Below are 143,676 nucleotides of genomic sequence, written 5' to 3' on the forward strand. Positions count from 1 at the left end.
CGACTCCTTTAAGTCCAGGCTCAAAACCTATTTCTACTCCCTAGTGTTTGAGGGCCTCTGAGGGGGCGCTGTGAACTGTTTATGTATGTGCTGTTATGTTTGTGTACCATTGTATCATATCATATCATATATATACAGCCGGAAACAGGCCTTTTCGGCCCACCAAGTCCGTGCCGCCCAGCGATCCCCGTACATTAACACTATCCTACACGCACTATGGACAATTTTTACATTTACCCAGCCAATTAACCTACATACCTGTACATCTTTGGAGTGTGGGAGGAAACCGAAGATCTCGGAGAAAACCCACGCAGGTCACGGGGAGAACGTACAAACTCCTTACAGTGCAGCACCCGTAGTCAGGATCGAACCTGAGTCTCCGGCGCTGCATTCGCTGTAAAGCAGCAACTCTACCGCTGCGCTACCGTGCCGCCCTTGTTCGTTTATGTTTGTTTATTAGTACCTGAACTGATGTACAGCACTTTGGTCAACGTGGGTTGTGTTTAAATGTGCGATACAAATAAAATTGACTTGACTGTGAGCGGGTCGATCAAACCTCGCGCTCTGGGGCGGTCGAAGCTGCTATGGCTGGAGCTCTCGAAAGCCGGTCACCAGCCAGGGACCTGTGAACTCCAGATGTTGCGGTCTGCAGGGCCCACGGCCGAAGCCTTCCAGATGGTAAGTCCAGGCCCTGCGACCGGAGTCTTCAAGGTCGATCCCAGCTGGAGGCCGCCGACTCCACGGTGTTAGGCCGTAGCGCGAACGGAGACACGACACAGTAAAGGTCGCATCTCCGTTAAGGAGATTGGAAAAAAAGGTTTCCCCCACCCCCCCCACCCCCCACATATACAGAGTTAAAAATAAACCAAAAGATACATTTAAACGATAACAATAGACAAAAAAAAGACAGAGACTGCCGGTGAGCCGCAGAACACAGCCACGGCCCCTACAGATGCTCCCTACAATATAACAATATTTTGTGTCTATCTTCGGTATAAACTCGCATCTGCAGTTCCTTCCTGCAAATTGCACAACCGAATATAAATACGCTCGGGTCACCCCTGTAAGGTTACGGGTGTGGTTTTTATTTCCAAATATTAGAACTCTTCCAAAGGCCAAAAGGAAATAGAAAATTGAGCTGGTGTTTCAGAAGTGAAGTTGATCTCTGTATTAAAAGGATATTTCCATTAAGTATTCACTTCAGCCCAGCTTCAATCAATAATGACTGTGGAGACATCTTGTGTGGAGAGTTGACATTTGAAAGTACGCTACAACTAATGACAGAACAGAGATGGGGCAGAAGAGAGAGGTGAAGGGGACAATGGAAGGTTTAAAGACAGACACCCTAATCTGAGCACCTGTACCTGACCTGCTGTAATGCTTATTACAGCGATATCGCTCTGTCAGTCTGAAGAAGGGTCTTGACCTGAAACGTCACCCATTCCTTCTCTCCCGAGATGCTGCCTGACCTGCTGAGTTACTCCAGCATTTTGTGAATAAATCGCTCTGTCAGATTAGCGCACTTGCAAACGTTGGTGGCCCAAACAAGTTTAAAGACACAATAAGTGCATCGTTGCCACATCTCAGGCTACAATACCAGCAGAACTGGTCTCTCCACAATTAGATTAGTTTGTCGTGTCGTAGTTTAGACGTACAGTACGGAGACCACTGAGTCCACGCCGACCGGCGATCCCCGCACACTAACACTATCCTACACATACCAGGGACAATTTAGAAATCTTTACAAAAGCCAATTAACTTACGAACCCTCTATGTCTTTGGAGTGTGGGAGGAAACAGGAATACAGAGCTTTATTTGTCATTCGGTACCGAGGTACCGAACGGAATTACATAGCAGTCACACACAAAAAAAAAAAAGAACACAAGACACATGACCCCAACACAAACATCCATCACAATGACTCCAAACACCCCCTCACTGTGATGGAGGCAACAAAACTTCCACTCTCTTCCCCACGCCCACAGACGGACAGCTCGTCCCCGACCGACCCGCACAGTCCCCGCAAGGGGATGGAAGTCCCCGCGGCCGAGCCGCACCGGGCGCTGAAAAGTCCCGCGGCCGAGCCAGGCGATGGAAGGCCCCGCGGTGGCAGAGCACCCGCGGAAAACATTGGAGAACGTGCAAACTCTGCACAGACAGCACCCGTAATCTTGGATCAAACCTGTTCACTAGCGCTGTAAGGCAGCAACTCCACCGCTGTGCCGCTGTGCTGCCCCGTCAGTCATTTCCACAGCTAATACCTCCATTTTATCTCCGAGTATGAAAGTTATATCACCAGAATGTTATTCAGTTTTAATATTGTGCTTCCGTCGATCTGTGGCGCATAAATTCCAGTACCACCCAAAGCACATCTCGTTTCAAAAACAAAATGGCGGCCCTCGTTATTTCCAAACACTTTTAATGACTTTTGATGACTAAAGATAGACAAATTGTTCATCACAGTACAAAAAGGGTACAAAACGTTAAATTACAGGGCTTAAAAATGAAAGGTTTTGAAAAAGATACGCGTCCATTATCAACCTCTTTTATACTGTACATTTACATCATGTTGTTTTAGAAACAAGGAGCGGCAAAACCCTGCTGTGCAGATTACCAGGGATGAACGTCAGAAGCACTTGTAGCTACATTTATGAGTCAGTAGAATGGATAGGAAAACAAACATTTCAGCCACTAAATTGCAAACACCAGTCCTAAGCGAAGAACATGTTCTGGAATAAACATTGCTATAGTTGTCTGTGTTTGTAATTTCCTATTTTATGTAACAGACAGGCTACCCTTATCGCTGTTCCATTTTGACTTTGGGGGGCTTGAGAAAACTCCGTTTCTTTTCTTTCTTGGTCTTTTTATTGGCCTGGAAGCTCCTCCAGCTATCCACACGACCATCTCTGCTCTCCTGTGGCAAAAGATGCAGAAGTATTAGCACAAAGACATAAAGGACCCCGACCGATCTTTATCACACAGACGCAAACGGCCAGAGTAACAGGCAGCATCTCTGGAGAGAAGGAATGGGTGACGTTTCGGGTCGAGACCCTTCTTCAGACTTAAAGTCACCGGAAAGGGAAACGAGAGATATAGACGACGATGTATAGAGAGATACAGAACAATGAATGAAAGATAAGCAAAAAAAGCAAAGATGATAAAGGAATCAGGCTGTTCGTTGAAAACGAGAAGCTAGTACGACCTGGATGGGGGAGGGATGCAGAGAGGAAATGCCCGGGTTACTTGAAGTTTGAGAAATAAATAATTAATATCTTTATCACGTTATTCTTCCTTATCAGTTACATTCCTCCTGATAGATTGTAGTTTGTGTGCCTCGTTGTCATCTTCCCCTCAGCCAACAATGAACCATTCTGCATTTCCTCACAAAATGCTGGAGTAACTCAGCAGGTCAGGCAGCTGCCTGACCTGCTGAGTTACTCCAGCATTTTGTGAATAAACACCTTCGATTTGTACCAGCATCTGCAGTTATTTTCTTATACATTCTGCGTTTCCTCGATCATCATCTGCCATGATCTGTCCTTTCACGCCTTTATCCACTTTGCACCCTTCCATGTCTCCAGTTTCCCCTCTCCCCTGACTCTCAGTCTGAAGAAGGGTCTCGACCCGAAACGGCACCCATTCCTTCTCTCCTGAGATACTCTGGCATTTTGTGTCTATCTTCAGTGTAAACCAGCATCTGCGGTTCCTTCCTACAAACATCAACTATTTTGCATTCAAACTAAAAGCTACTGCTGTGTCTGCACAATGCTCAGATGTTGTGAAAGGCAGCGGTCACATTGATGGGAGGAGGCAAGGATAGAAGTGACACACACTCGTCAGTGTTCTATCTTTGTAAAGATCCAGTGGGAACTTCCCTGCCCTTGCAATCGATGCCATAAATGGCACTGGAAGTATCGGGCAAGGACATGAAGCAGCATTTTATTCTGAGAAAAGCAAGCAAACGTCTGGGAGAGGAGTTTGAATACAGCTCCGTCAGATTGAAAGCATTAATCTTGAAGGCCGATCTCAGAGCAGCACGATCTACATTTTATCTGTAACCACCACGGTTGGGATGCTTTTGTGAAACATATTTTTTGTTGTTTCTCACAGTAGGTCACCCGCCTACAAGAATTTACCAGCTTTGAAACTGAAACGTCCTCAAATACCAAACAGAGATGGGGTTGGAGTCGGAGGGGGTGGAGTAAAGGGGACAATGCAAGATTTAAAGACAGACACACAGTGAAGGACACCCAAATCTGAGCTGCTCTGGTGCTTACTAGAGTGATTTTGCTGTGTCAGGTTAGCACGCATAGAACGATGGAGCCCAAACAATTTTAAAGACACAAAAAGTGCAGCTGGACGCACAGTTGAAACTAACTGTAATCACACACATTCCTGGGAAATTGGAAAAACAAGTGAAGTGGAGACCACGGGTCAAGAATGAAGAGTGTTTTATTGTCAGATGTCCTGAATAAAACAATGAAATTCTGACTTCCAGCATCACAACAGATATGTAACCATAGTACTCTGTAAACATAGCACCAGAGCTGCGTACTCCACAGCGTGAGTGGTTATTTCCACATCCCAATGAGCAGGAGATGGGTCAAACGTAGGGGACTGGTTTAGAGGAGTTTAGTTGCGTTGATTGTCACGTGTACCGAGGTACAGTGAAAAGCTTTTGTTGCATTGTGCTATCCAGTCAGCAGAAAGACTATGCATGATTAATGAGCATGGACCAGTTGAGCTGAAAGGCCTGTTTCAATGCTGTTTCAGTTTATGACCAGGTTCTCCCACAGAACTGGTCCATTGGTCTAGGCTGAGACCCCCATAGCTGCGTAAATAAGTAAGCTCAATTACCTCTAGGAAAAAACACTGCAGATGCTGGTTTAAATCGAAGGTAGACACAAAATGCTGGAGTAACTCAGCGGGTCAGGCAGCATCTTGGGAGAGAAGGAATGGGTGACGTTTCGGGTCTTGACTCCAGCATGTTGTGTTTACCTAAGCTCAATTATCTCTTCAGGTTCATTCAATGCACTGAATCCAAAATCCATTAAATGTAGACCATGGAGTCAGACAGTGTGGAAACAGGCCCTTCGGCCCAACGTGCTCACTCCGATCAACATGTCCCATTTACACTAGCCCCAACTGCCTGTTTGGCCCATATCCCTCTAAACCTGTCCTATCCATGTACCTGTCTAAATGTTTCTTAAACGTTGCAATAGTACCTGCCTCAACTACCTCCTCTGCCAGCTCGTTCCATACATCTATCATGCTTCGTGTGAAAGCTTTACCCCCTCAAATACTGTATACTTGAGATAAGTATATCTTTAGAGATATACAGTGTGGAAACAGGCCCTTCGGCCCACTGAGTCTGTGCTGACTGGCGATCACCCCGTACACTGGCACTATTCTATACACTTGAAACTATTTACGATTGTAACGAAGCAAATGAACCTACAGAGCTGTATGTCATTGGAGTGTGGGAGGAAACTTGAGCACCTGGAGAAAGGAGACAAAGAGAACGAACAAACTCTGAAGAAACAGCATCTGTAGTCAGGATCAAACCAGGGTCTCTGGGTAAGGCAGCAACTCCACCACTGCGTTACTGGGCCATCCCTAGATAATTCTTGTTGGAGATTCATTCACAAAATGCTGGAGTAACTCAGCAGGTCAGGCAGCATCTCAGGAGAGAAGGAATGGGTGACGTTTCGGGTCGAGACCCTTCTTCAGACTGATGTCAGGGGGGGCGGGACAAAGGAAGGATATAGGTGGAGACAGGAAGATAGAGGGAGATCTGGGAAGGGGGAGGGGAAGAGAGGGACAGAGGAACTATCTAAAGTTGGGGAAGTCGATGTTCATACCGCTGGGCTGCAAGCTGCCCAGGCGAAATATGAGGTGCTGTTCCTCCAATTTCCGGTGGGCCTCACTATGGCACTGGAGGAGGCCCATGACAGAAAGGTCAGACTGGGAGTGGGAGGGGGAGTTGAAGTGCTCAGCCACCGGGAGATCAGGTTGGTTAAGGCGGACTGAGCGAAGGCGTTGCGCGAAACGATCGCCGAGCCTGCGTTTGGTTTCGCCGATGTAAAGAAGTTGACACCTAGAGCAGCGGATGCAATAAATGAGGTTGGAGGAGGTACAGGTGAACCTCTGTCTCACCTGGAAAGACTGTTTGGGTCCTTGGATGGAGTTGAGGGGGGAGGTAAAGGGACAGGTGTTGCATCTCCTGCGGTTGCTGGGGAAAGTGCCCGGGGATGGGGTGGTTTGGGTAGGAAGGGACGAGTGGACCAGGGAGTTATGGAGGGAATGGTGTCTGCGGAACGCAGAAAGGGGAGGGGAAGATGTGGCCAGTGGTGGGGTCCTGTTGTAGGTGACAGAAATGTTGGCGGATGATTTGTTGGATACGCTGGCTGGTGGGGTGGAAGGTGAGAACGAGGGGGATTCTGTCCGTGTTACGAATGGGGGGAGCGGGAGCAAGAGCGGAGCTGCGGGATGTAGAAGAGACCCTAGTGAGAGCCTCATCTATAATGTAAGAGGGGAAGCCCCGTTTCCTGAGATTCAATCACTTCAAACCTCTCAAAGCGTTTCCATCCCCAGTGACGTGACAAATGTAATGCTAGTCAAAGATAGACACAAAATGCTGGAGGAACTCAGTAGGTCGGGCAGCATCTTAGGAGTAAATGGATAAGTGACATTTTGGGTCAGGACCCTTCCAATGCTCCTGGTGTGTAAGGAGTGGATGCGAAAGTAGGATAACTTAGAGATAAAGCAGGTGATCGATGTTCGCCGTGGACCTGGTGGACCGAAGGGCCTAGTTCCATGCTGTGCCTCGCAACTAAATCAAAGCAAGGGCAGGGATGACAAATATAGAACAATTTCCCATTTGACCTCTCGATGAGCTCAACACCAAGAGGAAGTTTGTTGGGGCAGGGTAGAGCAGTACTTCTTAAACTGGCGAATGGTTCTGCCAAGAGTGAATAAAACTAGAGGGGTGAATGAATGACTTAATATATATAACATTATACACAAGGGAGAATAAGACGAAAACTACCAAAAAAACATAAGAACATTTAGTCGAGGGTGGGTGAAATTTTGTGATAAAGACTCAATGGGTGAATGACACTGAAATAGTTTAACAACCACCGGGGTAGAGTATTGTGGCAAGGAAGGTTGAGAAACAGTGAGTCATTTAGCAAGATGACTTTTTTTTAGAAAAGTTTTGGAGAAGCAGAGCATCTCCACAGTAACTTCTGTATTCTCATGTTTCGTTTGGTGTTGCAATCCCCAGACGTTATTGTCTATGACTTCCACATACATAACAGAGGGGCTCAAACAGTTGGCAGAAAAATACAGCCCAATAATGTTAGCATTCATAGCAAGAGGATTTGAGTATACGAGCAGGGAGGTTCTGCTGCAGTTGTACAGGGTCTTGGTGAGACCGCACCTGGAGTATTGTGTACAGTTTTGGTCTCCTAATCCGAGGAAAGACATTCTAGCCTTAGAGGGAGTACAGAGAAGGTTCACCAGATTGATCCCTGGGATGGCAGGACTTTCATATGAAGAAAGACTGGATAGACTAGGCTTATACTCGCTGGAATTTAGACGACTGAGGGGGGATCTTATAGAAACATATAAAATTCTTAAGGGGTTGGAGAGGCTAGATGCGGGAAGATTGTTCCCGATGTTGGGGAAGTCCAGAACTAGGGGTCACAGCTTAAGAATAAGGGGGAAGTCTTTTAGGACCGAGATGAGAAAACATTTCTTCACAGAGAGTGGTGAATCTGTGCAATTCTCTGCCACAGAAGGTAGTTGAGGCCAGTTCATTGGCTATATTTAAGAGGGAGTTAGATGTGGCCCTTGTGGCTAAAGGGATCAGGGGGTATGGAGAGAAGGCAGGTACAGGCTACTGAGCTGGATGATCAGCCATGATCATATTGAATGGCGGTGCAGGCTCGATGGGCCGCATGGCCTACTCCTGCACCTATTTTCTATGTTTCTATAAAATGTGCTCAAATGTTCTTGCCATCGGTTTATTATTGGTTTACTCGCCGTGATGGACAATGGAGGGCCTGGCGTGGGTGACCACCGTGAGGGACAGTGGGAGAACAAAGGGGGAGCCGGTGAGGGGGAGGGTATTCTAGTTTAGAATCCTCCACCCAGGGGATAAGTCTGTGTTTGTTTGTTCGTTTGTTCCGGTGAAGGCCCCGTGCACACGGCGGCCAGCCAACAGCCGCTTGTCTTTTTCTTTCTGTTTTCACTTTTAAATTCAGGTTTCCGGGTACCTTGTTGTGTGTCGTGACTGTCGGCAGACCGATTTCCCTCCGGGGATGAATAAAGTTTTATCGTATCGTATGTCTGCAGGTGTACAACGAGCATGTCGACAGGTTGCATCACGGCCTCGGTCTGGCAACTCGAAAGCCCGGGAAGGAAGAAGATGGCAAGAGGTGGTGGACACTGCCCGGGTCCATCATGTTTCCTGCCCTCCCCACCATCGAAGGGATCTAAAGAAGTCGCTGCCTCATAAAGGCAGCCAGCATCATCTGAGACCCACACCAGAGAACTTTTCTCTTCAAAGTTTGAAAAAGGGTCCTGACCTAAAACGTCACCCAGCCATGTTCTCCAGTGATGCTGCCTAACACACTGAGTCACTCCAGTACTGGTGTGTCTTTTTTTTTATTTAAAAAAAAAAGGAGCAAGTGGCTTAACAACGCAGATTGGAAGATCGGGAATTCATCCCCAGCTTATTATGAGAGTCCAGTTCCAGTGTCTGATAACTGCGGGGAAGATAGCTGCTGCTCTTGAATCTAGTGGTACGAGCTCGCAAGCTTTTGTAAATTTTGACTGGATAGTGGAGAATGACCGACTGCAATGTGAATCTTCCTCGATAAAGCATGAAGCATTGATGGAGCTGATTTGGGGCGAGGCGGGGAGGTCTGATCGGTCACAGGCTGGTTTGTAAGATAGACTGGGCTGCATTCACAGCACTCTGCAAATTCCTTGTGGTCTTGGAAAGAGCAACTGCCCTACCAGGCTGTGATAAAATCCAGATAGGATGCAGTCAACACTCATTGGAAACAGCAGTTTTCCGTGATCTTCCGAGGAAGTAGAGGGGTTGGTGTGCTTCCTTAGTCATAGCGTTAATGTGGTCAAACCAGGACAAATGGCGAGTGAGATTTACACCTCGGAACTTGAAGCATCTCCAGGACCATCTCCACTGCAGCAGCCTGGGGCACATCCTCCACCCGGCTCGCTGGCATCGTTAGATTTGCTCAGTGTTAATGAAATTCTCTTTAAAATTCATACAGAAGGAAATTTACATACATACAAATTTGGAACTTGCAACCCACTGGGCACTTTAATTATAGTCTGCTTCTTTATAATTTAGCATCTAATTTTCTATCTGAAATAGATACATTTTAAGACCATTTCAAGACATTAAATTGATCTTTTTTTTTTTAAACATAATTTACTGGGCAGCTCAATGTCGAGTTAGTTTATTGTTGCATTAACCTTTCCAGAGATAAAGACGGGGAATTGGTAGAGCCTTACAAACCTCAAAATTTTTCTGCCACTCTTTATCGCGTTTGACTTTCTCTTCCTGTTCAATTTCCTCTTCTCGTTGTCGTTTCCTGGATTATAAAACAGATGTAATAAATGAAAATTAATTCAAGATATTGTTCAACTATTGCGGGCAGGGTTGCCAACTGTCCCGTATTAGCAGGGACATTCGTATTTTGGGCTAAATTAGTTTCTCCCGTATGGGACCGCCCTTGTCTCGTATTAGGCCCGTGGGCCGCTGTCGGCCGGGACAGTGTAGGCTAACGGAGTGTGTTCGCCTAACAGAGGTTGCGTAGCAACCCGCCTCCCAGTCCGGGCGGCCGCCATTGGTGGAGCGGGAACACGTGGCCGCTGGCTGGGTGAGGTCACGTGGGGCACGGGGCAGTGACATCACCCTGTCCCATATTTGGGAGTGAGATAGTTGGCACCCCTAGTTGCAGGATAACGTGAAATGGATTTCAGTCCTCATTCTATTACAACACAGACACATAGCTATGTGTAGGAAGGAACTGCAGATGCAGGTTTAAACCGAAGATAGGGTCAAAATGCTGGAATAACTCAGCGGGTCAGGCATCATCTCAGGAGAAATAGAATAGGTGACCCAAAATGTCACCTATTCTTTTTCTCCAGAGATGCTGACTGACCCGCTGAGTTACTCCAGCCTTTTGTGTCTATCACACACAGAGTTATGATAATTTCCACATCCTCTCCCCCCTCCCCCCCCCCCACCCACCTCTACACAATGGTCAGAAAGCACAAAGACAGACACAAAATACTGCAGTAACTCAGCGGGGCAGGCAGTATCAGAGATGTAGATAGAGATTGTTGTAGATCAGAGATGATTCCTGACCCGCTGAGTTATTCCATCCAGCATTTTGTGTCCATCTTCAGTATAAACTAGTATCTGCAGTTCCTTCCAATCCATGCACAAAATTGTTATTTCCTTAATGAAATGAGATATTGGCCAAACACCCAAGCAATTTCATTCCAGAGCTACTCATTAACCACAGGAAAGTAAAAGGTCACAATTTGACTTGGTAGTAGGACCACAGAAAGACTTATTTTATTGTTAACATTCTTCTACAGCTACAGGATTGGCAATTTGAAGAAATAAAAACAAAACAAATCTGAATCAAGAAATGGCTCGGAAAAATAAGATGGAGGTTTTCAAATGCATGCGTCCACTCTAAAGTCTTTAACGTAGCGTAGTATTCCAGAACACGGGAGGCAGCACGGTGGCGCAGCGGTAGAGTTGCTGCCTCACAGCGCCAGTGATCCTGGTTCGATCCTGACTACAGGTGCTGTCTGTACAATGTTTATACCCTCTCCCTGTAACCACATAGGTTTCCCCGGGTGCTCCGGTTTCATCCCACATTCCAAAAGCATACAGGCTTGCAGGTTAATTGGCTTCGGTAAAAATTGTAAATTGTCCCAAGTGTGTGTGGGATAATGCTAGTGTACGGGGATCGCTGGTCGGAGCAGACTCGGTGGTCCGAAGGGCCTGTTTCCACGGTGTATCTTTAAACTAAACATGAAAAGAACGAAAAGTTGATAACCAACAACACAAACCCTGACTTACAACCCGGCTCTTTGATCTTGGCTTGATTCCTCTCAAGTAAATGGGAGGGGATACATTTCAAGAATTGAGGGGCTTGGCAGATCTGGGAATGGTGAACTGATGGGCAAAGGGCCAAACTAGAGATGAAGCAGAGAGGGTTGGAAGGCTGGTATTGGGGTCAAGCAGAATGACATTTTTACATTGGATGCTGCAGAACCCGATGCATCAAGGAGTTCAGTGTTTAGTTTAGTTTAGATACAGCGCGGGAACAGGCCCTTCGGCCCAACGAGATTGCTTCGACCAGCGATCCCCGCACATTAACACTATCCCACACACAATACGGACAATTCGACATTTATACCAAGCAAATTAACCTACACACCTGTACGTCTTGGGAGTGAGGGAGGAAACCGAAGATCTAAGAAAACCCATGCAGGTCATGAGGAGAACGTACAAGCTCCGTACAGACAAGCACCTGTAGTCAGGATGGAACTCGGGTCTCTGGCGCTGTAAGGCAGCAGCTCTACCGCTGTGCCATCCCATGGGCGCATGAGTTGGCAGATATGTTGCAAAAGCAATGAAATGCAAATAGTTTGGAGCTCATTTTGAACTGAGAGTCAATTGCACATTGCTCAGCATGTGCAGTCTATTACAGAGTCACGATGAACATTTTCAGTTTATTTGAGTCAGACTGCTTAGGACAATACGTTTCAAAGCAATTCCATACCTCTCATGCATGTCTTTGGCTTCACGTTCCTTCCTCTTAATTTCCAGCTCAGCAAACAACTTCATTGTTTGTTTGTGCACTGACTGCTTGAACTGGTAAGATTTAAAGAGATAAAAAAGATTGAATAGCCACAGCTCCAGATAGAATAGGTAACACTGAATTGTCTGAGCGATTGTCAAACATGGTTTGCAAAGGGTGACACTCGGCTGTGAATCCCATCTGCTTATCAGGATCAATTCAAATCTGCAAATACCAGAGTAACTCGGCAGGACAGGCAGTATCTCTGGGGAGAAGGAATGGGTGGCATTTTGGGTCAGCCATGATCACATTGAATGGCGGTGCTGGCTCAAAGGGCCGAATGGCCTCCTCCTGCACCTATTTTTCAATGTTTCTATCTCTGGAAAAAATGTAAGCTATCCATTTTCTCCAGAGATGCTGCCTGACCTGCTGAGTTACTCCAGCATTTTGTGTCACCTACCATATTCGCCAGAGATGTGGCCTGACCCACTGAATTACTCCAGCATTTTGGGTCTATCTTTGGTATAAAACAGCTTCTGCTGTTCCTTTTTATTATATTTCATTTTCTTCTACCATACCAACCACTAACAATTATAAACACATTTCCCAATGTCTGTGTTCTAATGAAAATTGGCTAATTTCCTCTCTCTAACTCCCTGCCTCCTCTCCATCAAGTATTTCTTAACAACCTGCCCTTGTAGACCCGACAATTGATAATTAAAGCATTATGCTGAGAGGTTTTACAGTGTATTTTGAGGGGATAAGAGACCAATTTACACTTCTGTTCCTGAATTAAACACCCTCATTTTTAAGTAATCTGAAGAAAAACAATTTCTGTACAAGATGCATGAACATTGTCTTACAGAAAGAATTTTCAATATTTTATCCATGGGTCTTCATAACATTTTACTGCAATGTTTTTGATGGAATTCGTGTTGCATTTAATGTAACGAAGCTAAAATTCGTTTCACAGAAAAAGCACCCGATAAACGTTTCCACTAAAAATACATTTCTCACATACGAGGCAAGAAAATGGTTCTGTTCGAAGGTAAATGGTTAGAAATAAGCAGCTGTAACCCTAGTATTGCTCACTTTGGCTGGCAGTCAAGCAGGCTATTACAGAGCAGCCTCTGAATACAGCTGCTAAACGTTCAATCTTTTTAAGTACCTAATTTCACTCTTTAAACGCCACCAGGGCGAAAAATATTCACTCCGTCATCACCCAAACCCCCAATTTAAATGCAAGGCGCATAATCTATAAAACAATCCTAATACTACTATTGATCGCCATAATTGATATCTTTTTACCATTTCAGCATCATCTTCTTCTACAATTGGTTGCTTGCCTTCTTTCTTTAATGTCTTCCTTTTCTCTTTCATCTAAAATGAAGGAAAGGAAAATACTACAGGTCAATGACTTTACACAACTTTCAATTTTCTTTTCCTAAAAGTTTTAGCACATGTGCTAATTCACAATCCATAAAGTAAAACTGGATTTGGATCAAGAAGGAGACAAACTATTCCTGTGGTGCTTGGGATAACCCAAAGAAAAGGAATGAAACTGAAGGATTAGTTAATGGTGTCGGAAGGAACCGCACATGCTGGTTCAAACTGAAGACACAAAAAGCTTGAGTAACTCATTCTGTAAGTGCAAGGGAGCTCTCTAGTGGCAAAACAAGGAACTGCTGACTCTAAATTTAAAGTGGAAATGGCACAGAAATAACTGAAGTACTGGTCAGAGGGACAGTGCCCTCCATAATGTTTGGGACAAAGACCCATCATTTATTTATTTGCCTCTGTACTCCACAATTTGAGATTTGCTATAGAAAAAAATCACTAAAAGTTAAAGTGCACATTATCAGATTTTAATAAAGGCCATTTTTATACGTTTTGGTTTCGCCATGTAGAAATTACAGCGGTGTTTATACATAGTCCCCCCATCTTAGAGCACCATAATGTTTGGGACACAGCAATGTTATGTAAATGAAAGTAGATTTAGTATCTTGTTGCATATCCTTTGCATGCAATGACTGCTTGAAGTCTGCGATTCATGGACATCACCAGTTGCTGGTGCTGATCCAGAGCAAGCAAGATCATGAGGGACCCCTGCCACCCCAGTAACGGACTGTTCCAGATGCTACGATCAGGCAAATGCCTCCGCTGTCACGCTGCGAAAACGGAGAGGATGAGACGGAGCTTCTTCCTACAGGCCATCAGGACTGTCAACTTTTATAACCCCAGAGACTAAATTTTTGTCGACACTAATAGTAACTTATTAACTTTATTTATATGCTGTAACTGTAATTCTTTTTTGTGCACAACCCGCAGGCATTGCCACTTTCATTTCACTGCACATCGTGTATGTGTATGTGACAAATAAATTTGACTTGACTTGACTTGGGTGTCTTCTCTGGTGATGCTCTGCCAGGCCTGTCTTGCAGCCATCTTTAGCTTATGCTTGTTTTGGGGGCTAGTACCCTTCAGTTTTCTCTTCATCATATAAAAGGCATGCTCAATTAGGTTCAGATCAGGTGATTGACTTGGCCACTCAAGAATTTACCATTTTTTAGCTTTGAAAAACTCCTTTGTTGCTTTAGCAGTATGTTTGGGATCATTGTCTTGCTGTAGAATTAACCGCCGGCCAATGAGTTTTGAGGCATTTGTTTGAACTTGAGCAGATAGGATGTGTCTATACACTTCAGAATTCATGATGCAACTACCATCAGCAGTTGTATCATCAATGAAGATAAGTGAGCCAGTACCTTCAGCAGCCATACATGCCCAGGCCATAACACCCCCACCACTGTATTTCACAGATGAGGTGGTATGCTTTGGATTCCATCTCTCCTCCATACTTTGCTCTTGCCATCACTCTGATACAAGTTAATCTTCATCTCATCTGTCCACAAGACCTTGTGCAGAACTGTGATTGTTCTTTTAAGTACTTCTTGGCAAACTGTAACCTGGCCATCCTATTTTTGCGGCTAACCAGTGGTTTGCATCTTGCAGTGTAGCCTCTGTTTTTCTGTTCATGGAGTCTTCTGCGGACAGTGTCATTGACAAATCCACACCTGGCTCCTGAAGAGTGCTTCCGATCTGTCGGAAAGGTGTTTGGGGATTTTTCTTTAATATAGAGAGAATTCTTCTGTCATCAGCTGTGGAGGTTTTCCTTGGCCTGTCAGTCCCTTTGCGATTAGTTAGCTCACCAGTGCTCTCTTTCTTCTTAATGATGTCCCAAACTGTTGGAACAATTTACATTTATACCAAGCCAATTAACTGACAAACCTGCACGTCGTTGGAGTGTGGGAGGAAACCGAAGATCTCGGAGAAAACCCACGCAGGTCACGGGGTGAACGTACAGCACCCGTAGTCGGGATTGAACCCGGGTCTCCGGCGCTGCAAGCGCTGTAAGGCAGCAACTCTACCGCTGTATCGCCGTGCCGCCCTACACAATGCCTGTACAAGTACTTTACAGTTGCCAGCTTGACCTATATTATGCCAACATAGTCTACTAGGGGCAAAGAACCATTTTTGCTGCGCTAAATATTCACGATAATGTTCCGAGTGAATGATTGTGCCTTCACCTTAAAGACTTAAATTGAGCTTAATGTAAATTCCAAGCAGTAGTAATGTCCAGCTTTTTCTTTCCATACCACGGGGCTCGAGTTTAGTTCAGAGATACAGCGCGGAAACAGGCCCTTCGGCCCACCGGGTCCGCGCTGACCAGCGGATAATCCGATCCCCGTTTATTACACTATCCTACATCCACTAGGGACAATTTTTACAATTACCAAGCCAATTCACCGACATACCTGTACGTCTTTGGAGTGTCTTTTCAAATGTTCCTGACGACACGTTTCAAAGCTTAGCATGTGCATGATAAACCTCGGGTTTATATCAGCACAGTATGCCGCAAAAAAAGCAAATGGGGGACACGAGACATTGATGTTTGGGGGACACAATGGTGAAGAGTGCACAAAGAACAAATCCTTTTATCGTTAAATAAACGTTCAAAATCAAGAGGAACCTGCAACATCAACAAAAGTACCAATGGCATTGTCCATTCAGGGCGAAGCCGGCAGTCGATGCTAGCTTACGTTGTGTTCTATTGTTTCCCTCGCTGCCTGTATCACATCAATGGCACGTTTCTTCTGTTCTGGTTCCAGTAGCATCTTATGAGCCTTGTCCACAGCTACGGAATAACAAAAGAGACAGGATTTAAGTTAAGAGTGTATAAATTATGCTTGCCACCTGCACCTTGTGCTCCAAACACAAGATAGTTCTGGCTCTCCTTGAGAAATTGCAAAATCAACGTAGATAGGGTGAAAAACAAAGGCACAAAGTGCTGGAGTAACTCAGCGGGTCAGGCAGCATCTCTGGAGAAAAGGAAGGGGTGACGTTTCGGGTCGAGAGATGCTGCCTGTCCCGCTGAGTTGCTCTAGCATTTTGTATCTCCTTCGATGTAAACCAGCATCTGCAGTTCTTTCCTACACATGGATAGATGATGTTTTGGGTCGGGACTGCTCTTCACACCAGAGACGCCTGAAGAAGGAATGGAACCTGAAACGTCACCCATCTACATTCTCCAGAGATGCTGCCTGACCTGCTGAGCAAAACCCGCACTTCGTGTCTTTTTTTGTTAACCAGCATCTTCAGGAACGTGAATGCACACAGTCTTTCTCCCAGGGTTGGGGAATCATGAACTACAGGGCATGATTTAGGTGAGAGGGGGAAATTTTAAGAGGAATCTGAAGGGCACCTTTTTTTCCACACAGCTGTTACATTTAAAAGGGACATTTGGACGGGTAAATGGATGGGAAAGGTTTAGATGCATTTGGGTCAAACTGGGGTGAATGGAACTAGTGTAGAAGTCCATCTTGCTCAGCATGGGCGGGTGGAGGGACGTGACTCCACACTAGGTAACTCTGCAACATGGTAAAAAGCTGAAGATAGACACAAAATCCCTGGAGAGAAGGAATGGGTGGCGTTTCAGGTTGAGACCCCACATCCTCGCTGGAGGGAGGAGAAGACGTTCAGTTTAGTCTGTTGTCACCGAGGTACAGTGAAAAGCTTTTGTTGCCTGAACTTCTTGATGATATTTCAAGTTGAGCAGACAAAATGTGTCAGAAGGAACTGTAGATGCTGGTTTACACAGAGGATAGACACAAAATGCTGGAGTAACTCAGCGGGACAGGCAGCATCTGAGCTGAGCAGATGAGGTCCCAGATTTGAAGCATTACCATATCAAATTAGCCAAGCTCAATTAGAACAACATTCTGGGTTCTCATAAGGAATAGGAGTAGAATTATGCCATTCGACCCATCACTACTCGGCCATTCAATCATGGCTGATCTCTCTCTCCCTCCTAACCCAATTCTCCTGCCTTCTCCCCATAACCTCGGACACCTGTACAAATCAAGACATTGTGGTCCAGGTGTGCTGAGTAGATCATGAAACACTTCCAGAGTAATCCTTCTTATTCTGCAAGCATGCACCCACCACATATTTTTGAGTATAAATAATCGTCAGGCAATCTTCAGGCACCCAGGTTACTTTCTCCATCTTCTCGCTGAGGGGCAACAAGGCCAACTGTGCCCCGACTAGAACAGAAACGTTATCTTTGAAGCCTTGCTCAAATCAAGATCACTCGAATATGCATCAACATGGAATCTTCCTGGTCATTTAACTGCAAGCCAGCTTATCCAAGTTAACTGGGACTCTAGCCTAACTCCCATGTGTGTAGGTTGAATGAGGGTTGGTGGACGGTCTGACCCAGAAACATTCAGCACGAGAATCCTGAATTGAACCAAAATATTTTGATTCAACTGATCTACAAACCGAAAAGAATCCTTCGTCAAAACCCAATGTTTCATCGTCTTAATGCGTAGGCTCCTCAAACAAATGCAAAAGAATTCCACAAAGAAAAATGCACTGTTATTGTCAACCTTCCTCCTATCGTGACTAGACACAAAAAGCTAGAGTAACTCAGCGGGCCAGACAGCATCTCTGGAGAAAAGGAACAGGTATCTCTGCCGACCCTGCTGAGTTACTCCAGCAAGTTTGTGTCTATCTTCGGTTTAAAACAGCATCTGCGGTTCCTTCCTACACATTTCTGCCTATCGCGATCGTGTTTCCTTACCTTCAAATGCCTTCTGTGCTCGTTCTGGGTCATCTTGGTTTTTGTCTGGATGGACCAAGATTGAGAGCTGGAATGATGAAGACAGATTTCTTGTGATATGTGCACAATTACAAATATTGCAACTTTAGAACACACAAAGAAAATCACCAGAACTACACACACGGCCATAGAATACACAAATCAATTTGTGAAATACTTTACTCTTTTTTAAAAATAAATGCGTGTACTTTTTTCCCCTTTCTATTCTTCACCTTTCAAGTCTTTCTATTTTCCAATTCCAAATGCAATTTCGATTTGTTTATCAAAAACTTAAATATGTTTAAAAAAACCCTCCTTATTCTTCTTTCGCCCCAAGATTAAAACACAAGTTTTGTTTTCCTTTCCCTGCTTCGACCATTGTAAAACTGAGAGGATTCCAAATCACTTCCCACATAAATTGTATGAAGGATGCCAAATAAACCTTGGCTCAGGTCTGCTTAGAAACGTGGCAGAACTGGTTGTAGGAAACAAGGACATTGTAAGCCAGGGTCTTGCCATGACCCGAAGATAGACACAAAATGCTGGAGTAACTCAGCGGGACAGGCAGCGGCTTTGGAGAGAAGGAATGGGTGATGTTTCGGGTCGAGACCCTTCGTTTGAACCCAAAACGTCGCCCATTCCTTCTCTCCAGAGATGCTGCCTGTTCCGCAGAGTTACTCCAGGATTTTATGTCCAGCTTCGGTTTAAACCCGGCATCTGCTGTTCCTTCCTACACATCTTGCCATGACCCTATATGCCAAGCTTTATTTAAATACATTTATTTGTATGCCAATTATTTCTTGTCATTCAAATATTCATGTATTTGAATACAATGGCATTAAAAAGCAACAACTCCCAATTGATGAAGCCAAAAACAATGCAAGAAAGCTAGTGTTAAATACCATTGAGATACCCATTAGACCACATCAGGAGCACTACAAGCAGGCTGGGTGGCACTACTTGAGATACATTGATATCGAAGGGAACACCAATGATAGCTAGATTTCAAGACATTATAGAATTACATAAAACTCTGATTGTACTCCCCTGAATTTACATAAGCACGTTGGGATTTGACAGCACTGCACAAAAAATTGAAGGAAGCTATTAAAGGTAAATGGGGCGATTTTGATTTTTGTTTGGAACAGATGGATGTGGTATCTAGGACAGGAACATTTTAAAGCCGACAACCTTCGGGAGTGAAGCCAGGAAGCCAAGTGAATAAAGTGGAAGAAATTTGTTCCAAAGCGGCAAAAACCTAATTAATACTTCTAAATCTACCTGATAACATTTAAAATAATAAATTAAAGGGATTTTATGAAAAATGGGGAAATGGAATCCAGTCACTGATCAACCATGATCTCCTTCATTGGCAGAACTAGGCCAAGGGCTAAAATTCCTGCACCTGCTCCTAAATATGCACCAATTCTACCTCCACTGTGACAGGGCATATAAATGCTAACCCCAGGTACAGATCAGGAGGTGAATTATTAACCCACGGGTTGATCCTGACAGATAGACAGCATTGAATGGCAAGACCAGAAAGCCCCACATAAGGTGTGTGGTTTTGTACCAAATTTCCTGAAATTTTTATTACGGTGCTAAAGGGGATCATAAGTGCATTCAGACTCAGAATGGCTTGAGAGAGAGATCATCGTGGGTCATAAGTGATAGGAGAAGAATTAGGCCACTCGGCCCATCAAGTCTACTCCGCCATTCAATCATGGCTGATCTGTCTCTCCCTCCTAACCCCATTCTACTGCCTGTAAGCCCTGACTCCCGCACTAATCAGGTACTGGCTGAGAGGAAAATCAGCCAGAGTGCTTGCTACTGATCGCTGGACACACACATGGATGCTGGGTGAAGGTAGCCTGACGATACTCACTGTCTAGGCTCACAGCTGAAGAATGGCCACTTGGGTGAGATGCCGGAAACAGAGTACAGAGAACCATACCCCAGCATGAGTCAGCACCTTGAGGAGGGGAGAAAATTAGGGAGAAAAAGGTGTAGATTTTCATAGGCTGGTAAAGGAAATGCTCTGTTTCGTGCATGATATGGCCCCAGTGAATTAAAATAAAACGCATTGCCAACTGTTTTAACATGAGTAAAATTAATAAAAATTGTAGAAAATGTCAAAGTAGTATTGTTTCTTACAACTAAGAGCAACAATCAACATTAGTAATGTCAATTCCTGTTAAGTGAATAACTGGTTTTCCCACAGGCGAAATGATAGTAATGCTCTGTCTTGGAACAGAACCTCTGTACATTTTCACTGTTGGATCCTTGTCTGACCAATTTGCTCCTCAAGGTGTTGACTCATACTGCTTCCAGAGGCACCGGCAGTCCTTGTGTACCTTACCCATAGAAGCTAGTCTTCATCTGCAAACCTTGACTCCAGCAGAGGTAGACACAAAGTACTGGAGTAACCCAGCGAGCCGGGCAGCATTCACTGGAGAAAAAGGATAGGTGACGTTTCAGGCCGGGAGGCTTCTTCAGACTGAAAGTAGGGTGTTGAGGGGGTGAAGAGCAGGAGGCGAGAAAAGACCAGGACCGCTCAAGGCTAGCCACAAATGACTGCAGGTAGGGTGGTGCCCTGTGGGCCCATTGTCGGCTAGGGAAGGCCAGCCCCTATTCGTCGTGGTCTTCTCTCACCTGCAGGTCTTCACTTGCCCCCCACCCCCACCCCACCCTACCCTCCAGGTCTCTTTACCCCCTACTTTCAGTCTGAAGAAGGGCCCCAAACTGAAATGTCACCCATCCTTTTTCTCCAGAGATGCTGCCTGACCCGCTGAGTTACTCCAGCACTTTGTGTCTATCTTTGGTATAAACCAGCATCTGCAGTACTTTGTTCCTAGATCTTGGCATCCACAGGCTGTTCTACCTGGTAATTAGAGTTTAATCTTGAATACAGTTCCTATCCCAAACATGCACTCTCTGGACGGCGTACTGAAGCCCCAGTTGCCGCCTATGCCCATGGGTCTGCCTTCACCAAAAGGCCCCAGGGCTCGGAGGTGGTGCAGGGAGAAGCCTTTCATGTGATTTCCTTGAAATGTTGAAATAAATGTCATGCAACATATTATATCTAGGCTCTAACCAAGGTAAAATGCATCGCATTTCATCAGAAAAAGTATTCACTTAACAAGAATTTTCAACCAAAACAGAATTTAGTTAATAAAACATTATGGATGTAAATAAGAAAATGTTTTGGAATTTTCAGTTTTTTGTTCACTCACTTAAATGGAGTCGACTGTACCTAAGATCAGTTGCTATCTTAGCCTGTAGCATGGCAAACAGAGATGTTTCTACCTGTCTGAACCTCTTTTTCAGCTCTTCATCTGTTGCTTCGGGATCTACCTGCAATACCTGTGGGACAAAAAAATGTGTTAATTAAACATACTGCAATAAACGTTTATTCAGATGTTAAACTTTAGAAATACAGCGTGGAAGTGTGCACTTTGGCCCACCGTGTCCACGCCAACCAGCGATCCTATCACTACCCTAAACACCGGGGGCAAGTTACAATTTTACCAAAATCAATTAACCTACAAACCTGCACGTCTTTGGAGTGTGGGAGGAAACTGGAGCACCCGGAGAAAACCCAAGCGGGGAGTACGTACAACTCCGTGACAGACAGCGCCCGTAGTCAGGATCGAACTCGGGTCTCTGGCACTGTAGGGCATCAGGTCTACAGCTGCACCACTGTGCCGCGCCTATACACAATTATAGTTTTAAAGTGAGAGGGGAACAGTTTAAGGAGATGTGTGGAGGCAAGGTATTTTATTTTACATGCACGCAAAGAGTGATGGATGTCTGAATGCGAAGGGACTGCAAAGGGACATCAGACAATTAAATAACTGGGCAAGATAGTGAGAGATTTTCAGAATACAGGGAAGTAATAAACTATTTAATTTAGAGAAGGCAGGATATTTTTCCAATTATTTAGTCTTATATGTGCAGCAAGCAATTAGAAGGTCAAATGGAGGATGAGCTTTTACCACAAGGGGAGAGAGTACTAGCAGCTTTGTTGCAATTATAAAGGGCATTGATGAGCCAAGTGTTTTACTTTTCCAGCATTTTCATTTCCAACTCTTAACGAAGGATTGGGTTGCCGTGGTGTGGCTGTACAACTTTTCATCAGACTAATGAGAAGGGTTTTCTGAGAAAACCAAGTCATCTTGAGGGAAGATTACTGACATGTCTAAAATTCTTAAAGAACTAGACAGGGTAGATGTTTCTCAGCTGAGAAGCTAGACCCTGGGTCAGCGTTTATATGTCCCAGAAGATGTGGAAATTCAAAACAAAGATCAATGGGTTTTTGAACATTACACAATCAAGAGATACGATAAATAGAATTGAAGTAAAGGATCATGGTTAACAATAGTGCAGGTTCAATGGGTCGCATGCCCTACTGCTTAAATAACAAAGATCAGCTGATGCCAAGTATTAAGGGAGAATGCATGTCAGAAATTGCAAAGCAAAACTTGGAACAACTTCTATGGAAAACTTCTGAGTAGGTGAATGGAAGTTGATTGGAGTTTCTGGTTCAGGTGGGTAGGGACAGAAGGGACGGGTCATTGCAAGAAAGTAAACTGGAGAAGGGGAGGGCGATGGCTGTAAAGAGTTATTCAGTCAAAGGTTGAGAAGAGGCTGGCTTAGCATGAGACAGAGCCCAAAAGGCAGGAAAGGGATCCAAGGCAAATGAGCATAGAGCTAAGAGATCACAGGACCATAGGTTTGTTTCCCTTTCCCCTGACTCTAGTCTGAAGAAGGGTCTCAACACAAAATGTCACCCATTCCTTCCCTCCAGAGATGCTGCCTGTCCTGCTAAGTTACTCCAACATTTTGTGTCTATTTTCAGTTTAACCAGCATCTGCAGTTCCTTTCTACACCATAGGCTTGATTGCAGACAACTTGAAGAACGAGGATCGATTTTCCTTTCAGGATGTCAGAACACAGGTATTTGTCAAATGTCTAAACACATCTACAATGACTTACTTCAAATGGGTTTAGGTTGATGTAAGTGGATCCAGGTCTTGTAAGCCTTTCAATTTGTTGTTTTGGTGTTAGAACGGAGTCCCTCTTTTCAATTTGCTTAACCTGCAAAAACAAAAACCCTGTTTAAACCAAGGCTGTTTCAGTGAATTATTTAATATAAATGTTATTGATACAGTTTAAAACGAATTGAGAAAAGCAGCTCGAGCCATTTTGAAAGAAGGAATACATACACAATGAACTGAAGTGATGTTGACAAAATATAAATTTGATTAAAACATTATGATGTTTGAAAGATGCATTAAAGTTTTGCACGGTAAACAAAAACACAAGAAAGTAAGAAGTGAAAACGATTCTTCAAACCGCAAAAGAAAATGAAGTGTAAACAGCAAGAATATCACAGCACTAAAGCAACAATTTTCTTGTAACAGAGTAGCATTCACAAGAGAAAACAATTACATTCATTGTTGGACTTGCCTTCGAGATTTGGGACACCAAGAAACGCAAGGTTTTAAAATAAAATGTTTCCTTTCTCATTATTCGGAAAACTAGTTATTATTCTAAGGCTTCCAATTATAGACAACCTCCACATTACAGGCTAGCCTCTGTAAAGATAGCAAGGAACAACGAACCATAAATCCACTCGCCGGTCAACCACACATTAAACCAAACGCAGGCTCGGCGATCGTTTCGCTCAACACCTTCGCTCAGTCCGCCTTAATCAACCTGATCTCCCGGTGGCTGAGCACTTCAACTCCCCCTCCCAGTCTGACCTTTCTGTCATGGGCCTCATCCAGTGCCATAGTGAGGCCCACCGCAAATTGGAGGAACAGCACCTCATATTTCGCTTGAGCAGTTTGCAGCCCAGCGGTATGAACATTGACTTCTCCAACTTTAGATTGTTCCTCTGTCTCTCTCTTCCCCTCCCCCTTCCCAGTTCTCCCTCTATCTTCCTGACTCCACCTATATCCGTCCTTTGTCCCGCCCCCCTGACATCAGTCTGAAGAAGGGTCTCGACCCGAAACGTCACCCATTCCTTCTCTCCTGAGTTGCTGCCTGACCTGCTGAGTTACTCCAGGATTTTGTGAATAAATACCTTCTATTTCATCATCATCATATCATATCTATACAGCCGGAAACAGGCCTTTTCGGCCCTCCAAGTCCATGCCGCCCAGCGATCCCCGTACATTAACACTATCCTACACCCACTAGGGACAATTTTTACATTTACCCAGCCAATTAACCTACATACCTGTACGTCTTTGGAGTGTGGGAGGAAACCGAAGATCTCGGAGAAAACCCACGCAGGTCACGGGGAGAACGTACAAACTTCTTACAGTGCAGCACCCGTAGTCAGGATCGAACCTGAGTCTCCGGCGCTGCATTCGCTGTAAAGCAGCAACTCTACCGCTGCGCTACTGTGCCGCCCTATTTGTACCAGCATCTGCAGTTATTTTCTTACATTACTCCACATTACAGCTAATCGGGTAACTGAAATTCACCCCTTTTCCCAAATTCGTAAATCTGAACACCATGTGCTGAAGTATCTGACTAAACTTGCAATAAACCCTGGGGTTTTCATTTCCAAAATAAACATTATTCAGAATAATTTAAAAATATATACAAAACAAGAAACGTGCAAAAACTGAGAACACCATTCTCAGTGTTTATACATTCATTAGCATTATATTCGGTCGGGTTCACAATCTATCCTTATACCAACCACTCATGTGGCCCCCTCAGCTGATATCCCTTCGCTTGTTTGAGTGGTCTCTCCAACAGACCCTGACCCCCAAAGCCCTGAATGCATCGAGAGGTTGGAAAAATACAGGCTAGCCTCTGTAAAGATAGCAAGGAACAACGAACAATAAATCCACTCGCCTATCACCACACATTTCCCCATCACTTGATTCAATTCGCCTTTCCCCTAATGGTTCCAATAATAGTCTTCCTTAATTATCAGACTCCAACAATAACAGCCTTTGTGTCACCACTTATCACCCTCCAACATCTGTCTCCACTTTCACCCCGACTGGCTCCATCTACCTTTTCTTTCCCTTTCTTTGTCTGCCTGCTTCCACCTACCATGCAGCTGCTCATCTCCCAGTGCCAGCCCCCCCCCCCCCCCCCCCCAACCGGCATCAGCCTCCTTTCACCCCTCCCATCACCTACTGGCCACAGTGGGTGGCTCAGTGGCGCAGTAGTAGAGTTGTTCTCTTATAGTGCCAGATAAAGCTGGGTTCAATCCTGACTACGGGTGCTGTCTCCACGGAGTTTGTGACTGTGTGCTCCGGTTTCCTCCCACACTCCAAAGACGAACAGGTTCTAAAGTTACTTGGCTCTGGTAAAGTTGTAAAATTGTCCCTAGGGTGGAGGATAGTGCCAGTGATTGCTGGTCGGTGCGGACTCAGTGGGACGAAGGGCCCGTTTCTGCACTGCACTTCTAAAGTTTAAAGTAAAGTCTCACCCCTCGCCCTCTCCTCCATATGCTGACTATCTTTCCATTCCATTCTCAGTCCTGATGCAGAATCTCAACCCAATTCTTTTCCGCCACGAAACAGATGCAGCTCAGTAATAGACAATAGGTGCAGGAGTAGGCCATTCGGCCCTTCGAGCCAGCACCGCCATTCAATGTGATCATGGCTGATCATTCTCAATCAGTACCCCGTTCCTGCCTTCTCCCCATACCCCCTGACTCTGCTATCCTTAAGAGCTCTATCTAGCTCTCTCTTGAATGCATTCAGAGAATTGGCCTCCACTGCCTTCTGAGGCAGAGAATTCCACAGATTCACAACTCTCTGACTGAAAAAGTTTTTCCTCATCTCCGTTCTAAATGACCTACCCCTTATTCTTAAACTGTGGCCCCTGGTTCTGGGCTCCCCCAACATTGGGAACATGTTTCCTGCCTCTAATGTGTCCAACCCCTTAATAATCTTATATGTTTCAATAAGATAAATTCAATAAGATAATTCAGTACAAACACTCAATTGTGAATCTGAAGTTTGCAGGTTCAAATCCCACTCCAGACAATAAAGCACAATAATCTAGGCTGATGTTTGAGTTCCACACTGTCAGTGAACTAACTATTTGATGTTTAACTTAGTTTAGCTTAGAGATACAGCGCGGAAACAGGTCCTCCGCACCAACCAGCGATCCCCGCACACGACCACCCGACACCTACGAGGAACAATTTACAATTTTTACCACAGCCAATTAGCCTACAAACCTGTACGTCTTTGGAGTGTGGGAAGAAATTGGAGCTCCCAGAAAAAGCTGACGCAGGTCACTGAGAGAACGCACAAACTCCGCACAGACAGCACCTGTAGTCAGGATCTCTGGCGCTGCAAGGCAGTAATTCTACCGCTGTGCCACCGTGCTGCCCCAGGGTTAAACCAAAGATACATTTGCACTGTGTTTAGGAAGGAACTGCAGATGCTGATTTAAACCGAAGATAGACACAAAAGGCTGGAATAATTCAGCGGGTCAGGCAGCATCTCTGATGAAAAGGAATAGGCAATAAAGGTTTTTCCGACCTGAAACATCGCTGATTCCTTTTCTCCAGAGATGCTGCCTGACCCACTAAGTTACTCCAGGATTTTGTGTCTATCTTTGGTACATTTGCACTATCAGGAGGACACACAGCAGCATCAGCTCAATCCACTGAATTCCTCCAGTACATGTTTTGGTGCTTTTGATTCCACCATCAGCAGTCTCTTGTGTCTCCAACAATTAACTACTGATGGATCACATATAAATTATAGTCGATTCACATATACCGTGCGCATGCCAGATGATCAAATCTACTGCAAAGATCACCAGCAAAGTCTCGTGGTACTGTTTTTTGAATGCAAAAGTGGGATAGCATAGAACCAGTGTGAACAGGTAACCGTGATTGGCATGGACACGGTGGGCCGAAAGGTCTGTTTGCACACTGTATCTCTAAACTAAACTAGCTGCACAAATAGCAATCCAGTCTGCTGAGACCAGAGCAGATATTTATTGACAGGTGGAGCTCTCAGATAACCTCTGCGGTCGTCCACGAGTTGAGATCATGATACATTACTTGCTTTCATTTGGCAAAAGAAAATGCTTGGCCTCTTTTGCGACCGAGATTATGGATTCAAATCCAAATGGCACAATCTAACAGCAATGCTGTCAAATGCCCTTTTCTAAATCAGCCTTGATAAATAAATTTAATTCAATTCACAGACAGCAAATGCATTAAACAGCAAAATATTTTGTTTTAAGGTAAGCATTGAATGTTATTCATCACCCAACTGCGCAGCCAGCTGAAGTCTTCAATAAATCCTTTGCTGCATTGGTTTCATGTTACGCCATTTACCAAGCCTGTACTTTGCTTTAATAATTACCCCCCTGGATAAATGAACGAGATCTGATGCCTTCCCCATATCTCATCAGCCACGTCTCCCAGACAATGTCAGTAATGGCTGTTAATGGACTTTTACACTGCCACACTTACGTATGGGTTGCAGTTACTGATATATAAGCTATTGTTACATCAATGTACATCTGATATAGGATGAATGCGTTACACTCATACAACACACTCCACAACTTTAAGATATCCAAGTGAAATTCTTGGCCAAAGAGGAATGCACTAATATCAATGCTAATGGGTCCTGATGAAGAGTCTTTGATGTTAAAATGTTAAATGGCTATTTTGCTGATGCTGCCTCACTCACTGAGTGTTTCCAACATTTTGTTTGCTTCTATAATCATTGCTGTAACGTGGGAAGTGAACCTTATCCCACGTAGCAAGCCCTAAAAAAAAAGCTAAATACCCTGCTCTGGTGATATTGACAGTGGAACAAATATTAGTCACAGCTTGAGGGATGACTCCCCAACCCATCTCTATACACTGCTGCAACAAGCCCACAGCAGATGGCCCTACACGCATCCCTGAAAAGCAAGGATACCTGTGGCAGCGTACTGTTCATTGACTACAGCTCAGCTTTCATTGCCATAATTCCAAACTCATGGACCTAGGATTCAGCATTCCCCATTGCAACTGGGTTCTTGACTTCCAGACCCATAGACCACTATCAAGTCAAGTCAAGTCAATTTTATTTGTATAGCACATTTATAAACAACCCACATTGACCAAAGTGCTGTAAATCAGTGCAGGTAGTAAAAAAAGAACATACAATGGCACACAAACATAACAACACATACATAAACAGTTCACAGCACCACCTCATGCTAGGGAGTAGAAATAGGTTTTGAGCCTGGACTTAAAGGAGCCGATGGAGGGGGCAGTTCTGATGGGGAGAGGGATGCTGTTCCACAGTTTAGGTGCTGCAAGTGTAAGTGGTATCAGCAAGTGTAAGTGGCAATACATCCTCCACAATACCTCTCAACATTGGCACTCCACAAGGCTGCGTTCTCAGTCCCTTACTACACGCCCCTGTACACTCACGACTTGCGGCCTAATTCTGCTCCAACTCCGTTTATAAGTTCCACACCAACAGGTTTGAGGCAGCTACTTTCCTACAACTATCGTGATCTTGAACAAAACTAAACAACACTAATCCTAACCTTGACACGAGAACACTTTGGACCAATTCTTGCTCTAATGTGGACTTGGTCTTGTTCTAATTGTCTTTGCCACCAATGTCATATTTGCAGTTATTTGTTACCGCTAGCAGAATTTTATGTGATTTATGTTTAACTTATGTTTTTTCTGTGTTTGGCCGAGTCTGTGAGTCTACAATGCTGCTGCAGATTTTGATTATATCAGTGTACCTGTGCATGCGGCAATAAACCTGACATGAGGTTAGCCTAGGACACCACTGGAGTAGGCCAGATTTTGAAGAAAGGCGAGATGGAGTGCAGGAGAGTGCTTAGTAACAGTGTCAGGATAATGACACCTCTCCCTCAAAGTCAGCAAAGCAAAGAAGCTCGTCATCGACTTCAGGAAGCAGTTTGATGTAGATGCCCCAGAAAGTATCAATGTGGACGATAGACACAAAAAGCTGGAGTAACTCAGTGGGACAGGCAGTATCTCTGGAGAGAAGGATTGAGTGACGTTTCGGGTCGAGACCTTTCTTCAGAAGGGTCTCGACCTTCTTCTTCAGAAGGGTCTCGACCCGAAACGTCACCCAATCCTTCTCTCCAGAGATGCTGCCTGTCCCGCTGAGTAACTCCAGCTTTTTGCGTCTATCTTCGGTTTAAACCAGTATCTGCAGTTCCTTCCTACACACTTTATCAATGTGGAGATGGTTGAGGGCTTCAGAAGCCTAGGTGTAGGGATCACCTACATTTTGTCCTGGTCCATCTCCATTGATGCTATAGCCAAGAAAGCACAACGTCTCTCATTCCTCAGAAGACAAAGGAAATTCGGCACATCTCCAATTACTCCTAGCAATTTCTACAGATGCACCACAGAAATCTAATCAGGATGCATCACAGCTTGTTTAGTAGCTGCTTTGTCCAAGATTGCAAGAAATTGCAGAGTTGTGGATGGGGCTGACCTTCTAATGCAAACCAGTCTACCCCCATCATCAATTCGATCTACATTTCACATTAACCCGGGAAAGTAGCCAGCATGATCAAGGATCACTCACATAATGGTCATTCCCTTTTCTCCCCTCTTATGCTTAGCATAAATTACAAAAACACATCCCACCAGTTGAAGGGCATTTTTCCCGCCATTATTAGACTGTTGAACGGACCTCTAATGATAACATACATAAGGTATGTCATCACAATTTTCCTGCCTCCCTCTCCTCCCCCCCCCCTCCAATTGACCTTGTTGCAAACCTGGAGCTTTTTCTTACTGCACTTTCTCTGTAGCTGTAACACTATATTCTGCACTCCATTGTCCTCATGTATGGTTTTCATTGTGGATGGGGTTTTTTAAAGACAAGGAACTGTAGATGTCAGTTTACACAAAGAGACAGAAAGTGCTGCAGTAACTCAGCAGGTCAGGCAGCATCTCTGGAGAATATGGCTAGGTGAAGTTTCAGGTCAGTCTGAAGAAAGATCCAACTGGAAATGTCACATATTCATGTTCTCCGGAGATGCTGCCTGACCCGCCGTTACTCTAGCACTTTGTGTCCATGAATGCTTTTTGCAAAATAAAGTTTTCCAGAGTATCAATATTATTCCATCGACTCTTTTACATCTACCCTCGAGGTCATTTGAGGCTTTACATATCTCCCAAAGTCACTTTTCCCTTCTATATTTTATCAGAACTGCACAAAGAACAAAATCTAAAATATATATATCCACCATTAATTTTCTTTCCAGGGGAGGTATCTGGACAGAAATCCAGAGGAGTTATTGGGTCATACAGCATTGAATCAGGCCAAAGATAGACACAATGTGCTGGAGTAACTCAGCAGCTCAGTCAGGCAGAAAAAAGGATGTGTGAAGTTTCGGGTCGGGACTCTTCTTCAGACAAGATGCTGGAATTTGGAGCTACAAACCACCAATTTGATCCCATTTACTGGCCAAGTCGTCAGATGGCGAGGTGGGACGGGGTGCGGGGGGGGTGTGTAGTGCTGCTCTTAACTGACCAAACACGGATCGGGGAGGGGGGACTGCATTTCTCAACCAATCACAAGTCAAGGGTCCACTGCCGCTGCCCAATAAAGGGTTGGGAAGATACTTTTACCCACCAATCATAGAGCAGGGAACTGCTCCCACCGACTAAAGGCGGGTTGGGGTCACTTCCGCCTACCAATCAGGTGTCAGGGTGCAACCCTCATCCACCAATGAAATATCAGGGGTGCAGCCTTCGCTAACAAACCGGGGATTGGAGGGGCAGTTCCAATCCAGCAATGAGAGATTGGGGTCACTTCCCACATTCCAAACAGCTATCGGGGTGCAGCCACAGCAGCCAATCAGGGATCGAAGGGCGTATAAGAAAATAACTGCAGATGCTGGTACAAATCAAAGGTATTTATTCATAAAATGCTGGAGTAACTCAGCAGGTCAGGCAGCATCTCTGGAGAGAAGGAATGGGTGACGTTTCGGGTCGAGACCCTTCTTCAGACTGAAACGTCACCCATTCCTTCTCTCCTGAGATGCTGCCTGACCTGCTGAGTTACTCCAGCATTTTGTGAATAAATAAGGGATCGAAGGGCAATCATACTGACTAATCATGGAGCGGCGCCGGGGGGGGAAGCCACCACCCACCAATGAGAGTTCATGGGGGGGCGGGGGGGCAACCATGCCGGCCAATGAAGGATCGTGGTGCAGCTCCCACCCGCAAATCAGGAATCGGGGTGCAGCCCTCGCTGCCCAACAAGGTATCTGAGGGTAGCGGGGTTCAATGTCTGGTGGGGCTGACACACAACCCAATGAAGGATCGGAGGGGCAGCTCCTGTCTACCGGTCATGGAGGGAGGAGATGACCACTTACCAATTAGGGGCAGCCCCTGCTGACCGATGGCGGGTGGGGACAGACTGGGTATGGGCCGAGCTCTCCCAGGCATCCACTACTTTTTCCCACCGTAGGACCTGGCCATCCCAATCCAACTCCGCCGGGCACGGCACAGCTGTGCCCGGCTCGGCTAAACCCAACCGAACCAAACCCAGCAAAACCAACCGCAGCCCCAGCAAAAACACTGCTCACCCCGGCACGACTCCAACCCAATCCGCCGGGCCCAGTTCAGCCCGGCCAAACCCAACCATAGAAACATAGAAAATAGGTGTAGGAGGAGGCCATTCAGCCCTTGAAGCCAGCACCGCCATTCATTGTGATCATGGCTGATCGTCCCCAATCAATACCCCGTGCCTGCCTTCTCCCCATATCCCCACTAGCCCCTATCTAACTCTCTCTTAAATCCATCCAGTGATTTGGCTTCCACTGTTCACAACTCTCTGGGTGAAAAAAAAAATCCTCACCTATGTCTTAAATGACCTCCCCTTTATTCTAAGACTGTGTGGCCCCTGGTTCTGGACTCGCCCAACATTGGGAACATTTTTCCTGCATCCAACACCGAACCAAGCCCCAGCCCCAACCCAGCCTAGCCTAACCCAACCCCAACCCATCCCCAGTAGAGTACCAGCCCCCAGCCCCAGTAGAGTACCAGCCCCAGCCCAACCCAGCCCCAGTAGAGTACCAGCCCCCAGGCCCAGCCCCAGCAGAGTACCAGCCCCAACCCAGCCCGGCCTAGCTTAACCCAATCCCAGCCCGCCGGGCACAGCCCCAGCCCCAACCCCAGTAGAGTACCAGCCCCCTGCAGAGTACCAGCCCCTGGCCCAGCCCCAGCAGAGTACCAGCCCCCAGGCCCAGCCCCAGCAGAGTACCAGCCCCCGGCCCAGCCCCAGTAGAGTACCAGCCCCCGGCCCAGCCCCAGTAGAGTACCAGCCCCCGGCCCAGCCCCACCAGAGTACCAGCCCCCAGGCCCAGCCCCAGCAGAGTACCAGCCCCCAGGCCCAGCCCCACCAGAGTACCAGCCCCCAGGCCCAGCCCCAGCAGAGTACCAGCCCCCAGGCCCAGCCCCAGCAGAGTACCAGCCCCCCCAGGTCCAACCCAACCCCGCCGGGCCCAGCACCAGCTCAGCTCAATCGCCCGCCCGCCCGCCCGCACGCTGGATGGGTGGCTGGCGGGCTCGCGACTCGCTGGCTGGCTGGTTGCCGCCCGGGAGCGGAGCATGTCCGCTGTCCGCCCGCCCGGCCCCGGCGCTGCATTTACCTCGGTGAGGAAGACCTTGAAGGCCTCCTCGCCGATGCGGTCCGAGATGGGCGAGGAGCCGCCCGTGGCCGCGCCGCTTTCCGCCGCCATCTTGCCTGCCTGCCTGCCTGCCCGCACCACGTGACCCGCCCCCTGACCCCGCGGCCGACGTAGTGACGCGAGGAGGGGGGCGGGGCGGGGAGGCCTTTCGGCCCACACTGGCTCTGCCACCCCAGCCTCCACCAGGCAACATGCTGTCATTGTCGCGTGGCCCAGATACAACAATGACATTCTAACGCCGCAGCACAACACAATATGGAAACACAGTGCATTGCAAACGATATGATAAACGAGAGAGTTTGTGTATATATACAATACAATACAATACAATACAATACAATACAATACAATATATCTTTATTGTCATTAATTAGCTAATCAGTATAAATTTATACAACCCAGTGAAAAAAAATTAGAAACAGTTTAAAAACAGTATAAAGTTCAAGTAGGTCACTGTGCGATGTGACCATCCGGCTCAACAGGACACACTCACAAGTACATACAGTATAAATTTATACTGATTAGCTAATTAATTTATTGCATCGTATAGAAGGCGCATTCCCAATCTCATTGTGCCCCTGTACAATGACAATAAAGATATATTGTATTGTATTGTATTGTATTGTATATATACACAAACTGGACTTTTGTATTGTATTGTATATATACACAAACTGAACTATATATGTGTGTGTGTATATATATATGTGTGTGTATATATGTGTATATATGTGTGTGTATGTATATATATATATATATATATATATATATATACATACACACATATATATACACATATATACACACATATACACACACACACACACACACACACACACACACACACACACACACACACACACACACACACACACACACACACACACACACACACACACACACACACACACACATATATATATTCACTTAAAATAGCCCTTGCTTTCCCTCTCCTCTTCCCAGTTATCCCACTAGTTTTACTGTCTCTGACTACATTCTATCTTTGACATCAGTCTGAAGAATTCTCTCCAGAGATGCTACCTGTCCCACTGAGTTACTCTAGCATTTTGTGTCTACCTTCTATATATATAATATATACACGTACACACACACACATGCACACAAAATACAAACAATAGTAGTGTAATAATAATAATAATAATAATAATAATAATAATAGTAATAATAATAATAATAATAATAGTCTATTGTAGTTTAGAGCTTATTTGAGGTTGTAATGTTTAATAGCCTGATGGCTGTAGGGAAGAAGCTGTTCCTGAACCTGGATGTTACAGTTTTCAGGCTCCTGGACCTTCTTCCCGATGGCAGGGGTGAGTGTGTGGCCAGGATGGTGTGGGTTAAGACTAGATCAGTCAGACTAGATCAGTCTGAAGAAGAATCTCGACCCGAGACGTCACCCATTCCTTCTCTCCGGAGATGCTGCCTTTCCTGCTGAGTTTCCCCAGTATTTTGTATCTATCTTTAGTTTTTAAGTTTACAGCCCAGTGGTATGAATATTGATTTCTCTAACTTCAAGTAACCCCAGCATTCCTTCTCTCTCGATGCTACCTTCTCCTGCAGCCGCAGAAGATGCAACACCTGCCTGACTCTACTTGATCTCCCGGTTGCTAAACCCTTTAATTCCCCTTCCCATTCCCACACTGACCTTTCTGTCCTCGGTCTGCTCCATTGTCAGAGTGAGGCTAAACGCAAATTGAAGGAACAGCATCTCATATTTTGCTTGTGCAGCTTACACCCCAGTGGTATGAATATTGATTTCTTTAACTTCAATTGTTATATGGTTGTAATTGTAATTGTTATATGGTTATATAGACTAGGTCAGAGAAAGTGGTCGGCGTGGACTGGTGGGGCCGAACGGGCCTGTTTCCGTGCTGTAATTGTTATATGGTTATAAGTAATCCTGACATTCCCTCTCTCTCCATCTCTCCCCATCCAAGTGACACCAGCTTCTCGTTTTCACCCAACAAACAGCCAAGAATGGCCTATATCATCGTTACTTTTTTTCATATCTTTCCTTCATCGTTCTTCATCTCTCCACATCACCTTCAATATCTCTTGTTTTCCCTTTTCCATGACTAGTCTGAAGGGTCTCGACCCGAAAGGTCACCCATTGCTTCTCTCCAGAGATGCTGTCTGACCCGCTGAGTTACTCCAGCATTTTGTGTCTATCTTTAGTTCAGTTTAGTTTATTATTGTCATGTGTACGAGGTACAGTGAATAACGTCAGCGGAAAGAATGTACATGATAACAATCAAAGTATAGGAAGGAACTGCAGATAGATCTATTTATTGTCTATTGATCCTGGTTTACACCCAATGTGAACACAAAATGGAATAGAATGGGGGCGGGGCCTGAGAGGGGAGGAGGGGCCTCGGAGAGGGGGAGGGGCCGGTAGTGGTGCAGGGCCTGAGGGAGGGGCGGGACATGGGGAAGGGGCGGGGCCGGTGGTGGTGCGGGGCCTGGGAGAGGAGAAGTGGCCGGGTCTGGAGAGGGGCGGGGCCGGGGCCGGGAGAGGGGGCGGGGTCGGTGGTGGTGCAGGGCCTGAGGGAGGGCCGGGGCCTGGGAGAGGGGGAGGGGCTGGTGGTGGTGCAGGGCCTGAGGGAGGGGCGGGGCCTGGGAGAGGGGCGGGGCCTGGGAGAGGGCGGGGTCGGTGGTGGCGCAGAGCCTGGGGAGGGGCGGGGCCATGCTGAGCGCTCCCACCACCACCTCATCCCCCGTCACGTGCCGGTGTTTGTATCCGGTGCTCGGTATCCGGTCGCGGCAAGGACGCGGACGGAGACGGAGCGGCCATGACCACGGCCACAGCGCGGGCGTTGCGCTCAGTGCGGGCAGTCTTCGCACCACTCATCCGCCGCTACGGAGACAGCAGCCAGGTCGGCAGCGGAGAGACTGAGGGGGGAGGGTGGAGACTGGGGAGGAGGGGGCGGTGATTCGGGGAGAGAGACTGGAGGAGGAGGAGGGGGGGGGCTGAGGGGGAGGGGGGGGCTGAGGAGGAGGGGGGGCTGAGGAGGAGGGGGGGGCTGAGGAGGAGGGGGGGGCTGAGGAGGAGGGGGGGGCTGAGGAGGAGGGGGGGCTGAGGAGGAGGAGGGGGGGCTGAGGAGGAGGAGGGGGGGCTGAGGAGGAGGAGGGGGGGCTGAGGAGGAGGGGGGGCTGAGGAGGAGGGGGGAGACTGGGGTGGCGTGGAACCAGACGGGGGGGTCGTAGAGTGATTGTGGGAGAAGGGGGAGAGTCAGAGCGACGGGCCTGGCAATGGAGGGGAATTGGGGTGAGGGGGTGGAGGTGGGGAGGGGAGTAGTGGTGGGGAGGGCGAGGAGGTATAGAGGGGAGAGGTGTGGAGGGAGACTGACGGAGAGGCCATGGTGGGGAGGGGAGTGGAGAGATTGAGGATGGGTGGGGAGGGGAGAGGGAGAGGAGGTAGGTGAGAGAGTGGGGGTAGAGGGGGAGGAGATAGGTGAGAGGGTGGGGGTAGAGGGGGAGGAGGTAGGTGAGAGGGTGGGGGTAGAGGGGAAGGAGGTAGGTGAGAGGGTGGGGGTAGAGGGGAAGGAGGTAGGTGAGGGTGGGGGTAGAGGGGGAGGAGGTAGGTGAGAGGGTGGGGGTAGAGGGGGAGGAGGTAGGTGAGAGGGTGGGGGTAGAGGGGGAGGAGGTAGGTGAGAGGGTGCGGGTAGAGGGGGAGGAGGGGTGGGATGGGATGAATGGGGGATGAGAATCGAGAGTGGAGGGAAGGGGCCTGGAATAAAATAAGGGAAGGTTTCTGATGGGATGGTGGGAGAAAGTTTGACAGATTAAAGCGAACATTTGGCAGGGGTGAGGGGATCATTTGCTCGTGTGTCTCTCTAATACAGCCATTTTGTTTCAGCTGGGAGAACTGGGAAAGGGAGCTGGGAAAGGCGGCGGTGGTGGTGGTTCGATCAGAGAGGCAGGTGGTGCATTTGGCACCAGGCAAGCTGCTTTGGAAGAAAGATACTTCAAGTAAGTCTTCTGTAGTCAGAATTGTGACTGAGTGCTCATCATTGTCCCCTCTGACCTGCCATGAATATCCTGGGTAGTTGAGTAGTACCACCTTCGACCCATACCAGTTTGCCTACAGAGCAAATAGGTCTACAGGGGATGCCATCGACACTGCTCTTCACACTGCACTGACCCACCTTGAACACCAGGGGAGCTATGTGAGGATGCTCTTCCTCGACTTCAGCTCTGCCTTTAACACGGTCATCCCGAGCAGACTGGTCACCAAACTTTCTGACCTTGGATTTTCCCAAACCATCTGCCAATGGATCAAGGACTTCCTGACCAACCGCCCCCAGACCGTCAAAATAGGCCCTCACCTCTCCTCCACCATTACACTGAGCACCGGCTCACCACAGGGCTGTGTGTTGAGCCCCATCCTTTACTCCCTCTACACTCACGACTGCGCCCCCACCCATCCCACCAACATCATCATCAAGTTCGCGGATGACACGACTGTGGTTGGACTCATCTCAGGAGGAGATGAGACAGCCTACAGGGATGAAATCCAAAGGCTGGCAGCATGGTGTTCAGTGAACAATCTTGTCCTGAACTCCTCCAAAACAAAGGAACTTATAATAGACTTCAGGAAAACCAGTGCAGAATACGACCCACTCTACATCAATGGGGTCTGTGTGGAAAGGGTACCCGCTTTCAGGTTCCTGGGTACGCACATCGCAGAGGATCTTACCTGGTCTACCAACACCATCACCACAGTGAAGAAGGCACAGCAGAGACTCCACTTCCTGAGGATCCTCAGGAAGACCAACCTGCAGGAGAAGCTCATGATGTCCTTCTATCGCTGCTCCATCGAGAGTGTGCTGGCATACTGTATAACCACATGGTATGCCAGCTGCTCAGAAAAGGACAGGAAGGCCCTTCAGAGGGTCATCACGACGGCCCAAAAGATCATCGGCTGCTCACTGCCCTCCCTGGAGCACCTGTTCAGCCTACGCTGCCTCAGTAGAGCAGGCAAAATAATAAAAGATCCATCCCACCCCGGCCACCGTCTGTTTGTTCATCTGCCCTCTGGTCGACGTTTCAGGTCGATCAAATCCCGAACAAACAGACTTAAGAACAGTTTTTACCCCAGGGCCATACGAGAACTGAACACTACCTTCTGCACTAGGCAACACTGTTAAAACTTTTGTACTTAATATAATTGTATTTATTTGTTTTTGCATTTATTGCATATATGTTTTTACGCACCGTCAGGATTGGCTATTTTTTAATTTCGTTGTACTCGTTGCAATGACAATAAATGAATATTATTATTATAATTCACCTAACTAAATCAGGAATTCTGGAATAGGGAGAGGAAATTCCCTGAAACGTATAACTTATTTATAGCTACTTAAAATGTGCTTATATTGAGGAATTATTGTTTATCTTTGTCTTATTCACAAAATGCTGGAGTAACTCAGCAGGTCAGGCAGCATCTCAGGAGAAAAGGAATGGGTGATGTTTCGGGTGGAGACCCTTCTTCAGACTGGAAAAACTCAAAAGAAACTCGCACTCAAAAAACGCAGCTCTGAGCCTCACTCAAAAATGCCCTCCTTTATCATTGTCTTGTTTTGTACTAAAATGTAATCTTGATGGTGTGAAGTGATTGGCTATACAATAATAAAGCATTTTTGTTTTTGGTCCATTATACTGATAACTAAGAGTCATATTGGTTTTCAATTATTTTTTGGCTAAAAGTAAGTTGGTTGTTATTTCCATGTGATTAATATTTTCTCCCAAAGGTTTTATGATTGTTTCAGGAACTACCTAATTCCTATAGTTCGTAAGAACGAAGGGAAATAGAAGTAGGCTAAATATCTGCTCGAGTCTGTTATCACTTCATAGGTCATATGTGATAGGAGCAAAATTAGGCCATTCGGCCCATCAAGTCTACTCTGCCATGCAATCGTGGCTGATCTATCTTTCCCTCTCAACCCCATTCTCCTGCCATCTCTCCATAATCCTTGACACCTGTTCTAATCAAAAATCTACCTTTAAAATATCCATTGACGGCCTGCACAGCCTTCTATGGCAATTAATTCCATACGTAATACTTAAGTTCATGGTTGATCGGGTTTCTTTTTTTTGGCTTCAACATCACTATCCTGCTTAATTCTGATGAACTTGCATTCCAAAATCTAATATATACCCTGTTTTGATAATGAGGAGTGGAATTTTGCATTTTAACAATCTTAATATCTGTGTCTTGACGATCAGTGAGTACCGCTGATCGCAATGCTCCAGCTTGCTTGTTAGCATGCCCTTGATTACTCTGTGCCCAATTTGCATGCTGCGATCTCTCTTCCTATTTTTCTACGTTACATTACAACATTTGTATTGCTTTTCATCTTAAAATAGTGGGTACCTAACGCTGCCCAACAAACCCACCGGCAGCAAGATAGCAAATTCAATGCTATCCTGTTTACTTCTCCTGACCTGTGTACATTTGCTCTAATGTAGAATACAGGTTCACCATCGAATTTCCATCGCCCCTTGGTTCCAGAGCCTTGCTAGATTATCCATTTTGCCGGTCTAACAGAATTCCCCTTACTAATTCAACAAAATACCTCTGACCCACTGATTGTACCCTTCCTGCGTCTCTAAAGCACCATGGATTGCTAGAAACTTAAAGAATTAACAATTAACAAAGAAGGAAAAATTAATATTTTCAGGATGGAGGGACTCATCCCGAAAGGCGTGCGCCCCACACAATGTTCTCGTAATTATGTCCAGATTAAAGGTTGCTGGAAAATCAATGGTGTACCTGTATTAGCATTTGTATATTTCTTTTAAAAAATATCCAGTTTTCCAACGTTATAAATTCCATTTGCTTGCTGTCTGCTCATTGAGGATCCAATGTGTTACATGCTATTGTTGTTGTCATCTATATAAGCTGTTCTAGCTTTTATCTATATGTTGTAAAATGACTATAGATTTAGGATTGGTCTCTTTAACTCTTGACTTTAACTAGTTGGGACCGATTTCTCCAGTGACTAGACTATTTGGACTCTTGATTCCATTTTGTAGGCTTGATGTTTGCTACCAATGTTGTGAAAAAAATGTGGTATCTTTGTCAAAGAAAAAATAGTGGTGCTTCCTGATCAGTGAATGAATTGGACAAATACTAATGTCCTTTCCCCATTTGTCTTGTATCTGCAGCATGCCACCCCACCCCCATTTCATACTGAACCAAAAAAATATATTTTGCATTCAGAGACAAAAAGTTGGAGTAACCGAAACGTCACCTATCCATGGTCTCCAGAGATGCTGTCTGATGTGCTGAGTTACTCCAGCATTCTGTGAAACGTCACCTATCCGTGTTCTCCAGAGATGCTGCCTGACCCGCTGAGTTACTCCAGCACTTTGTGCTTTTTTGTAAACCAGCATCCTTAGTACCTCATTCTATTCCTTGATATTTTGCATTCCCGCATTATAAATACACTGCCATAATTTTATTTGCCTTCTAAATGTTAAATAATACTTCAGACTTTAACCTAATTTAAGTCGTATTTTCAGTTAATTGCAAGATATTGCAAGCCACTATCTTGTTACAGCTTTTCCCACAATTACATTTTAATGTTTTAAATAAAGCAGTTTGTGTGATATGGTAGATGTACTGTTAAGCTATGATTGGTTTTAGATTATTTAATAACACCTGAAGACCATGATGGCTTCTCCTTCATGAAATATGTAGTCAACCTTTTTTCCAGAAAGGAAATGTCAAAGACTAGAGGGCATAGCTTTAAGGTGAGAGGGACCTTTAGAGGATGTGTGGGGCAAGTTGTTTTACATAGGGTGGTAGAGGCAGATCGGAGGCTTTGAGAGATGTGTGAATATACAGGGAATGGAGGGATGTGGATCACATGCAGGCAGAGGAGACTGGCATTGTGCTCAGCACAAACATCGTGGGCTGAAGGGCATGTTCCTACGCTGTACAGTTGAATTATGTACTTGACTCTGTACTTTTGTTCTGTGTACTTGATCAGTTAAGCAAATTGATCCCATAGGTGCCATTCGTGTTCTGCACCAGTCCCTGCGTGTCCATATGCCTCTAATAGCCTCTTAAATGTCTCTGTTGTATCTGCCTCTGTAGAGGCTCTTCACAGCACCCATCACCCCTTTTAAACTTTGCCCCTCTTCACTTAAAGCTGGGCCCTCTAGTCTTTGACAATTCCTTGCCAGGAAAAGATGGCAGCGCTGTTTTATCCAATCTTCGGGCTTTATTCAATAAGTGTTGAGGGCATTTGCCAATGAACGAGGCTGACTTTGTGTAATTATAATTTGCAGGGAGAAGGAAAGGGATCAGATTGAAAGCCTGCGGAAGCATCACAAGGAGGAGATTCATCACCACGAGGGGGAGATCCAGCGCTTGCAGGATGAGGTTAAACGCCGCAAGAGCCAGATCAAGAAACTGAGGCACGTCGACGACCCGGACGACTAGGCTTCTCATTGTGCCATGTGACTACAGAATCACGGGCTCAAGTAATGCACTGTTTATAATCATGTGTGGAGTACTGTATGCACATCAATAAAGATTCTATCACACCTTTTGCTTTGTGGGCTTGCCTGTTCTACTAACACCCTGGTTTATTATTTTGGGTTCTATAAACATCAAGAGCCACAGTCACTGCAAATTATATAATCTACTGGGTTGTACACTAAATAATATTTTGTATTTTTGTTTGACCAGGATTTACATGATAACCAATGTTAATTTTTCCCGTTATCTAAGGTGTTTGTATATGAGCCTATACATCAGGTAGTGTAAGAAAATAACTGCAGATGCTGGTACAAATCAAAGGTATTTATTTCACAAAAAGCTGGAGTAACTCAGCAGGTCAGGCAGCCCGCCCTCCCCGACATCAGTCTGAAGAAGGGTCTCGACCCGAAACGTCACCCATTCCTTCTGTCCTGAGATCCTGCCTGACCTGCTGAGTTACTCCGGCATTTTGTGAAATAAATGAGCATATACAACAAGTAGACACAAGGGGACACCTCTTCCTACCTATCCCTGGACCATGACCCCACCGATAAACACCAGACCTTCATCAGCAGCACCATCACCGACCTCACCAACTCCGGCGAACTACCCCTCAGTGCCTCCAATCTCATAGTTCCCCAGCCCCGCACGGCCCGATTCTACCTCCTACCCAAAATCCACAAACACAATTGTCCCGGCAGACCCATTGTCTCTGCCTGCTCATGCCCCACCGAACTTATCTCTACCTACCTCGACTCCATCCTATCCCCCCTGGTCAAATCCCTCCCCACCTACGTCCAAGACACCTCACACGCTCTCCATCTCCTGGATAACTTCCGGTTCCCAGGCCCCCACTCCCTCATTTTCACCATGGATGTCCAGTCACTCTACACTTCCATCCCCCACAAGGATGGTCTCGAAGCCCTCCGTTTCTTCCTCGACCGTAGAACCAGCCAATCCCCATCGACCAACACTCTCCTCCGCCTAGCAGAGCTGGTTCTTACCCTCAACAACTTCTCCTTTGACTCCTCCCACTTCCTCCAAACCAGAGGCGTAGCTATGGGCACTCGCATGGGCCCTAGCTACGCCTGCCTCTTTGTCGGGTACGTCGAACAATCCCTGTTCCACACGTACACTGGCCCCATTCCCGAACTCTACCTCCGCTACATCGACGACTGCATTGGTGCTACCTCTTGCACCCATGCAGAACTCACTGACTTTATACACTTCACCTCCAATTTCCATCCTGCCCTTAAATATACCTGGACTATCTCTGACATCTCCCTCCCGTTTCTGGACCTCACCATCTCCATCACAGGAGAAAAACTAATGACGGACATTTATTACAAGCCCACCGACTCGCACAGCTATCTGGACTACACTTCTTCCCACCCGGTCCCCTGCAAAAAGTCTATCCCCTACTCCCAATTCCTCCGTCTACGCCGCATCTGTGCCCGGGATGAGGTGTTTCAGACTAGGGCTTCCGAGATGTCCTCGTTTTTCAGAAAACGGGGCTTCCCCTCCTCCATTATAGATGAGGCTCTCACTAGGGTCTCTTCTACATCCCGCAGCTCCGCTCTTGCTCCCCATCCCCCCACTCGCAACAAGGACAGGATCCCCCTCGTTCTCACATTCCACCCCACCAGCCAGCGGATCCAACATATCATCCACCAACATTTCCGTCACCTACAACAGGACCCCACCACTGGCCATATCTTCCCCTCCCCTCTCTGCATTCCGCAGAGACCGTTCCCTCCGCAACTCCCTGGTCCACTCGTCCCTTCCTACCCAAACCACCCTAACCCCGGGCACTTTCCCTTGCAACCGCACGAGATGCAACACCTGTCCCTTTACCTCCCCCCTCAACTCCATCAAAGGACCCAAACATTCTTTCCAGGTGAGACAGAGGTTCACCTGCACCTCCTCCAACCTCATCTATTGCATCCGCTGCTCTAGATGTCAACTTATCTATATCGGCGAAATCAAGCGCAGGCTCGGCGATCGCTTCGCTGAACACCTGCGCTCGGTCCGCATTAACGCAACTGATCTCCCGGTGGCCGAGCACTTTAACTCCCCCTCCCATTCCCAGTCTGACCTCTCTGTCATGGGCCCCCTCCAGTGCCATAGTGAGGCCCGCCGGAAATTGGAGGAGCAGCACCTCATATTTCGCCTGGGCAGTTTGCGGCCCGGTGGTATGAACGTCGACTTCTCCAACTTCAGATAGCTCCTCTGTCCCTCCCTTCCCCTCCTCCTTCCCAGATCTCCCTCTATCTTCCTGTCTCCACCTATATCCTTCCTTTGTCCCACCCCCGACATCAGTCTGAAGAAGGGTCTCGACCCGAAACGTCACCCATTCCTTCTCTCCCGAGATGCTGCCTGACCTGCTGAGTTACTCCAGCATTTTGTGAATAAGTAGACACAAGGAACTGCAGATGCTGGTTTACAAATAAAGACACAAAGTGTTGATGTATCTCAGTGGGTCAGGTAGCATCTCTGGAGAACATGGTTGGGTGACATTTGGGGTTGGGACCCTTCTTCAGACTGATTGTTGGGGATGGTAGGACCTCCCACACACACCTGTGTCCACCTATCACTTGCCTGGCTTTCCAGATCTATTCCAGATTCTCCCACTACAATCAGTCCGAACAAGGGTTTTGACCTGAAACGTCATCCAACTTCTCCAGAGATGCTGCCTAGCCTTCCGAGTTACTCCAGCACTGTGTCTTTTTTGATGAACCACCAACTACAGTTCCTGTGTCTGAACTGCACCAAAGGTATGGTAGTGTGTGATCTTCCACATCATGAAATACTGTTGAATGGCAGGTTAGCTTGCTCTTTAATGAAATGGGCTTTTGCTTAATTAACATTTAAATAAAGTGGTAGTTCTGGAGGATTGTGTTTATTAGACTCTGGCTTTCCTGCCCTCTGACTGGAAGCACCTGGTTTCATGGACTATGCACAGCTGGTATGGGGAACATGGTTAGTTTATTGTCACATGTACCAGGCAACATTGAAAAGCTATTGTGTGCCATACAGTCAGTGGAATGACTATACATGATTACAATTGAGCCTTCCACCGTGTACAGATACATGATAAGGGTGTGAGATGCAAATGTGAGTGCTCACAATCACGATGCTCGAGACAATCTAGAGAAACAAGTATTTTATTCGCAAGTCTGCAGAGTTGGGTGCCTTCCCTCGAGACACACCGAGGTCGGGAAAATCCCTTCTTTTTATTCACTTCACTTTACAATTGTCACACCTTAAATTCCTCCCCTCTGGACTCCTTCCAATCGGAGCACTGAGGTGCACAATCTAACGACACCGCCCCTGTTGCCTCCCACATCATACATCGCATGTGCATTTAAATGAGGCATCTTGTCATGCGGGGCGTTTTTGCAATATTCATTTATCTCATTAGGCAGGCGCAGTACAGAGTAGTTCTTGCCCTCTCTCCAAGTTCTCTGGTTATCTTGTGCTCTCTCTGCTAGTTCTTTGGATATCTTGCCCTTATCCTTGGAATGTCACCATTTGTTCTTATGGTTCTTATCTAGCCGAGCACAGTCGGGTCAGCTATTTCTCATGGTCCTTAGTTTAAATCAATTATCCCTTTTTACCTCTCTCTCACAATCCACCCTTTTTCTTATGCCACGCTACTTTGATTTATACTATTTCCTCCTTTTCTAGTGCTAGCAGCAGAGTCTTTGCCTCTTTATATTCCTCCTGCTGGTCATACTGTATTCTACAGGCCATCATGGCGATGTCGTTCTTTGTCAGGGCTGTCTCTATCAATCGCTGAGACAACCCCCGTATGCAGGGAATGATACAACATCCGAATAGACACATCAACCTCATCATAACTACCACTGATGTTAGGGCTGATGTAAAGATGTGCTTCCATTTCCCAAACCAGGAGTCTAGAAACCCGGTCCAGGAGGTGTCTACTCCAGAGTTTTCAGCCAATTCGATAGACAGGGAGGTGAGACTTGCTAGGGCCCTTGACACGGACCCATCAGGAGCAGTGTTGTTGGGGATGTAGGTGCAACATTGTTCCCCAAACATCACACACACCCCCCCTTGCTCAGCCAGGAGCATGTCCAAGGCCATGCGATTTTGCCAGGCCATTAGGCTGGTAGCTGTCAGTTGTTCCGCTTATCCTTCAACCGCATCTCGAGTGTAATTTATAAAGCATTGTTGATTGTAGTATAGGTAGTTGATCCAGTCCACATTTTTATTAATTGTGGACCACCAGAAGAGTATGGACTCAAAGCCCGCAGCTATCTGGTTTTTGGCTTTGAATTCATCGGGTGCCACTCTTGGCACCCCTATTGCATCGATATAGATGTGTGTGTCAAATGATCCTCTCACCTCTCTCCTTTGTCGTTGGCCTCCTTCATTGAGTTCGACCGCATGTTCTACTGCTACGGTGAAGGGCATCATCAGTTGTGTGAGGGTACAGGTTCCTGTCCATGACCCTGGTAGCCGGGGCCACAGGGTATTTTCTCCGCACCACCACCAGACATCGGCTCTACTGACTATCTGCTTTCTCAGCCAGGAGCTACTGAACCGTGACCCCTGTTCCTCAGCTGTTATGTTATACGTCTCATTGCAGTTTAGCACCTCCCCCATTTCCTGTCCATCTGGGTTATATCTTGTATAGCACTGAATCCCTCCTCCCCGAGGGGAATGGTGAATGGGGGAGGTCGAGGGTCTTTCCTTTGGCCCTTCGTGTTGTTGTTGCTAGCCGGGAATAGGTAATGGTAGCTCTGGCAGGTCTCATTCCTTGGTAGTATGGGATTCGTGAATAGTTGTAGTATACATGACATAGTCCCAGGTGTCCTACTCCAATTCAGGGGAAATGGTACTGGGACCAGCTGAGGCTTAGCTCCGGCGCAGGCGTAGCAATTGGTTTGTTGGATACTTCTGGCCGTGTCCAGGTAAGCCAGGTGTTGGTTCCCTTTCCCCCTGTTGATATTCCCTCCCCATACAATTGCATTAATTCTATCTCTCCTGTTACTATCATTATATTTAAATCCTTAGGCTCATATTCCGTGGTGACATTGCTGACTACAGGTGGTGCTGTGGTAACCCAGGGATCCCTACTCTGACTGTCTTCTATCTGGAACATTCGCCCCTTATCCTCATATTTTACCATATATCCGTCCCGTTCTACCTCTATTTCAAACCTCAGGCATGCGTCCTTCCCTGTTTTATCTGCACATATCCAATACCTACCACTTTCCTTCATTTGAACCCTCTGTATGCTTACATATACACGTCCTGGCAATCCCTTGTTTGGGTTTTGATATACTCTCCACCTAGCAGTTTGATAGGTGGGCTAATGCCACCCCTCTCTAGATGAAGTGAATACCTCGCGCCAATTTTTACAGGGATGGGTGCATACATACATCCTATGACCACACCACCATTTTCCTTCACATACATCAAATGAGATGGTGGTGGCCCTTCTATTCTGTGGTATAGTGATTTTTATACATGCTACATTACTCACAACCTGGATAACCACCCAGCACCCGATCCACCAGCACGAAGTCTTCATTTTCCGTGCGGGGTCTTGGTGAATACCAAAGTCAATGGCTCCTTTCCTCCACGTACCGTCCACGGGCTGATATTGTCTGGTGGGGCCTCCACGGGACCCTTAAATCGACTTGCGTGTGTCCACCCTTTTTCTTTTGTTCGTACTGCTGCCTCGGTGGTTAATAACACAAGGTAGGGTCCAGTCCACCTAGGTTGCAACTTTTCTTCCTTCCACGTTTTTATTAGTACCCAGTCTCCAGCCTTGACTGAGTGAATCGGAAAATCCAGTGGCGGGCTCTGGGCCAGTAATCCTTTAGTTTTTAGTTCTGCAAGAGATTGGGATACTGCCAGTAAATAGTTCCTTAAGAACACGTCGTTCCCTGGTATTGTTGGGATCCCTTCTATCTTTCCTAAGTACGGGAGCCCGAATAACATTTCATATGGGGATACCCCTATGTCTTTCAGAGGTGCCGTTCGGATTCTTAACAAGGCTATCGGAAGGCACTTAGTCCAGGGGAGTCTCGTTTCCTCTACTAACTTGGTGATTTGGGTCTTCAAGGTGCCATTCATTCTTTCCACCTTTCCGGAACTCTGGGGATGCCATGGTGTATGCAATTTCCATTCAATTCCTAATGCTTCACATATCATTTTATGTGTTTTGGAGGCAAAATGGGTCCCTCTATCCGAGTCTATTGTTTCCACAATCCCATATCTGGGTATAATTTGCTCCAATAATACCTTGGCTACCGACTGTGAGGTGGCAGTTACTGTAGGGAATGCCTCTACCCATCTAGTGAAATGGTCCACTACCACTAACAGGTATTTCCATCTTTGTAGTCGGGGCAACTCGGTGAAGTCTATCTGTATTCTTTGGAAGGGCCTTATTGCCAATGGTTGTCCTCCTCCTGGGACTGCTCTCATGATTTTCTTGTTGATTCGCTGATATATTACACAACCCCCTATGACTTGTTTGGCCATGGTATACATCCCACGGCAAGCGTAGGTCCTGAGGAGGGTATCACAGAGGGCTTGGGTTCCCCAATGGCTTTGCCCGTGCAGCCTCCCTAATAACTCCCTTATAATTTCTTTGTTCAATAGCTGCTTTCCATCCGGTGTCCACCATTTCCCATTTGGGGTACGCCGGGCTCCCACTTCTCTCATGTGTTCCTGTTCTTTTTCACCAAAGATAGGTATCTTTTCTTCGGGTTCCCTTAAAGGTATCAGTGACATCATTTCTACCGTCTGATCTGTGGCTGCTCTCTTTGCCACCTCATCCGCTGCCCTATTTCCTCGGGCTTCCAGGGTGTTACCCTTCTGATGCCCTGCCACATGTGCTATGGCTACCCGTTCTGGTTTCTGCAAGGCCTCCAATGTGTCCTATCAATTGCTCATGCACTAATTCTTTCCCCCCCCCCGAGTTGTGTGTCGGTGTTGGGATGTTTTTTTTTTTTTTTTTGGTTGTGTATGTGTGGGGGGTGGTGGTGTGGGTGGGGGGGTGGTGGTGTGGGTGGTGGTGGGGTTGGGGGAAACCTTTCTCTTTTAGGTCTCTTCCTCACGGCGCGGGGTGCGGCTCGGCCGCGGGGCCTTCCATCGCCCGGTGCGGCTCGGCCGCTGGACTTAACATCGCCCGGCGCGGCTCGGCCGCTGGACTTAACAGTGCCCGGTGCGGCTTGGCCGCGGGGCCTTCCATCGCCCGGTGCGGCTTGGCCGCGGGGCCTTCCATCGCCCGGTGCGGCTCGGCCGCGGGGCCTAACATCGCTGGTGCGGCTCGGCCGCTGGACTTAACAGTGCCCGATGCGGCTCGGCCGCGGGGCCTAACATCGCTGGTGCGGCTCGGCCGCGGGACTTAACATCGCCTGGTGCGGCTCGGCCGCGGGGCCTAACATTGCTGGTGCGGCTCGGCCGCGGGACTTAACAGTGCCCGGTGCGGCTTGGCCGCGGGGCCTTCCATCGCCCGGTGCGGCTTGGCCGCGGGGCCTTCCATCGCCCGGTGCGGCTCGGCCGCGGGGCCTAACATCGCTGGTGCGGCTCGGCCGCTGGACTTAACAGTGCCCGATGCGGCTCGGCCGCGGGGCCTAACATCGCTGGTGCGGCTCGGCCGCGGGACTTAACATCGCCTGGTGCGGCTCGGCCGCGGGGCCTAACATTGCTGGTGCGGCTCGGCCGCGGGACTTAACAGTGCCCGGTGCGGCTCGGCCGCGGGGCCTAACATCGCTGGTGCGGCTCGGCCGCTGGACTTAACAGTGCCCGGTGCGGCTCGGCCGCGGGGCCTAACATCGCTGGTGCGGCTCGGCCGCTGGACTTAACAGTGCCCGGGCCGCGGGCCCTAACATCGCCCGGCGCGGCTCGGCCATGGGACTTTTCATCGCTGGTGCGGCTCGGCCGCTGGACTTAACATCGCCCGGTGCGGCTTGGCCGCAGGGCCTTCCATCGCCCGGTGCGGCTCGGCCGCGGGGCCTAACATCGCCCGGTGCGGCTCGGCCGCGGGACTTAGCTGCGCACGGCTCGGTCGCGGTGCCTTCCATCGCCCGGTTCGGCCGCGAGACGTCTCAGCGCCCTGTGCGACTCGGCGCGGGGACTTCCATCCCCTTGCGGGGACTGTGCGGGTCGGTCGGGGACGAGCTGTCTGTCTGTGGGCGTGGGGAAGAGAGTGGAAGTTTTGTTGCCTCCATCACAGTGAGGGGGTGTTTGGAGTCACTGTGATGGACGTTTGTGTTGGGGTCGTGTGTCTTGTGTTCTTTTTTGTGTGTGACTGCCGTATCCTTCTCCATATCCTGTTGTGGTTCTATCTGTATACTTTCCCACCTCATTCTTCTCTGGGCGTACCCCTGGCTTTCCTTTCTTTTTCTTTTCTTTCCATATCTTTTTCCATCTCCCTTATCTCTATCTCTAAGCACTTTATGGATGCCTCTATTTCCCTTCTACACTTTCTAATTCTGCTTCATTCTCACAGTTTTGCCCTCTCTCTGATGCCTGCTGATTACATGCCTGTGTTTCTGTGTTGCTGTCTCCCTCATACTCCTCATTTGCTGCCTGACGGGTCCCATAAATCTTTCTGTCCCTGAGGTCCTGCAGCCTTTTGATGTCTGCTTCTAGTTCCCGTGCTTCTTGCTTCATCCTTTCCTTTTCTCGCTGCCCCCTTCTCTGTCTATATTCCTTTATGTCTTACTCATCGTTCCAAGTTGTGACTTCTCCCTCTATCTCCACTATTCCCTTTTACCAAAGGGCACTGCTTTGTTCCGTCCTGGCCGGAATAGGGAGGGGGATACCCAGGGTCCCATAGGCTGGGGTACAGAGTTGATTTTTTTCTCCTGAAGCTCCTGACTTTCATGCTGTTTTGGGGGTCTTTCACCCTTGTTTGGGGGGGTATTCTTTTCCTGGAATGCTTTCCTCAGCCTTTCTCCTTCTATTCTAAACAATTTAAGTACGTCTAGTTCTTTTTCCCCCTTTTTTTTTTTACTCGGGTTTCTGATTTATCCTTAGACTTATAGTTCTTAATTAACACTCCCATTTCATCACACATATTTATATCAAAATATAAATATATCAACATTTATATCAAAATTTATATCATATTTATATCATTCCATGGGCCATTTCGTAACCAATTGTTTCGTCCTTTTTTTTTCCATTTCTCAGTGGGTTTTTTTAATATCCTCTTTGGATACGGGGAACTTCCTACTGCAGTTATTTTATTCATTGTATTGGTCGATGGCGGCGCTGCCCTAGCAGCTGCGGCTTACCTGCAGTCCATTTGTCTTTGTGTTTTTGTTGTTTTTGTTGTCTTAATTGTAGTTGTGATGTGGTGTTTTTGTGTTTGTGTACTATGTGTGTATGTGGGGGGGAGGGGGGGAACTGTAACATTGTAAATATGTGTCCCTTCCGAACGGAGACCCGACCTTTGTGTTCTGGGCCGTGTCTCCGTTCCTGCTGCGGCCTACCATCGGCCCAACTCCTGGAGCTGGCGGCCTCCAGGGCTCTGGTTCGCAGAGCCCGCGGATCGGACTGACCACCACCGGAGCCGGCCGTCCTCGGAGGCTGCGGGAGTGGCTGCGACTCGCCTTAGGCTCGGGCCGCGTGGATGCCGACATCGGGAGCTCCGGCAGCGGCAGCGTGTTCGCCCGCCCCGGATTGCGGGGCTTGGGTCGGCCCGCCGCGGACATTACACCGTCCGGCGCGGCCTGAAATAGGCCTGGGAATTTTCTCTGCTCGGCGGGGGCTTCAATGTCGGGAGCCCCGACCGCCCCGACTTACAGCGGGGCTTGGGTCGGCCCGTTGCGGACATTTCACCGTCCGGCGCAGCCTGGAACATGGCAACGACAACAGCCTGACCACAGGAGAAGACGGCAGGGGAAGAGAAAAAGACATTCTGGCCTTCCATCACAGTGAGGAGGGGACTGGAGGAGACTCACTGTGATGGATGTTTCTTTTTGGGGGGTTTTGTGTTGGTTGGGGTTGTGTAATTTGCTTATTTTATTGCTCTTATTGTTGGACTGTGGGTGACGAAATTTCGTCCAAAAAACTTGTTTTTTGGATGACAAATAAAGATATCTTGAATCTTGAATCTTGAATCTTATGTTAGTGCACTTGGTCAGTCAGTTTAAATGCAGTCCTTGTTCTCACTCCGTTACGTCTCTATAGTCACTGTGCTACCTATTACGCTATTTCTATCTTCTATAGTTCTACTATATTCCTTTAATATTTATTCCGAGGCATCGGCAAGCCTGTGATTCCTGCGATTCTTTCAGGATTTATTCTTTGCTTTCCCCTTACAAGCATAACAACTTTCCTCCAGATTAGGGGAAGCTTTTGAATTAACAAACACATTTAGTGCCTGCCGTACTCAATCCTCATCGGAGCCCAGTCGTGGCCACCAGACTGAACTCCCTTTTATTGGTTCCTTTGGCCAATCAAAATAACAGAACTTAATAATTTTTGTCTTCTCCAATCCCTGGGTTTTCCCTGCCCCCAATGGCCCAGCATTCGCCCCAACGGACTATCAGGCGGAATGCCGGAGTTGGGCTTACCGCCCTTCCCCTCCCTTTTGGGCTTTCCGTTTTCACTGCCCATCCTCCCGATCGGAATTCCCCTCCGATTTTTTATCCTCCCGATCGGAATTCCCCTCCGATCTTTTATCCTCCCGATCGGAATTCCCCTCCGATCTTAGCTGTAATCGCCCGAGTAGTACTTAATAGTCAGTTTTCTTACCCGGGTCCTGTGCACAAGAATCACTCGATTTAGCTCCTCGCGATTTCCTGGTCCTCCCACTTGTTTCTCGAGTCTCTGGTCCAGGTATCACTCGCTCAAACCGCTGACGGCAAGCAAGGAGTCTGAGACCGCTGAACTCAGCGGGGTGCACCGTCCCTTCTTCCGTATACTCCCGTCAGCCGGCCGGAGTGGCAATCCCGGACGAGCCCCCAAGCTTGTGAGATGCAAATGTGAGTGCTCACAATCACGATGCTCGAGACAATCTAGAGAAACAAGTATATTTTATTTGCAAGTCTGCAGAGTTGGGTGCCTCCCCTCTCGAGACACACTGAGGTCGGGAAAATCCCTTCTTTTTATTCACTTCACTTTACAATTGTCACACCTTAAATTCCTCCCCTCTGGACTCCTTCCAATCGGAGCACTGAGGTGGACAATCTAACGACACCGCCCCTGTTGCCTCCCACATCATACATCGCATGTGTATTTAAATGAGGCATCTTGTCATGCGGGGCATTTTGCAATATTCATTTATCTTATTAGGCAAGCACAGTACAGAGTAGTTCATGCCCTCTCTCCTAGTGCTCTGGTTATCTTGTGCTCTCTCTGCTAGTTCTTTGGATATCTTGCCCTTATCCTTGGAATGTCACCATTTGTTCTTGTGGTTCTTATCTAGCCGAGCACAGTCGGGTCAGCTATTTCTCATGGTCCTTAGTTTAAATCAATTATCCCTTTTTACCTCTCTCTCACAAGGGGAATAAAGTATTGTATATGATAAAGTCCAATTAAAGATAGTCTGAGGCTGCCGCTGCCTCCTGTCCAAGGTACATGTGCCATGATTTCAGCAGTTTTAACCAATGATGATACATTTCCAAGCTGGAAAGGGTGAAGATTAGATTTGCAAGGATGTAGCCAGGACTAGAGGGTGTGAGCTACAGGGAGAGGTTGAGCAGGCTGCGACTCTTTCTTGGAGTGCAGGAGGATGATGGTGATCTTACGGAGGTGTATAATATCATGAGAGGAATAGATCGGATAGATGCAGAGTCTCTTGCCCAGAATAGGGGAATCGAGGATCAGATGTCACAGGTTTAAGGTGAAGGGGAAAGGATTTAATAGGAATCTGAGGGGTAACCTTTTCACACAAAGGGTGTTGGTGGGTATATAGAACGAGCTGACAGAGGAGGTAGTTGATGCAGGGACTATCCCAACGTTTAAGAAACAGACAGGTACATGGATTGGACAGGTTTGGAGGGATATGGGCCAAAAGCAGGCAGGTGGGACAAGTGGAGATGGGACAAGTTGGGCCGAAGGGCCTGTTTTCCACATTATGACTCTAAATGATGTCCAATGAAGATGTGGAGCTGGGAAAGTGTGGTGTTCCTGTTTCCCAGTGACTGGTGTTTCAGGGAGATGGAGGCTGCAGATTCGGAGAAGCTGTCACATTGCGGGAAACCGCTGGGATACATTTTATACGCAGTGGCCATTGCAGCAATGGTGGAGGGGCTGCTACTCGGATTGGATTTGTCTGGAACGGCGGTGAGCTTGCAGGATCAGGGATCGTTCTCAATACTCATACTTTATTAGTCAAGTATGTTTTGCAACATACGAGAAATTTTATTTGCCATAGTCATACCAATAAAAAGCAACTGGACACGCAAAATACATTTTAACATGAGCATCCACCACAGTGACTCCTCTACATTCCTCACTGTGATGGAAGGCGAAAACAAAGTTCTATCTCTTCCCTTCTTTGTGGTCAGGGACTTTGAGTCTCCCATTGATGGGACTATCTTGACATCAAAGAGGTCAGGAACCTAAAGGATATTGGTCTGGTATTAGTTAACTCTTCATTGTGTGGAGAGAGTCAACAGCTTCAAGTTCCTGAGCGATGTAAAATCTATATACGAAAACTCTCGTGTGTTTGTTTGTTTGTTCCTGAACTACAGCCAAAAAGGTTCACGATAGCGCATCAATTTCAGGCCCACCTTACTCACCATTGTCCCTTTGGTGCTAATGGAAGACGTTTCATTGAAATCGGCATTATATATTTAAAGTTATTCACATTTTAAAGTTTAAATCTATCTCCTAGGGAGGGAGGGAGGTGTGGGGGGAGGGAGGGGGGTGGAGGGAGGGAGTGGGGTGGAGGGAGTGGGATGGAGGGGGGGGTGGAGGGAGGGAGTGGGGTGGAGGGAGTGGGGTGGAGGGAGGGAGTGAGTGGGGTGGAGGGAGGGAGTGGGGTGGAGGGAGGGAGTGGGGTGGAGGGAGGGAGTGGGGTGGAGGGAGGGAGTGAGTGGGGTGGAGGGAGGGAGGGAGTGGGGTGGAGGGAGGGAGTGGGGTGGAGGGAGGGAGTGAGTGGGGTGGAGGGAGGGAGTGGGGAGGAGGGTGGATAAGGGGGGATGGAGGGGGAAGAGGAGGAGGAGAGGGTGCTGCACCAATGCAGGAGAGGTTTGGGCCCAACGGGTCCACTTGTCTAGTAAAATTTCAAAACACAACACAAAGATCGGGTAGGACAATAAAACTTTATTCAAGAGCGCCAAATACAGTAACCACTGGGAGCAACCTAGGGGATTGTTTCACGAACAAAGATTCATCTGCACCTCAGATACAGAATTTCACTTTGATGTGAAGTTTACTATCTCAAGCACTTTAGGAATTTTCCTTCTTCCCAAATGGTCTCACAACACCCACAGACCATTCACCTCCGGAAAACAGAACAGTGAAACACAGACAAATGTCACCCTATTACAGATAAGCAAGTGTCCTGCTACCCTTTCAACCTTATTTTATTGTTTTACGATTGCCATTTGTCCTTTGGCAACGGAGAACAGAATCTGATGACAGTAGACTGCAGTGAGTGTCAGCTCGGAGACTGTTTCATCCTTCTTTAAAGCACATAATTCATGTAACACATGGAGAGGAGTTCATGCACTTTTAGGCACTCTATCCCTAACCCTTGCTGTCTTCTTGAAGCTTTGCAATTTATCTTCGCAGCATGCATATTGTTGAAGATCTGTCCTGAACACAAAACATTGATCCATTGACAATAAATCTCATCAACGCCTCCACTTCCTTAGAAAATTGAGGAGATTCACTGAGTTGCTGAACACATTGTTGAACTTCGACAGGTGTACAGTAGAAAGAACACTGACTGGTTGCATCATGGCCCGGTTTGGCAACTTGAACATGAAGGAAGCTGCAGAAGGTGGTAGATATTGTCGGTCCATCATGGAGACTGACCTCCCCACCATTGAAGGGATATACATGAGGTGCTGACTCAAAAAGGCCGCCAATATCTTCAAAGACCTGCACCACCCTGGCCATACTCTTATCTCGCAGCTATCGGTGCCCTAGTGAGACCGCACCTGGAGTACTGTGTGCAGTTTTGGTCTCCAAATTTGAGGAAGGATATTCTTGCTATTGAGGGCGTGCAGCGTAGGATCACTAGGTTAATTCCCGGAATGGCGGGACTGTCGTATGTTGAAAGACTGGAGCGACTAGGCTTGTATACACTGGAATTTAGAAGGATGAGAGGGGATCTTATCGAAACATATAATATCATTAAGGGGTTGGACACGTTAGAGGCAGGAAACATGTTCCCAATGTTGGGGGAGTCCAGAACCAGGGGCCACAGTTTAAGAATAAGGGGTAGGCCATTTAGAACGGAGATGAGGAAAAACCTTTTCAGTCAGAGAGTTGTAAATCTGTGGAATTCTCTGCCTCAGAAGGCAGTGGAGGCCAATTCTCTGAATGCATTCAAGAGAGAGCTAGATAGAGCTCTTAAGGATAGCGGAGTCAGGGGGTATGGGGAGAAGGCAGGAATGGTCAGCCATGATCACATTGAATGGTGGTGCTTGCTCGAAGGGCTGAATGGCCTACTCCTGCACCTATTGTTTATCATCAGGAAGAAGGTACAGGAGCCTGAGAAGCGTGACCACCAGGTTCAGTAACAGATTCATTCCAGAAACCAAGGGGCTTTTGAACTTTACACAACACTAACCAACTCAGAAACTATCTTCTGCTATGGTCTTTGTTTCAGTTGCACTGGGTACTTCAGTTTTGCCTTTGAACGATTTACTAAAATGCAAGGAATAAGTTATTGTCCTCTCTGCTAAAGAGGATGGGAACGTTTTGGGGAGGTGGTAGAATTGTGGGGAACAGGGACCTCATAGAAACATAGAAAATAGGTGCAGGAGTAGGCCATTCGGCCCTTCGAGCCTGTACGCACCGCCATTCAATATGATCATGGCTGATCATCCAGCTCAGTAACCTGTACCTGCCTTCTCTCCATACCCCCTGACCCCTTTAGCCACAAGGGCCACATCTAACTCCCTCTTAAATATAGCCAATGAACTGGCCTCAACTACCTTCTGTGGCAGAGAATTCCACAGACTCGCCACTCTCTGTGTGAAGAAATGTTTTCTCATCTCGGTCCTAAAAGACTTCCCCCTTATTCCTAAGCTGTGACCCCTGGTTCTGGGCTTCCCCAACATCGGGAACAATCTTCCCGCATCTAGCCTCTCCAACCCCTTAAGAATTTTATATGTTTCTATAAGATCCCCCCTCAGTCTTCTAAATTCCAGCGAGTACAAGCCCAGTCTATCCAGTCTTTCTTCATATGAAAGTCCTGCCATCCCAGGGATCAATCTGGTGAACCTTCTCTGTACTCCCTCTAAGGCTAGAATGTCTTTCCTCAGATTAGGAGACCAAAACTGTACACAATACTACAGGTGCGGTCTCACCAAGGCCCTGTACAACTGCAGCAGAACCTCCCTGCTCCTATACTAAAATTCTCTTGCTATGAATGCTAACATACCATTCGCTTTCTTCACTGCCTGCTGCACCTGCACGCTTGCTTTTAATGACTGGTGTACCGCGACACCCAGGTCACGTTGCATCTCCCCTTTTCCTAATTGGCCACCATTCAGGTAATACCCTGCTTTATTGTTCTTGCCGCCAAAGTGGATAACCTCACATTTATCCACATTATATTGCATCTGCCATGCATTTGCCCACTCGCCTATCTATTCAAGTCACTCTGCAGCCTCCCAGCATCCTCCTCGCAGCTAACACTGCCACCCAGCTTCGTGTCATCCGCAAACTTAGAGATGTTGCATTCAATTCCCTCGTCCAAATCATTAATATATATTGTAAATAACTGGGGTCCCAGCACTGAGCCTTGCAGTACCCCACTAGTCACTGCCTGCCATTCCGAAAAGGACCCGTTTATTCCTACTCTTTGCTTCCTGTCCGCCAACCAATTCTCTATCCACCTCAACACTTAACCCCCAATACCGTGTGCTTTAAGTTTGTACACCAATCTCCTTGTCGAAGGCCTTGTCGAAGGCCTTCTGAAAGTCCAGATATAACACATCGACTGGTTCTCCCTTATCCACTCTACTAGTTACATCCTCGAAAATTTTTATAAGATTCGTCAGACATGATTTGCCTTTCATAAATCCATGCTGACTTTGTCCAATGATTTCACCACTTTCCAAATGTGATGCTATCACATCTTTAATAACTGACTCTAGCATTTTCCCCACTACCGATGTTAGGCTAACTGGTCTATAATTCCCCGTTTTCTCTCTCCCTCCCTTTTTAAAAAGTGGGGTTACATTAGCCACCCTCCAATCCTCAGGAACTACTCCAGAATCTAAAGAGTTTTGAAAAATTATCACTAATGCATCCACTATTTCTGCGGCTACTTCCTTAAGCACTCTGGGATGCAGCCTATCTGGCCCTGGGGATTTATCTGCCTTTAATCCATTTAATTTACCTAACACCACTTCCCGACTAACCTGGATTACCCTCAGTTCCTCCATCTCGTTAGACCCCCGGTCCCCTGCTATTTCCGGCAGATTGTTTATGTCTTCCTTAGTGAAGACAGAACCAAAGTAGTTGTTCAATTGGTCTGCCATCTCCTTGTTCCCTATGATCAATTCACCTGTTTCCGACTGTAAGGGACCTACATTTGTCTTAACTAGTCTTTTTCTCTTCACATATCTATAAAAGCTTTTGCAGTCAGTTTTTATGTTCCCTGCCAGTTTTCATAATCTATTTTCCCTTTCCCAATTAAGCACTTTTTCCTCCTCTGCTGGACTCTGAATTTCTCCCAGTCCTCTGGTATGCTACTTTTTCTGGCTAATTTATATGCTTCATCTTTTGTTTTAATACTATCCTTGATTTCCCTTGTTAGCCACGGATGCACTACCTTTCCTGGTTTGTTCTTTTGCCAAACTGGGATGAACAATTGTTGTAGTTCATCCATGCGATCTTTAAATGCCTTCCATTGCATGTCCACCGTCAACCTTTTAAGTATCAATTGCACTACCAGTCTATCTTGGATAATTCACGTCTCATACCCTCAAAGTTACCTTTCTTTAAGTTCAGAACACTTGTTTCTGAATTGACTTTGTCACTCTCCATCCTAATGAAGAACTCCACCATATTATGGTCACTCTTGCCCAAGGGGCCTCGCACAACAAGACTGCTAACTAACCCTTCCTCATTACTCAATACCCAGTCTAGAATGGCCTGCTCTCTCGTTGGTTCTTCGACAAACATTCCAAGAAATCCTCTTCCTCAGCACCCTTGCCAATTTGGTTCACCCAATCTATATGTAGATTGAAGTTACCCATTATAACTGCTGCACCTTTAGTGCACGTATTTCTAATTTCCTGTTTGATGCCATCCCCAACCTCACTACTGCTGTTAGGTGGCCTGTACACAACTCCCACTAGCGTTTTCTGCCCCTTAGTGTTTCGCAGCTCTACCCATATCGATTCCACTTCCTCCGAGCTAATGTCCTTCCTTTCCATTGCGTTAATCTCCTCTCTAACCAGCAATGCTACCCCACCTCCTTTTCCTTTCTGTCTATCCCGCCTGAATATAGAATATCCCTGGATGTTCAGCTCCCAGCCTTGGTCACCCTGGAGCCATGTCTCCGTGATCCCAACTATATCATAATCATTAATAACTATCTCCACATTTAATTCATCCACCTTATTACGAATACTCCTTGCATTGAGACACAAAGCCTTCAGGCTTGTTTTTATAACACTCTTGCCCCTTATATAATTATGTTGCAAAGTGGTCCTTTTTGATTTTTGCCCTGGATTTGTCTGCCTGCCGCTTTTACTTTTCACCTTGTTACCTATTGTTTCTACCCTCATTTTATACCCCTCTGTCTCTCTGCTCTTGTTCCCATGATTTGGAAGAGGAGATGAATTCAGTGGCAGGACAGCCAGTCACATTGAGTCCAGCATCTACAGTGACTTTCCTTCAACTAAACTGTCCTTGAAGTCCAGAACAAAAATGAAACCGCTGGAAGAACTCAGCAGGTCAGGCAGTATCTGTGATGGAGCACAGTGAACTGCAGATGCTGGAAACTTGACCAAAACACTTCCTCCATTGACGCCGTATCGGGGCAAGGGGTCCGGGTCAGGAGCCTTGGTCGGGATGGGTTCCCAGAATACTTTATGACTATGTTAGCGCCCTTTATGTGGCAGCTCTTTGCATACCTTGGGTATCTAAAACAAAGAATCTCACTGTTTAGTTTATTGTCACATGTACCGAGGTAGTGAAAAGCTTTTGTTGCATGCTAACCAGTCAGTGGAGAGACAACGCATGACTACAATCGAGCCAGCCATTCACAGTGTGCAGATACATGATAAGGGAATAACGTTTATTGCAAGGTAGAGCCAGTAAAGTCCAATCAAAGATAGTCCAAGGATCACCAATGAGGTAGATAGTAGTTCTCTGGTTGTGGGAGGGTGATTCAGTTGCCTCATCCCCTTTGATGTCTCGTTCGCTCACCTTACACTTCCTTACACCTGTGTCCCCCTTTCCCCTGATTCTCGGTCTGAAGTGGGGTCTCGACCCAAATTGCGTTCTGGCTCGAAGGGCCGAATGGCCTCCTCCTGCACCTATTGTCTATTGAAATGTCACTTATTCTTTCTCTCCAGTGATGCTGCCTGTCCCGCTGAGTTACTCCAGCATTTTGTGTCTCTCTTCGGTGCAAACCAGCATCTGCAGTTCCTTCCTACACATTAGATTTTTGATACAAGTTATAAGCCAATGCCAGAAAGTTGGAAAGGACAAGAGTGTTTTATTGTCAGAAACAGAAAAATGATATTCGTTCTCGTAGCAGCAGCGGAGCAGATTTACAAACACAGTACTCAAAAGATAATACAATTACAAACAAAAAAAGTTCATTTTTTAATTAATCCAAGTTAGTGCAGGTGCAGCAAGTCTGTGTGTAAATCTTCTGGCTGTTTTGGAATGCAATGCAGAGTGATCTCAATCCATGGGTTGTTTTGGAATGCAACAATGCAGAGTGATCTCAATCCATGGGTTGTTTTGGAATGCAACAATGCAGAGTGATCTCAATCCATGGGTTGTTTTGGAATGCAATGCAGAGTGATCTCAATCCACGGGTTGTTTTGGAATGAAATGCAGAGTGATCTCAATCCATGGGTTGTTTTGGAATGCAATGCAAAGTGATCTCAATCCATGGGTTGTTTTGGATTGCAATGCAAAATAATCTCAATCCATGGGTTGTATTGGAATGCAACAATGTAGAGTGATGCCAATCAGAGTGATCTCAATCCACGGGTTGTTTTGGATTGCAATGCAAAATGATATCTGTTGCGAAGAGTGCAATGATGATATTTCTAATTTAGGAGCGTATTTAAGTGATGTTTCAAAAAAAAGTTTGACCCCGACGTGATTTGAACACGCAGCCTTCTGATCTGGAGTCAGACGCGCTACCGTTGCGCCACGAGGTCCTGGCGGTGAGCAGCCCGGCCGCGCTGATCAGCCGAGTCGCGCAGTGTTGCAACGGTGGTTGCGACTGCGGCTGCGCGGGGAGTGGGAACGGCGGCGGGGAGTGGGAACGGCGGCGGGGAGGACGTTGGGACTACGAAAGGACTACAAACGCGATGATGTCAGACGCAGGGTCGCACGTCAGCCGTTAGTGCGGGGCGGGTGGCCAATGGCGGCGGCGGTGACGTCAGCGGAAGGGGCGGGGCACGGCGTCCCTGTCTCTTAGTTGGGGAGACCCCGCGCCTCTTCCTTTCGGCGGCCATGGCGGACGGCTTCAACAAGGTGCTGGCGCTGCTCCGCGTCCCCCCGGCCCCCTTCACCCCCTGCCCCTCACCCGCGGCCCCTCAGACCCCGGCTCCTCGTCCCCTCAGACCCCGGCTCCTCGTCCCCTCAGACCCCGGCCTAGCACCTGAACCCTTTCGGCGGCCATGCCGTGCCATGGCGGACGGCTTCACTCAGCGAGGACGGTGCTGGCGCCGAGAGAGGCCTCATAAACTCACCCAGGGAAGGCCCGGGATAGAGACAGAGAGAGAGAGTGAGTGGGCCCCGAGCCCTCAGAGTGGGAGAGCCGCCCCCCCCCCCCCCCCCCCCCATCCATCGGCCTTTCTAGGGGTATAAGAAAATAACTGCAGATGCTGGTACAAATCGAAGGTATTTATTTATTCACAAAATGCTGGAGTAACTCGGCAGGTCAGGCAGCATCTCGGGAGAGAAGGAATGGGTGACGTTTTGGGTCGAGACCGCCTTCTTCAGACTGAGGCGGGGGGGGGGGGGGGGGCAGGGGAGGCGGCCTGAGGCTTACGGATGGGCCTTCCTCTCAGCCACTCACTCGGGCCCGCCTCCACCATGAGGCGGGAGAGGGAGAGAGATCGGCCTTGCCCCGGGCCCATGCCATGCGGCCACAACAAGCCTTGCGCCTCGGCCTCCACCAGGGGACCCAGGTCGATTTAGGTGAGATAGTAAAGATCGAATAGGCGCCCGAGCCGAGGGGCGACAGGGTGGTGAATGTGGAGAATGAGTTGCCAGAGGAGGTAGTAGAGATACGATAACATTTAGTATAAGAAAATAACTGCAGATGCTGGTACAGATCGAAGGTATTTATTCACAAAATGCTGGAGTAACTCAGCAGGTCAGGCAGCATTTAAGTCGCTTGGACAGGAAACATATGGTGAAAATGCAGGTATGGAAGTGCAAGGAAATAGATGTTGCAATGGTGAGTTAGCACAAAGTGCTGGAGTAACTTGGTGGGTAAGGGAATGGATAGGTGACATGTGGGGTCAATATGCTCCTTTGGACTCTATACCATGGATAGGCAATGTTATGTCTGAAGAAGCACACCGACCTAAAATGTCGCTTGTCCACGTCTTCCAGAGATGCTGTCAAACCTAAGTTTTTCCAGCACCAATTATAATAGGAATCAGGAAGAGTGGTTCACACACAGAGTGATGGGCATATGGAAGAAACTGCCAGAGGAGTAACATTTTAAAAGATATTTGGACAGGTATATGGATGTGAAATGTTTAGAGGAATATGGGCCGAACGCAGGCAAATGGGACAGATTAGGATGGGGGAAAATCTTGTTTGACATGGATGTTGGGACGAAGGGCATGTTTCATTGCTCGGTGTCCATTTGAGGCAAAGTTTCTGGCTTTGCCATGCTCTTGGTGTCATGTTGTTTGGTGTGTTTGTCCAACTGGTCTTTCTGTCACTTGCAGGTCCTGCTCCTGGATGGCCGGGGCCACCTGCTTGGTCGCCTGGCTGCTATCGTGGCCAAACAGGTCTTACTAGGTACTCAAAAGTGACCACTTTGCAAGGCATTTCATATTTATCTGTGAAGAATGATTCTACTTTGAAGGTTTTATTGAGAATACTTTTCATGCACTACCATCTGAGATGCATTTTACATTGTAATCCTCTTTATTTAATCCAGGAAATGCTTACCTGTATTTTTCTCTCAAAAGGCCATAAAGTGGTAGTGGTGAGGTGTGAAGGGATCAACATTTCTGGGAATTTTTACCGGAACAAGTGTAAGTTTACTTACCTTCCCATCCCAAGTTTGTGGAGCTAATTTGAGGAAAGCTTTTTTATTGTTATGGCTTGATTATTCTTAAGACCGTTTCTGTCTGTGATGAATAATTGCTTTGAGTTTTCCAACAATGAGAATACCTCACATGCACTACCATCTGAGACATGCAGTCTAATCAAATTGCCTTTATTTTTAGCCAAAAGTTTGAGATTAAATTTAATGCATTAAAAAAAACCCAGTAATTGTATATCTACTGAAACACTTTTGGAACTGTTAAGCTATATAATTTTGTGAATAGCATTGGATTTCTTCTGTGCAGTTAATCGGCTAATTCTCTTTTTATGTAGTGAAGTATCTTTCTTTTTTGCGCAAGAGAATGAATACTAATCCTTCTCGTGGCCCATATCACTTCAGAGCACCAAGCCGGATCTTCTGGAGGACAGTAAGAGGTAATAGGCTGTAAAGGATCATCATTCATTCACAATTCCTAACTGCCATTGGTGTTATTCCCCCATCTTAAACTGCAGCGGTCTTCTGCTGGCCATTTTAAAACGAATGATAAGCAATTGGAATGGCAGAGTTGTGTTCTGGGGACTTTTTAATAATAATGGGAAATCAGCTTGAGTTTGCATTAATGTAAGATCCAAATTCTCATTGATAAATGCAACATTCACTGCCAATCCCCATGCAAAAAATGATCAGGACCAGTTAACTGGGATCAAGTTAAACCTAAGGCTGTATCTTTTTAAGGAGCATCTTAATGAGTAAAGGGGCCTTAGATTGGTGCAATGTTTTACTTGTTTTGATAACCTAAAACTATTGCATTTTTTCGCACTGTGATTTAAGGTATGTTGCCACACAAGACCAAGAGAGGTCAAGCTGCCTTGGACAGACTGAAGGTCTTTGATGGTATTCCGCCTCCCTATGACAAGGTAACTGGAAAACCAATATTGTTCAATAATTTGTGCTTGTCCTCTGTCACTGATGAATGATTATACCTACATTGTTTGATCTTCGAAATGAGAGAAAACACTAAACTGAGACTCAACGGGTGATCTTCAGATTTGGTTTTGTTTCTTTGCCTGGTGTTAATGTGTGGCTTTTGCATTTCTAGAGGAAACGCATGGTTGTACCAGCAGCCCTGAAGGTTGTACGTTTGAAGCCCACTCGCAAGGTGAGAGGGAACATTTAATTGTTTGATGCAAGGCTGATACTCAGATTTTGCATTTGATCCCAGATCTCTGTTGAAAGTTACTGTTGTACTCAGCAGCCAAAATCTTGCGGTTAGTTTCTGGGTTAAGGAGTTTTGCTAGTTTGCTGCTATCAAGCCATTGTCTTAACTTGCATAAGTAGACAGGAACATGTCCCTCTAGAGATCTATTTTTATCCATTGGGAGTTTTCCAGCTTGAATGGACTTTCTCTTCATCCGTAACATGTCTATGATGCTGCCAAGGCTGATACCCAATGTATTCAGTGGTGATGAGCAGTCTTAATGGATTGACTGCTTGTGCAATGTATCACTTTGATCCTGTGAACACCAAATTTGCAGTGTTTTGAAATCAGTCACAAACTGAAATTGGGTATATGGGAATGTTGGATTCATTGCCCTTGCCCTACTGATGGAGTAAAGTTAATTTTGAAAGATGATCACCATTAAAGGTGCTGGCCCCTCAATATTGTTCTGTGAATGGTTTGGGCCAGTTGACCTGCAGAAGACATTTTAATCATGTCTAATCCTAATCTAAGATGTATTGACTATTGACTATTGTATTGTTAGTCTGTTTTTTATTAACTGATTATCATCTTGCAGTTTGCTCTTCTGGGTCGCCTTGCTCATGAAGTTGGTTGGAAATACCAGACAATCACAGCCACTCTTGAAGAGAAACGAAAAGAAAAGGCCAAACTTTACTATTCAAAAAAGAAGAAAACTTTAGTAAGTGATATAATATTCCATATAATCCCCTATTGAAGTGGTTTGCCAACTTCTATCCAACTAGCTGGCCTTGATTTCCCCCCTCCTGCCTGTGCACAAACAGGAAATCTGAGTTGATAACTAATGTATGGGGATTGGGTGGGCTTATAGGTTTACCACTTTCAAAGGGAAATTCAGGTACAGCTGTTGGAGCTGTCTGCTAAATCTTCATACATTCATAAATGATAGGAGCTGAATAAGGCCATTCGACCCATCAAGTTACTTTGCCATTAATTTTTTTTTTTAAACCTCCCCTCCTGAACATACAGCCCATCACTCACTCTGATCTATCTTTCCCTCTCAACCCCATTCTCCACCTGCTTTTGCCCCATAACCCCTGACCTGTTTACTAATCTGCTGTCTTGTTCTACTAGATGTTAAATTGTGATGTTTGTGTACTAACTTGTTTTACTGATGGCTGCATATACATTTTGCTTGCAGAAACTGAAGAGATTGGCTGAGAAGAATGTTGAAAGCAAAATTGCCAAGTACACTGATGTCCTAAAACAATATGGTGTCCTTGTTTGATATGTTCACTTAGAGACTTTGGCAGTAAAAGCAATATTAAAAAAAACCTGTGTCCTTGATTAATTTAGCATCTTGCAATCAAAGCATGTTAATGGAAATGTGGAATACATAGAGCAGTGCAGCAGAGGGATGGGCCATTCAGTCCAGGTCTGTCATTGCTGCATTCTGCCTACACCATTCACTGCACATTCATCTGCTGTTTAAAAGCCTCAGATGCCAATATCGTATCTGTTTCCACCACACCCCTGGCAGTGCATTCCAGGTTGCTACTGCTTGGTGTTTATAAAACAAAAACAATTGTGCCTCAAATCTTCAAACTTTCCCTCTCTGACCGTTTTTAGCTATGCCTTCTGCTATTTGACACTTCCACTCTTGGGGACAAGGTTCTGACTGCCTAAGCCTCTTGTACCTAGTACTCTAATGAAGGTGACATTCTGATAAACTGATACCCACTTCAAATGTACAACATTGATCCTATATTAGGGTGACAAGAACTGCAGATGCAGCCTAACTAAAGCTCTGAATGTGGGCACATGATACACCTGTATCTGCTTGTGTTGATCCCTCTGCATCAATGCTGTTAACTTTCCCCTTTCCTATGATCTCCTGAGCAACATCTCACATGCGCCTGGATTAAACCCAATCTGCCATTTCTGTCCTTAATCTGTAACTGACCTGCTGCACAAATTTAGACAGCTTTCTTCACTGTCAATCCTTGTGCAGCTTAGTGTGGGATTTGCATATTCTTGTGAACTTAACCAACCCGTCTACAATTTTGTCCTAGTGTGTATGTATATATAGTATGTATAAACAACCAAACTCCCAGCACTGATCTTTGCAGAACTCCACTGATCACAAATCTCCAGTCATAATTACCCTTTCATCGCCATTGCCTTTGTTTGCTGTGGGTAAGCCAGTTGTGAAACCAAGCTACCATGTCACTATAGATCCCATGCATGTTCATCTGCATCAGGCTACCCTGAAGGATCTAGTTAAATGCCTTAAAGTCACTGGAAAATGTCCACTTTCCTGCCCTCATCCATCACTTTTTTTGTCATCTGGTAGAGTACATGAACTCTACCAATCAAAATCAATGAATGGTGAAATAACTTCCGAGTTCCTTGGTGTAAATATTGGGCCCATCTTCTATGACTTACAAATTACTGAAGATGCGCCATTGAAAGCATACTGTCAGGTTGCATAAGAAGATAACTGCAGATGCTGGCACAAATCGAAGGTATTTATTCACAAAATGCTGGAGTAACTCAGCAGGTCAGGCAGCATCTCAGGAGAGAAGGAATGGGTGATGTTTCGGGTCGAGACCCATCTTCAGACTGATGTCAGGGGGGCGGGATAAAGGAAGGATATAGGTGGAGACAGGAAGATAGAGGGAGATCTGGGAAGGAGGAGGGGACGGGAGGGACAGAGGAACTATCTAAAGTTGGAGAAGTCGATGTTCATACCACTGGGCTGCAAACTGCCCAGGCAAAATATGAGGTGCTGTTCCTCCAATTTCCGGTGGGCCTCACTATGGCAGACTGAGAATGGGAGGGGGAGTTGAAGTGCTCGTCCACTGGGAGATCAGTTTGATTAATGCGGACCGAGCACAGGTGTTCAGCGAAGCGATCGCCGAGCCTGCGCTTGGTTTCGCCGATGTAAATCAGGTCGCATGACAGCATGGTTTGGGATCAGCTCTGCACAAGATTGCAAAAAAATTGCAGTGTTGTGGATATCGCCTAGTCCATCACACAGACCAGACTGCCCATCATTAACTCTACACTTCACAATGCCTTGGAAACCCAGCCAACATAATCAGTGACTTGTCCCACCCTGGTCATTCCTTCACTTGAAACTTGGAACAGCATCTTCCTCTCTGTTATCAGGCTTCTGAACGGTTCTTCCATGAGCCAGGGTTTATCTCTAAAACTGATGCACTACATTACTGAGAATGATATTCTGCACTTCCCCTCGCTTTCGTATTTATGAAGGGTAATATTTGAATTGATTGGATAGCATACGAAACAAATGTTTTCACCGTACTTTGGTACACGCAATAATAAACCTACACTGTCTCCGCATCCAAATTATCCACATTTTGTGATCATTTATAGACCCCAGTAGTTATCAGTGTCTATTTTCTGATACTTGAAGGCAGCAAGCCCACACCTTCAGAATGTGCCACCAGTACACCAGTCGACTTAATTTCAACCAGTCTAGGATTACCCCCAGTGCTTTTTAAACAACAGATGGTCCAACTTGCAAAGTTGCAATTATATGAATCTTCTCATTAAGACTATATAGAATCTAAACTGATTAAGACAATGGGTTCATACCTTTTGCATGCAAAACCCAATCCACAAGTGCCAGACACACAGATTGAACTTTATTCAATTATTTAATGGCTCTACAAATATATTGTGTGTTACCTGCAATGAAGCAGGCAAATCATTGTGATTTCTTTGTCCCTCCATCTCATGGGATTAAAAACACCAGGGAATTTCTTTCATAAGATCACAGCTGTTTTTTGTTTGCTTGAGAATATCAGTAAGGTTCAAATCAAAAATATATTTAAAATAATAGGTTTGTGATGCCCAGATTGTCCGCTTTATTAGATAACGTAATATGCTGGTTGGAGGTGAGCTTTAGCTTTTCTCAAACAAACAACAAATCATTCCACTATGTGACAAGAGCACCCAACAACACTTTAGTTATACATTTTATGGCTGCGCTAGAAATATTTTAATAGGCATGCCATTATTTTTTTATATTTGAAGGGTTCAGTATTGGGTCTTCAGATGTCTGTTTTTATCCTTAAAATTTTATTTCACCCAAAAGGATATGATTACACTTCTCAACAGCTGCAAAGCCGCTCAGTATATTACATTTGATATTCCTATTGTGCACAGCTCGAGACACAATTAGCAGCTTAAATCAGAAAGGCCCAAAGTAAAGCTCGGGAGGGAAACAGACTGGAGGATTGAATGGAGTGACTATTGGTCTTGTATCCATCTGGGGACATCTGCAAGTGATTATATTGGAAAAGATTGCACATACAATGAAAGTGGCAATGCCGGCGGATTGTGCACAAAAAAGAATTACAGTTACAGCATATAAATAAAGTTAATACAGAGAAGACAAAATTTAGTCCCTGGAGTTATAAAAGTTGACAGTCCTGATGGCCTGTGGGAAGAAACTCCGTCTCATCCTCTCCGTTTTCACAGCGTGACAGCGGAGGCGCTTGCCTGACCGTAGCATCTGGAACAGTCCGTTGCTGGGGTGGCAGGGGTCCCTCATAATCTTGCTTGCTCTGGATCTGCACCTCCTGATGTATAGGTCCTGCAGGGGGGCGAGTGTAGTTCCCATGGTGCGTTCTGCCGAACACACTACTCTCTGCAGGGCCATCCTGTCCTGGGCTGAGCTGTTCCCAAACCAGACTGTAATGTTGCCGGACAGGATGCTCTCTACAGCCCCAGAGTAGAAGCAATGAAGGATCCTCAGAGACACTCTGAATTTCCTCAGCTGTCTAAGGTGGTAAAGGCGCTGCTTTGCCTTTCCCACCAGTGCGGCAATGTGCATTGACCATATCAGATACTCTGTGATGTGGACTCCCAAGTATTTAAAACTGCTCACCCTATCCACAGTAGACCCATTTATCTCCAGTGGCGTGTACGTCCTTGGATGTTTAGCCCTTCTAAAGTCCACAATCAGCTCCTTAGTTTTAGTGACATTCAAGAGGAGGCTATTGTCCTGACACCAGAGTGCCAGATCAGCCACCTCCTCCCGGTAGGCCTTCTCATCGTTGTCGGAGATCCGGCCCACCACCACAGTGTCATCAGCAAACTTGATGATGGAGTTTGAGCTGAACCTGGTCCAACAGTCATGTGTGTACAGGGAGTACAGTAGGGGGCTAAGGACGCAACCCTGGGGGGATCCTATGTTCAGGGTGAGGGGGCTAGATGTGTGTTCCCCCATCCTGACCACTTGGGGCCTGGCGGTGAGAAAGTCCAGGACCCAGGCACACATGAAGGATATCACAAACACAACCAAAATTCACAATTACAGAATGAGATCTATATACTAAAACGCTCGTTTGTTATCTTGTTTGTGACTGAACTTCAGCCAAAACGGTACACGATAGCGCGACAATTTTAGGCCCACCTTACTCACCATTGTCACTTTAGTGATAATGCAAGTAGTTTTATTGAAATCGGTGTTATATTTTTTAAGTTATTCACATTTTAAAGTTTAAAAGGAGGGGAGGAGAAGGGGGGGGGGGAGAAGAGAGAGGGGAGTGGGTTGAGGAGAGAGGGTTGAGGAGAGAGGGGGAGGACAGGGCGCTGCACCAATGCAGGAGAGGTTTGGGGCCCAACGGGTCCACTAGTTAGAAAATAAATTTCAGCACCATTGATTGAAAATAAGCAGGAGATGTGTAATTGTCACAACAATATTTTCTTTGATTTATTATTTTTTTCCAATCACATAGAGCTGCTGCTTCACAGTGATAGAGACAGGTTCGATCCTGACCTGGGCAGCTGTCTGTGTGGAGTTTGCATGTTCTTCCTGTGACCGCTGGGGTTTCTACTGGGTGCTCCGATTTCGTTCCTCATCCCAAAGACATGTGGGTCTGTGCGTTAATTAGTGTGGGGAGTGGATGCGAAAGTGGGAAAACAGAATTTGTGTGATCTAATGGTCAGCAACGTTGCTGGGGGTTGTTTCCCTGCTGTATCTCTAAAACTAAAACCGTAGGATTGTGTAGAATTTGAGAAATGCTTAAGAATCCTTGTCAATTTTGCAGTGTAGTTTGCACCGTACAATTTGCAATGTAGTTTGCACATTACAGTTTGTGTAGTTTGTACAAATGTAGTTTGCACATTACAGTTTGTGTAGTTTGCACATTGCAGTTTGTGTAGTTTGTGCAAATGTAGTTTGCACATTACAGTTTGTGTAGTTTGTACATTGCAGTTTGTGCAAATGTAGTTTGCACATTACAGTTTGTGTAGTTTGTACATTGCAGTTTGTGTAGTTTGTGCAAATGTAGTTTGCAGTTTGTGTAGTTTGTACAATGTAGTTTGCACATTGCAGTTTGTGTAGTTTGTACAATGTAGTTTGCACATTGCAGTTTGTACAATGTAGTTTGCACATTGCAGTTTGTGAGTTTGTACAATGTAGTTTGCAGTTTGTGTAGTTTGTACAATGTAGTTTGCACATTGCAGTTTGTACAATGACGTTCCTTCCCTCTCACCTCCTCCGTTGTTGACCGTCGGCGCCATTGTTGTCCGTCGACGCCATCTCCCTCCTTCCCGGCCGTGGCGTTGCCGTGGTGACGGCGGCCCGTGCGGGAGGCGGGCGGGAGACCCCGCGCACGCCGGCAGCGCTGACGGGATCCATGAGGCGGCGGCGGCGGCCACGGCGGCCATTTTATCCCCAGCTCTCTCCACTCCATCAACCGCGGGCAGAGCCCGCCCGCCGCCGCGCCCCGCTAACGCCGCTTGCAGACACGGTAAGAACGCCGGGCGGGCACGGCACGGCCAGTTACCGAGGCCGGAACGAGTTGGAGACGGTCTGTGGAGCGTTAAGCCTCTCCCCGCGCCGCCTGGTAGCACTGCGGCAGGGAAGGGCTGGCGCTCCGCTAGGCCGCGGCGCCTCCTCACTTTGTCCTTCCCTCGTTCTCTCCTGGGGGAGCGGGGGGAGGCTGGAAAAACCGCCTCTAATGGGAGAAATTCCGTTTGCAATGTTTTATTTACCTACAATTGCAACCGCATAGGCGTTTGTCCTACGCTTTGCACTACAGGGAGAGGCATAAAATAAGCGTGAAGTGTGCAGAGATTCTCGGGCCACTCGCCTGCTGACTGGCGGGCCTTTGCTTGGCGCTCTCCCTTTATTCAGAGCACCCTTTTCTTAGCTAGATTTCACAATGGGTATCCAAATATGAATTTAACGTGCATTGGCGTCCCTAGCTTTCTTCGTTTTCCCTCCAGGGTTTGCATTTAGCTCCCCCCCCCCCCCCCCGGGGGTGGATTGGGATTATTTAACCCGCCCGAAACCGGCATTAAATGTATAGATCGCACCATGCATGCATGGACGAGAAAACTGGCGCGCTTTTTAGGGTCCGTGGTTTTCTTGGAAAATGCAGCATGCATTCAGCGCTGTTCATTTTGTTGCAAATCCAGGAACGTTGCATTATCATTTCACACGGTATCAGTCGATATCTTTGTGAAATGCAAGAGCTAAAAAAATGCATTTATCCCGCCCCCGCTGAAGAATAGGCAGCTGAATCCTAGCTAGGTATTCAACTCGTATATTTCCAATATATAACCGTGCACTAAAAATTAAACCATTATAGCCCTTTTCGTATGTTTTATTGAAGATGAATAGTATATATTTTTGTAATGATCGACCATTGATACAACATGTGCCTTGTCCTCATTGTTGTGCACAGTTGACGCATGGGCATATCGGACATTTTGGTACACGTGTATTAAATAGCATAATGGTTAACTTGGTTACTTTGAGGGGCTTTATTAGCCAGGCGTACCACAAATTCTACACAAGAACTAGAATGGCATTTGGCGCTGAATTTCCTGCACCTTCTAGATTTAAATTTTGATTTTGAATGTGCTGCAACGTTTTGGTGTTAAATCAACTGCTTTTATTCTGGGCATCAGTGGGCTACAAAATAATTTTGTAATGACTTGGGTAGTATGTTAACCAGAAGTTTTGAAAGAGATGATTGTAAAATAGCTTACAAAGTCGTTTAAAAAAAAAACCCACTGCAATTTAGATTTTAATTTCTGTTGTTGGGGCTTGTGTTTTGTGGATAACAATTGATTTATACACAAGCCTAAAAATAATTGATTACATGACACTGTATTTCTTTTAGTGTGAAACGTCAATACAGAAATATTGTCCATTGTTTTGTTGAAATATATCATTTGAAACTGACCATCATTTTGTTAAATGACTGCATTATGAGCTCTATTGGAATGAATTGCTCTGTACAGAAGGTTAGGCTTCTGTCGTGAGTCCAAAGTGGAGGACCAAGTTCTGCTTGATCAATAGATAATTCAGAAACATACCAAACATGTAAATTCCAAGTTGTGTAATTCATTTTTGAATGTATTTAAGTTTCTGAAATTTTACATGGGTTTATCGCTGGTTGAGTAAATGCCTCGAGCAAGATTGTACCATCTTACCATCTTTGAACACGTGACAATAAACTCAATTTAACACGGGGGGGGGGGGGGGGGGGGGGGAATCTGCCTGTGATGGGAAATCTGAAATTTATTATGTACTTGGATACACTTTGCAAGAGCTTTTCAAACAGTCTCAAATACTACCTAACTTACTGAGGGATTTGAGCATTATTTCAAATTCCCAACCTCTGCAGTGTTTTGGTCCCCAATTTTCTTTCTCTTTATCCCTCTTTCTGTGTAACTACCAAAATAGGCAGATTCGTTCAACATTATTCTTTATTATACTTAATATTTCTATACACACAACTGCAGTCCTATTCCTGTTATCATTCTTGTAAGGTGGAACTATCTAAGGCCGAACATTCTCCATGTATTATTACAGAAATAGCTGGAGATTTAGCATTAAGTTGTACATGTATAAAATACTTTTTTGCCTGTTCATCAAAATAAACGCTACAATTCTCAAGTTTGACGTGCTTGCTTACTTCAGGGATTTGTGTGTGTGAGATTTCAAGTTTCTCTGCTGTTTTCCTTTCATTGTGTAAAATGGGAGGTAGTGGTCCGCAAAACAGCACCTGAATTAAATATAGTCTTCCATATGTTTGTTCATTTCACCGATCTATCGCCTCCTGAAGTAAGCTTGGTTTATCCAAATTACCACCTTTAGAATTGTGCATGTTAATACACATTTCTAATAGCCTTCATTTTAATACTTGCATTTTAAACTTCCCTCTAATCTGAAGAACAGCCTCTAACTGCTTCTGTTTGGTCAAAGCTAATTTCTCATCTTTAAAACCATTACATTGCATTGGCAATTTTCTAAAATGTTATTTGAAGTATAAAATTGTGTTTCTTGGAAGCTAATGTTTGCAAACGGCAACTACCACTTTCATTGATTCTTGGTTAAGGGGTTAGCCAGACTCTACAACCTTTAACACTAAACTGGCTGTCATGCGATAATCTTTTTCTAAATAAAAAAAACCAATTTTATTCCAGGGTGGTTCTCTCGTGATATCAGATGAATTGGACTAACAGGTTTGCAGATTCTGAGCTTATTCGATATAATCGTAATACCTGTAATTCCTCGGTCCTTATGGAACTTTAGTGTGTTCAACAAGGATTGAGAAATTGCTGCTGCCATGACTTTTGATTCATCTTGGTTGAGGCAACTGACTATTAAACACATCAAATATGTTATTTTAATTTTACTAATTGTCTAAAGTATTTTCATTTACTAATTTTCATTGGCCTAATCTGCTCAAAAGAAATTCATTCTACAGTTGAGTTTAAGTTTAGTGTATTGTCACATGTACCAAGCAAGGTACATTGTGAAGCTTTTGTTGTGTGCTAACAGGTGTAGAAGCACTGTTTACATAAATTGATTTTTCCTTTGTCCTTTCAATGGCATTCCTTCCTTGCCATTGAAAATTAATTCTTGGTAGAAATTCTTCTTTGATATATGCACCGTGCAAAACATAAGTTGCACAGATGTAGCTTGTATGAATTTTTTGAGAGATTTATTTTGGACGGTATAGATTTTTTTCATTCGGGAATATCAATCTGATCTGGAATTATACATTGATTAAAAGACCCAGGAATGTTATTTTTTCTCCTTTTCCAGTGGTTTAGGTATTTAGTGAATTTGCTTGAATAATTGTATGTTGGTCAATGATGAAAGATAACTGAGGGGCGAGGGGGTTGTGTCTTATCAAACATAAAATAGTAGAGGGTAAAATTAATGTTTTAAATAAATCTTTGCTGAGATAATACAGTACTAGAAGATTTTCCTCTGTACCATGTATCGGCATTAAGCACCATCAGAACAACTTATTTCACCTGGGAAACATCACGCCCACTCTTTGCAGATTTACTAAGGTTACTGATTTTCAAGCGCAGAGCATCCCTGCTGAACCAGTGTGACATTTCCATTTCCGACACTAGCCATCTCTGTTTCTGAGTGGTGTATAGTGGGCAGATTTTGTGTTGTAGTCTACAGTCAACTAAGAAATGCCCAGATTTATCTTTGGGATCTTTAAAATGCTCTTTGAACAGAAGGATCTTTATCATCTCATCTAGGCTGCAGCTAAACTCCAGAGCGTGGGGACAGACTTCTAGCCACTGGACAGCCCAAACCCCACTGCTTACGTAGCATTTGAAATAAAGCCTTGTGACCATTTGATGTACGGAAGGAAAAAAACGTCTAAATATCTTTTTTTAATTCCAGCTATAATTAGAAATGGCTACTGAAGTGAATGGAAATGCAGTGCAGGTGAAGGAGGAGGAAGAACCCATGGATACCTCATCTGCTGCCACCCATTCAGAACACTACCAGGTGCTACTAGATGCTGGCTTGCCACAGAAAGTAGCAGAAAGGCTAGATGATATCTTTCAAACAGGTATAATATAACAAGTGATTTTAGTAGTCCAAACTAATGCTTTAACCTGAACATAATGTGTAACAGGAAAATATTTGACTTTCTCCTGACAACAAATTTGAGACTTAATGTATTTGTTGAATTCAAAAGAGATTGCTGTGTATAATTTCTGCCGGCATTTGTAGTGGTATTAGTAGTGCATTATTTTGACAATAGACAATAGGTGCAGGTGCAGGAGGAGGTCATATAGACATTAGACAATAGGTGCAGGAGGAGGCCATTCGGCCCTTCGAGTCAGCACCGCCATTCAATGTGATCATGGCTGATCATTCTCAATCAGTACCCCGTTCCTGCCTTCTCCCCATACCCCCTGACTCCGCTATCCTTAAGAGCTCCATCCAGCTCTCTCTTGAATACATTCAGAGAATTGGCCTCCACTGCCTTCTGAGGCAGAGAATTCCACAGATTCACAACCCTCTGACTGAAGAAGTTTTTCCTCATCTCAGTTTATGTAGGGCTCAAAATTAAATTACCCCAAGCAGCACCCAACAATGGCTGTTGCCACTGAACTGATTCAAAAAAGCTTCCTGTATTTTCATAATTAAAGTTCAAAAAGCAGTGAACTTTATTAAAATTCTATGTGAAAACTGCAAAACATGAATGTGTTTTGTGCCTAATTATTTTGAGGCATTTCAATGAATTTATAAATTTTAATTTATAACCTTTCATAATTTTGAGCCCCACCGAAACTGCCAATGTTTATTAAGCTGCATCGATAACCCCAAAATGGAGTTATGCGATATGTTTTTAGCATGTGCAGAAGGTGAGCAATGGTTTTTAACTGCTTCCAATAATGGCGTACTACTTTAACTGAGGGGGTTCATTGATTACCCTATTTTGCACTCTAATTATATCATATTTTTCATGTGGCAATGGAGCTAAGGCATTTAATGGACTATGCATATTCTGTTAGTTTTGATTTTAAAATACATAATGATACATATGCCAAAAATATTCAGTTACGGAAAATGAAATAATTTAAACTGCATGCTGAGTAAGAGCAGAGAGTGGCTGTCATCCCTGTAACATATTCCTTATAAGTTGAGGTTGCTGTTGCTAAAAAAAAAATGTTAACGCCTATGCCATTTACTGCATTTCTAGTATTTGGTGCTTGCAATCTAAATCAATTGAAATGGTGAAAATTGGTGCATCAGGCACTGCATTTTTAACTGGATGATACAGAGGATGTAGATAAGTTAAATGGAGTGGTTCAAATTCCAATTTAAAAAAAAGGATATGTACATTATCCCTTTATGGATCTGAATTTTGATTCATTGTACATGAGGTCCAACTTTTCCTGTTTTTCAAAGATATTTGCATATTTTGATATAGCATGCAAATACATAATGAAGACATGATGGCTCTTATTACTTTCAACACTTTTAGCCAGGCAATTTATGAAAGCTTAATCAGAGCTGTTAATATGGGCCGTAAATTAAAGTAGTCCAAAGGATTTTAAGTAAAAATAGACAAGCTAGAAACTCAATGGTGTTTTTTTTTGTTGGCTCCTATCATTATTAATATAAATTTTAGAAGGCAGTGATAATATTGGTACACTCTGCGTGAATAAGCTAGAACGTTGAACCACCTTTTTTATCTAATAATTTTGTATTGAATTTTGTTTCAGCATTGGTATCCTATGCTGATCTTGATGAAAGAGCCATTGATGCCCTGAGGGAGTTCAATGAAGAAGGGGCACTGGCTGTCTTGCAACAGTTTAAAGAAAGTGACCTATCACACGTGCAGGTAAAATAAAATGCGTGTCTGCTCTGCTGGTATGCAGTGGTTATGCAACAATATACTTATTGAAATTTGATAATGCAAAATGATTGACTTTAGGTTACATATAACAGAACTTTATTGTCATTCGGTATAAATACCGAACGAAATTTCAGCAGTCACAAGACACAGCAAAAATGAAAAGAACACAGGACACACGACCCCAACACCAACATCCATCACAGTGACTCCAAACACCCCCTCACTGTGATGGAAGGCAACAAAACTTCCACTCTCTTCCCCCCCGCGCCCACGGACAGGCAGCTCGACCCCTACCGAGGCAACCGACACGCACAGCCCCCGTAAGGGGATGGAAGACCCCGCGGCCGAGCCACACCGGGCACTGAAACGTCCCGCGGCCAAGCCGCGCTGGCGATGTTAAGTCCAGCGGCCGAGCCGCACTGGGCACTGAAACGTCCCGCAGCCGAGCCGAGCCGCGCCGGCGATGTTAAGTCCAGCGGCCGAGCCGCACCGGGCACTGAAACGTCCCGCAGCCGCGCCGGCGATGTTAAGTCCCGCAGCCGAGCTGCGCCGGGCACATTTAGTCTCATAGGAAAGAGAATTTAAGTCAGATGTCAAAAAATTACATCAAACAATGAATACAGATCAAATGGTTTAAAAGTTTGTGAGATTAGACATCATAAAACTTGGCTCTTCATTTCAAATGTTTTTATCCATTATTATGGATTCAAATTATTGGTATTAACTTCATTAATTTCTAGAATAAAAGTGCCTTTCTGTGTGGAGTAATGAAGACCTACAGACAACGGGAGAAGCAAGGTAACAAAGTACAGGATGCTACAAAGGGTCCTGATGAGTCAAAAATCAAGGTAAGATATATTGGAAGATAAGTTGGTTAAACTGGTGGACATGGAGTTAATATGTCAGAGTTGTGAGTGATTGGTATGATGGCCAGTCACCACACTGGAGCAATTTAGAGTGGAGGTTAACATACCAACCCACACATGTGAAATAGAATAGTGAGAGGCTTGGATAGAATGAATGTGGAGAGAATGCTTCCACTAGTGGGAGAGTCTAAGACTAGAGGTCATAGCCTCAGAATTAAAGGATGTTCTTTTAGGAAGGAGATGAGGATTTTTTTAAGTCAGAGGGTGGTGAATCTGTGGAATTCTTTGCCACAGATGGCTGTGGAGGCTAAGTCAGTGGATAACTTTGAGGCAGAGATAGAAAGATTCATGATTAGTATGGGTGTCGGAGGTTATGGGGAGAAGGCAGGAGAATAGGGTTAGGAGGGAGAGAGAGATAGATCAGCCATGATTGAATGGCGGAGTAGACTTGATGGGCCGAATGGCCTAAATCTGCTCCCATCATATCTCTTCTGATGTGCAAACTCCACTCAGGCAGCACAAAAGAGCAGGATTGAATCATGGACCCTGTGATTGAGGCAGTAGCTCCAAATATTGTCAACTATATAGTTATCCTGGGGGCATTGGCTTAAGATGAGAGGAGAAAGATTTAAAATGGACCTGAAGGGCAACTTCTTCAGTGTAGTGAACAATCTCATTTTAAAAAAAACATTTGGACAAGCACATGAATAGGAAAGGTTTAAAGAGATGTAGACAAATGGGACTAATTTAAATGAACATCTTGGCCAGCATGTACAAGTTGGGCTAAATGGGTTTTTTTCTGCACTATGACTTTAATTATAAACAAAGTCTACAAAAACCTTTATTTAGATAAAATATTATACCATGACATTTTATAGTATTACTTCTAATTTTAGTTTATAATGTTAATGTAATAGAGAGTGTACTGTTTGTAAAGAGATGGACTATATTGTCTGAGCCAAGCAGGTGATTGGCATCAGGACAAAAATTAAAGAGTGTTGTGAAATCGTAAGCGTGGGAAAGTTTAGAGTGCAAGGGTACAGTGATTAAATGATTTGGTAGTTATGTGTATTTTTTCAGTTTTAAGAACTGAAGGTAAGAGGTTAGTGTTCATCATGATGGTATTCACCATTGTAATTCCAAGTTTAATATTTGTCTCTGCCTTATTTTGAGTCCATGAACCTATATGAATTTGGTGGGATATGACAACATAAATATTTTGAGAATTACACCTGTGCTGTCACATGTATATATTAAATTAAGTTGTGTAGGAAAATAACTGCAGATGCTGGTACAAATCAAAGGTATCACAAAATGTTGGATTAATTCAGCATCTCTGGAGAGAAGGAATGGAATTAAGTTAATTGGATTGCTCAACTGATTTATTTATAAACATAAGTTTGACCATGGTTCTGTTTGCATTTCTACTTGTTATGTAGTTCTTCTGGCAAGGCAAATGTTTCATAAAATACTGTATGCTGGTAAGGATTTTGCACTAAATTGTTACTACATTGTTTAGGCACTGCTAGAACGGACAGGGTATACTTTGGATGTAACCACAGGGCAAAGGAAGTATGGTGGCCCTCCTCCTGATGGCGTGCATTCAGGGCCACAACCTGGAATTGGAACAGAGGTTAGTGATTTATTACAATGTGATCTGTGATCCACACTATTCAATGATAGATAGGATGTATTACAATTTGCACCATACTTGTGAGGAATTTCCATCGGGTAGGGCAATTGACTTCCGTTGTGGAGCGGGAATAGAAATCAAAGGAATTCGGGTGAAAATGTTAATATAATGATTGCTTTTATCTTATACAAAAAAGTACATATAACTGACTTGGAATAATTTCCTGCTGCTCAAATTATCCAACTGTATATCCAACCACCTGTTACCTGTTTTGCAATCCAGATATAAAAGTCTTTAAAAATCTTTTGATTGTAATTTGCATTATGTTAGTTACTTGGACCAAAGTACACGGAGTTGCAGCGTGGCAAAATTTTCAGACAATAAATTTGCAACTTAATTGCTTGGACACTTAGGTATTTGTTGGGAAGATACCCAGGGATTTGTATGAAGATGAACTTGTCCCATTGTTTGAAAAAGCGGGTGCCATTTGGGACTTAAGACTTATGATGGATCCCCTATCAGGCCAAAACCGTGGCTACGCATTTGTGACATTTTGCAACAAAGATGCAGCTCAAGAGGCTGTCAAACTGGTAAGAATTTAATTTTTTTTTAAAATCCTTTCTACAAAACTTCATGAATGAAACACTTTGAACGTTTTGGCTCAACGGCAGATTCTTTTGAATGTTTTTACTGGTATATTAAATTCAGTTTCAACTGAAGTCACTGGGACGCTGCACAAATGTTAACATGCTAAATCTGTCTCTTTTATTTTGTAGTGCGATAATTGTGAAATCCGTCCTGGTAAACACATTGGAGTTTGCATTTCTGTGGCCAACAATAGACTGTTTGTTGGTTCTATTCCAAAGAACAAGACCAAGGAAAACATAATGGAAGAATTCAGCAAAGTCACAGGTTAGGTCAGAGGATTCTTGGATGCCAAAAATAACAACTATTTAAACAAAAAAGTTTAGGTTGAAACTTCTGATTTAAAAAAATATATTTAATTGACGGGGGACGGGGGGACCTGTATTAATTCTAATGTGATCGACTCTTCTGTTTATTATTTTTAAGTAATTGGTTTGGTGGTTCACTCACGTGGGCATTTTGCAAATATGTCAAGTCAAGTTTATTTGTCACATGCACATACACGTTGTGCAGTGAAATGAAAGTGGCAATGCCTGCGGTTTGTGCAAAAAAAAAAGAATTACAGTTACAGCATATAAATAAAAGTTAATACAGAGAAGACAAAATTGAGTCAAAATGTAGTCCCTGCAGTTATAAAAGTTAACAGTCCTGATGGCTGTGGGAAGAAACTCCTTCTCGTCCTCTCCGTTTTCACAGCGTGACAGCGGAGGCGCTTGCCTGACCGTAGCATCTGGAACAGTCCGTTGCTGGGGTGGCAGGGGTCCCTCATAATCTTGCTTGCTCTGGATCTGTACCTCCTGATGTATAGGTCCTGCAGGGGGGCGAGTGTAGTTCCCATGGTGCGTTCTGCCGAACGCACTACTCTGCAGGGCCTTCCTAGCCTGGGCAGAGCTGTTCCCAAACCAGACTATATGCCGGACGGGATGCTCTCTACAGCCCCAGAGTAGAAGCAATGAAGGATCCTCAGAGACACTCTGAATTTCCTCAGCTGTCTAAGTTGGTAAAGGCGCTGCTTTGCCTTACCCACCAGTGCAGCAATGTGCGTTGCCCATGTCAGATCCTCTTTGATGTGGACTTCCAAGTATTTAAAACTGCTCACCCTATCCACGGTAGACCCATTTATTTCCAGTGGCGTGTATGTCCTTGGATGTTGAGCCCTTCTAAGGTCCACAATCAGCTCCTTAGTTTTTTTGACATTCAAGAGGAGGCTATTGTCCTGACACCAGAGTGCCAGATCAGCCACCTCCTCCCGGTAGGCCTTCTCATTGTTGTCGGAGATCCGGCCCACCACCATAGTGTCATCAGCAAACTTGCTGATGGAGTTTGAGCTGAACCTGGCCACACAGTCATGTGTGTACAGGGAGTACAGTAGGGGGCTAAGGACGCAACCCTGGGGGGATCCTATGCTCAGGGTGAGGGGGCTAGATGTGTGTTCTCCCATTTTGACCACTTGGGGCCTGGCCGTGAGAAAGTCCAGGACCCAGGCACACAGAGGGGTGCTAAACCCCAGTTCCAGCAGCTTCTCAGCCAGTCTGCTGGGGACTATTGTGTTGAAAGCTGAACTAAAGTCAATGAACAGCATCCTCACATAGCCCCCCTTCTGGCTGTCCAGATGAGAGAGAGAGAGAGAGAGAGAGCGCGGTCGGTGTGCAGAACCTGGGAGACCGCATCATCCGTGGACCTGTTATGGTTCTTCATTTGAAAAACAAATGTGCTGGAGGAACTCGGCGGGCCAGCTGAAGTGATATGATTTAAATATAACAATCGTTATTTTGCATAGTATTTTTGTTTTTTGCCTTTTATTTGGTAATTGAGCTAATGTATGGGGCCATGTGGATAATGGGAACAAAGGCAATAAGCCTGACATTTTAGCTAAAGTTTGTTTCATTTTACAGTATAATCTACTTCAGTTGAGCATGTCTATGATGGTATTCTTGTGTCATATAAGTCTCCCTTTGCCTCTCTACATCCTATCCCGTTCCTGAAAAACCTTGTCCAACAAAAACATACTTTGGTTTTGAAAGCTGTCTTTGATTCCCTGTGTCAGGAGCATTTTAGGTAAATGTTTCTTACATATATTAAAAATTATGTTGAAATGTGGTTCCTGAATACATGGACTTGAACCTTTGTGTTCTGTGTTTTTCTGGATTCACCCACTGGAGAAAATAGATTCTCTTAGCTGCCCCATTAATTCCCTTTTATCAACTTTCAAGCAAGAAAATATTCTTCTTGTAAGTTAACTCTTTTTGCCCTATATTTGATAAAATATCAATGACGTGGTATTGACTACCATGTAATTTTTACAGATGTGTATATTTCCCAATTGAATGTAATAGATTGTATCTCTGACCAGTTAGAACCTATTTTAATGTCCAGTATTTTGGTTGGCTTAGAAAGATTATTTTAATACAATTAATTTTCCTTCTCTTCTGCAGAGGGTCTCACTGATGTTATTCTCTATCATCAGCCTGATGATAAGAAGAAAAACAGAGGCTTCTGTTTTCTAGAATTTGAGGATCACAAGTCTGCTGCACAGGCAAGGCGAAGATTAATGAGCGGAAAAGTCAAGGTTTGGGGAAATGTTGTCACTGTGGAATGGGCAGATCCAGTAGAGGAACCAGATCCGGAGGTGATGGCAAAGGTAACACGACTAAAGAAAAAGAGATCATTCACTCCATTGGCACCCAGCAGCATATTATCTTCCCTCACTTACATCCAGTAGCCTATTTATTTTCATACTCTAAAGTTGTCCTCCGCTAACCCCCCTCCCTCAGATCTCAAACTACCAAGCCACTCTGAAATATGAAACATTGAAGTCTCATTCTCCTTTGTAAGGGTTATTTGGATGTCATTTGTAAAACCACGTGTGCACAATTTAGTATTTTAAAAGTTCTGAATTTCTACCTTTCTGCAAATGTCAGTTTTCTTTTTTTAAGGAATTGGTAGGTCCATGTTGTAGTTCTAATGATTCTATTAACTTCATTCTGCGTCAGTTAACTTTCCTCCTAAATCCCTGTGTTTAATGTCACAATTGTTTGAATGTTTACCAGTGATCTGTTGACCCAGATATGTGCCATTTTGTTCTAGTACTGTATGATATGTAAGTGTCTGGGTTAGAAAGTGTAATGCTGTTAACTGAATTTGTTAGTTTTAATTCTTTATTGTTCGTTGTTATCTTGTACAGGTCAAAGTTCTGTTTGTAAGAAACCTGGCCAGCTCTGTTACAGAAGATATCCTTGAAAAGACTTTTAGTCAGTTTGGGAAACTGGAACGTGTGAAAAAATTGAAAGACTATGCATTTGTCCATTTTGAGGACCGAGATTCGGCAGTAAAGGTTTGTACATATTGAAGTGGATAACCTATTTCAGTTATATCAGGATTTGACATTGGCAGAGTGACAGTTTTGCAAGTTCATTGATTAATTTTCTTGATTTTTTTTTAGACATCAATGGTTTATTTGATGATTTATGGGGTTCATTTTATTCAACCTAATGCTATTTATGATACATGGTTCAAAATTGACCATGGCCATTTCCTTGGCCTTTTGGCATATGTCTGAAATCTCTAACTAATACTGTAACATGTTTAGTTTAATTTAATTTCACTCTTTCCAACCCAAAGTAAGTGAATTAATACTAGTTCATTAAAATTTAAAACATGACTTACTTGAACAGATGATGGGCACGAGCAATTCCGTGTATGATTCGGATATCATTGCATCACTGTTGACTAAAGTATATTTGTGAATTAAGGCGTAGTAATATCCCGTGATGAAATTCAATTAGAGGTTGAAATGTTTCAAATTTTCATGGGTCAATAAGATTTAATGTTGTTTGTGTATAATGTATTGCTTTCGTGCCAACAGATTATCATGATATACTAAGTTTAATCTATAACCATTGGTTTTCCATGCAGTTAGTGCATGTAATTGGGATAGGAAGGAGCTGAGTCAAAACAAAAGATGAAGCGTACAAATTAGCAAGAAAAAGCAGCCTACCAGAGGACTGGGAGAAATTCAGAGTCCAGCAGAGGAGGACAAAGGGCTTAATTAGGAAAGGGAAAATAGATTATGAAAGAAAACTGGCAGGGAACATAAAAACTGACTGCAAAAGCTTTTATAGATATGTGAAGAGAAAAAGATTAGTTAAAACAAATGTAGGTCCCTTGCAGTCAGAAACAGGTGAATTGATCATGGGGATCAAGGACATGGCAGACCAATTGAATAACTACTTTGGTTCGGTCTTCACTAAGGAAGACATAAATAATCTGCCGGAAATAGCAGGGGACCGGGGGTCAAATGAGATGGAGGAACTGAGTGAAATCCAGGTTAATCGGGAAGTGGTGTTAGGTAAATTGAATGGATTAAAGGCCGATAAATCCTCAGGGCCAGATAGGCTGCATCCCAGAGTGCTTAAGGAGGCAGCCCCAGAAATAGTGGATGCATTAGTGATAATTTTTCAAAACTCTTTAGATTCTGGAGTAGTTCCTGAGGATTGGAGGGTAGCTAATGTAACCCCACTTTTCAAAAAGGGAGGGAGAGAGAAAACGGGGAATTACAGACCAGTTAGTCTAACATCGGTAGTGGGGAAAATGCTAGAGTCAGTTATTAAAGATGGGATAGCAGCACATTTGGAAAGTGGTGAAATCATTGGACAAAGTCAGCATGGATTTATGAAAGGTAAATCATGTCTGACGAATCTTATAGAATTTTTCGAGGATGTAACTAGTAGAGTGGATAAGGGAGTACCAGTGGACTTGTATCTGGACTTCCAGAAGGCTTTTGACAAGGTCCCACATAAGAGATTAGTATGCAAACTTAAAGCACACGGTATTGTGGGTTCAGTATTGATGTGGATAGAGAACTGGCTGGCAGACAGGAAGCAAAGAGTAGGAATAAACGGGTCCTTTTCAGAATGGCAGGCAGTGACTAGTGGGGTACCGCAAGGCTCAGTGCTGGGACCCCAGCTATTTACAATATATATTAATGATTTGGACGAGGGAATTGAATGCAACATCTCCAAGTTGGCGGATGACACGAAGCTGGGGGGCAGTGTTAGCTGTGAGGAGGATGCTAGGAGGCTGCAACGTGACTTGGATAGGTTAGGTGAGTGGGCAAATGCATGGCAGATGCAGTATAATGTGGATAAATGTGAGGTTATCCACTTTGGTGGCAAGAACAGGAAAGCAGACTATTACCTGAATGGTGGCCAATTAGGAGAAGGGGAGATGCAACGAGACCTGGGTGTCGTGGTACACCAGTCATTGAAAGTAGGCATGCAGGTGCAGCAGGCAGTGAAGAAAGCGAATGGTATGTTGGCATTCATAGCGAGGGGATTTGAGTATAGGAGCAGGGAGTTCTGCTGCAATTGTACAGGGCATTGGTGAGACCACACCTGGAGTATTGCGTATAGTTTTGGTCTCCTAATCTGAGGAAAGACATTCTTGCCATAGAGGGAGTACAGAGAAGGTTCACCAGATTGATTCCTGGGATGGCAGGACTTTCATATGTACTTGCTGGAATTTAGAAGATTGAGGGGGGATCTTATAGAAACTTACAAAATTCTTAAGGGGTTGGACAGGCTAGATGCAGGAAGATTGTTCCCGATGTTGGGGAAGTCCAGAACAAGGGGTCACAGTTTAAGGATAAGGGGGAAGTCTTTTAGGACCGAGATGAGAACGTTTTTTTTCACACAGAGAGTGGTGAATCTGTGGAATTATCTGCCACAGAAGGTAGTTGAGGCCAGTTCATTGGCTATATTTAAGAGGGAGTTAGATGTGGCCCTTTAGGCTAAAGGGATCAGGGGGTATGGAGAGAAGGCAGGTACGGGATACTGAGTTGGATGATCAGCCATGATCATATTGAATGGCGGTGCAGGCTCGAAGGGCCGAATGGCCTACTCCTGCACCTATTTTCTATGTTTCTATGCGTCCAAGGATTCAAAATACAGCTATTTACAGTAGATTCGCCAGACTCGTGTCCAATAAAAGGATGTGCTGATGATAGAAGTGAAGTTGAGGGTCTCATGCATTGATCTGAATGGCATCCTCCTGATCTAACTCATGTTCTTTCCTTCACAGGCGATGAGAGAAATGAATGGAAGAGAAGTTGAAGGCGAAGATATTGAAATAGTTCTTGCAAAGCCACCAGATAAGAAAAAGAAAGAACGACAAGCTCAAAGACAGGCTACAAGGACTCAAGTGTAAGTTGATTGTTTTGGAGAAAAAGTAATCTGATGTGTCTTGTATTTTCTTTTTATCAATCTTACAAAACTTTCTTTTATAGGTACGAAGACTATTACTACTACCCCCCACCTCGTATGCCACCTCCGATTAGGGGCAGAGTCCGTGGAAGTAGAGGAGGTAGTTATGGCTATCCCCCAGATTATTATGGCTATGAAGATTACTATGATGATTACTATGGCTATGATTATCATGATTATCGTGGTGGATATGAAGATCCATATTATGGTTACGATGATGCATACCCAGTCCAGAGAGGAAGAGGTGGAAGGGGTGGTAGAAGTGCAATCCCACCTCCCAGAGGTCGCGGTCTACCCCCACCCAGAGGAAGGGCAGGGTACCCTCAACGTGGAGCGCCATTGGGACCTCCAAGAGGTGCCAGGAGTGGCAGAGGGGGGCCACAGCCACCACAAAGAGGACGTGGTGCCCGTGGTGGTAGAGGCAACCGTGGCGGCAACGTAGGAGGAAAGCGAAAAGCCGATGGGTATAACCAGCCAGATTCCAAACGACGCCAGACCAACAACCAACAGAATTGGGGCTCGCAACCCATCGCTCAGCAGCCTCTTCAGCAAGGTGGTGATTATTCTGGTAACTATGGTTACAATAATGACAACCAGGAGTTTTATCAGGATACTTATGGGCAGCAATGGAAGTAAAGAAATGGGGGTTTCGGTGAAATTGGCTAAACTCTGCAACCTTCAAATCTGATTGGCATAACTCTACATCCTTCAGTACAGATTGGCTGCCACTTGCATTTTGCTGACATCAAGAATCACTATTGTATATACCAGATTTTTTTTTCCATAAATGCACTTGGACATTTCTGGCTTATTTTCCCTTAACCAATTTAGGGGAAAGATGCTTTTTATTTTGTTTTTAAGCTACTTTTTAGCAGTTTGGAAGGATCCTTTGGACTTTGCTTTCAGATGTTGGGCACAATTTTCAATCATGGTTTTGCAGAATTGACTGATATTGAACAGTTTCACTAGTTTGTAGTTTTGGGATTAGACTGCCATTGGAGTATGCTGTATATACAGTAAATGCTAGTGTTTTGTCTTAGTAGTTTTAAGATGAGCTTGCAGTTTAACCATTTTTAAGTTTTCTTGTACTGAAAGTAACATTTAACTGTGTTTTGCATTTGTAGAGTAGGTAAATTGTGTTTTTTAAAAATTGTTGGCTTCACACCTTTAAGAAACTGCCCTACAAAATTTGGTTTGGCTTAATCGTACAACCCGTGGCGTTTTGTTCATTGATGTGATTGTATTTACAATTTATTGTTCATGTCAAATTTCAATAAAACTTAAAACTATATTATCCAAAAATTCATGATTCAAATTCAATTGTGTCCTGGAAATTTGATTGATTAGAAATGTGATTACCTTCAAACCAACAGCTTCCCCCAAAAAACTGCTTATGTGAGTGATCAAATTTAGGTTTGCCTTTGGTCTAGCCTTGTTTTTCCACAAGAACAAAGAATTTTAAAGTAGATTTTGCAAAAGATGAAGTCTTTTCAGTAGTTGTGCAGTTTTGAATGTCCGTTCATCACTATTTAATGTGTGTTACTTTCGAATACCTAATTGCAGTGATGCCTTTGTATTCTTTCCAGTTTACAGGATTTAAAATGTAATTAAAACACTTGATGTTAGATGGTTATCTTGCCATCATCGTACCCATTTTACAAAAAAGTAAATCAATTTTTTCTTGTTAAGAGCTGCTACCAGCAGGGAGTACTGTTTTGGAGTTATTATGCTCAGTTACATTGGAAGAGCTTAATTCGTGTGAAATTGAAACAATCTGCCTTGTTTTCAACTTCAAGTCATAGATTTCACCACTTTTCACTGTTGGCTGTGTAGCCAGGAAACAGGAGCAACAATGAGTCTTGACCCCCCGTGCGTTGTAGTGATGGGTCAGGGAGCCCACTGTTGGCTATAACGCAAGGACCTTAAGCATATCTACATGCATAATTGAGGACTGGATTGGAACTTATTGTCATGTTTCTATGAAATGATTTGCCGGTTAGCCACTCGGAGGAACAGCCGTTGTTTGATAGCTTCAGGAAAAATCTTGTCTTGGGTGTGGTAGATGAGGTGTAGTTAGATACTGTCAGGAGGAATCAATGATTTAAAGTGACTACATAATTATTTCAACTGAATTACACAATTTAGTTGGTGTGTGAATTTCTGTATCTCACAGTTGGTAATTTAAAATAAATTTCATAAATCTTTGAAAGTCCAGCTCTTTCAAGTATAACAAATGGGAATAATTAGCTACAATTCGACAAATAACACGCATTTATTCTGCTCAAGATTCCAATGTACAATGTCACAGCATCAGTGCTAAGTTTAAGTGAGAAATTGAAATTTATCTTATTTATACAAAATGGGAAAGAGAATTGTGGTACATCCAGTGACAGTAAAGCTCTTTGCCTGTCAGGGTTTTTTGAACAAGTCTTGGTGATTGTGTTTGCTCTGAAAACTGAGTATTTTATGTTGGAAAGTATAATGTGATGGATGAGATACTTAGAATTGTTGGAATTAAAACTCTTGGGACATTTATCCAGGTAGATGTTTTGGAATGGGCATTGTGATCCGAAGGGTCTGTACCTGGTGCTGTTGTGCTATATTGTGCTGCTGTCGAATTGTGTGAAAATGTTTTTTTTAGAAATTTGCCCCGTATGAGTAGTTGAGAACATGTTCTTAAATGTACTGTTTATAAACAAATTGAGCTTATTGCGCCTAATCCTGCCTGTGGATAAAAATTTAATGTAATGGGTCAAATGAGGTAAAAGGGCATCTTTTACAGAGGGAAAGCTTTGTAGTATTAACTATTGCCATTTAATGGTAGATGTCTTGGGTCTTCCTGTTTGATAAAGGTCTCTGTTTAAGTAAATGAACCCAATCATTTCTTTTTGATTTGAGAAATAATGTTAATTGTGAACTATCTGAATACGAGGTTTATCTTGGCTATTTAACGAAGAGAGCCTGTTGTATCAGAGCACACCTATGCCAGGTATTTAACATGAGTCGCCACACCTATTCTTGGTTTGAGTGCATAGTCTTTCATGGTGAAGGGTGTGCAAAGATAATTTTAGAATTTTGTACGTAATTTTAGATAATGCATTCGGGTGTATTGGGGAATTTTCTTAAGTTTGTAAAACACTAGAAATCTCCAAGGAGTCTGCCTTATTACGTATATTGAAAGCCAAGAGAGATTTTGGGCCATTGAGGGAATCAAGGGAAATTGGGTATCACGCAGAAAAATAGAGTTGAGCCCAAGAAGCCATTCACCCTACTCTAATATGTTATTTTGCTGCAGATAGAAGTTGACGAATGTAGTGTATCCCTCAATCTTGGGCCGATTAGGAAAAGGGGAGATGCAACGAGACCTGGGTGTCGTGGTACACCAGTCATTGAAAGTAGGCATGCAGGTGCAGCAGGCAGTGAAGAAAGCGAATGGTATGTTGGCATTCATAGCGATGGGATTTGAGTATAGGAGCAGGGAGGTTCTGCTGCAGTTGTACAGGCATTGGTGAGACCACACCTGGAGTATTGCATACAGTTTTGGTCACCTAATCTGAGGAAAGGCATTCTTTCCATAGAGGGAGTACAGAGAAGGTTCACCAGATTGATTCCTGGGACGGCAGGACTTTCATATGAAGAAAAACAGGATAGACTCGGCTTGTACTCGCTGGAATTTAGAAGATTGAGGGGGGATCTTATAGAAACGTACAAAATTCTTAAGGGGTTGGACAGGCTAGATGCAGGAAGATTGTTCCCGATGTTGGAGAAGTCCAGAACAAGGGGTCACAGTTTAAGGATAAGGGGGAAGTCTTTTAGGATCGAGATGAGAACGTTTTTTTTCACACACAGAGTGGTGAATCTGTGGAATTCTCTGTAGGTAGAGTTCAGGCCAGTTCATTGGCTATATTTAAGAGGGAGTTAGATGTGGCCCTTGTGGCTAAAGGGATCAGGGGGTATGGAGAGAAGGCAGGTACAGGATACTGAGTTGGAGGATCAGCCATGATCATATTGAATGGCGGTGCAGGCTCGAAGGGCCGAATGGCCTATTCCTGCACCTATTTTCTATGTTGATTTGTGTATGTGACCGCATGTTTAGTTTATTATTGCACGTGTACCGAGGTACAGTGCAAAGCTTTTTGTTGCGTGCTATCCAGTCAGCAAAAAAAAAACAACCTGATTACATGTATTAGTGATAAAGTTTTTTAATTTAAAAAAAGTACTATAATCTTTGCAATGACATTGAATCAGTAGAATTATAGCTACTCTTGGTAACTGTGAATGTTGAAGAAGAATGCATTATATTGAGGTTTATCAGGTATGTTTTTGGATGATTGTGTCCCTGTGGCTGGACTCCTTCCAGCTTTACTACTGTTGGAGTTCCATGTAGCAAGCACCACGTTATTTAACACTTCCTTCAAATCTAACTTTGGATTGTATTCAATTGACTGGATGTTTTTAGTTTATAGTTTAGATTGTAACTTGAAAGTTGGGTTCAGACTATTTTAAACATCTTCTGGAGTTGTTACCAACCTATGCTAATGATCACTTCAATATGTTCTTTGTGGTTCAGAAAAATAGATTACATATTCCTGATAGCTTTTCAGCTTTGCCATGCTTGAATTGAAAAAAGGTTATCCCTATGAATTTTGGTATAAATCAGAAATTCTATTTGCTTGTGCTTTGTGCTAAGTTAATCTAGCGTTGTACAGTCACAGCTTTTCAAGAATATTTGAGGCATAGTTGCCATTTTAACATATTTGGCATCTACAATTGAGTTTCAAGATATTGGGTAAGTCTGCAGAGACAAATACAACTTGCTTTAGCCTCTGAAGCATGGAAATCATTTTTTTTACTTTTGAATATCAAGCGTGAGGAGATCGCAGTGGAAATTAAAATAGAATGTTGAATGGAACTTTAACTAAAGATGGAATAAGATAGTAGGGAAAGAGTGCTTAAGGTTGTAATATAGGGCAAAGCTGAAGTTGATTCAATTTAAGAACAACTGAATTTAATTTGCTAAAACTTTTTAGAATAAACAAAAAGCTACTTGTCCTGAAGTTTAGAACTTGCATTTTCGCTACTGTGACTTAAAAGTAGCTTTAGGAGATTTGTTAGTATTGATTCTCCTTAAAAATATTTACGTTAGTCTTCTGTGTTTCATCGTGATTTAATGTAAAGCTAAAATACTGCTTTGTAAATATCCAAAAGGTGACTGAGCTGGGAGTTCACCAAACTTCCACTTAGTGAAGCACTTAGTGCAAGATGTTTCTGTAAAATGCATTGGCGTTTGTTCCGTTTCTGGAATAATTTCTGCTTAGTTGCTTTGAATACACACAATATTGAAGGACAAGTGCTTTTTGTTGCTTTTCCACGAAAGCAAACTACTAAAATTGTTATTTTTGGTTTACAGCCTTGTTTTTTAATTTATTTTTCCACTTAAATTTGTTGTGGATGTGGTGTGATATGCTTTGGCAGAGCCATAATCTCTGGATTTGAATAAAAAGAACATTACTATTACACATCTATTTGGAGAATAGTTCTGCTTGCTACCAGTCAGTACAGAATGAGTTCACTGATGGTGCCAACAATTCACTTAATTTGTTATGTGACCTGAACCCAGTAACATCACAGATGTTTTGCACAGTAATTCATGCAAACTTAAAATTCCTGTGAATTGAAGATTGAAGATCACTACTTCCAAACTAATTTGTTGCCAGTATACATTAACAGTTATCAAATGAAGTAGCAGCAGAAATTGTCAGAATACTTGAGATATCAGTAGAATTAATAGGTAGAAAAGTAATTATTGAAATGTTTCCTGCCTCCAACGTGTCGAACCCCTTAATAATCTTATACGTTTCGATAAGATCTCCTCTCATCCTTCTAAATTCCAGTGTATACAAGCCTAGTCAATCCAGTCTTTCAACATACGACAGTCCCACCATTGCGGGAATTAACCTAGTAAACATACGCTGCACGCCCTCTAATATTCTTTGCAATGATTCCAGTTGAACAATAGTATTTCAGAACTCATTTATCTTTGGTAGCTAGTTGGCTAGTTAAAAGTTAACTTGAGGATGGTACGGTGGAGCAAGGGTGGAGTTGCTGCCTTACAGCGCCAGAGACCCAGGTTTGATCCTGACTATGGGTGGTGTCTGTACGGAGTTTGTACATTCTACCCGTGACCAAGTGGGTTTTCCCTGGGTGCTCCGGTTTCCTCCCATGCTCCAAAGATGTACAGGTTTGTAGGTTAATTGTCTTCGGTTGAAGATTGTAAATTGTCCCTAATGTGTAGGATAGTGCCAGTGTACATAGTGTTCGCTGATTGGCATGGACTCTGGGCTGAAGGGTCTGTTTCTGAGCTGTATCTCTAAACTAAACTAAACTTTTGTGATTTTGGTAAGGATGTGATAGACAGAGTAAGGTTAAGTTGCCATTTTCTTGTTTAAAGTGTATGGTGTTGCAACTGGGTGAAATTCGCTAAGTAATTGCACAAAATAAAGATAGGAAAGTTGTGAATGGCACACATGGAGGTTGGAAAGGGACATGGGTTGTCTGGCTGAATATGGGGAATGTGAAATTGGTGGTTTGGGGAAATAAATATAGCTTGTAAATGAGAGATTACCGAGCTCCAAAACTCAGAAGGATCTGAGTGTCTTGTAGTGCATGATTCTCAAACGGCTAGTTTGCAGGCACAGCAAGTAATTGAGAAAATTAACAATTGCAAGAGCATTGATAAGACAATATCAGAAGGACTGATATCCTTATTTGAGAAAAGGATGCCAATGTATTGGGAGCAATTTAGTGCGGCACGGTGGCGCAGCAGTGTTACTGTCTTACGGTGCCAGATAGTCTGGTTCCATCCTGACTACGGGTGCTGTCTATGGAGTTTTCTCGGGCAGCTCCGGTTTCCTCCTACACTCCAAAGACATACTATTGGATTCAGTAAAAATTGGAAATTGTCCATAGTCTGTAGGACAGTGCTAGTGTATGGGGATCGCTGGGTTGGCGTTGACTTAAGGGCCTGTATCCACACTGTATCTCTAAACCAACTAATTCAGAGAAGGTTTACTAAGTAATACCTAGAAAGAGTAGGCTGTCTTGTGAGAAAAGATTGGTCAAACTGGGCTTGTTTGTATGCATTGAATTGAATAGATTTTATTAGCCAAGTATGTATACGTACAAGGAATTTGCCCTGGTGCTTTGCTCGCAAGTAACACCACGATATACAGTAAACAATGAAGAATAAAACATGTGAAGAATGAAATAAAATACCAGAGCAAAAGGAGGCTACAGACTTTTGGTTGTTGAGTAGAGCTACTGCTCATGGAAAAAATCTGTCTTTATGTCTGGCTGTGACGGCATTGACAGTCCGGAGTCACCCGGTGAGAGGGGTCAGAGATGATCTTACCCGCTCGCTTCCTGGCCCTTGTAGTTTACAGTTTCTCAATGGGGGGGGACGGTTGCAGCCAACAACCTTCTCGGTTGATTGAACGATGCGCTGCAGTCTCCGGATGTCATGCTTGGTGGCTGAGCCAAACTAGACCATGATGGAGAAGGTGCGGACAGACTCTATGATGGCAGTATAAAACTGGACCTTCATTGCCTGTGGCAGATTGTGTTTTCTCTACTGCCGCAGGAAGCACATCCTCTGTTGGGCCTTTTTGACTGTGGAGTCCATGGTGGCCCCCCATTTAAGGTCCCTGGAGCTGATGGTTCCAAGGAACCTAAATGACTCCATATATGTGACTGGTGTTGTTGATGGTGAGTGGGGGGAGGGAGGGGAGGGGGTGCTCTCCTAAAGTCTGCAATCAATTCCACTGTCTTAAGAGCATTGAGCTCCAGGTTGTTGCGATGGCACCAGGACGCTAGTTGTGTCACTTCCTGTCTGTAGGCAGATTCCTCCCCATCCTGGATCAGTCCAATCGGGGTAGTCATCTGCAAATTTGACATAGGAGTCTGTGGAGGTGCAGTTGTTAGTGTAGAGAGAGTAAAAGAGAGGGGAGAGTACACAGCCTTGCTGGAGTTTATGCTGGAGTTTAAAGAGAGAACAGATTTGATTGAAATGGAAAATTGTGAGACTTCTTGACAGACTGGATGTGGAGAGGAAGTTTCCTCTTGTTGGTTTAGTTTTTAAAAAAGAGGGTCGCCCATTGAAGAGAAGATTTTTTTTTGTCTGGATTGTCTTTGCAACTCTCGCCCAGAATGGTGGCAACAAAGGTAGCAAATGTTTTTTAAGGCAGTGATTCTTAATAAGTGGAAGGGGGGGTTGAGAAGCTACCACGGGTCGATGGTGATGTGGAGTTGAGGGTACAATTAGATCAGACATTGGCTCATCTAACTCTCAGAGCAGGTTCAAGGACTATTTGCTGAGTGGACTATTTCAGCTTCCGATTGTTCAAACTGGTGCCCTGCGATGAATAAGAAAAGCTTCTGAACCAATGCCGCTACATTGTTTTTAATTAAAAGGGAAACGTTTTTCCCCAAAATGTAAAGAAATAAAGTATAAAAGAAATTGGTCCAGATGGAACAGAAATTATGCAAAACCACAGAATGACCAAGAGTGGCTCTTAAACATTTGTTCTAAATTATTTTGGCATCAGAAATAAGACTGCCTTGCCCATTTCTGTGGACCTGTGATATTAAGTAGTGTGGTAAAAAATTCAAAATAATTAAATTCTTAGAAAATACTTCATTGTAACTATATTTAAAATATGATTTTTTTCCAATTTGGAAATTCAGACATAAGATTCAAATGACACAGTAAACTTCTAGGAAATAACTTTTGAAACTATTTGAATAGCAACGCTTCATACTCCAGTGGTCTGCAATTGCACAAATGAGCATTTTCCTGAGATTTTCTCTGCATTCGTCTCTGGTAGACTTGACAATGCATTAGTGTTGTGTAGATCCAGCATTACTGTATGTTCTGTTCACTTTAATCTATTGCTCTGACATTTATAGTGTCTTGGTTGTTAATGACTGCTCTGGATGACTTGTTTGAATGGTGTGGCAAGTTTTGTATTCCATTATCGGTTGTATTTGGCCGTTTGAAGCCAAAGGGTTGGAAGATGTATCAAGAAGCCAGTGTCATTCATTGTTGTTTTACACCAATTGGAAAAAGAATAATAATTACAAGTTAAAACAGGAAGTTTTAGTAAAATGTTTTGTCATGTTGTAAAGAATGTAAAGTGAATGTTTTGCACAAATGGCTGAAATATATTAAATAGTGAACCGGGTTTGAAGGGTGATGGCTTACTCCTTTCCCTGTCTATTTGTTAATGTGCGTGTATCCTTCCACAGTCGTCTCTTAGTGATTAAAGAAAGCTGCTTAAATATTGGGTTGCACTCTGCGTGTAACTACCAACCTTCATTGGTTCAGCTGCTTTGAAAATACTGGTGTGGATCTCCATGTTGGTGGAATAACATTTGATCTATCAGGGTGAAGAATTAGTTGACTTCCAACAAAACTGAATAACATTCATTGCGCAGTGGACTTACTTTTTAGTACAGAGTGAAAACGAATTATTCCCAAAATGTTTGTGCATAAGGAAGACTGAGTAAAAAAAAACATTGCTTTCCCGTAACCCAAATGGCATTTGAACTATTGATGCATTTATATCCACAGCAGCAGATTTAGAACAATTAGTTATCTTTTTTGATCACTCACTTTCAGCAGTTTTGCATCTTTATTTAGCTTGTTGGTAATAGGGATGAAGGCTATCCTTGAATTAATTTTTAAGAATATATGCAATTGGAAGAAACCTCCCATCGGTTTCATTAGACGTGTTAATGTTTGGTACAAAAACAATATTGTTTAAATTAAACGTGTCATGGCTTCTAAAATTCGATACCTTCAATCCTCTTTGTTTTCAGATCTGATACATCACGAGCTATGTTTATCAAATGCTACTTGATTTTGATCAACTGAAGTATGTACTTTTGAGAATAACAGCATGCAAAGAGAATTTAAATCTTAACTGCAGAAGCTTGGTGATCTTTTTGATCTTTTAGTGCCATTTCTGAATCTGCCAGTCTCAAACGCTGTATTACTGAAAATATACTGGCAATATTAATATGGCCAAATAGGGATGGCATACTTTTTGTAAACTGGCTAATTCAAATAAAAAATCTCTTGCCAGACGTACGATGTTATAATGGTCCAGGCCGCATTCACAAGCAGATATGGTAGAACAAACAAAAGTCATTTGTGATGGTAACAATAGATTGATATTTTACTGTCATTCGCTTAAAATTTACTTATCTAGGGTAAGCGTTGAATGCTGATTTACTGAAAACAATTCCTCATTGTATAACCTGGTGTGCAGAATTAATTCCGTTCATTTTATGTTAAATTGTGCTGGAAAACAGAATCTATGATAGTCATGTTTGTGACATCCCTATTTCCAGGTTGGCTACTACAGTATAATTTCTGTACAACATTCATCGATTGGAACAAAATGACATGACTGGCAGTTTTCTTCTTGATTTTTTTTTTAAAACGAAAATTATCCAAAAAAAAATAATTCTAGTGCCACATCTACCTCAGCTAATCTTGATATAGGCAATCAATATTCATGCTGTGATCTGCCCAATGAGACATTAGCGCTTTGTCATTGGCTATGGATCAGCTCTAACCATTTATGTTTCCTTTTAGCTTTTTAAAAAAAACCCCGAAAAATATTTTAAGTTGGAGCGTTGTGGTTGCAAGGTAAACAAATGGGTGTAGGCAATAAGAAATTTCTTTGTATTGCTGTTACTAAATACTCTGGTAAATAGCCACAAATTGTATTTCCATTCTAGTCTCTTAAGTGTTAACAAATATCCTTTTGTCACCTGACTATCAGGGAAGCGTGGTTGAGACTGGCCCTGACCTGTTGTCATGACACCAACATCCTAGGTGGGGGCTGTACAGGAAGCTGCTCTTGGAGTTACGTGGTAAGACAATTTCTGTGCCAAGTTTTTCACAATCTACATAGTATATTTTGGCAAAAAAAAAGTACACAAAATGCCGGAGTAACTCAGCGGATCAGGTAGCTTCTTTGGCGAATGTGGATAGGTGACATTTCGGGTCGGAACTCTTCAGTCCTGAAACTTTGCCTATCCATGATGTGCAGAGATGCTGTGTTACTCCAGCATTTTGTGTTTTTCTTTTTGTTAACCCGCATCTGCAGTTCCTTGTGTCTAATATATTTTGGCATTTCATCTAAAAAGTGAACAGTTGTAAACATTACAACTGCAAAAATGTGGTCATCGTTTTCTTTTTAGCACGGCATTAAAGTTTACTTCATCAAATAACGCAAAATAAACCAAATAATTTAAATTGGATTTGAATGTTTTTAAAATGGAATTTCCAAAAAAAGTTTGGAATTCTTCATTTAATCTCTAATTTTGTATGCGAAATACTTCTAATGAAGGATGGAGTCGTGTATTTGCTCTCCAAATCTCCGTGGTACTGGATAAGGAATGACTAAATATAGACCCTTCATTCAAAAGACATAACATTCACAAAGAATTCAAGACTATCAGAATTATTAAAATACTGAAATGAAATTCAGTGGTTATGGCTCTCATTCTGTCTAAGCAACAAATAACATTTGACAAAACTACCTGGAGCTCTAACATTAGGTTAGTATCTTGAAATTCTGGGCTTTTTCTTAATCGTAAAGTAACACACACTATGGGGATGGATGCAGTATGATTAAATAGAAACCAGATGTAGACAGTTTATTTTATTTAATTTCTTTAAAATTTATAGATCATAATAGTATGAGACTTAAATGCCAGGATTTGAATACTTTGATCAAAGGCTTGCGTGTTCAATTTTTTCATTGGTCAGATTGCCTCCAGTATTTTTAAATACTTCTAGTAACATTTTTTCTTTGCTTATCTTGCCCAAAATATATAGATATCATTTAATAATTGATAAATTTTGATTTTAATGGCTTTGATTAGTTAATGTAATCTAAATAAAGTAAAACAAACATATTATAAGCCTTGTTGCGGTTTGGATTTAAACAGTGATCATTCAGTCGATGATCACCCTCTGAACACTAGATAACATTACCAGACACTTGGAATATTTCATAATCTTTAAGTTCAATACCTAAATTCTTTAAAAAATGACATGAATTAATGAATATGTGCTGCTCATTTTGTACACTGTGATTTTGAAATGTTGAAGTTGTCCTTTATAAAATAAGGATTGTTGATTATCTTGAGCTTAATCCAAAATCTTGCACTTTTGTGATTGTTTAATACAAGATGCCAATCTATAATTTATAGTAATTTGATGAAATTATTCTGTGTGGTACAAATGCTGCATTGCAGTATCTGTTCCTGAAATGAGAGACAAATTAGCTCAAATATATCCAAGTGATCATGAGTGAAATTTCTATCTTTCACGTTTTACAATTTCATTTTTCCACACTGAAAAAGGGTGTAGGAATTGCAAACCTTGCATTAAACTGACTGCAAAATACACAGTGAACTTCCTGCATTTGACTTTTACATTGAAAATTTGTAATAGCATGATACATCATCAGCTAAATTTATTTTACTGTCATTTGGGTAAAATTTACGTATCTGTTAAACAAAAGTCAGAGCAGCAAAATGGAGAACGTGAATGTTTTTCTGAACTTCTGGCTTGCCAAAAACTAAGCTGAACAAATTATTTGTGGATGAATAGTGGGTGCTGTGTTTTACAGCGGTACGCGTTGGCTGCTGTGCCTAATTGCAAGTTTAACTAGTATTTTAGATTTGTTCGATAAGTGCAAATGCGGAAGCTAGAGGCCCACTCAGGTGAGGCTCATTCATGTAATGTTTATGTACTGCATGTGGAAGTTATATTCAAGCTGCAGTGAATGCCCTGTGTTTATGGCAATAGTATTTTACAAACAGACCAAGCACGTGCAGCAGACTATGCATATCACTCACCTACAGCTAAGGTAGACACAAAATGCTGGAGTAAGTCAGCGGGTCAGGCATCTCTGGAGTAAAGGAATAGATGACGTGTCAGGTTGAGATCCTTCTTCAGACTGGATTCCTTTTCTCCAGAGATGCTGCCTGTCCTGCTGAGTTACTCCAGCATTTTGTGTCTACCTTCGGTGTAAACCAGTTCCTTCCTACACATCACACATGGCTTTGGTCTCTGATTTCTGAAATTCATTTTGCAAAAATGTGGCATAAGGAAATTCTACTTTAACTTAGCCATAAAACTGCTTTCAAATCCTATAACTTCATGAGTTAGATGCAGCAAATGGTCACATTGTCATTAAACAAAAGATTTGGTACTTAGAGGATTTTCTAACGGCCACAAACCAGTGAGAATTAACCGCATGCTGAAATAGCTTTTTGTTTACTTTGTGCTACCTTCAAGGTCAGGCTGCTCTTTGTACACTCACTGTTTTGGTATCATTGTTCCTTGGCAGCTTGGCCAAGATTTAACAAATAATTTAGTTTTCTCCAATGCAGAATCATGTCCTAAAGTGAAGAAGAGAAAGTTTGATCGTGGAGATATTTTGACGTGAAACAAAGAAGCATTAACGCAAATTGTTTTGAGTTGTCAATATATATTTTGTGCTGTTTTGTAGCTTTTAGTGAGAGAACATGCAACAAACAAAATATGCCAAATGTCGAAGGAAATGGGTTAACAGTCATTTGCCAGGTACACTTTGAGCTTGACTTTATCCATGCAGGTTTTTGTTTACATTGTAACAAATGAGGCATTCAGGAAATATTGATGATCAACTTCAGTTTATAGAATATCCCTTTGAATGCATTTGAGGTGTAGCGATTTGGTACAGAACCGTATGAAGAATTACTCCTTTCAAGAGCCAATTCAGAATAAAATCTGTTTGATTTGAAAATTATCTTTTCCTCTGGTGAATGTACATTAAAGTTTACAACACTGTCTGAAGATCTGAGGACGGATCGTTGTGTTTATTGTGTGGTAGTAAAAAAGAGACCAAAACATTAGAAAAACTCCATGGAAGTGACTGAATAGTGTGAGGAATGAAACAATTAACAGCAAAACATCTTGGCCAATATTGCAACCAAATTCATAAAACAATACTATCACTGTTAAACCTGGAGTGTGATCTTTTCATAAATCAGTTGTGTATTTGTGGCATATTTAAGCAAATGCTGTGTTTCCTGCAGTACCCATACTGCGTACTAAGTTACTTGAAGCTTAATGAGTAAGTTGCTGTTTACCAGTTGAATATGTCAGATACCAAATGTTGAATAAATTCAGAACACTTCGAGCACATTTGCATTTGAGCTCCAAAAGCAATGTTTCATGTTCCTCAACCATCGAATTTCTCTTTGAAGCTGGTGATTTCTTCTGGGGCAAAATGTTGGTCAATGTAGTACAGAAACGAACCCTTCTGTCCATTTACTCAGTTCCTCCAACGAGCATCTGGATCCATTAATCTCATTCTTTTCTTCTTTCCACATTGCCATCGATTTCCTCTGGATTCCACCACACACTGGGGGCAATTAACCAGCCAATCCACACTTTCTTTGAGATCATGAAAGGAAACTTGTGAAGTGACAATGTGCAAACTCCATACTCACACCACGAAAGGGCCAGATTTAATCCAGGATTTTATGACTGAGTGTAACTCTAAAAATGTGCAACTCTATACCATTGTGCTGACCCCTATACAGTTACTGGACAATTATTGTTTTTTTATGTGTACATATGCGTGCAAGTGTGTGTGTACACACACGCACAACTTTTTTTTCCTCGTTTATTATATTATTTACATATAAATAATATTCTGTTATGCTGCTGCAAGTAAGAATCTCATTGTTCTATCTGAGACATATAACATTAAAACACTCTTGGTTCTTGAATGAGTGACTTTCATCAGAACTTTTAATTAGATGAAATGTCATCAACATGAACGTCGATTCTATTTCTCTCTCCACGGATGCTGCCTGAAGTGCTGTGCAACCCCAGCATTTTCTGATAGTATTTTACATTTTCAGCACTACAGATTGCTTTTACCTTTTTAAATGTTAAAGTATGTGATGGCACCCCACAGTTAATCTGGCATCAGCAAACTCGTCACAGATTAGGGATTATTTTGTCTGCTTTTCTTTTACATACAATGTGTTGGCATCTATATCAGAGATCTTGCAGCCACTGTAGATGCAACATACTGTGGACAGACTATGTTGACATTAACTTTGCAGCTTTAAAAAAATTGTACAAAGACAGAATCTTCAATCTTTTATAACAAATGTACATTTCTCTTTCACAGCGCCACTCTCTTTGAATTTGAAAGTGACTAGATACATAAATGAGGATTGTTTGCCACTGCGGTAGATATGTGTAAGTAATTTGTACTTGTTGCTGGCTACAAATTCTCAGTCACCTTTGATCTGTAGGGTTTAAAATTATTTTCTTCTAGGCCCTCTTACCCAATTTGGAATTGGCATTTGAAGTTTGTGTTGCACTCTATAGGTCTCAAAAGCAAGATGTTAACATATAGCATTGAGGATGATGATTCCAACTTTCCTCTCCACAGATTCCGAGCATTATAGATTGATCTATTCCCTGGCTCTTCCTCATATTCCTATAATTGTTCTCGCTTAAGTATGTGTTTAATTCCTTAAAGCTACAATTAACTCTCTATCTACCACTCTTGACCATTATGTAAAATCTATCGAAGATCAGACACAAAATGCTGGAGCATCTCTGGAGAAAAGGAATAGGTGCTGTTTCAGGTTGAGATCCTTCAGACCCGGAAACGTCATATATTCCTTTTCTCCAGAGATGCTGTCTGACCCATTGAGTTACTCCAGCTTTTTGTCTATCTTTGGTTTAAACCAGCATCTGTAGTTCTCTACTTGTTGCATCACCAATAAAAACATACTGTTGCTTTTGCCAAATGTATTGTTCCTTTAAGCATTTGAAATTATAATCTGTGCAAAGTATTTGTTATTTTAAACATCTCTGAGATTTTTCCTTTGCTTTCTTTCCTTAAAAAAAACGCTGCTTGCCATAATCGAATGCAAGGATGGCAGCTTCCTGTTCTCACACATTGTTTGAATAACCCAACTGGTTCAGCAATCTGATTTGGCCACCATCAATCGTGGTCACTATTATTTTAGCGTTTATTATTGTCAACAATTTAGTTGTTTTATTAAAAATCAATTTGCATTGTCCAATTGTCCTGGTGATGTACTAGTAATCAAGTCTTTAATTCAATTACATAACCATTGCTCTACTGTATATCTAGAGAAGGTAGGTATGTAAGCAACATAATCTTTGTCCATCAATGACCTCGCAGAGCAGTGCAGCCAACCCCAAGGATGGCAAGATAAATTTTGTTCTCGCCGATCATTACGGCTGAATTCTACAATCTTGGTAAAATTTGGGAATTGAACCCAAGATCATTCTGGGCTTTACTGTTGCACCATCTGGACAGATGGAATCTTCTTGACTAATCACAGAGATGGAGGGTGGTCATCACCTTGTGTCAAGTTTTAAATAGACCTTGGCCTTCAATTAATCCCAAAGCCATGCATTTCCCCATTGCTTTGAAAATCAGCCGCCTCAACATTTTCATTCGTTAAAAATGTTTATCCTTGTTCCCCCGTGTATTTATTTGCTCCTAGGCGTGCAGTGAATTGAAAATAAATTGATTGGTTATAGTTTCACTTGGCATCCTTGTTTTGATAATCTAAACCTACTCTTTTAATTATCAAGCTGCATGTTACAATAAAATGTAGATCGTTTGATGTAAGACAAAAATAACAATCAAAATGCTTATTGAAGTGTCACCTGTGTGGTTTGAGCGGCTTACGTATCAAACTGGACTTCTAATGCGTATGAAGGAACTGCAGATGCTGGTTTAAACCAGAGATAGACACAAAATGCTGGTGTAACTCAGTAGGCCAGGCAGCATCTCTGGAGAGAAGGAATGGGTAACGTTTCGGGTCAGACTTCTAATGTTCTTGCAACTCAGCGTTCAAGACAATTATTTCTAATCGCTTGGCACATTATCTAGTTGAAATCCTAAACCTAGAATTACTTAGTTGTAGGTCTAGGGCGTGCTGCTGCCATGGGGCTCTATGTGTAGGAGCTTTTTTTTTATGGGGGGGGGAAATAGAGATCTATACAAAGAAGAGTTCCATAGGGTTCATTAAGGATGAAGATTGTGAGGAATGAGATTGTCTTTAATCTCTAAAAAAAAATGGGGTTTCTACTTTGGAAAAACATGCCATTCTGACATTATTCTCCTGTTTGATCTGTTGCATCTAAACTAGGCTCTGCTGCACTGCTCCCAGCTTACTGAATGGATTCATGAGCCGAAATAAATAATTTACACCACAGGATGGCAGTCTGCGTTCTCCAGTTCTGTCATCTTAGAAGGAGCGGACTATTAGAAATGTGTTTATAGGGGCGTACGCAAGTGCATCTCAAACTTCAAGAACTTGGTGGGTAACTGCAAAAGCAATCTACCAACAAAATATCAGTTTGTACTTGTTTTTTGAGTTGTTTACACTGTTTTCCATCTAAGCTGACAATCTCATGATGTGGGCAAAGGAGTAGCATCACTTTCAAGCTGAAAAGATCTGCTGTACATGATGCAGAAATTTGATTGGAAATTTTGCAGCATGTGATAAAGAATATGTTCCAGTATGTCATTGCCCAGAGTTGCTCAGTGCCGGTATGTTTGAGTACTTGTTATCCTTTGTATGCTTTTAATAAAATTTTAATATGTTGCCACAGTGCTGTCATGTCTTTTATTTTATACATTGTGATGGGTAACATTTTCAATAATGTTCAGGGATTAGTATTTGTGATTGCATTTGGCTTTGAGTTTTGCTGGTGCTTGTTATTATATTCCTGTTGACACACAGAACATGAGCACAAAGACATTACAATTGGAAAGTAAGCATTCTTAATGGATAACGAAAAGATTAATTTGTATACACGGAGCATCTTTCATGTTCACTTGATATCCCACAGTGTGTTTTGGCAAATGCAATCTTGGCACCTGAAATGAGTTTAGCTGTCTTGTGCTTTCAATTTAAGAAACTAAAAACATTTTCAAGGCAGTGGAATCATTTACCCATCCCAAGGGGGAATTTGTTTTGTAAAATATTGCAGTTTTACTGCTGGTTACATGAGAATACTGGAAGTTTTGACTCAATGGCATTTGACCGGCTGTATTGATGGCAGAAAAACATACTGCACCTGGAATTCCAGAGCGGCTTTGTAAATGGAGAGCGATAATGGTAACTGGGATTGGAAATAACTGCATGGAGGATGGAAGGTGATGGAGGTCGGAAAACAGGTTGGAAAAATCTATGTAGAAAGGAACTGCAGATGCTGATTTATACCAAAGATAGACAAAGTGTTGGAGTGACTCAGTGCGTTGGGCAGCATGTCTGGAGAACTCTTCCCCCACCCTAGTCCACTGCAAGTTCCACAGTTCACATCCTTGTAACCCTTTGTTATCACGTCTTCCCCAGCCAATTATGGGCCCCACCCTTCCTTGGTCATCTGATGCCGGTCCCGCTTTGTTCTGGCCCTTAACTCCATTCCCTCCCCTCTATGTTCAGGCTGAAGAAGGGACCTGATCTGAAATGTCACCCATCCTTTTTCTCCAGAGGTGCTGCCTGAACTGCTGAGTTGTTCCAGCACTTTGTGTCTCTGGGGAAAGCTGTAGCTGAGCATAGAGAGCTTGGGTGAGAATGGCAATTGTACACCCGGAAGAGCAACTGAGACGCCCACTGACAAATGAAGTACTGGGGGATGTTTTCTGCCATTTGTAATACAGCAATGTGTTTCATTGTATTTCAATGTATTTCACTGCCATTTGTAACCTAACAATGTATACAACAATGCTTTCTGCCATTTGCAATACAACAGAAGCTCCCTTTTGACTCTTGCATGAGGTGCCTTTGGTTTGCCAGTGGCATCCAAAGGTTCATTACACATAGTTAACTAGCTAAACTGAATACCTTGATGTCGACTGTTTCACCTCCAGTTCTTGGGTCCATTGGGTTATGTCTAATTATCCATGTCAACAAGAATAGATTTCATTTTGTTTGTTGAAACTGCCTTCTTGTCCTGCAGCTTTCCATTGAAGGTAAGATTTATTTATTCCCATTTTCTGGCACCTAGGCAGCGTGCACAAGGCTGAAACGTGGGAGGCTTCAGCCAATTTGGTGGGGATCAGCTTGAAATTAATGTCTACCTGTCTGGATGCCCCTTGTGGTTGGATTGATGCATGAACTGTTTTTCAATATCTGATGTGAAATGAAAAGGCTAATATTTGTTCAAGTGTGGGCATTCATAGTGTAGTATAGCTAGGAAACAGGTCCAACTCATCCATGTGTACCAAGATGCCCAATCTAAGCTAGTTACATTTGGTCCAAATCTTCCTAAATCTCTCTTATCCATGTAGCTGTCCAAGTGTCTGTTCAATGTTGCTTGAGAGTTCCTGCCTCAACAGTGTACGTTCCATAACGTAGCAGCTCGTTCCATAAACCCACCACCCTCTGAGTGAAAAATTTGCCGCTCGAGTGCCTATTAAATCCTGCCTGTCTCACTTTTAAACCTACGTTCTCTGGTTCTTTATTTCCTCACCTTAGGTAAAATACTCTGCATTCTCCCTATTTATTCCGCTCATTACTATTATGCACTGCTATAAGATCACCCCTCGACCACTTGCTCTCCAAGGAATAAGTTCCAGCTTGCCCATTTTCCCCTGCAGCTTAGATTTTCAAGTCCGGGCAACATCCAACATTGATATCCTTCCAGCAGAGTGTCCAAAACTGAATACAGTACCTCCAATGCATTTCTCAAGAGTTTCATTCGGTACACCAATATTTATTGCATTGAAAGTTGCCTAGAACTGGGAGTGTGTCTTTAATGTGAAGGAGAGAAGTTAATATTGGCTACCTTAAATTGGTTTTTGTTTTTCCCTTCGGTCATCATTTCCAAGTCCTGACTAAAAATATTTGCATCCTTATCAGTCAACCCCTCCTAAGTATATGCACAGATCACTTTTTTTTGCAAATTTATGCTAGGTTGTACAGCTAAACACAAAATAGGATCAAGAGGGATACTAGGGATTGCAGATGCTGGAATCTTGTTCTGGCAGCACATCTGGAGGACATGGATAGGTGACATTTCAGTTCACAAGTTATAGGAGTCGAATTGGGCCAATTGGCCCATCGAGTCAACTCTGCCATTCAATCATGGCTGACCTCTGCCTCCTAATCCCATTTTCCTGCCTTCTCCCCATAACCCATTCTAATCAAGAATTTGTCTTATCTCTGCCTAAAAAATATCCACTGAATTGGCCTTCACGGCCCTCTGGCAATGAGTTCCACAGATTATCCTCTGACTAAAGTTGTTGTTCCTCACCTCCTTTCTAAAAGAGCACCCTTTAATTCTGAGGCTTGACCCCTGGTCCTAGACATTCCCACCAGCGGAAACATCCTCTCCACACCCACTCTAACCAAGCCTTTCATTATACTGTAAGTTTCAATGAGGTCCCCCCTTAACCTTCTAAACTCCAGCGAGTACAGGCCCAGTGCTGTCAAGCGCTCATCGTATGCTAACCCACTCATCCCCGGAATCATTCTTGTAAATCTCCTCTGGACCCTCTCCAGATCCAGCACATCCTTCCACAGATACAGGGCTCAGTTTGGGACTCTTCAAATAGGATTGGTTTGATTTACTCAGTCTTGACCAAAATTTAGAGGAAATGAATGAATTTTGGAGATTAGTGCCAGATATTGATGCTGCTTTTGTGAGGTTTTATGAGTTTCTAGATGAAGAAAACATTTTGGGATTATTTCATTGGCACACCTTACGGCTCAATGGGTAGCAAGCACACTTGCTTATTTATGTGTCTGAAATTTCTATTTTCAAATGCCTCAGAAGGCAGTGGAGGCCAATTCTCTGGATGCTTTCAAGAGAGAGCTAGATAGAGCTCTTAAGGATAGCGGAGTCGGGGGGTATGGGGACAAGGCAGGAACGGGGTACTGATTGAGAATGATCAGCCATGGTCACATTGAATGGTGGTGCTGGTTCGAATGGCCTACTCCTGCACCTATTGTCTATTGTCTTGCCACTCGAGGATATTGGGGCTGGCTCCTGCTCCAATCTCCTTGAACCATTCCTTTGAGCTTGCCCACCTACCTTTCAGAAACTTTGGGGTGGAGGGAGACAGTTGATGAGAATATGGGGGAAAGAAAACAGGACTAGTGTAAGCCAGTTCGCCATGGGTGATACAGAATGGCTGAGACACAGCTTGTTTCTGTGACATGACTCTTCAAACACTTAGCCTGTGTTTGTCTACCTTTCATTAGTATATCAGCCACTTCCCTTTTTCTAGTTACTTATAATTTGTAAATCATTGCCGAGAAATGATAGTACAAGGAAGGCTCATTGGTTAATGCATCGATCGCCACCATGCTTATGACGTAGGAACAACACTAGTTTTTTTTCTCTTGCCAGCAGATGCAGTACTCAACGATGTACTCCTTCATGAGTCTACAACCATTTCAATGAAGACCAAGGAAGACACAGAGTTGGAGTAGCTCAATGGGTCAGGCAGCATCTCAGGAGAGCATGGATAGGTAACATGTTTCTGATTGGCATCCTTCAGAATTATACTGACCACCTGAAAACATACTCTCTGGGTAGTTGCTCCGACCATGTTGCCTCAGCAATTAGGTGTGGGGCCCAAAAAAAAATTTTCTAGACATTTTGAGAGATGTGTGGAAAAATATCTTGTGGCCAAGACTGGAGTGTGGAATGTATAAAAGACTGGATACAAAGTGCTGGAGTAACTCAGCGAGTCAGGCAGTATCTCTAGAGAACATACAACAAAAGACACAAAGAGAGTGACAATGGTAAGACCTTGGGTAGCGACTCTGATTATGCTAGTGGCCTTGCTGAGGCAGCGTGTAGTGTAGATGTAGTCAATAGACAATAGGTGCAGGAGGAGGCCATTCGGCCCTTCGAGCCAGCACCGCCATTCAATGTGATCATGGCTGATCATTCTCAATCAGTACCCCGTTCCTGCCTTCTCCCCATGCCCCCTGACTCCACTATCCTTAAGAGCTCTATCTAGCTCTCTCTTGAATGCATTCAGAGAATTGGCCTCCACTGCCTTCTGAGGCAGAGAATTCCAGATTCACAACTCTGACGGAAAAAGTTTTTCCTCATCTCCGTTCTAAATGGCCTACCCCTTAATCTTAAACTGTGGCCCCTTGTTCTGGACGCCCCCAACATTGGGAACATGTTTCCTGCCTCTAAAGTGTCCAACCCCTTAGTTCTTACGTACTAGGAGCAGAATTAGGCCATTCGGCCCATCAAGTCTACTCTGCCATTCAATCATGGCTGATCTATCTCTCCCTCCTAACCCCATTCTCCTGCCTTCTCCCCATAACCCTTGACACCCGTACAAATCAAATCAAAGGGACATTTTAGAAATCATTTTATTTTAAAAAGGGCTTTTAAGTTTAAAGAGAGCAGTAAATTCCAGTGGAGGTTTTTAATGTTTGTGTGGGAGGTAAGAATAATTGTAATCCGTTAGTTTCCCTTTTCCATATTGAACCCGGGCATTAGATATAATGTCTTCTGCTTTCAGAAGCTCAGCGCTTAGACTTCCTTAAAAGGCTTTACTTGTCAGCTAACCAGCTCTCAGATGAGTACGTCAATTACCTCTTCACTTTTCAGTTGGATTTATGTACAAGGCATCAAGAGCCAAATTAATAACGGGGAAAACAATGAAGGCAAGCACCAGGTATTAAAGAAACGACGTTAGAGGCTGTGGAAGTGCTTAATGTAAGTGAGGGGGTGTAATGGAGTGCAGAGGAAGGTAAAGCTCTACAGTTTTCAGAGCTGGTGCTGCAGTCGAAAGCTTGAGGGTGGCCATTCGGCCCATCAAGTACTCCGCCATTCATTCTTCATAAGATCATGAGCGATAGGAGTAGAATTAGGCCATTCGGCCCATCAAGTCTGCTCAGTGGGTCAGGTAGCATCTCACAGTTTCGGGTCGATCTTCAGACTAACTGTAGGGGGGGGGGGGGGGGGGGAGAGAGAAGAATGCTGAAAAAGGGGAGAGGCAGGACAAAGCAAAGCCTCAGCCTTACATCCCTGTTTTTGTTTATAAGCCCTCTTGAAATAAATGCTAGCATTGCGTTTGCTTTCTTTACTACTGATTCGACTTTCACACAATGGGTGGTGGGTGTATGGAACGAGCTGCCAGAGGAGGTAGTTGAGGCTGGGACTATCCCAACATTAAAGAAACAAGTACATGGATAGGACAGGTTTGGAGGGATATGGACCAAACGCGGGCAGGTGGGACCAGTGCAGTTGGGACATGTTGGCCGGTGTGGGCAAGTTGGGCCAAAGGGCCTGTTTCCACGCTGTATCACTCTATGACTGTATTTTAGGATGGACACATGGCACTGAGTGCTTTCACCGTGAATAAGTGTGTGTGGTTGGCCCTGACTAATGCCACACTGTGAAGTCCTATTCAAAGCATTCAGAGCCCAGCTCCAAGGATCCAATTTACTCTTCACAATGTGACAAGCAGTCAAAACAGCAACCTCGCAGTGACATTGTAAACCCCAGCCCTTTCATTTGCTCAGTCTCAACACCATTTCGCTAAAGTAGGCACAACATTCCCTGCCACTTAATCATCTGTTATCCTGAGCTCTCAGTTTGTGCCAGCAGTTTTAGTTAGCCACGGCATGGAAACAGGCCCTTTGGTTCGCTGAGTCCTCATCGATGGTCCATCACCCGTTCACACTAGTTCCATGTTATCCCACTTTCTAATCCACTCCCCACACACTAAAGCGGCAATTTACAGAGGGCCAAGTAACCTACAAAACCCGCACGTCTTTGGGATTTGGGAGGAGACCGGAGCACCCGGAGGAAACGCACAATGGACACAGTGGGAACGTGCAAACTCCGCAATGACAGCGCCCGTGGTCAGGATCGAACCCTTGTCTCTAGTGCCGCACCACTCTGTGTCGCTCCTGCTTTTGTTAGTGCTCTGAATTTCACCGAATCTTTGGACTTCTCGACAATTTCGACGACCAACACAAAAGGGAATCCGATCCTGTAGATAGAGAAACAAAAAAGCTGGAGTAACTCAGCGGGTCAGGCAGCATCTGTGGAGAGAAGGAAGGAATGGGTGACGTTTCTGATTGGGACCCTTCTTCAGACCTGTACTTTGCCAGCTGTACCACTTGGGGGAGCTGCGATACAGAGGATCGAAGCTTCAGTGTAGTCTTTACTTTGCACAGAACTCAAATATACCAAATGTACAAAATAAAATGTTAAAAAAAAACATTAAAAATGTACAAAAACACCCCAAAGATTACCCTGATCTAAAGCGCTGCTTGCATTTACACTAAAATTTTGATTGACAATTAACGACCAATTTTATACCTGTTAATGTTCTTTTTTTCCCCCAGTTCAGACAAATAGCTATGATATTTCAAAATCCTTCAAGAGTGTAATGGTGCTTTACTGATTTATAAAACTGCATTAAGTTTGCATATTGCTCTCATAATTTTTGCCAATAAAAGGCTTTAACAATGCAAAATGAAAAATAGGTGAACTGGTATACATTTAATCAAAGTTCTTCTATCCAGGGAAAATTGTGTGTGGTGAAATATAGCACGGGTTATAAAACTTGTTGGTTCAAGGTGGATTCGTATGAACTAGTTCCAATGCTTTGTCCTTAAAGTAAGGATGAGAATCCCGAAGGCACTTTATTGACGTATTCTGTTAAGTACCTGAATCAACCAAGCTTAGAGTGTTGAGCTCCTCTTCTAAAAGGTATTACTAACTCAAGCATGAAGGACACAGACCATATTAGTTTAGTTTAGAGATACAGCGCGGAATCAGGCCCTTCAGCCCACTGAATCCGCCCTGACTTAGACGAAGGGATTAAAAGTACCATTAGCAAATTTGCAGATGATACTAAGTTGGGGGGTAGTGTGAATTGTGAGGAAGATGCAATAAGGCTGCAGGGTGACCTGGACAGGTTGTGTGAGTGGGCGGATACATGGCAGATGCAGTTTAATGTAGATAAGTGTGAGGTTATTCACTTTGGAAGTAAGAATAGAAAGGCAGATTATTATCTGAATGGTGTCAAGTTAGGAGGAGGGGGAGTTCAACGAGATCTGGGTGTCCTAGTGCATCAGTCAATGAAAGGAAGCATGCAGGTTCAGCAGGCAGTGAAGAAAGCCAATGGAATGTTGGCCTTCGTAACAAGAGGAGTTGAGTATAGGAGCAAAGAGGTCCTTCTACAGTTGTACCGGGCCCTGGTGAGACCGCACCTGGAGTACTGTGTGCAGTTTTGGTCTCCAAATTTGAGGAAGGATATTCTTGCTATGGAGGGCGTGCAGCGTAGGTTCACTAGATTAATTCCCGGAATGGCGGGACTGTCGTATGTTGAAAGGCTGGAGCGATTGGGCTTGTATACACTGGAATTTAGAAGGATGAGGGGGGATCTTATTGAAACATATAAGATAATTAGGGGATTGGACACATTAGAGGCAGATAACATGTTCCCAATGTTGGGGGAGTCCAGAACAAGGGGCCACAGTTTGAGAATAAGGGGTAGGCCATTTAGAACGGAGATGAGGAAGAACTTTTTCAGTCAGAGGGTGGTGAAGGTGTGGAATTCTCTGCCTCAGAAGGCAGTGGAGGCCAGTTCGTTGGATGCTTTCAAGAGAGAGCTGGATAGAGCTCTTAAGGATAGCGGAGTGAGGGGGTATGGGGAGAAGGCAGGAACGGGGTACTGATTGATAGTGATCAGCCATGATCGCATTGAATGGCGGTGCTGGCTCGAAGGGCTGAATGGCCTACTCCTGCACCTATTGTCTATTGTCTATTGTCTATTGACCAACGATCACCCCCTACACTAGCACTGTCCTATACACTAGGTACAATTTACAATTTTTACTGAAGTCAATTAACCTACAAGCCTGTACATCTTTGGAATGTGGGAGGAAACCGGAGCACTCGGGGAAAACCCACGCAGGTCACGGGGAGAACGTACAAACTCCGTACAGACGGCACCCGTGGTCAGGATTGAACCCGGGTCTCTGGCGCTGTGAGGCAGCAACTCTACCGCTGCGCCACCGCGCCGCCCCATGTCTCCAATGTCTCATGGTCACCAGAATTCTTCGGGTAGATAGTAGATGGGGGTACTCAGTGGGCCGCAGGGCGTGTTTCCGTGCCTGCATCTTTCAATCAATCACAGCCTGTAGCCACTGATGTTGTTTACAGCTGCTTTTCCTTGGGCCTTGGCTGCCTGCCCTTCAAACCAGCAGTCATCAGTCCTGCCTCCTTGCAAAGTGACTCCTATTTATTACTGTCCTTGAGTTGTGCTGTGGTAATGGAGTGTAAAGATTATTCAATTATAGATGGGATGAGTAAGCAGCTCGTGGGGTATTTTCTGAAGAATCTGAAGAAACTGTTGGAAAGTCTATCCTTGGGGAGCAGTGAGATTTTTGCTCCAGGCGATGCCTTTAATCTGACAGAGAATTACTTGAGGCCAGTGCATCGGATTACTGAGCGTTCCCAGTTTCCTGCATTTGCAGAGTTCAATCAATTTTTAAAAAATGGTTATTTTTTTACACAGGGTAAAAGCTGGTGGTAACAATACAATGTGTGGCTGACTACAGGGACACAGCTTTTGTTTTCTGGAAAGTATAAGATTTGTTTTTGCACTTTGAAATGATTTGTGTTATGGAGATTTTTAGTTTAGTTTAGTTTAGAGATACAGCGTGGAAACAGGCCCATCGAGTCGGCGCCGACCAGCGATCCCCACACATTAGCACTACCCTACACACACTAGGGACAATCTTACATTTATATCAAGCCAATTAACCTACAAAGCTGTAGGGGGGAAAATAAACTGCAGTTGCTGGTTTAAGTCGAAGGTGGGCACAAAATGCTGGAGTAAATCAGTGGGTCAGGCAGCATCTCGGGAGAGAAGGAATGGGTGACGTCTCGGGTCGAGATCCTTCTTCACACTCCGTTTGAAGAAGGGTCTCGACCCGAAATGTCACCCATTCCTTCTCTCCCGAGATGCTGCCTGACCTGCTGAGTTACTCCAGCATTTTGTGTCTACCTTCAACCTACAAACCTGTACGTCTTTGGAGTGTGGGAGGAAACCGGAGCACCCGGAGAAAACCCACGCAGGTCACGGGGAGAACGTACAAACTCCGTACAGACATCACCTGTGGTCAGGATCGAACCCGGGTCTCTGGCGCTGTGAGGCAGCAACTCTACCGCTGCACCACCGTGCTGTCCCCCAACACCACTGTGCCACCCCAAAATATAATGAAAGATTATAATGATGTAATAAAAATGATATCAATAACAAAATGATAATGAAAGACTTTCTGTGCCGGAGGAGTTGATGTACAAAGTCAGACCTGGACCTGTCTTTACCAGGATGATGGCTGGATTAGGGGGTGTTACCTATAAGGAGAAGTTGGGCAGCCTTGGATTGTCCTCTCTGGATGCCATAGGTTAAGGGGAGACCTGATAGAAGTACATAAAGTGATGACAGGCGTAGACGGCACAGTGTCGATGGCACAGGGTAGAGCTGCTGCCTTACAGCGCCAGAGACCCGGGTTCGATCCTGACTGTGTGGAGTTTGCACGTTTTCCCTGTGACCACCTGATGCTCCGGTTTCCTCCCACATCTCGAAGACATGCAGGTTTGTAGGTTAAGAAAATAACTGCAGATGCTGGTACAAATCGAAGGTATTTATTCACAAAATGCTAGAGTAACTCAGCAGGTCAAGCAGCATCTCAGGAGAGAAGGAATGGGTGACGTTTCGGGTCGAGACCCTTCTTCAGACTGATGTCAGGGGGGGGGGCGGGACAAAGGAAGGATATAGGTGGAGACAGGAAGATAGAGGGAGGTCTGGGAAGGGGGAGGGGAAGAGAGGGACAGAGGAACTATCTAAAGTTGGAGAAGTCGTAGAGTAGGAGGGCAGGAGAAATCACAGAGGGGGAGCAGCGAGAGAGCATGTTGCCAAACCCTCGTCGAAGAGAGGAGGAGAACTTCATCAAAGTTGACATCAGTCCTCTGTAAATCGGCCCTAGTGTGCTGGGAGTGGATGAGAAGGTGGGATAACGTAGAACTAGTGTGACACAAAAAAGCTGGAGTAACTCAGCAGGTCAGACAGCATCTCTGGAGAAAAGTCAAGTCAAGTCAAGTCAAATTTATTTGTCACATACACATACATGATGTGCAGTGAAATGAAAGTGGCAATGCCTGTGGGTTGTGCACAAAAAGAATTACAGTTACAGCATATAAATAAAGTTAATAAGTTACTATTAGTGTCGACAAAAATGTAGTCTCTGGGGTTATAAAAGTTGACAGTCCTGATGGCCTGTGGGAAGAAGCTCCGTCTCATCCTCTCCGTTTTCACAGCGTGACAGCGGAGGCGTTTGCCTGATCGTAGCATCTGGAACAGTCCGTTACTGGGGTGGCAGGGGTCCCTCATGATCTTGCTTGCTCTGGATCTGCACCTCCTGATGTATAGGTCCTGCAGGGGGACGAGTGTAGTTCCCATGGTGCGTTCTGCCGAACGCACTACTCTCTGCAGGGCCATCCTGTCATGGGCAGAGCTGTTCCCAAACCAGACTGTAATGTTGCCGGACAGGATGCTCTCTACAGCCCCAGAGTAGAAGCAATGAAGGATCCTCAGAGACACTCTGAATTTCCTCAGTTGTCTAAGGTGGTAAAGGCGCTGCTTAGCCTTACCCACCAGTGCGGCAATGTGCGTTGCCCACGTCAGATCCTCTGCGATGCGCACTCCCAAGTATTTAAAACTGCTCACCCTATCCCCAATAGACCCATCTATCTCCAGTGGCATGTACGTCCTTGGATGTTTAGCCCTTCTGAAGTCCACAATCAGCTCCTTTGTTTTAGTGACATTCAAGAGGAGGCTATTGTCCTGACACCAGAGTGCCAGATCAGCCACCTCCTCCCGGTAGGCCTTCTCATCGTAGGCAAAGAAAATAAACCTATTCCTTTTCTCCAGAGGTGCTGCCTGACCCACTGAGTAACTCCAGCTTTTCGTGTCTATCTTTGATTTAAACCAGCATCTGCAGTTCCTTCCTTCACGTAGAACTGGTGTGAACGGGTGATCGATGGTCAACATGGACTCAGATGGGCAGAAGGGCCTGTTTCACAGCTGTATCCTACACCCCATCAATCGTAACATTTCTACCTAACTTTATTTCTTCTAATTATTCATTTTAAAGGTTGCCATTTTATTTGCCCTGTGCTGTTTGTTTTTAAATGTCTCTGAATGTCAGGGAAGTTAAAGGTCCATGGTGACTGCAGCAGTCTGTAAACCTGTAGTGTGAGCTTTGCCAACCAACAGAGCTTGCAGCAGTTCCTCCCTCCGCCTCTAGAGGGTCCACTGACTCTTTTAGTTGAGTTTAGTTGAGAGACACAGAGAGTAAACAGGCCCTTCGGCCCACCGCGTCCAGTAGGGTCGCCAACCTCCTCACTCCCAAATACGGGACAAAGGGTGACATCGCCCCGCGCCCCACGAGACCTCACCCAGCCAGCGGCCACGTGCTCCCGCTCCACCAATGGCGGCCGCCATCATGTCTACTCCGCCATTCAATCATGGCTGATCTATCTCTCCCTCTCAACTCCATTCTCCTGCCTTCTCCCCATAACCCCTGACACCCGCACTAATCAACAATCTGCCAATCCTTGCCTTAAAAAATATCCATTGACTCCTTAGTTCAGGGTTTATTTGCAGTGTTTAGTAGCCTGATGGTTGTTTACTAGCCTGGACGTTACAGTTTTCGGGCTCCTGTACCTTCTTCCCGATGGCAGGGGTGAGATGAGAGTGTGGCCAGGGTGGTGTGGGTCAGTGAGAGTGTGGCCAGGGTGGTGTGGGTCAGTGAGAGTGTGGCCAGGGTGGTGTGGGTCAGTGAGAGTGTGGCCAGGGTGGTGTGGGTCAGTGACTGTGTGGCCAAGGTGGTGTGGGTCAGTGACTGTGTGGTCAGAGTGGTGTGGGTCAGTGACTGTGTGGCCAGGGTGGTGTGGGTCAGTGAGAGTGTGGCCAGGGTGGTGTGGGTCAGTGAGAGTGTGGCCAGGGTGGTGTGGGTGAGATGAGAGCGTGGCCAGGGTGGTGTGGGTCAGTGACTGTGTGGCCAGGGTGGTGTGGGTCTCTGACGATGCCGGCTGCCTCTCTGAGGCAGCGACTCCCGTAGATCCCTTCGATGGTGGGGAGGTCAGTACCCATGATGGCCCTATGATGGTGGGGAGGGGCAGTAGCCGTGATGATCCTAGCAGTGCCCACCACTTCCTTACTTTGGGTCAAATTGAATCAGGACCCCTTTGGTTAAAGCTGCCATAAGCATTGAATACTTAAGGAGTGGTTCTGACATTTCCAGACCCAGAGAGTAAACATGAACTCAGTGTTCAATGTAAGAGTGACAAAGGCATTTATCAAAGGGTTAGTGTGACACCATGCTGTGTGAAGCTTTAAATCCTTGCAGCTGGTGTGGAATTATCGATAAGGTGGCCGCAGCTGCAAAGATAATTGACTCGCGTTCTTTTTAAACTGGAAAACCCCAAACGTCAGCAGTTATTTGTGCTGAATTGTGAATGGAAGTATTGCTACGAGATAGCATGTTAAACCCATTAGTGGGAGTGATCTTTAATAGTAGCCCGAAGATGGACACGAAAAGCTGCAGTAACTCAGCGGGGACAGGCAGCATCTCTGGAGAGAAGGAATGGGTGACGTTTCAGGGTCTGAAGAAGGGTCTCGACCCAGAACGTCACCCATTCCTTCTCTCCAGAGATGCTGCCCGTCCCGCTGAGTTACCCCAGCATTTTGTGTCTGTCTTCGATTTAAACCAGCATCTGCAGTTCCTTCCTACACATCAGCAGTTCCTTCCTACACGTTCAATAGTAGCCCAATTGATTAATGTACAGCTGTTTTACCTTCTGCTGACCCATGAATAGAATCAACTCCGCTGTTAATTTTGCACTCTTCTATGAGACGTTTTGCAACCAATGCTATTTTGCTCTTCCTTACCATTTTGGCGATTTGCTTTTGCAATCGGTGGCGCAGCGGTAGACTTGCTGCCTTACGGCGCCAGAGACCCGGTTTCAGTCCTGACTACGGGTGCTGTCTGTAGGGAGTTTGTACGTTCTCCCTGTTTACCCGCGAGGGTTTTCTCCGGATGCTCCAGTTTCTTCCCACACTCCAAAGACGTGCGGGTCGGAAGGTTAATTGGGTTCAGTAAAATTGTCCTTAGTGTGAACTTGTCCTTAGTGTCGGATCGTGTTAGTGCACAGTGTGATCGCCTGATTAACCACGCTCTGACTAAAGAAGTTCCTCCTCTCCTCTTTTCAAAAAGAGCGCCCTTTAATTCTGAGGCTGTGACCTCTGGTCCTAGACTCTCCCATCAATGGAAACATCCTCTCCACATCCACTCTATCTACACCATTTCATTATTCTGTAAGTTTCACTGAGGTCCCCTCTCAACCTTGTAATCTCCAGTGAGTACAGGCCCAGTGCTGTCAAACGCTCATCAAATGCTAACCCACTCATTCCTGGAAGCATTCTCGTCAACCTCCTCTGGACCCTCTCCAGAGCCAGCACATCCTTCCTCAGATATGGGGCCCAAATGTGTTCACGGTACTCCATGTGTGGCCTGGCCAGCTCCTTATAGAGCCTCAGCATTACATCCCTGTTTTTGTATTCCGGTCCTCTCGATATAAATGCTAGCATTGAACTTACCTTTCATTACTTACCGATTGAATAGCTTAGAAGCAGGTCCTGACCCGAAAGGTCACCTATCCTTTGAGGCCCTCTGAGGGGGCGCTGTGAACTGTTTATGTATGTGCTGTTATGTTTGTGTGCCATTGTATGTTCGTTTCTTAGTACCTAAACTGATGTACAGCACTTTGGTCAACGTGGGTTGTTTTTAAATGTGCTATACAAATAAAATTGACTTGACTTGACTTGACTATCCATGTTCACCAGAGATGCTGTCTGACCCACAGAGTTACTCCAACACTTAGTATCCTGTTTTTGTAAACTAGCATCTGTAGTTCCTTGTTTCTACATCGAGCCAGGTTATTTGGCACCTGGCGCTGTAAGACAGCAGACCAACCCGCTGCTCCACCACGCTGCCCATTCCCTGTGCCTTCATCCTCCACCCAGCTGGTCTCCTCTCAGCCGGTGCTATTTAAGTGCCTAAATACCTCTTAAGCATCGTAATTATATCCAAAATGCAGATCCAAATCTTTTAAATTCATAACATTCCAACAAAACCGGTCTCACAAGGCTGCTGGTAACTCAATTTGATTTCAGAAGACTCTTTAGAGAAAATAGCTAAAAACCTTCAGGAATAATTAGATATAACTAATTCAGTTATAACTGATAAATGTAAATGAATCAGTCTAACCTTAGGCTGAGGGGGTTAGAGCCGAGGCAAGGACAAGCTAAAGTAGACACTTGGTCTGTACTGTATTTCAGTCTGAAGAAGGGTCTCGACCCGAAACCTCACCTGTCCCTCCTCTCCAGAGATGCTGCCTGACCCCCCGCACGCCTTTGGAGTGTGGGAGGAAATGGAAGCACCCGGAGAAAACCCACGCAGGTCACGAGGAGAACATACAAACTCCGTACAAACAGCACCCGTAGGTAGTCAGGATCGAACCCAGGTCCCTGCCGCTGTAAGGCAGCAACTCTACCGCTGCGCTACCGCGCTAAATCTTTTTTTCATTGTTCTTTATCTCTCCACATCATCGTCTATATCTCTCGTTTCCCTCATCCCTGACCAGTCTGCAGAAGGGTCTCGACCCGAAACGTCACCCATTCATTCTCTCCAAAGATGCTGCCTGGCCCGCTGAGTTACTCCAGTTTTTTTGTGTCTGTCTAACATTTAATAGGAACCTGATGGGCAACTTTTACACTCAGAGGGTGGTGGGTAGATGGAGGAACTGAGGAGGTAGTTGAGGCAAATACTATAAAAGCATTTAGTTTCGTTTCGTTTATTATTATCACGCGTACCGGGGTACAGTGAAAAGCTTTTTTGTCGTGTGCTGTCCAGAGAGCGAAAAGACTATACATGATTACAATCATTTAAAAGACACTTCGACAGGTACATGGATTGGAAAGGTTTAGAGGGGTGAGAGTCAAACTTGAGCATCTTGGTCAGCATGGTCAATTGTGCAGCGGTAGAGTTGCTGCCTCACAGCGCCAGAGAGCCAGGTTCAATCCTGACTATGGGTGCTGTCTGTACGGAGTTTGTACGTTCTCCCCGTGACCTTGTGGATTTCCTCCGGGTGCTCCGGTTTCCTCCCACACTCCAAAGACGTGCAGATTTGTAGGTTAATTGGCTTTGGTAAAATTATAAATTGTCCCCAGTGTGTAGGTGCTAGCATGTGGGGATCACTGGTCAACACGGACTCAGTGGACGAGGGGCCTGTTTCCGCGCTGTATATCTAAATTCTAAAGTCTAAAGTTAAGAGCTGTTTAGACACCTGGATAGCACTGATTGGAGTGGAGAGAATGTTGGAAGAAGATAAAAGTGCAGAGAAAGCGAGCCAGGACTAGAGGGTCTGAGCTATAGCGAGGCATTGGGTAGGATAGGACTCTATTACTTGGAGCGCAGGAGGATGAGAGGTGAACTTATACAAGTACAAAATCATTTGAGGAAGGATATTCTTGCTATGGAGGGCGTGCAGCGTAGGTTCACTAGGTTAATTCCCGGAATGGCGGGACTGTCGTATGTTGAAAGGCTGGAGCGATTGGGCTTGTATACACTGGAATTTAGAAGGATGAGGGGGGATCTTATTGAAACATATAAGATAATTAGGGGATTGGACACATTAGAGGCAGGAAACATGTTCCCAATGTTGGGGGAGTCCAGAACAAGGGGCCACAGTTTAAGAATAAGGGGTAGGCCATTTAGAACGGAGATGAGGAAGAACTTTTTCAGTCAGAGAGTGGTGAAGGTGTGGAATTCTCTGCCTCAGAAGGCAGTGGAGGCCAGTTCGTTGGATGCTTTCAAGAGAGAGCTGGATAGAGCTCTTAAGGATAGCGGAGTGAGGGGGTATGGGGAGAAGGCAGGAACGGGGTACTGATTGAGAGTGATCAGCCATGATCGCATTGAATGGCGGTGCTGGCTCGAAGGGCTGAATGGCCTACTCCTGCACCTATTGTCTATTGTCTATTGTCTATTGTCTATATTGTCTATTGTCTATGAGAGGAATAGATCGGGTTGATGCACTGAGTCTCTTGCCCAGAGTAGGGGAGATCGAAGACCAGAGGACATAGGTTCAAGGTGGAGGGGAAAAGATTTAATGGGAATCTGAGCGGTAACTTTTTCACACAAAGTGTGGTGGTTGTATGGAACGAGCTGCCGGAGGAGGTAGTTGAGGCAGGGACTATCCCAACGTTTAAGAAACAGTTAGACAGATACTTGGACAGGACAGAATAAAGGGGAGGCCATTTAAAACTGAGGTGAGAAGAAACTTTCTCACCCAGAGAGTTGTGAATTTGTGGAATTCTCTGCCACAGAAGGCAGTGGAGGCCAATTCACTGGATGAATTTAAAAGAGAGTTAGATAGAGCTCTAGGGGCTAGTGGAATCAAGGGATACGGGGAGAAGGCAGGCACGGGTTAGTGATTGTGGATGATCAGCCATGATCACAATGAATGGCGGTGCTGGCAGTGAATGGCCTTCTCCTGCACTTATTTTCTATGTTTCTATGTTTCTATGACAGGTTTGGAGGGATATGGACCAAATGCAGGCAGGTGGGGCAAGTGTAGCTGGGACACGTTGGTCGGTGTGGGCAAGTTGGGCCAAAGGAGCTTTTTCCACAATGTAGGACTCTGACTCTCCAGAACTCTGTAAAGAGTAAAATGGCAAGGGAGGGAGAACTGATGGATGAAAACAACAAGGGCAAGGCGGATATGGCCAAGAATTGCAAGCGTTGCGGTCTGGTAAGGCAATTCTTTGCTAGCAAAGCAGGAGTGAAAGAAATGGAACAGCCATTTTATTTTAAGTATTTCGTAGCAAACAGCATGGATTGGACTGGTTTATTTAATATCTAAGCTCTGCAGCCTGATAAATGTGTTCCTGATGAGTTTTAGCTGTTTTGTGTAAAGTCATCTAAAATCTGATTGAATTTTTAGCAGTCTTAAGAGACTGATTCCCTCTAATGTGCTGGATGTATTCATACCTGGAGCTCTAACCGGGCAGCATTTTGCTCTCACCATTGAACTTAATTTCCCTGTCTCACCAGAGACTAATTCAATGATAAATTCATTTCAATCTCCAAAGTCTAAAGACACGAAAACATAAAAATGTAAGAATTAAGACCAGGACTGGAGGGTATGGTCCTTAGACCCAGCTTGCTGACGTTTAAGCGGATTATCCCAGGAATGAGTGGGTTAACGTACGATGAATGTTTGACGACACTGGGCTTGTATTCGCTGGAGTTTAGAAGCAAGGGGGGGACCTCATTGAAACTTACCGTATAGTGAAAGGTTTGGAAGAAGGGTCTTGACCCGAAACGTCACCCATTCCTTCTCTCCAGAGATGCTGCCTGACCTGCTGTTACGTCAGCATTTTGTGTCTCTCTTCAAAGGCTTGGACAGAGTGGATGTGGAGCGGATGTTTCCACTAGTGGGAGAGTCTAGGACCAGAGGTCACAGCCTCAGAAATAAAGGACGTTCCTTTAGGAAGGAGATGAGGAGGAATTTCTTTAGTCAGAGGGTGGTGAATCTGTCGAATAATTTGCCACAAAAGGCTGTGGAGGCCAAGTCAGTGGATATTTTAAAGTCAGAGGTAGATAGATTCTTGATTAGTGTGGGTGTCAGGGGTTGTGGGGAGAAGGCAGGAGAATGGGGTTAGGAGGGAGAGATAGATCAGCCGTGATTGAATGGCGGAGTAGACTTGATGGGCCGAATGGCCTAATTCTGGTCCTGTCACCTTTACGAATACTTGGTGCATCTAGCCTATCTATTCCACTCCTGAAATATCTCCTTAAATGTTAACCATGGCTGATCTATCTACCTTTCGATTGATTTTCCCAGCCAGCCCTGCCCCCTTCCTTCTTGCCTGCATGATTGTCTTTGGTTGGGTTAATTCCACCCTGTTTCTTTCCTCCGAGATCATTAAGTCCAAGATCATTAATTAATTCCATCTCATTACTCAGTACCAGATCTGAAATAGCCGGTTCCCTGGTTAGTTCTTGAATGTGTTGCTTTTGGAATCTATTCCAATTACATGTTAGGACTTTGCCCTCAAGGCTGCTCTTGCCATTTGATTTGACCAATCTATATTAGTCATTAAAATCACTTGCGATTATTTCAGTATCTTTATTCAAGCACTTCCACTTCCTCAGAAGTTTCAAGGGAGTTTTGGCATGTCACCCAACACTCCAACAAACTTCTACAGACGCACTGTGGAAAGTATCCGGTCTGTTTTTGTCAAGGCCAGGTACAGCTGTTCCCATGCACAGGAACGCAAGAGGCTGCAGAGAGAACGAAGGACTCAGCCCGGTCCATCACGGGCTCAGCCCCCCTCCCCCACCCCCCCCTCCCCCACCATCGAAGGCATCGACACCAGGCGCTGCCTCACGAAGACGGCATCAAACATGAAGGTTCACCGTGACCTCTTCTCGCAGCTCCCGTCAGAAGAAGGTACAGAAACCTCGAGTCCCACACCACCAGGTTCAGAAACAGCCTCCTCTCCTGCATGGGCAGGACAGGTTTAGAGGGGTACGGGCAAAACGCAGCCAGGTGGGGCAAGCGTCCATGGGGCAACGTGGTCGGCACGGGCCGGCTGGGCTGAAGGGCCTGTTTCTGTGCTGTATGACTCTAGGACTCCATAACCACCAGGTTCTTGAACTGACCCGCACAACCCTAATCCTACCTGTGTGGGAAGAAAACTGCAGATGCTGGTTAAAATCAATAGACAATAGGTGCAGGAGGAGGCCATTCGGCCCTTCGAGCCAGCACTGCCATTCAATGTGATCACGGCTGATCATTCTCAATCAGTACCCCGTTCCTGCCTTCTCCCCATACCCCCTGACTCCGCTATCCTTAAGAGCTCTATCTAGCTCTCTCTTGAATGCATTCAGAGAATTGGCCTCCATTGCCTTCTGAGGCAGAGAGTTCCACAGATTCACAACTCTCTGACTGAAAAAGTTTTTCCTCATCTCAGTTCTAAATGGCCTACCCCTTATTCTTAAACTGTGGCCCCTTGTTCTGGACTCCCCCAACATTGGGAACATGTTTCCTGCCTCTAACGTGTCCAACCCCTTAATAATCTTATACTTTTCGATAAGATCTCCTCTCATCCTTCTAAATTCCAGTGTATACAAGCCTAGTCGCTCCAGTCTTTCAATATATGACAGTCCCGCCATTCCGGGAATTAACCTAGTAAACCTACGCTGCACGCCCTCAATAGCAAGAATATCCTTCCTCAAATCGAAGGTAGACACAAAATGCTGGAGCAACTCAGTGGGTCAGGCAGCATCTCGGGAGTTGCTGCTTAACCCGCTGAGTTACTCCATCATTTTGTGTCTACCTAATCCTACCTCATCAACAGAAAACCAAGGACTATCTCTTGCACTAATATGGACTGATTTTCTGTTGTTTTTTTGCACTGATGTATTTTTTTCATTGCTTAGTCTCATTCATTTCACTGTATAATTTATGTTGCTCTATATTGCCTGGGTCTATGTTCAATGGTTTCTTTATTAACATGTGTGCCAAGGTATTTTACATATGTATACACAAATACACAGGTGTAGAGCGATATACACACACAATATATATATATTTGGGTGTACATCCCTCTAAACCTGTGCATTTGTGTATATGTATGTAAAATACGGTAGCGCAGCGGTAGAGTTGCTGCTTTACATCGAATGCAGCGCCGGAGACTCAGGTTCGATCCTGACTACGGGTGCTGCACTGTAAGGAGTTTGTACGTTCTCCCCGTGACCTGCGTGGGTTTTCTCCGAGATCTTCGGTTTCCTCCCACACTCCAAAGACGTGCAGGTATGTAGGTTAATTGGCTGGGTAAATGTAAAAATTGTCCCTAGTGTGTGTAGCATAGTGTTAATGTGCGGGGATCGTTGGGCGGCACGGACTTGGTGGGCCGAAAAGGCCTGTTTCCGGCTGTATATATATGATATGATGATGATATATACTGATATATAAACTATATATAAATATATACTATATATAAATATACTGAACTTCTTACAGACATAACATACAATGGCCTATTTCCTTTATCATTGTTAATTTTTTGTATATCTTTCATTCATTTGTTCTCTTCATCACCGTCGATATCTCACGTTTCCCTCTCCCCTGACTCTCAGTTTGAAGAAGGGTCTTGACCCGAAACATCACCTATTCCTTTTCTCCAGAGATGCTGCCTGACCCACCGAGTTACTCTGGCATTTTGTGTCTATATATATATGTTTTATATATATATGTGTGTGTGTGTGTGTGTGTGTGTGTGTGTGTGTGTGTGTGTGAAAATATATATGTATATATATATATATATATATATATATATATAGTGTAAGAAAATAACTGCAGATGCTGGTACAAATCTAAGGTATTTATTCACAAAATGCTGGAGTAACTTAGCAGGTCAGGCAGCATTTTCACATATATATATTTAAATACATATATATTTTCACATATATACATTTAAATACATATATGTGTGTGTGTGTGTGTGTGCGTGTATGTATATGTGTGTGTGTGTGTGTGTGTGTGTGTGTGTGTGTGTGTGTGTGTGTGTGTGTGTGTGTGTGTGTGTGTGTGTGTGTGTGTGTGTGTGTGTGGGATAGTGTGTGTGTGTGTGTGTGTGTTTGTGTGCGTGTATGTATATGTGTGTGTGCGTGTGTGTGTGTGTGTGTGTTTGTGTGCGTGTATGTATATGTGTGTGTGTGTGTGTGTGTGTGTGTGTGTGTGTGTGTGTGTGTGTGTGTGTGTGTGCGTGTGTGTGCGTGTGTGGGTGCATAAACATATATACTGAACTATTTTTTTGTTTATTATGGGTTTTACAGAGTACTAGGTATCTGTCGTGCTTCTGCAAGTAAGAATTTCATTGTTGTATTTCGTTACACACGACATTGAAACACTCTTGTCTTTACTCAGTGTTGTTTCGGTGATGTCTTTGTGTTGGGCTCATTCTCTTACGCTCATTTATCTTGTTATGAATACCGATGAAGCCCTTTGACTTTCCCCTTCGTTCCTTCCTTGCTCTGATTGCTGGGGGCCGGTTTCAGACGATCTGGAGAAGGCTGCAGGAGTGGATGGAGTGTTGTAATTGAGAGCAGAATCCTGAAACCAATCCATTGATGGGGGTGTGTGGGTGGAATTCAGCAGGGGGCCGGTGACTGAGGCATTCTGTGGGCAGCAAGCTTTCAAAGGAAGTCTTGCATTTCCACATCACTTTCTGAGCATTGCATAATACTCAACTGACTACAAATTCACCCCTATAATAAAAAAAAAACACACTACTTGCGAAGAGCAAACTTCCAGATAGTTTAAAGGAGATACGTGGGCAATTTTTTTTACACGCACACAGTGGGTAGAGCTGCTGCCACACAGCGCTGGAGACCCAGGTTCGATCCTGACTACGGGTGCTGTCTGTACAGAGTTTGTACGTTCTCCCCGTGACCTGCGTGGGTTTTCTCCGGGTGCTCCGGTTTCCTCCCACACTCCAAAGACGTGCAGGTTTTGCAGGTTAATTGGTTTTGGTTAAAAAACGTGTAAATTGTCCCTAGTGTGTGTAGGATAGCGCTAGTGTGCGGGGATCGCTGGTCGGTATCGACTCGGTGGGCCGAAGGGCCCGTTTCTGTGCTGTATCTCTGACAAAAAGAGTGGTGGGTACCTGGAAGGAGCTGTCACAGGTGGTGCTGGAGGCAATTACGATAATGGCATTTGAGAGGTTTTTAGATAGTTACCTGGATACGCAGGAGAGGGAGGGATATGGGTCACGTGCAGGCGGATAAGGGTTGGTGTCCATGTTCAGCACAGACGTTGTGGGCCAAAGGGCCTGTTCCTGTGCTGTACTGTTCTCTATTTAAACAACACTGCAACACTGAGCCACATAACTTTCCAACGTTGGTGACAACAGTTAAGAGATAAATATTTAGAATATTTCTCCCGGTTTCCTCCCACACTCCAACGACACACAGGTTTGTAGAGTAATTGTCTTTGGTAAAATTGTAAAATTGTCCCTCGTGTGGGTAGGATAGCATTAGTGTGCGGTGATCGCTGGTCGGCCCGGACTCGATGGGCCGAAGGGCCTGTTTCTGCCCTGTATCTCTAAAAAACTAAACTAAACTAAACAAAACTAATCCAACACAGCTCGAAGGCATTTATTCACAAAATGCTGGAGTAACTCAGCAGGTCAGGCAGCATCTCAGGAGAGAAGGAATGGGTGACATTTCGGGTCGAGACCCTTCTTCAGATTGATGTCTGGGGGGCGGGACAAAGGAAGGATATAGGTGGAGACAGGAAGATAGAGGGAGATCTGGGAAGGGGGAGGGGAAGAGAGGGACAGAGGAACTATCTAAAGTTGGAGAAGTCGATGTTCATACCGCTGGGCTGCAAGCTGCCCAGGCGAAATATGAGGTGCTGTTCCTCCAATTTCCGGTGGGCCTCACTATGGCACTGGAGGAGGCCCATGACAGAAAGGTCAGACTGGGAATGGGAGGGGGAGTTGAAGTGCTCGGCCACCGGGAGATCAGTTTGGCCAACGCGGACCGAGCGCAGGTGTTGAGCGAAGCGATCGCCGAGCCTGTGTTTGGTTTCACCGATGTAAATAAGTTGACATCTGGAGCAGCGGATGCAATAGATGAGGTTGGAGGAGGTGCAGGTGAACCTCTGTCTCACCTGGAAAGGCTGTTTGGGTCCTTGGATGGAGTTGAGGTAAAGGGACAGGTGTTGCATCTCGACACAACCCAACACAGCTGGTCAGGCAGCATCTCTGAAGAACCTGGGCAGGTGAAAGGCGACTGATGAAGATGTTCTCCAGAGATGCTGCCTGAGTTACTCCAGCACTTTGTGTCTTTCTTCACCAATTGTGAATAGTCAGGGTCGTAGTGTATCATGTTACGATTAGCTTGTGTGCATTCTAGCCTGCTGGGTATACTTCTCATTCTTTGGCAAAGGCTGTGTTTAGTTCTACCCTTGAGCAGAAATCCATCATAAATGTACTTTTTAAAGTTTTAATGGTACTCTTTGCCCAGATACGTGTTGAATAAATGATTGCTCTGCAGACACCCATTTATTTAGTAAAGGGGGGAGGGGGTGGGGGGGGGGGGGGGGAAGAGGGAGTAAATTTTGCATTATTTATCTCAGGATTGATGCTGTCCTCAGATATGTTACAACAGAGCTGTGGGAGAATCCAGGAGTAGAGATCACAGCTTTAGAATTGAAGCACGTTCTTTTAGGAAGGAGATGAGCAGGAATTTCTTTAGCCAGAGGGTGGTGAACCTGTGGAATTCTTAGCCACAGACGGCTGTGGAGGCCAAGCCAATGGATATATTTAAGGCAGACAAAGAGAGATTCTTGATTAGTTCGGGTGTCTGGGGTTATGGGGAGAAGGCAGGCGAATGGGGTTAGGAGGGAGAGATACATCATCCATGATTGAATGGCAGAGTAGACTTGATGGTCCGAACAGCCGAATTCTGCTCCTGTCACTTATGATCTTATGATTAAATGGAGCTTAATCCCTTGCACAAGAATTGCCGGACAACATTAATAATTTAGGACGCATTAGCCAGTACAATAAATTGAGATCCATTTTAGTCAAAACATAATAGACAATAGGTGCAGGAGGAGGCCATTCGGCCCTTCGAGCCAGCACCGCCATTCAATGTGATCATGGCTGATCATTCTCAATCAGTACCCCGTTCCTACCTTCTCCCCATACCCCCTGACTCCGCTATCCTTAAGAGCTCTATCTAGCTCTCTCTTGAATGCATTCAGAGAATTGGCCTCCACTGTCTTCTGAGGCAGAGAATTCCACAGATTCACAACTCTGACTGAAAAAGTTTTTCCTCATCTCAGTTCTAAATGGCCTCCCCCTTATTCTTAAACTGTGGCCCCTTGTTGTGGACTCCCCCAACATTGGGAAAAGCTTTTATAGTACTTGCCTCAACTACATGTTTCCTGCCTCTAACGTGTCTAACCCCTTAATAATCTTATACGTTTCGATAAGATCTCCTCTCATCCTTCTAAATTCCAGTGTATACAAGCCTAGTCGCTCCAGTCTTTCAACATATGACAGTCCTGCCATTCCGGGAATTAACCTAGTAAACCTACGCTGCACGCCCTCAATAGCAAGAATATCCTTCCTCAAATTTGGAGACCAAAACTGCACACAGTACTCCAGGTGCGGTCTCACTAGGGCCCTGTACAACTGCAGAAGGACCTCTTTGCTCCTATCTTTCCAATTCAAAGTACCTGACAACTGGAAAAATCCCTGTTTGATCCTAAATGGAGTGTCGAGGATATTGAAACCAATACTGACGTTGCAAGGACTGAACCAGAAATGTATTTTCTTAAATAAAGTTCTTTTCGTATTCATACCGCTGCTTTGTAAGCTGCCCAAGTGAAATATGTCTAAGTGTGGAGTTCCATAGAAACATATGAAACATAGAAAATAGGTGCAGGAGGGGGGCATTTGGCCCTTCGAACCAGCACCGCCATTAACTGTGATCATGGCTGATCATCCACACTCAGTAACCCGTGCCTGCCTTCTCCCCATATCCCTTGATTCCGCTAGCCCCTAGGGCTCTATCTGGGTGACCTCACCCAGCCAGCGGCCACGTGCTCCCGCGGGCGGCCGCCATTGGTGGGCAGTGACGTCGCCCTTTGTCCCGTATTTGGGAGTGAGGAAGTTGGCAACCCCCTGAGTCACGGAGTTAAGCAGCATGGAAGCTGGCCCTTCGGCCCATCGAGTCCATGCCAGTCATCAAGCACCCATTGGCACCAATCCTATACTAACCCTATGTTCCGAGCCCTTCCCCAGCCACTGCCTCCTTTCCTAAAATAACCACTGCAGTAAAGGTGTATGTTGGTTGTTGCAGTGAATGTGTGGGATCACAGCACAGGGTGCAGCAACTGAAATGGATTTGCTGCGATCAATGATTAGCTCCACATCCCCCTGAGACGGCATGCTTTAGAGGTATTACAAATTTTGAATTAGTTGACTTTGTGGCATTTACAATGTTCCATCTAATTATAGGCAGTTATTGAAGTTGTGGAAAACAAAGGTAAATCATAAATCATATGTGAGAAGCAATCATCGCAAACCTATTTGAACGTTGAATTGGAAGCTCAGGAGAAAATGCAGGGCAAAAGTCCATTATTTCACCAATTTAAATCTTGGAATGTACATTGATGGGGGAGTGAAAATAAAGAACGTGTGCTGCGAACATTAACTCGTTATACCGTTATACCGTTCTTCAACACCATTGTTATCAGTTGTGAAAGACATTCTGGGAGTGTTTGCCCTTATTTTCTAATTGAATTTCCCACAATTAGCTGAAGAAAAAGTTGTTTCATAAAGAGATGGGTTTGAAAGGGAGTGTGATTAAATTTCCCATCAGCGCCAACAGCACCTTGCATTCAGCTTGCACATCATCTTTAATGATCGAAAATGCCTTTGACATCTTTGAGTTCAATTTAGTTTATTGTCACGTGTACCGAGGTACAGTGAAAAGCTTTTTGCTGTGTGCTAACCAGTCAGCAGAAAGACAACACATGATTATAATCAAGCTATCCACAGTATACACTGGAATTTAGAAGGATGAGAGGAGATCTTATCGAAACGTATAAGATTATTAAGGGGTTGGACACGTTAGAGGCAGGAAACATGTTCCCAATGTTGGGGGAGTCCAGAACAAGGGGCCACAGTTTAAGAATAAGGGGGAGGCCATTTAGAACGGAGATGAGGAAAAACTTTTTCAGTCTAAGAGTTGTGAATCTGTGGAATTCTCTGCCTCAGAAGGCAGTGGAGGCCAATTCTCTGAATGCATTCAAGAGAGAGCTAGATAGAGCTGTTAAGGATAGCGGAGTCAATAGACAATAGACAATAGGTGCAGGAGTAGGCCATTCAGCCCTTCGAGCCAGCACCGCCATTCAATGCGATCATGGCTGATCACTCTCAATCAGTACCCCGTTCCTGCCTTCTCCCCAGGGGGTATGGGGAGAAGGCATGAACGGGGTACTGATTGAGAATTATCAGCCATGATCATATTGAATGGCGGTGCTGGCTCGAAGGGCCAAATGGCCTCCTCCTGCACCTATTGTCTATTGTCTATTACAGATGCATGATATAGGGGATAATGAGAATAATATATATATAATATCTATATATAATATATATGTAAATAGGGCGGCACGGTGGAGCAGCGGTAGAGTTGCCACCTCACAGCGCCAGAGACCCGGGTTCAATCCTGACGACGGGTGGTGTCCGTACGGAGTTTGTACGTTCTCCCCATGACCCGTGTGGGATTTCTCCGGGCGCTCCGGTTTTCTCCCACGCTCCAAAGACGAGCAGGTTTGTAGGTTAATTGGCTTTGGTAAAATGATAAATTGTCCCTAATGTGTGTAGGATAGCGTTAGTGTGCGGGGATCGCTGGTCGGCACGGACACGGTGGGCCGAAGGGCCTGTTTCCACGCTGTATCTCTAAAGTAAAAAAAAGTAAAGAATATTGTTTAGAAAAAGTCTAGTATCATGAGGACCGAATTATTCTTATTCTTCTTTTGCCTTCCTACACCCGTCCTCAAAATCATCGTCAATCTACATAAGTTATCCAAAATCGGCCTCAGGACAGCTCTTCCCGTCCACATTTAAAAAAAATTATCTTTCAGAAATGTTTGCTGTGGTTAGTGAGATCTGTTCTAAGTTGCAGTTACAGGTCCAGCCCCGTAGGTGGCTAGACAGACCTGTAATCTCGGTCCCAGTTTGATCACAATCTTGCACCTTGACTTAATATATTTAGCCTGGAGCCCAGAAGACAGCAACACGTCCCCGAAAACTTCACCTACCCACGTTCTCCAGGTATAACAGGTATAACAGAGCTTTATTTGTCGTTCGGTACCGAAGTACCGAACGAAACTACATAGCAGTCATAGAAAAAAAAAAAGAACACAAGACACATAGCCCCAACACAAACGTCCATCACAGTGACTCCAAACACCCCCTCACTGTGATGGAGGCAACAAAACTTCCCCTCTCTTCCCCACGCCCACGGACAGACAGCTCGTCCCCGACCGACCCGCACAGTCCCCGCACCGGGCGCTGAAACGTCTCGCGGCCGAACCGGGCGATGAAAGGCCCGCGACCAAGCCTTGCGCAGCTAAGTCCCGCAGCCGAGCCGCACCAGCGTTGAAAAGTCCCGCAGCCGAGCCGCACTGGGCGGTGTTAAGTCCCGCAGCCGAGCCGCACCAGCGGTGAAAAGTCCCACAGCCGAGCCGCACCGGGCGGTGTTAAGTCCCGCAGCCGAGTTGCACCGGGCGGTGTTAAGCCCCGCAGCCGAGCTGCACCGGGCGGTGTTAAGCCCCGCAGCCGAGCTGCACCGGGCGATGTAAAGTCCCGCAGCCGAGTTGCACCGGGTGGTGTTAAGCCCCGCAGCCGAGCTGCACCGGGCGATGTAAGTCCAGCGGCCAAGCCGCACCGGGATGTAAAGTCCAGCGGCCAAGCCGCACCGGGATGTAAAGTCCAGCGGCCGAGCCGCACCGGGGGATGTTAGGCCCCGCAGCCGAGCCGCACCCCGCGCCGTGAGGAAGAGAAAAGTTCCCCACACCCACCCACCCACACCCACCCCCCACACACCACCACCCCCTCCCACACATACACAACCAAAAAAAATATATATAAAAATCATCCCAACACCGACACTCAACAAAAAAAAGACGGACAGACTGCTAGTCAGCCGCTACCGTTAGGCGCCGCCACGTGAACTGAGATGCTGCCTGACAATAGACGATAGACAATAGGTGCAGGAGGAGGCCATGTTTCTTGCCTCTAACGTGTCCAAGCCCTTAATAATCTTATACGTTTCGATAAGATCCCCTCTTATCCTTCTAAATTCCAGTGTATACAAGCCTAGTCGCTCCAGTCTTTCAACATATGACAGTCCCGCCATTCCGGGAATTAAGCTAGTAAACCTACGCTGCACGCCCTCAATAGCAAGAATATCCTTCCTCAAATTTGGAGACCAAAACTGCACACAGTACTCCAGGTGCGGTCTCACTAGGGCCCTGTACAACTGCAGAAGGACCTCTTTGCTCCTATACTCAACTCCTCTTGTTATGAAGGCCAACATTCCATTGGCTTTCTTCACTGCCTGCTGTACCTGCATGCTTCCTTTCAGTGACTGATGCACTCGGACACCCAGATCTGTTGAGTTCCTCCAGCACTTGTGTTTAAGTCTGAAGTAGGGTCCTGACTCAAAACGTCATCTATCCATGTTCTCGAGGGATGCTGCTACCTGGCCCGCTGAGTTACTCCAGCACTTTGTGTCCTGTTTTGTAAACCAGCACCTGCAGTTCCTTGTTTTTTATTCTAGGTTTCTTAAAAAAATATGCTAATCCAGCAATTTCATGGTGAACGTCATTAGCGCTGGCTTTTATTTTAAGGTTTCAGGTCTAGTTAATTAACTAAATTAAATCCCCCCACGGTCACAGTAGAACATCGAACTCTTGGCCAAAGATCCAGGCCTCGGGATTATTAGTCCATTAGCAGGAGAATTATCCCATTATGTGTTGCCAGACAGAGTATTGAACCAAAGGAACTCACGACTCTGGGTGGTCTCGGGATCAAAGTCACTTCAGTGTCGTTTGCTAAACCCCTCCGTCTCATTGGCTTGCTGTTGTTATTGCCCACTTAACATCGAGGACCAGTCTAACAATAGATGCAGGAAATTATATCTCACCTCTGATTTACCAATGTTGGGATAATTACTGAGCTTCCATTAGGACTGAATCACCCTTTTGTTGGCTTGCTACTCTGCCTCAACCCGTTTCTGTCCAATCTGCTCACGAAGAGATAGTAATTTTCTATCATTATCTTCCCACTGACTGAGCAAATTTCTTCACAAATTATATTAACCGCATTCAATTTTCACTGGATATATTTGTTTTAACAGCCAATTCAAATGGCTGTGTTGGGTCATTTTTGTTTTTTTTTGCTTTGCTTTCTCTCCTTCTCAGGAAGATTTACGACTTTCAGATCGTCAATAATTCGTCCAGTGAAAAAACCTTTGTTGAAAAACCTAACCAGTCAGCGGAAAGGCAATACGTGATTTCAATCGAGCCGTCGAAACTGGCCCTTCGGCCCACCAAGTCCGCACTGGCCTGCAATCACCTCGTACACTAGCACTATCCTATACACTAGGGACAATTCTCAATTTTACCAAAGTCAATTAACCTGCAAACTGTATGACCTTGGAGTGTGGGAGGAAACTGTAGCACCCGGCAAAAACCCATGCAGTCACGGGGAGAATGTACAAACTCCACACAGACAGCACCCGTAGTCAGGATCGAACCCGGGCCTCTGACACTGGAAGGCAGCAACTCTACTGCTGCGCCACCGTGCCGCCCCACAGTGATCTTGTAAACTTCTGGAATTGCCTTGGTTCAAACTTTGAACTCTCCCTATTTTCCATTAGTCATAAGATCAAAAGACATAGGAGGCCAATAAGGCCATTCGTCCCATCGAGTTTGCTCTGCCATTGGATCATGGCTGATCTACCTTTCCCTTCCCACCCCATTCTCCTGCCTTCTCCCCGTAACCTTTGACGTCCTTACTAACCAAGAATCTGTCAATCTCCACTTTAAAAATACCCATTGACTTGGTCTCCACAGCCTTCTCTGGCAATGAGTTCCACAGATTCACCACCCTCTGGCTGAAGAGATTCCTCCTCATCTCCTTTCTAAAGGTACGTCCTTTAATTCTGAGGCTGTGCCCTCTGTTCCTAGACTCTCCCACTAGTGGAAACATCCTCTCCACATCCACTCTATCCAGGCCTTTCATTATGCTTCACCAGGGCAACAGGGAAATAAATCTCATCATGTAAGCAGAAAAACTCTGACTGCCCCAGGCTTAGCCAGCTGTTTCGTTGGGTTGAATGTTTCTGACATTCAGAACAGCACAAAACCCATTAAAACTCTGGAAATATGTAATAAAATTAAAACACTTCAAGATGTTTAAAACAGACCGCACAGTAGCACAGCACCTGATACCTAGGTTCGATCCTGACCTCAGGTGCTGACTGTAGGGTTGCCAACTTCCTCACTCCCAAATACGGGACAAAGGGTGACATCACCGTCCCGCGCCCCACGTGACCTCACCCAGCCAGCGGCCACGCGCTCCCGCTCCACCAATGGCGGCCGCACCAATGGAGTGTGGGAGGAAACCGAAGCACCCGGAGAAAACCCACGCGGGTCACGGGGAGAACGTACAAACTCCGTACAGACAGCGCCCGTAGTCAGGATGGAACCCGGGTCTCCGGCGCTGTGAGGCAGCAATACCGCTGCGCCACCGTGCCGCACAAGGGAGAGACTGCTTTCTCTTTAAGGGCCATGAGTTATGTCTCACGCATATGAAAAATGCAGTTTGCAGATCTGCGATACAGTTACTGAATCAGGCAATGGCTGTGACACTCAGGGGAGGTTCAAAACACTAGAGCCATAAAATTGTTGCTATTTGCTGCTACTTGTTATGTAAGAGGTGAATATCACAAACCAGCAGCTCAAGGGGAATTGCAGAACAGATATGCCTTGAAACAACGTTGTAACATTAAAAGGATCTTAGTAATGTTGATTTTAGTTTAGTTTAGAGATACAGCGCGGAAACAGGCCCTTCGGCCCACAGAGCCCATGCCGACCAGCGATCCCCGCACACTAACACTATCCTACACACACTAGGGACAATTTACATTTATACCAAGCCAATTAACCTACAAATCTGTTGAAGGTATTTATTTCACAAAATGCTGGAGTAACTAAACAGGTCAGTCAGCATCTTCAGTCTGAAGAAGGGTCTCGACCCGAAACGTCACCCATTCCTTCTCTCCAGAGATGCTGCATGTCCCGCTGAGTTACTCCAGCACTTTGTGTCTATCTTTGGTGTAAACCTGCACCTGCAGTTCCTTCCTGCACAGAGCCACAATCATATTGTGTAAGAACAGTAGATTACACTGGGGCAGTGTACAAGTCACCATGCTTCCTGGGAATTGCTGGTGGAATTTAGCTGTGATCGCTTCACAATGTGGTAGATTATCTGGTGAATTATTTATTGCAACTATTAAGTATGAAAGTATTTGCATAAATTCCATTTATATTAGATTTTTTTTTGTGAAGAGTCTGGATCTATTTTGTTACATAAGCACAGGCAGGTCACGTTTTATGCGTGTTTTATGGTAATGTGGGAAGTGCAGATTAAAGAGAATCGGTGGCGCAGCGGTAGAATTGCTGCCTCACAGCACCGGAGACCCGGGTTCAATCCTGACTACGGGATCTGTCTGTACAGAGTTTGTACGTTCTCTCCGTTTGTAAGTTTGTAGGTCAAATGGCTTGGTGTAAAATGTAAATTGTCCCTAGAGTGTTTATGATAATGTTAGTGTGCTGGGATCGCTGGTCGGTGAGGACTCGGTGGGCCGAAAGGCCTGTTTCCGTGCTGTAACTCTAAACTAAACACTGGTTCTATCCTACACACAAGGGACATTTTACAGAAGCCAATTAACCTACAAACCTGTGCATCTTTGGAGTGTGAGAGGAAACCGGAGCACCCGGAGAAAACCTACGCGGTCACGGGGAGAACGTACAAACGCCATACAGACAGCACCCGTAGTCAGGATGAAATCCGGGGATTTGCGGGGATCGCTGGTCGGCGCGGACTCGGTGGGCCGAAGGGCCTGTTTCCGCGCTGTATCTCTAAACTAAACTAAACTAAACTCAGTTTAGTTTATGATCAGCCAAGATCACATTGAATGGCGGTGCTGGCTCGAAGGGCCGAATGGCCTACTCCTGTACCTATTGTCTATTGTCTAAGCTAAACTAAACGGCAGCAAGGACTGCAGAAGAGGGTGTACGCATCTTCCATCCATATTCTGAGCCTTCATTGCAAAGAACAAGTCTTTGCTCCAGTAATCCATTCAAAAATCATTAAGGGAAGTAAATGTCTCCAAAGCAATTGATTATGAGCAAATTAGTTCTGCTTGTCTGTAATCAGGAATACAATCAAAGTGGATCTATTGAGTTATTGTATTAACAAAGGAAAGATGAGCAAATGAAGATTAATTCCAGTGGGACACACGTTCAGAAACGAACTCACTTTATGGTTGTTCCAATTAATTCTGACACCATGTCCAGAGAGCAATTGTGAGTTTGGTCTTATGATACATGGTGGTTAGTGAATGATTTCTGTCCTGTTCAGAAATGTGCGGGATTTTCATCAACTCTCGTTGGTACAAACGGGCCCCACCTCCCATGTGATATTTGTAGTGCCGGGTTCGATAAACAAATTGATTTGCGTGACCATCTAAAAGTTCACAAACAATATATTTCAAAGTCTAAAGGGCCTGTTTTAGGCGATTTTAAGGCGACTGCCGGTGACTAGGCTGTCGCCAAACGTTTGCCGGGGTGTCGCGCGTGGGCGTGATCGTGAGGAGTCTTCAATGAATCGTAGCGGATCTCAGCGCCTCGCGGGAAAAAAAAATTCCAGATAGAAATTTCTCGGCGACAGCTGGCTTGTCGCCAGGTATCGTAGCTTATTGCGGGCGCTGTCTGTCGCACGCTGTCCCCAGGTTTGCTAGGTTGTCCCAGATGCATTTAGAAGCACATAATATTAAATTAAGAAAAGGCATTTGACGATACCAGAAGATAGTTTTGTTTAACCAGTTTATTTACCGTCAGGACATTTGACGGGTAGATTGGAGGCGACAGTTTGACGGTCAGGTAAGCGTGGGAATTTCGCGATGTTTCCGAAGACGGTGTAATCTCTTAGCAAGGTGCTAGTTTCACAAAAAAAGTAACTTGTAACTCGGCATTGTTGTGGTCATTGTCGTAGGGTAAAAGAAAATTTTGGCGATCTGCTACGACTTTGACAGTCGCCGGCAGTCGCCTTAAAAATCGCGTAACTGGGACTTTGGTACAATAAAGTATAAGAAAATAACTGCAGATGCTGGTACAAATCGAAGGTATTTATTCACAAAATGCTGGAGTAACTCAGCAGGTCAGGCAGCATCTCGGGAGAGAAAGAATGGGTGACGTTTCGGGTCGAGACCCTTCTTCAAAATGTCTCGACCCGAAACGTCACCCATTCCTTCTCTCCAGAGATGCTGCCTGACCCGCTGAGTTACTCCAGCATTGTGTGACAATAAAGTATAATTCATTCATTCGTTCATTCATTCATTCATTCAAGGTATAGGAATCTGTGAACTGTGTCCAACAGGTTCCAAAGCTGGAAAAGAATCACGTCATCTGTTGGCACGAGGGATGTCCATGAAGATGGGGGGAGGAGAAGAAGACCACCAATTCTGTGGACAAGAACATGGCACCAAAAGCTGGAGTAACTCAGCGGGTCTGTGGACAAAGTTGGTGTGAAAAGAGTAATGGCATGTTGCAAGAAACGTCAATTAACTGTGCAGTCACAGGGAGCATTGATCCAGGAATGTAGTTGGTTCTGATAAAGGAGTGGAAGAGGAGCAGTCAATTCGACAATAAGTAACCGAGAATTGATACAGCTTTATTTCAGACGCAGGGAGAGGTGAAATGGATGTTCTTTACTGACATGCTTTTAGGAAGCTTACAATCGAAAATGCTCAATGAAAAAATTTGACAGCATTGAAAACCGCTTGGCAAAGCAGAGGCGAGGGAGGGGTGGAGGGATAAAGCACATGCATCTTCAGACGAAGGGTCTCGACCCGAAACGTCACCCATTCCTTCTCTCTGGAGTCGCTGCCTGGCCCGCTGAGTTACTCTAGCTTTATGTGTCCATCTTCAGTTCCTCCCGACACACTGGTTATTTCAGGCGGTCGCTGTGCAGTTGACTTGATTGAAAGATTCAAGGTAGGTAGACCACCACAGCCCACGCTAACCATCGATCACCCGTCCACACCAGTTCCATGTTACCATGTTACCATGTTACATGTTACCACATGTTCCATGTTACATGTTTTCCATGTTACATGATGATGGAGTCGGCAGAGAGGCTCTGACACACGTGAGGATGGCCACAAAGGCCAAACATGTAGATCACAGTGGAAACATGATAGAGTTGCTGCCTCACAGCGCCAGAGACCCGGGTTTGTTCCTGACTGCAGGGGCTGTCTGTATGGAGTTTGTACGTGTTCCCCAATAACCGTGTGGGTTTTCCCAGGTGTTTTTAGTTTAGTTTAGTTTAGAGATAGCACGCGGAAACAGGCCCTGAATCTGCACTGACCAGCGATCCCCGCGCACGCTAACACTATCCTACACACACTAGGGACAATTTACAATTCTACCAAAGCCAATTAACCTACAAACCTACACGTCTTTGGAATGTGGGAGGAAACCGGAGATCTCGGAGAAAACCCACGCAGGCCACGGGGAGAACGTACAAACTCCCTGCAGACGGCACCCGTAGTCGGGATTGAACCCGGGTCTCTGGCGCTGTGAGGCGGCAACTCTACCGCCGCGCCACCGGGCGATTCGGTCTCCTCCCACCCTGCAAAGACGTACGGGTTTGTAGGTTAATTGGCTTCGGTAAAAATTGTAAATTGTCCCCAGTGTGTGTGGGATAGCGTTAGTGTGCGAGGTGATCGCTGGTCTGCGCGGACTGGGGGGGGTGGGCCTGTATGTCTGTGGTGTAAAGATTCTGCTGGAGCCGCTGGGTTCCCTGGCAGCCTGGATGACTCGAGAGCGAGCTCGACCACTGAGGATGTCTCCTGCTCCAAATCCACTCTTTGAAGGCCCAGGATGAAGGGGGTCACGTTGTCGACCTCCTCGTGGTGAGCCCTGCCAACTGACCTCAGTCAGGTGAACGACAACAAACGGAGACAACAGAAGCAGAAGCAGCTTCATAACTTCTGCTGCCTCAAACGCAAGAAGAAGAAGAAGGCCCAGGATGAAAGGGTGCTGGAGTTTCACTCGGCAGCAGAACTTTAGCCTGCTACTAAGTGGTGCTGGGAGGCAGCGTGGCCACCTGTGTGGAATGCACAAGCTGTTCAATGTGCTGGCCGTTTACTAGCTGCCGTCCCCGCTGGGAGCTGGTATCAAGGGCTGGCAGGGAGCTGCCGACATGCCTTTGACTGGAGGAGGACAGGGTTGATGATTTCAGCATTAATCTGCCAGGGCCCCATCCAGGGGCCTTGCCCACAGACTGAGAAACAGCTCACAAGCTGCTTTTGTTTATTTTTGCTTTTTTATCACTTTATAATTAACGCCAAACCTCCCAGAGATCATAGAAACATAGAAACATAGCAAATAGGTGCGGGAGTAGGCCATTCGGCCCTTCGAGCCTGCACCGCCATTCAATATGATCATGGCTGATCATCCAGCTCAGTATCCCGTACCTGCCTTCTCTCCATACCCCCTGATCCCTTTAGCCACAAGGGCCACATCTAACTCCCTCTTAAATATAGCCAATGAACTGGCCTCAACTACCTTCTGTGGCAGAGAATTCCACAGATTCACCACTCTCTGTGTGAAAAAAAACGTTCTCATCTCAGTCCTAAAAGACTTCCCCCTTATCCTTAAACTGTGACCCCTTGTTCTGGACTTCCCCAACATCGGGAACAATCTTCCTGCATCTAGCCTGTCCAACCCCTTAAGAATTTTCTATAAGATCCCCCCTCAATCTTCTAAATTCCAGCATTTGGCCCAGAGCCCTCTTCAAACCCCCCGTGACAGCTAAAAGCAAACCCGTGGCGGAGGCAGCATGGAAACAGGCCCTTCGGCCCACCATGTCCATGCCGACACATTGGGCAGAAGCACTGACCCAGCGGGTAGAGCTGCTGCCTCACAGCGCCGGAGCCCCGGGTTCGATCCCGACCACGGGTGCTGTCTGTACAGAGTTTGTACGTTCTCCCCGTGACCGCGTGAGTTTTCTCCGGGCGCTCTGGGTTCCTCCCACACTCGAAAGTTGCGCAAGTGTGTAGGTTAATTGGCTTCGGATAAAATTGTAAATCGTCCCTAGTGTGTAGCATTGTGTTAGCGAAGGGGGTGATCGCAGATCGGTGTGGACTCGGTGGGCCGAAGGGCCTGTTTCCGCACTGCATCTCGAAAGTCTAAAGTAAAGTCTAAAGCTAGTCCCTATTGCCTGCATTTGGCCCAGAGCCCTCTTAACCCTCCACCTCCATAGGTCTGTCCAAACATCATCTAAAAGGGCGGCACGGTGGCACAGCGGTAGAGTTGCCGCCTTACAGCGAATGCAGCGCTGGAGATCAGGGATCAATCCCGACTACGGGTGCTGTCTGTACGGAGTTTGTACGTTCTCCCCGTGACCTGCGTGGGTTTTCAAGATCTTCGGTTTCCTCCCACACTCCAAAGAAGATGTGCAGGTTTGTAGGTCAATTGGCTTGGTAAATGTAAAAACAAAATTGTCCCTAGTGTGTGTAGGATGGTGTTAATGTGCGGGGATCGCTGGTAGGCACGGACCCGGTGGGCCGAAGGGCCTGTTTCCACACTGTATCTCTAAACGAAACTAAACTAAAAGTCATAATTTATTCGTATCTATAGCTTCATCTGGCAGCTCATTCCAGATAAGGATTACACTCCACTCTGAGTGGAAAAAAGTTGTTCCCAAACCCCCTCCCCCCTCTCAACTGAAGCATATGTCCTTGTGATTTAGTGTGTAGGAAGAGAGTCTGAAGAAGGGTCTCGACCTGAAACGTCACCCATTGCCTTTCTCCACAGATGCTGCCTGTCCCGCTGAGTTACAGCCCAATGCCCGGTCCAGTCCGGGCCTTCCCTCCCACAGAGGGCCCATAACACAGTTATGAACTGCTCCGGCCTCTATTTCTCATCTTCTTGTACTTTTCCTCTCTGCTTACACCCCCATAAAATGAAAACCAATATCAAATCCAATTTTTCAACTCAATGTTTGAACTCATAAAAACTGCATATTCCTGTCCTGAATCATAGTCATAGTTTTTGTTTCACTTTATTGTATTTATTCAATATTAATAACTTTGTGTACATTCTACAGTGTCATTTTTTAAAATTAGTTTTTAGCTGGAGAAATGAGTGTCACGGTGGCGCAGCGTTAGAGTTGCTGCCTCACAGTGCCAGAGAGTTGTGAATCTGTGGAATTCTCTGCCTCAGAGGGCAGTGGAGGCCAATTCTCTGAATGTATTCAAGAGAGAGCTGGATAGAGCTCTTAAGGATAGCGGAGTCAGGGGGTATGGGGAGAAGGCAGGAACGGGGTACTGATTGAGAATGATCAGCCATGATCACATTGAATGGCGGTGCTGGCTCGAAGGGCCGAATGGCCTCCTCCTGCACCTATTGTCTATTGAGACCCGGGTTCCATCCCAACTACGGGCGCCGTCTATATGGAGTTTGTAAGTTCTCCCCGTGACCGGGTGGGTTTTCTCCGAGATCTTCGGTTTCCTCCCACACTCCAAAGACGTACGGGTTTGTAGGTTAATTGGGCCTGGTATAAATGTAAGTTTGTCCGTAGTGTGTGTAGGATAGTGTTAGTGTGCGGGGATCACTGGTCGGCATGGACTCGGTGGGCCGAAGGGCCTGTTTCTGCCAAACCAAACTAAATTAAACTAATGAAATCAGTATTATTCAACATCACAACCATAAAACCTTCTGTGCTGGTACCACACTGTGAAGTAAAGCGCACACAAAGGCAAAATCACTTTAGATATTAAAAATTGATGATTTCATTCCTTTCTGCACGTTGAAAGAACTACAGATTTGTGGGAAGGTGGATTTAGTGTTTACACTGAGAAAAAAATTCTGAATCCTTTCCTGCTGATTTTAATGTGTGAAGGGCAGGATTTAATAGGAACCCGAGGGGCAACTCTTTTCCACACAGAGGGTGGTGGGTGTATAGAACGAGCTGCCAAAGGAAGTAGTTGAGGCAGGGACTACAACAGCATTTAAATGACACTGGGGCCGATAAAAGGATAGGAAAGGTTTAAAGGGAAGATAGACACAAAAAGCTGGAGTAACTTAGCGGGTCAGGCAGCATGATAAAGGAAGAAGGCCATTATTAGCTGTGGCCTACGTGAGCTAACTTCAAGTAACCCTCTCTCCATCCCTCCACCACCCGTCATTGTCCCAGCTTCAAGGTCGTCTTGTTGAGTCTCATTGTCCGTAACTCGTTTTCACCTAGGCCACGGCTAACAACGGCCTGATTCCTTTATCGTCATTACTTTTTTGCACACATCGAAGGTATTTATTCACAAAATGCTGGAGTAACTCAGCAGGTCAGGCAACATCTCAGGAGAGAAGGAATGGGTGACGTTTCGGGTCGAGACCCTGAAAGGTACTCCAAAGACGTACAGGTATGTAGGTTAATTGGCTGGGTAAATGTAAAAATTGTCCCTAGTGGGTGTAGGATAGTGTTAATGTACGGGGATCACTGGGCGGCACGGACTTGGAGGGCCGAAAAGGCCTGTTTCCGGCTGTATATATATGATATGATATGATGTTGCCTGACCTGCTGAGTTACTCCAGCATTTTGTGAAAAGACAATAGACAATAGGTGCAGGAGGAGGCCATTCAGCCCTTCGAGCCAGCAACGCCATTCAATGTGATCATGGCTGATCATTCTCAATCAGTACCCCGTTCTTGCCTTCTCCCCATACCCCCTGACTCCGCTATCCTTAAGAGCTCTATCTAGCTCTCTCTTGAATGCATTCAGAGAATTGGCCTCCACTGCCTTCTGAGGCAGAGAATTCCACAGATTCACAACTCTCTGACTGAAAAAGTTTTTCCTCATCTCAGTTCTAAATGGCCTACCCCTTATTCTTAAACTGTGTGGCTCCTGGTTCTGGACTCCCCCAACATTGGGAACATGTTTCCTGCCTCTAACGTGTCCAACCCCTTAATAATCTTATTCGTTTCGATAAGATCCCTTCTCATCCTTCAAAATTCCAGTGTATACGAGCCTAGCCGCTCCAGTCTTTCAACATACGACAGTCCCGCCATTCCGGGAATTAACCTAGTAAACCTACGCTGCACGCCCTCAATAGCAAGAATATCCTTCGATTTGTACCAGCATCTGCAGTTATTTTCGTACATTACTTTTTTTGCATTTCTTTCATTCATCTGTTCTATATCTCTCTACATCACCGTCTGTATCTCTCCTCTCCCTCTCCCCTGACTCTCAGTCTGAAGAAGGGTCACGACCTGAAACGTCACCCATTCCTTCTCTCCAGAGACACTGCCTGTCCCGCTGAATTACTCCAGCTTTATGTGCCTATCAGTTTAAGCCAGCATCTGCAGTTCCTTCCTACACAAGGTTTAAAGGGATATGGGCCAAGTGCGGGTATATCATCATCATATCATA

General features: G+C 44.8%; 4 protein-coding genes and 4 non-coding genes across 16 annotated transcripts; 6 read left to right on the forward strand and 2 right to left on the reverse strand.

The window, feature by feature from the left end:
- Positions 1-2,463: 2,463 nt before the first annotated feature.
- On the reverse strand, positions 2,464-32,777 carry dnajc8 (DnaJ (Hsp40) homolog, subfamily C, member 8). The gene is made up of 9 exons (XM_078422992.1): positions 32,671-32,777; positions 23,011-23,112; positions 21,322-21,378; positions 17,998-18,064; positions 15,956-16,050; positions 13,167-13,238; positions 11,841-11,932; positions 9,551-9,626; positions 2,464-2,914 (listed from the first exon to the last, which is right to left on the reverse strand). The coding sequence occupies exons 1-9, from the start codon at positions 32,758-32,760 to the stop codon at positions 2,798-2,800; spliced, it is 768 nt and encodes a 255-aa protein (XP_078279118.1). The 5' UTR covers positions 32,761-32,777; the 3' UTR covers positions 2,464-2,797.
- Positions 32,778-35,445: 2,668 nt separating this feature from the next.
- Positions 35,446-41,287, forward strand: atp5if1b (ATP synthase inhibitory factor subunit 1b). The gene is made up of 3 exons (XM_078422972.1): positions 35,446-35,603; positions 36,587-36,699; positions 41,026-41,287. Exons 1-3 carry the CDS (start codon positions 35,520-35,522, stop codon positions 41,177-41,179), a joined length of 351 nt encoding a protein of 116 aa, XP_078279098.1. The 5' UTR covers positions 35,446-35,519; the 3' UTR covers positions 41,180-41,287.
- Positions 41,288-60,675: 19,388 nt separating this feature from the next.
- trnaw-cca (transfer RNA tryptophan (anticodon CCA)) lies at positions 60,676-60,747 on the reverse strand. Its single transcript has one exon. It is a non-coding gene; the product is annotated as a tRNA-Trp (tRNA).
- A 236-nt stretch (positions 60,748-60,983) lies between these two features.
- Positions 60,984-65,345, forward strand: rpl13a (ribosomal protein L13a). 2 transcript variants are annotated; one of them, XM_078423430.1, is made up of 8 exons: positions 60,984-61,066; positions 62,500-62,572; positions 62,746-62,811; positions 63,158-63,259; positions 63,657-63,742; positions 63,925-63,984; positions 64,622-64,744; positions 65,225-65,345. In XM_078423430.1, the coding sequence occupies exons 1-8, from the start codon at positions 61,046-61,048 to the stop codon at positions 65,309-65,311; spliced, it is 618 nt and encodes a 205-aa protein (XP_078279556.1). In that variant the 5' UTR covers positions 60,984-61,045; the 3' UTR covers positions 65,312-65,345. The 2 variants fall into 2 exon arrangements, with proteins under 2 accessions (XP_078279556.1, XP_078279557.1); XM_078423431.1 differs by lacking the exons at positions 60,984-61,066; positions 62,500-62,572 and adding an exon at positions 62,594-62,639.
- Positions 62,609-62,682, forward strand: LOC144606961 (small nucleolar RNA Z195/SNORD33/SNORD32 family). Its single transcript, XR_013549023.1, has one exon. It is a non-coding gene; the product is annotated as a small nucleolar RNA Z195/SNORD33/SNORD32 family (small nucleolar RNA).
- LOC144606960 (small nucleolar RNA Z195/SNORD33/SNORD32 family) lies at positions 62,903-62,977 on the forward strand. The gene has a single exon (XR_013549022.1). It is a non-coding gene; the product is annotated as a small nucleolar RNA Z195/SNORD33/SNORD32 family (small nucleolar RNA).
- Positions 63,784-63,858, forward strand: LOC144606963 (small nucleolar RNA SNORD34). The gene has a single exon (XR_013549025.1). It is a non-coding gene; the product is annotated as a small nucleolar RNA SNORD34 (small nucleolar RNA).
- Positions 65,346-70,653: 5,308 nt separating the features above from the next.
- Positions 70,654-103,828, forward strand: LOC144606868 (heterogeneous nuclear ribonucleoprotein R). 8 transcript variants are annotated; one of them, XM_078423314.1, is made up of 15 exons: positions 70,654-70,811; positions 74,729-74,900; positions 76,567-76,685; positions 77,441-77,548; positions 79,086-79,199; positions 79,613-79,789; positions 79,976-80,111; positions 82,280-82,485; positions 83,029-83,178; positions 85,923-86,044; positions 86,128-86,672; positions 96,952-97,042; positions 99,697-99,770; positions 101,374-101,444; positions 103,385-103,820. In XM_078423314.1, the coding sequence occupies exons 2-12, from the start codon at positions 74,741-74,743 to the stop codon at positions 96,963-96,965; spliced, it is 1,851 nt and encodes a 616-aa protein (XP_078279440.1). In that variant the 5' UTR covers positions 70,654-70,811; positions 74,729-74,740; the 3' UTR covers positions 96,966-97,042; positions 99,697-99,770; positions 101,374-101,444; positions 103,385-103,820. The 8 variants fall into 8 exon arrangements, with proteins under 8 accessions (XP_078279440.1, XP_078279439.1, XP_078279443.1 ...); XM_078423313.1 differs by having other exon boundaries at positions 99,697-101,444; positions 103,385-103,828; XM_078423317.1 differs by having other exon boundaries at positions 86,128-86,657; positions 99,697-101,444; positions 103,385-103,828.
- Positions 103,829-143,676: the final 39,848 nt, after the last annotated feature.

Source organism: Rhinoraja longicauda, chromosome 27 (assembly GCF_053455715.1).
Source record: "Rhinoraja longicauda isolate Sanriku21f chromosome 27, sRhiLon1.1, whole genome shotgun sequence".
Classification (NCBI taxonomy): domain Eukaryota; kingdom Metazoa; phylum Chordata; class Chondrichthyes; order Rajiformes; family Arhynchobatidae; genus Rhinoraja; species Rhinoraja longicauda.

Bases quoted from the DNA above. Each gene is read 5' to 3' on its own strand.
- atp5if1b (XM_078422972.1), top strand. From the start codon at position 35,520: ATGACCACGGCCACAGCGCGGGCGTTGCGCTCAGTGCGGGCAGTCTTC. The intron at 35,604-36,586 runs GTCGGCAGCGGA...ATTTTGTTTCAG, and splicing joins GCTACGGAGACAGCAGCCAG to CTGGGAGAACTGGGAAAGGG. The intron at 36,700-41,025 runs GTAAGTCTTCTG...TATAATTTGCAG, and splicing joins TTGGAAGAAAGATACTTCAA to GGAGAAGGAAAGGGATCAGA.
- LOC144606868 (XM_078423312.1), top strand. From the start codon at position 74,741: ATGGCTACTGAAGTGAATGGAAATGCAGTGCAGGTGAAGGAGGAGGAA. The intron at 79,790-79,975 runs GTAAGAATTTAA...TTTATTTTGTAG, and splicing joins CTCAAGAGGCTGTCAAACTG to TGCGATAATTGTGAAATCCG. The intron at 86,045-86,127 runs GTAAGTTGATTG...TTTCTTTTATAG, and splicing joins CAGGCTACAAGGACTCAAGT to GTACGAAGACTATTACTACT.
- rpl13a (XM_078423430.1), top strand. From the start codon at position 61,046: ATGGCGGACGGCTTCAACAAG. The intron at 62,573-62,745 runs GTACTCAAAAGT...TTCTCTCAAAAG, and splicing joins GGCCAAACAGGTCTTACTAG to GCCATAAAGTGGTAGTGGTG. The intron at 63,743-63,924 runs GTAACTGGAAAA...TTGCATTTCTAG, and splicing joins TTCCGCCTCCCTATGACAAG to AGGAAACGCATGGTTGTACC.
- dnajc8 (XM_078422992.1), bottom strand. From the start codon at position 32,760: ATGGCGGCGGAAAGCGGCGCGGCCACGGGCGGCTCCTCGCCCATCTCG. The intron at 16,051-17,997 runs GTAAGGAAACAC...GTTATTCCGTAG, and splicing joins AGCACAGAAGGCATTTGAAG to CTGTGGACAAGGCTCATAAG. The intron at 2,915-9,550 runs GTTTGTAAGGCT...CTTTTGCCACAG, and splicing joins AGTGGCAGAAAAATTTTGAG to GAGAGCAGAGATGGTCGTGT.